Below are 140,741 nucleotides of genomic sequence, written 5' to 3' on the forward strand. Positions count from 1 at the left end.
AATCATTCTTTTACAGATGAGGACACTGAGGCGAGGTCACAGATAAGCATGTGAAGAGTGAGAACATAAGGAAAATGAGCTGAGTCCCAGGCTATCTCCTGCAGCACGGCTCAACAGGACACATGTCATCTTTCTTCCAGAATCTGGGCCCCTGCTGCCCTGTGAGCTCTGCCCTACCTGTTATTTGGCCTAGTCTCTGCTCCCAAACCAACTCACTCCTGGGCCTTTGCACTTCCTGCTGCTTCCTGTCACCTCTATCCTAAATGCTCAGTTCAAAGGCACCTCCTTCAGAAGTCTTGCCAATTTCTCCCATCTCTGATCTCTCCCTTTTCTGCCTGGAGTGCTGCCCTGGAATTGTGTCCCATTGCCTAGCATACAGTTCCTTCTCAGGCTGTAGTTCTGTCTGCCTTTGACTTGGGTTCTTATCAACAAGGGGATTTCCCCCATAGCCTTGCACTGAATATGGCCTACAGGACAGGGATAACTTGGTAGTTGAACTAAGCAAACTAACAGGAGTGACTTGGCCTCTCAATCCCAAATAGGCAACTTCATAACCCTTCTGCAGGTCTAAGACCAGATCTGGGCCTCAAGAACTCTTGAGATCTAGAGCTCAACTATTCTTTCTATGTCTTATCCAATTCTTCCTTACATCAAGTCCCTATTTCTGTGATTAGGGAAACCGAACGGACTTGGGCTGGGAAAGTGGCCCAAGTGGTAGAGTGCTAGCCTTGAGCTGAAGAGCTGAGGGACAGCACCCAGGCCCAGAGTTCAGCCCCCCCCCCAAAGAAAAAGAACATGGACTTATCCAAGGTCAAATTCAAAACTGCCTCCCAAATCATGATGCTTTCACAGATATCTCCTTGCCAAGTTCACATCTGTCCTATCAAGAAAGAGCACCATTCTTCTGTTCTTCTAGTCAACAAGTATTTACAAGGTACTAGCAGAGTGTCAAGCATTGTGACAATGATAGGGAACAGAAAAGATTCTGTTCTGGTTTCCAGGAGTTCACAACTTAGTACAGAACAGTTGGCAATGTGGCCTTCCAGGCCACAAGGGAAAGCTTGAAACCTACTGAAAGTTTTAGCTAGTAGAGCTGGTTGGACAGCCATCCTCAGCCAGGGTGAGTGGTCCTTCCATAGTTCAGTGGGAAGGAAAATGTACTATCCCTAGGGGCCAGGACCTGACCTTTGGCTGTCCCTCTTTAGAAACAATTCTGCAGGACTGACAGTTCCAAGCTGCTGGAGGACCAATAAATGGATGATATTTTAATCACAGCTAAAACACAGAACACCCCTGACCATTGAGCAGCTAGGTTGTGGGGACAGTTTCAGAATAAAAGCCTTAACCCTCCAACAATGAGGATGAATCATTCCTACCTGCACTGCCTGCCCACTCCTTCTCTAGGGCTAGCAACAGTCCCAGGCAGCCAGGAACTCTTATTAGATCTGCATGACCAAGGCATGTTAATGATCAGGAAATTAGGTGAGATTCCTCAGTTCCAGGTTTCCAGGATCTCAGAGTTGAAAGAACTTTAGTCATTCTTGTTCCAGTCTTCCATCTACAGCAACATTCCCCTTTGCAGTGAGTGTCCAGAAAGGAAGGGTTCAATAGTTTCATGTCTCTGGTGGACAGGCAGCTCACTACCTCATTAAAAATAATCACTTTTCAGCAGGTCTAAGTCTTCTGAGCTTGTCCTTCAACTGAGTTAAAATCTTCTTTTCTGTCATTTCCTTCCTTGATTCAAGTTTACCTTCTTAAGCCCATACAGCACATATCCTAATAAGCAAAGTGACCTTGAAGAAGACACTCTCCTCTGGCTCACATCTTCCCTTTCAGTTTTGGCATCTGATGCAATGCTGGGGTTGTTCAAAGGGTGGCACATGATTGTCAGCAGCCAGGCTGAGCGGAGCCAGCCTCCACTGCCACCCTAGCTGGACCTGCTCTGATAGAGCAGGTTCTAACAGCTGCAAGTGGAATGGAACCTGGCTTCTCCCTGTCCCTAATCAGACTCTGAGGGAGCACCCTGCATGGATGATAGTGGCTGGCTGCCAAATGAAGTGAAATATTTCCTTTCTCAGGCTGTTAACTTTCTTCTTGTTGTTTAAGGAAGGGGAGGAGAATGACATTTAGCACTTTACATCTCAGCAGTAAAATGAGCAGATGGAAACAGATCCCCAGTGTTGTGGGCATGCTTCCAGCAAGGAGTCCTCTCCCCTCCCGTTCTGCTCTGTGGAGGATGGAGACACGGACATGGTGGCTCTCCCTTCTCCTCCAGCTCCTCCCCACCCAGCTCTACACCTGCCCCCAGTCACTGCCTTGTCTCTGCTCTGACGTTACACCTAGCCAGAGCACCTGTTCTCCTCCCAGATCTGGCTGGAATCCAATCTCTATTCATTGGATGATAAGAGAGGAGGGAGATGCTCTTGAGAGAGTGGAGAGCAGGTTCCCATGGAGCCATGGAAAAATGACAGAAGGCCTCTGGTGACCACATAAGAACAATGCTACTGAGCAAGTTAAGTCCCCACAAGGATGTCATAGGAAAATCACTGTATCCTCGTCACCATCGAAATGATTTACTGCCAATAGTAAATCACTGTGCCTGTCTTTCACATACCTTACCCTATGAAAGATGCTCACAAGCCCATGAGCAACCTTCTCATTTTATATTTTTACAGATGAGGAAACAGATTCAGAGGGGTTACACAACATTCCTGAAACCCCTTCATACCACGCCAAACAGCAGACAGGCTAAAGGGCATTCAGGAATGGGCTTTAGATGCCTTTCTCTTGGACCACATACATTGCTCTGTAAACTGCACACTTTAAAATTTGGGTGGATTGTTCATGTTGGTATTTCCAAGCCAATCAATAGCTCTCTGTGGTGGAGTTTTCTCTGTTTGGGCATGAGTATTTGTTTTTATTAAATTGCAGCTTTTCTTAGGGTTTTATTTGCCACCCACTAGTACCCTGGTGGAGATCCATGGTTTCTTCTTCCCAGAAACTTTCCTTAATGGGAATAGCATACTTCTTCTGGAGAGGGCTTCTGATTGCTTCTCCCCTAACCATGAGTAGTGGTGGAGGTTGTCCATCATAAAAATCCATGCTCCCGCCCTGGACAATAAAGGCAGACAAGACCAAGTTCAGCCAATCAAAGTCCTGTCCAGGCACAAAGGAAAGTAAAAGCTCTCTGCCTATTTGATGGATTGGCTGTTAGCCAGAATAAGGCTTAATTTGAACACCAAAGACCTGAAAACAATATCTTCCTTTTCTTCCCATCCCCTTCCACAAGTTATATAGTTCCTTTTCAACATAGTAAAAAGCAGTATCTTAAAGGAAATAGTAGTTTATTTATCCTACAATGCTGGTGCAAGTATCTTCTAGGTCCCTATCCACATTGCCTCTACCCTCGCCCACAGTTACATACCCAACCTACGGCAAGCACCTTTACTCAGCGTATGCATATGGCAGTCTGGAAGCACAGGGTAGCAAGCCTCCTGGGGCCGACTTCAACCCATCATGGAAAGAACCTGAAGGGTGAGCAGGTCATCTGTTGAAGCCCTGGGGGGAGGATAATCTGGAGACACTTTCTACCCTGTCTCCAGAGATCCCCAGGGAGATTGCAGCTTAGTAGCCTACAATAGTAACCGGCTTTTCACCATCCTATACTCCTTCCTCACCCTTCCTGACTCACTTGTCCACTCCCCTACCAGAACCTCCTCCCAAATAAACAGTTTCTCCTGAATCACAGTTGGTCTGGGTCTCTTCTCGGGAAAATGACTTTACAATGACAGATGTGTGTGTGTGTGTGTGTGTGTGAGTGTGTGTGTGTGTGTGTGTGTGTGTGTGTGTGTCCAAAATGAACACATTGGATTAAAGCTCAAAGGAGAAGGTATTAAAAGATGAGGCCTTCGAGGAAATGAGTATGTCATGAGAGCTCTGCCCCGATGAGTGAGTTAGTGCACTTGGAAAAGAAGCTCCAGAGGGCTTTCTGCTCTTTTGTGTCTTGTTGCCATTCAGCAGGAAGGCACCATCTTGGGAGCAGAAAACAGCCCTCCCCAAGAGCAAATTCCAGTGCCTGGCCTCCAGAACTGTAAGGCATATATTTCTGTTCTTTAGAATTTACCAAATCTCAGAAATTTTATTACAGTTAGCCTCAGTGGACTAAGATAATCAGACAGTTTAGATATATGGTCATTATTCTGGATGTTTCTGTGAGACTGTCCTGAGGTACAAATAATATTTAGATCTATGTACTCATATGTGCTCAAAAAAGCTGGCCATTGGAGGGAAGTTTGATTAGATAGGCAGGCAGGCAGGCAGACAGACAGACAGATACAAAGACAGTTGTTTTGTTTTTTGGGGGGGTCGGGTCGTGAGGTCTGAACTCTGGGCCTGGGTGCTGTCCCTCAGCTCTTCAGCTCAAGGCTAGCGCTCTACCACTTGAGCCACAGCACCACTTCTGGCTTTTTTTCTTTTTGCTTATGTGGTGCTGGGGAATCGAACCCAGGGCCTCATGCAAGCAAGGCAAGCGCTCTACCACTGAGCCACCTTCCCAGCCCAAAGACAGTTTTTTTTATGCCAGTACTGGAGCTTGAACACAGGGCCTAACACCATTTCTGAGCTTTTTTACTCAAAGCTGGCGTTCTGCCGGGTGCCAGTGGCTCATGCTTGCAATCCTAGCTACTCAGGAGGCTGAGATCTGAAGATCCCCATTAAAGCCAGCCTGGGCAAGAAAGTCTGTGAGAACCCTTATCTCCAATTAATCACCAGAAAACTGGAAGTGGCACCGTGGCTCAAAGTGATTGAACACTAAGTTCCCAGGACCTTAAGTTCAAGCCCCACAACTGACAACAAAAAGGTAAAAAAGAAAAAGAAAAGAAGAGCTGTTGCTCTACCCCTTGAGCCTTACCTCCACTTCCACTTGCTGGTTACTTGGAGATAAGATTCTCACAGACTTTCCTGCCTAGGCTGCCTTTGAACTATGATGCTGAGATCTCAGCCTCCTGAGTAGCTAGGATTGCAGCCATGAGCCACTGGTGCCATTGATAGATATATTAAACCACAAACCAAAAAAGCAATATCTTCTGCTGAACCCAGTGCAGGGCTGAAGGTACAGAAAAGAGCAAATCTGAGCTCCAGAGGGAAGTCATGTGGCCAGGGACAATCAATAAGTTCTATGTGTCTCCAGAGCTGCAGGCACCAAGGTAGGTAGGGAGTGTTTCCTTCCATTTTTCTTTATAATAACTAACAAATGAATGCATTTTTTTCTGTCTTTTTTTTCTTTTTGTAACTCATGAGGCTTTAATCATGAATAAGCTTTGTAAATCAAGGCTACTATTGATTGATTGAAATGTCACCCAGAAAGTTGCTAGCAGTGACAAGGCCAGATGCTACGCCTTCAACACCCTGGAATTTCTGGGCAGGGAGTAAATTGGTTCTGACTCTGGCTGTCTGAAGGAGCTCCCCATTCCGTGCTCCCCAGTCCCCACTGCAGAGACTCCAGCAAACTCACGGTAAAAGGCAGTCTGCTTGGCCTTTCTCCCAAGAGGGTCGTGAGCATTAATTAGTTACCATCGGTAAGTGCTCTGAAGATGTGGGGGTGTATAAACACAGCAAGTCATTAGGCCGCTCCACATCACTATGCTCTCTCTAGTCTACAGCCTGGGAAATGCTAATTGAGAAATAATTAATCCCCTCAGGGTGCAAAGGACGGATGCCTGGCTTTTCCAAGATTGGAAGGAAGGTAATGATGTACTTGAGGAGCAGAGAGAAATAAAAGGCTGCTTTGGATATGTGGATCCTGAGACATATAGATGGTGTGGCTCTGCCCTCAAAAGAGAAAAAGAGAGACAGGAAGAAAAAGAGAAAGAGAAGGGATACTGACAACTGAAACTTTGACTGAACTGTCTGGAGAACACCCCTCCCATAGGGCTGGGCTGCAGAGGTCCAGGTAGAGACACAAGAACTCAGGTCCAAACCCAGGGGCTGGTACAGATGCTAGTTATATGCTCTGAGTAGTGTTCTTCCCAACTGTAAGATTGTAATAATATTGTGCATGTCCCATTCCCTCCCCGAAACCCTGTCATCAGGTTGTCTAGTACCTTTCCTATAAACCAGACCATCTAACATTCTACTGATTCTAATATTAAAATCATTCCAGGAGAGACTATAAAATAGTGACACTCAGGCTCACCCCTAACCAACAACCAGCACCTCCTATGTATGGGGTAGGGAGTGCATGGTGATGATCCAATAAGGTCAAGGTTGATAACCACTGCTCTGGCTGGCACAGCAAGTAGTATGTCGGAAGCCATGAGAAATACAGGCCTAACCTTCACTACATCCCACGCATTCCTCACATTGCCTCAATGCATCCTGGTCTGTGTCTTTGAGTATCCTGATCCCTCTACCTGGACATTCCATTTTATTCCCACCAACTATTTTGTCCTGGCAAACCCCATTTATCCTCAGATGGAATCCCTCCTTCCCAGTTTCCTACTGGGCTCCTCTCAGCTCCGTGATACCCCTAATCACCTACGTGTTGTTTCTGGAAGCTCCTGGAGCTAAGAGTTGTGTAGGCAGTGTGAGTTACAGTATCTTGCATTGGACTGGCATATATTGGGGAATCTAGAAATGATAGTTGTTATTGGTAGAACTATGACATGGGGCTCACTCAAGACATTTGCACTGTGATACTCCCTGTGTCTTCAGCATTCGGCCTGAGAGAACTGCAAAGTTCCATCACTCACCTCCTTGAGGTCTTTACTAAAACGTTGCCTTCTCAATAAGGCTTTCCGTGATCATTCTATTTAAAATTGCCTATTTACATCGCCTTTCTAATAGTGATTTTTTAAAATTTAAATAAATTGCAATCACCCTGCTCCATATTCCATTCTCCTTCCTATTAACTTTCTCCAGAACACTTGACAACCTCTGATTGACAGACCATGTCTTCCTTTTTTAAAAAAAATCACGATATTGTAAAGGTGATGAACAGAGGGGTTACATTACATAAGTAAGGTAATGACAACTTTTTTTTTTCAGTGTTACCCCTCCCTCGTTTTCTCCTACTTTCCTTCCTCTCCTGACTCTCTTCCCTGCAGGTTGTAAAGTGCATTTCCAATATAGTACCTAGTATCATTTTTGCATTGGTTCACCCTTAGTTCCACCATTTCTATGATTCCCCTTCCCTTCAAAGACCCAAAATTCTGATATTTTGTTCATTATAGACTTCTAGTGTATTAGTGTGTTAAGTTTGGCTTTTAAAAGTTAGTGTACTGGCTGGGGGTTCACACATGTAATTCTAGCTACTCAGGAAGGTAAGATCTGAGGATCACAGTTTGAAGCCAGCTTGGGTAGACAAACCCAAGAGACTCATCTTCAATTAACCATACACACACATACACACACACACACACACACACACACACACACACACACACACACACACACACACACCTCAAAAAAAGTTGGAAGTGGAGCTGTGGATCAAGTGGTAGAGCAATAGCCTTGAGGAAAAAAAATACTCAGGATAGTGCCCAGGTCCTGAGTTCAAGGCCCAGGACCTGCACACACACATAAAAAGATGTAGTAATGAACTGGAAGTGGGTGGGTACCTCACCTGTAATTCTAGCTACTCAATAAGCAGAAATAGGAAGGATCAAGATTGGAGACCAGCCTAGGCAAAAAATAGGTATCCTTCTGTCATCTCAGTTATGAATGAAGCTTAAGTAGGAGGATCTTAACCCAGGTGGGACTGAAGCAAAACATGAGTAAGATCTTAATTCAAACCCCAATCCTGACCCCCCTCAAAAAAAAACCCAACTGTATTAAAATCCTATTTGTCTGAGTTCTTTGCTGCCCTGCTTTAATTTAACTGTATTGGTTTATTGACTGCCTCCTCTTTCTAGAATGTAAGTTTCACTGACTGTAGTGGATTTTTTTTTTTTTTTTTTTTGGGTCCGGTCATGGGGCCTGAACTCTGGGCCTGGGCGCTGTCCCTCAGCTCTTCAGCTAAAGGCTAGTGTGCTACTCTTGAGCCACAGCGCCACTTCCGGCTTTTTTCTTTTTGCTTATGTGGTGCTGAGGAATCAAACCCAGGGCCTTAGGCATGCAAGGCAAGCGCTCTACCACTGAGCCACCTTCCCAGCCCCTGTAGTGGATTTTCTTTGGTGTCTTCAACATTGGTTTTGCCCAAGGCAGCTGTTCAAAAAATACTTGGTGAATGAACGTTTGAATTTGTATCTTTAAAAATGGGCCACTAAGCAGGGAGTCAGTTGCTCATGTCGGTAATCCTACTCAGGAGACTGAGATTTGAGTATCCAGATCAAAGCTAGCCTGGGCAAGAAAGTTTGTGAGATCTCCAGTTTATAACTAAAAAGCTGGAAGTGGAGTTGTGTCTGAATTGGTAGAGAGCTAACTTTGACCACAAAAGCTCAAGGACAGTGCCCAGATCCTGACTTCAAGCTCCAAAATGCCTTCCCCCCCACCCATCCCCACTCCCACACAAAGGCTGGCCACTGGAGCAAAGGTATTTTCTCCAACTGTTTTACAGTTTTAAAGTTATTTATTGTGCTGGTTATTTATTTTTTGCTCAAGACTATCACTGGAGCTACAGCTCTACTTCTGGCTTTTTCGGTTGGTTAATTTGTAAATAAGAGTCTCATTGACTTTCCTGTCTGGGCTGGCTTTGAACTGTGATCCTCAGATCTCAGCCTCTTGAGTAAGTAGGATTACAAGCCTAAAACATCGGCGCCTGAAAGGCTGGGTTGAGAGGATGAATTAAAAATATCTTCTAAGAGCCGGCGCTGGTGGCTCACGCCTGTAACCCTAGCTAGTTAGAAGGCTGCCATCTGAGGATCGTGGTTCAAAGCCAGCCCAGCCAGGAAAGTCGGTGAGACTCTTCTCCAATTAACCACCGAAAGCTGGAAGTGGTGCTGTGGCTCAACGTGGTAAAGAACTAACCTTGAGCAGAAAAGAGTTCAGGAGAGCTGAGGTCTGAGTTCAAGCCCCAGGACCTCCAAAACAACAAAGACTTCTGCTGAGAGTTGTCGCGGTTACAAAGCAATCGACAATCCTTCAGAGAGTGGGGCGGAGCCTACTAGTGGGCTGACTTTAACCATAGAGTTTTGCCTCCCTGATTCCTAGAGTGCACTTCCGGAGTGGTGACTCGCTATCTATCCCTCTCCCCCCTCCCCCCGCCAATCTATGATCTTGGAACCAAAACCACTCTCTCATTGGTCCAATTTGCGGGAAAGCGTCTCTAGAGTGGGAAGGAGACAGTCCGTCGATATTGGATACGGCTTGGCGATTGGCTAGAAAGTCAGAAGGCGGGGCTTGTGGCTGGTGGGCGCCGGCGCGCTGGCCTCGTGTAGCGGCGAGCAGCGGTGCTAGTCTGGGCCGCTGTTGGTGAGCTTGGTTGGCGGCGGTGCGGGATTCCCAAAAGTAGCAGCGGGAACTGAGGGCTGAGCCTTGGCACGGGGTCCTAGAAGCTGGCGTCTGTTCTCCCTTGCGCGTTGATTTGGGGCGGGGTCACCACTGCAGACTCGCGGCTGTGGCTGTCCCGGCCCTGAGGGAGGGCGGCACGCCCGCCCGCTTAGCCTCGGAGGGCAGAGCCCCGCGTCCTCTAGCCAGCCCGCGTGGTGAACGAGCCGAGCTGCCCTTGCTCCTCCGGAAGCGTTGACTGGACCAAGGTCATCCCCTGGTCTTCCTGAGCTAGTGCCTAGAGCCCGGTGTGGCGCGCCCGTGCTGTGTTCTGACGCCAGGTCCGTGATGGGAGCAGGAGATTTGGAGGCGCGTTTCTTGGCCTACGGGGTAGATCTACACCCATCGCTGTCGCCTGACACAAGTGACTTCACAAACTCAGAGCCCATGATTTGGGCATAATAATAGTTGGTATAATAATAACAAACACTCCATGGTACTTCCGGGCACCGTTGTGAACACTTGGAGTATGGCTTTCTTGATTGGATGGGGCAGCGGGGCTGGAAGGGCTGACTGCCCCTCAACAAAGCGGGTACTCTGAGTGATTGACCAGCTTTGCCCGAGTCTGAAGCATTGGACATGCTTTCGTTTTTATATTTGACAAATTTGAAAATTAGGGTTATATTAATCCCTATTGTGTAAGCAGAAGGGGCTGGAGCCAGAGGACTTAATTCTCATTTAAATTCTCTAGCTAATTATTACACCCCTTTCCTTTTCATTTATTAATATATTTGTCAAGAAATGTTAATAGTAGCCTAAATATTAGGCATTGTGCTACACCATGAAATACATCCATCAATGTGGAAAACCTCATGAACTCAGTTTAGTGGAGGATTGTGACATGAAACCATGCATCCCCAGTGCCTGACAAAGTGGTGTCTCAAAACAGTTGTGGAATGGTTCTAGTACAGTTTCCTGTAAGGAGGAGTGAGCTGAGGGAGTAACTTCCTGTGTGGAAGAGGAGAAGAAAGCTGCTTGTAGTAAGTGAACTTTGAAGAGTTTGAGTTGCTGGGAGGTGAGAGAGTTTGGCTAGTCGTGGGGAATGGTGAGTGATTTGGCGGCAGGTTCAGACAATAGGATAAGCTGAAAGAGGTGTCTTGGGCTGAAAATACAAAATGCTTCTATGCCATCCTGAGAAATCTATGATGGGCAGCTGCTAATCGATTGTGAACTGGGGAGTGATTGGGTCAGCTGACTTTCTAGCAGTCACATGGAGACTGATCTGATAGGTAAATAATCATTCCATCAGTTTTTGTTTTGGTTTTTTTTGGTCGGTTGTGGGGCTTGAACTCTGGGCCTGAGTGCTGTCCCTTAGCTCTTCAGTTCAAGGCTAGGGCTCTACCACTTGAGCTACAGCACCACTTCCGGTTTTCTGGTGGTTTATTGGAGATAAGAGTTTCATGGACTTTCCTGCCGGGGCTGGCTTTGAACTGAGTTCCTCAGATCTCTGCCTCCTGAGTGGCTAGGATTACAGGGGTGAGCCATCGGCGCCCGGCTCCATCAGTTCTTTGATAGGATATTTATTCAGTGTCTGCTGATTGCTGCAAATACTTCCTGAAATAAACATAGTTATTGCACTTAGCAGAATTTCTGGTCTGAATTAGTGCAGGTGCACAGCTAGGCCTCTGCAGTGTCTTCCAGTGTAGACTAGCAGTATCTGCATCTTAGAAGTTCTCAGTACTGGACATGCTGACTCACATAGAATCACAGTTTAAGGCCAGCTCAAGCAAAAGATTCACCTCATCCAATGAAAGCTAGTTTGTGTATACCAGAGCATAAGTGGAAGACTCTATTTAAAAAAAAAAAAATCAAAGAGGGCCAGGAGTATGGCTTAAGTAGTAAGAGTATGGTTTAAGTAGTAAGAATGCTGCTACAGGTTCTCTCCCCATGCTCCAGATCTGTGGAATCAGAAACTCAGGTTGGGGGTGTTCAGTGGTGGGTTGTTTTTCATTGGCATAACTGGAGAGCTGTGCTCAGTAACCTGTACTCAGCATGCTGCCAGTTCTTCATAGACTACTGAGGAGGATACTCACTAGAGTCTTTACCCTTTGACTCATTAAATCCATTTGTGAAATGTTCCCTGAACATAAAACAAACAAACAAACAAAAAGAAGCCACCTGTTCATTATGTAATAGAAAGCAACTCTGGTTGCTGCTTCTACTATAGTCCATCAATGAAAATCAGTGGAAGGTTGGAAGCCATTAGACATAGGAGATATTTTGTAAACTCAAAAAAAAAAAATAACATCTTCATTGGACATTGTCTAGTAAGCTGAGGAGAAATGCTGAGGAAACAGTTGGGCTTTGCCAGCATACAGCTAAAAAGAGGAAATCTGGCAGCCATGTGAGCAGTCACCCACCCAAGAAGTGATTAGTGCTTGATGGAGGCCTTGCAGGAGAAACGAGTCTTTCAGGGTGTGGGGAGTAGAACAAGGAAAGCTTTCCGGAGGACAAGATGGCCATCCTGCAGTTTGGAGGCTGGGTAGCTATTGCTATGCAAATGAAGATGTCCAAAAGAGACTGTGTTTAGAAGAACGGGGTACAGCTGGCACCGGGAGAGGACAGCATAGAGATGAGACTGCAGGGCCAGCGCACTGCCAGGGCATGCTGTGTACACCTCAAGGTCAAAGCTTAACCTTAATCCCGAGGCAGCAGGAAAACATTTCAATAACAAAATCGGCATTGTTGTCTGTGTGAACAGTTGGAGGCAGGAATCCTAGCCGGAGACCTATGAGGAGGCTGTTGGCAACCGCTGGGGTGGTGATCTGGACCTGGACCTGTGGATGTGAGGGGTGGGGTGGGGGGAGGAGCTCTTAGGGCTCATGAATATGGCGGTAGTTAAGGGGCAGAGTAGGTGAACCCAGGTTGGTTTCTGCTTTGGGTGGAGGGAGGCAAGTGGTGTGGTGCAGAGTGATAGGCAGCTCTGGAGAATGGGGTTGGGGAAGATGATAGTTCATGCAGCAGTGCCCCCTCACGGGGATCAGGTGGATATGTAGGTCTGGAGCCCCACACCGAGGGGAGATGTGGACTGGCCAGCTAGCCTGTGCTGTGAGGAGGTGGAGGGACACAGTATGCAGCCATTATATCCACTGTACATTGTGTTAAAAATGAACTATGTAGGAAGTGGAGCTGTGGCTCAAAGTGATAGATTGCTAGCCTTGAACACAAAGGCTCAAGGACAGTGCCCAGGCCCTGAGTTCAGGCCCCAGGACTGACGAAACAAAAACAAACTATGTAATTTGAGGGTAGGAATAGGAGGAGGGAAGTTGGGGGAGAATGAAGGAAGAGGTAGAATTGACCAAGAAGCATTGTACTTATAACCTGATTTATGAATTGCAACTCCTTTGTACACTGCTTAATTATAACAGTAATTTTTTTAAAAAGAGACAAGAGATTATAACAATATGTTAGCAGCAGTTGTCTGAGGGATTCTAATTTATTTCCTTTGTTTCACTTACTTTCCTCAATAGCAATAGCAAATGTCTACCTAGTTTTGGTATGTGCCAGAAACTCTTCTAGGAACTTTTTCTGACTCTTCTAAAAGTCCCACGGTAAACCTACAAGGTAGGTCCCCTTGTTACTGCATTTCACATGTGAAACTGGGAAAAGGAGCTAAGGGATGTGTTGTAGACTACACAAAGGCTGGCAGATGAGGCCCACCTGGAGTTCAGGCTGTCTGATGCTAGAGCCTATACACATGCTGCACAGGTTGTAGGGTTTTGGTTTTTTGTTGTTGTTTTGCTAGCCTTGAACTCAGGGCCTGGTTTCTGTCTCTGAGCCTCTGTGCTCAAGGTTAGCACTCTACTACTTGAGCCACAGTGCCATTTCTGGCTTTTTCTGTTTATGTGGTACTGAGGAATCGAACCCAGTGCTTCATGCAGCTATTCAACTACTTTACCACTAAGCCACATTCCTAGCACCACTAAGTTGTGTTTTCATAGTAAGTAAAATACTGATTTTAAAAAAGGAGAGGTTCTGGGCAATGGTGGATCATGCCTGTAATCCTAGCTTCTGAGGATCAAGGTTCGAATCCAGCCCTGGCAGAAAAACAATCTGTGAGATTCTTTTCTCCAATTAACTGCCAAAAATCCATAAGTGGAGCTGTGTTTGAAGTGGTAGAGTGCTAGCAGGGAGCAAAAAAGCTCAGGGACAGTATGTAGGCCCTGACTTCAAGCCCCAGGATCAGTGCCTGTGCATGTGGGTGTACGCGCGCGCACCCACACACGCACGCGCACACACACACACACACACAAGGAAAAGTAAGCGATCACAAAAGTATGCTAGAATATTAGAAGTGGAAGGATTTACACCTGCACAATCAGTGGATGTTCTGGGACTTCCCTGGATCCCAGGCTGAATGGCTGCTTGTGGTATCAGAACTCAGTTAACAGTCATCCTGCACAACTTGTTTTTCTCCAGGTGGTGGGCTTCCCTGAGGAGGACCATCATGGAAGGGCTACTGACAAGATGCAGAGCATTGTGTACCCTGGCCACCTGCAGTCTCCAGCTCTCCAGATATGTTCCCCACAGGTGTCACCACTGTGCTCCAGAGAAAGGGCAGCGCCTGGTATTGTCTAAAATGTTCCAGCCACAGAACCTTCGGGAAGACCAGATGCCCATCCTGGAGGGCAAATCTGACAGCTTGACCTGTAAGAGCCAGAGATTGATGCTGCAGGTGGGCCTGATCCTCCCAGCCAGCCCCGGCTGTTACCACCTCCTGCCGTACACAGTACGTGCCATGGAGAAGCTTGTGCGGGTGATAGACCAGGAGATGCAGGCCATTGGGGGACAGAAAGTCAACTTGCCCAGCCTCTGCCCGGCAGAGCTCTGGCAAGCCACCGGCCGCTGGGACCTGATGGGCAAAGAGCTGCTTAAACTTAGAGACAGGCACGGCAAAGAATACTGCTTAGGACCGACTCACGAGGAAGCTATGACAGCCCTGGTTGCCTCCCAGAAAAAACTGTCCTACAAACAGCTCCCCTTCCTGCTCTACCAGGTGACAAGGAAGTTTCGAGACGAGCCCAGGCCCCGCTTTGGTCTTCTCCGTGGCCGGGAGTTCTACATGAAGGATATGTACACTTTTGACTCCTCACCAGAGGCTGCCCAGCACACCTACAGGCTGGTGTGTGATGCCTACTGCAGCCTATTTGACAGGCTAGGGCTGCCGTTTCTCAAGGCCCAGGCAGATGTGGGCAGCATTGGGGGCATGCTCTCTCACGAGTTCCAGCTCCCAGCAGATGTTGGAGAGGACCAGCTTGCAGTCTGTCCCAGTTGCAACTTCTCAGCCAACATAGAGCTGCTAGACCCATCACAAACAAACTGCCCTACCTGTCAGGGCCCACTGACACAAACCAAAGGCATCGAGGTGGGGCACACGTTCTACTTGGGTACCAAGTACTCCTCCATTTTCAATGCCCAGTTTACCAATGCCCATGGCAAACCATCCCTGGCTGAAATGGGGTGCTATGGCTTGGGGGTAACACGGATCTTGGCTGCTGCCATTGAAGTGTTTTCTACAGAAGACTGCATCCGCTGGCCCAGCCTCCTGGCTCCTTACCAAGTCTGCCTCCTCCCCCCTAAGAAGGGCAGCAAGGAGGCGGAGGCCACCGAGCTAACTGGGCACCTGTATGACCACATCACAGAGGTGGTGCCTCAGCTCCGTGGGGAAGTTGTGCTGGATGACAGGACCCATCTGACCATTGGAAACAGGCTGAAGGATGCCGACAAGTTGGGCTACCCCTTTGTGATAATCACTGGCAAGAGGGCCCTGGAGGACCCCGCACACTTTGAGGTTTGGTGCCAGAACACTGGTGAGGTGTTCTTCCTCACCCAAGAGGGAGTCATGGAATTACTGAGGACGCATGTGCAAGTTGTCTGAGTGCCACAGCCCTGCTCCATCCTACAGCCAACATGGCCACTTGCACTGCACTTGCTCCCCAACTCTAAGTATGCCATTCTTTTTATAGTCTATTCTGGAAGCTTCTGTGAGGAGGCCAAGGAGCATGAAAGAGACTTGAGTCTGGTCTTGGCTCTTGGGTGAATCATTTCCCCCCTCAACTCAGTTTCCCTGTACATAGGAGGGGAATGTTGATGGCCAAGGACCATCTGCTTCTCCCACCCATCCTAGAGTCTGAGTCTGTGAAGGCTGAGGAAAGCTGGGCACTGGTGGCTCACAGTATTACTAGCTAGTCAGGAGGCTGAGATCTGGAGATCACAGTTGAAAGCCATGAAAGCAAGAAAGTTCATGAGACTTTTATTTCCAGTTAACCACCAGAAAACTGGAAGTGGTGCTATGGCTCCAAGTGTTACAGTACTAGTCTTGAGAAAAAAGAGCTCTTGGACAGTGCCTGGGTCCTGAGTTCAAGCCCCATGACTGACAAAAAGAAAGAAAGAAAATGAAGTAAGCTAAGCTGAGAGTGGAGGGAAAGAACCCAGAGATCTGATTGCTACCAGCTCAATGGTTATTTAACACACCCACTCCCTGCTGGCCTCAGTTTCCCCATCTGTAATATAAGGAGGTGGAGGTAGACCTGTAAAGTCCTTACAGTTGTAACTGGGTGTTTCCATGAGGTTCATGACTGGCAGGCCTGGTTTCTCCTATCCTCCATGGGCTAAACTTCCTACAAACTTGACTTTGCCCTTTACAGTGGCTTCTTCCTGAGATCATGTCCTTTGATTGAATAAAGTCAATTGGAATGAGTCATCAACATTCATTTGAAACAAAAATAACAGCTACTGGTTTAACCACTCACCTGCCTTAATTTTTATTAATTCCACACTCAAGAAAGTGAAGCTGGGTGCTGGTGGCCCATACCTGTAATCCTAGCTACTCAGAAGTCTGAGATCTGAGGATTGCAGTTCAAAGCTAGCCCAGGCAAGAAAGCCCATGAGACTCTTGTCTCCAATAAACCACTAGAAAATGGGAAGTGGCGCTGTGGCTCAAGTGGTAGAGCGCTAGTCTTGATCTGAAGAACTGAGGGACAGCATCCAGGCCCAGAGTTCAAGGCCCTACAACTGGCAAAAAAAAAAAAAAAAAAGACATATCTTCCTAATCATTTCTATCACTTTTTTTTAGTCCTGGGGCTTGAACTTAGCCATAGTCTATCTGTGCTCAAGGGTAGTACTCTACCACTTGAGCCACAGTGCCACTTCAGGCTTTTTCTGTTTATGAGGACTCGAGCCCAAGGCTTCATGCTTGCTAGGCAAACACTCTACCACTAAGCGACATTCTAGCTCCAGAAGATGTTTTCAACTGTTTCTCCCAACAGATACCAGGGGCGGCACAGTTCAGCCCTATAGTGACCTTGTTCTGGATTCAGATTGGATTCCAGCGCCACGATAGGGGTAACTGTTAAGAGCTAGCTGGTTTCTGCCTTGATCCTGTGAGGAGCTGCAGGTAGCCCTGAGTGGCCACAGTAGTGTCACCTATTTTCCTTGCTCCCTCATACAGATTTCCATCCTGGCTGCTCTAGGATCACCATGTGTCTGGGTCTAACAAGAGCCTATCATGGCCAAGCTCAAAGCCACCTCCTGAAAAGTTGCCTGAGCTCCTGGAACAATTCTTCCCTCTACCTACAGTGGCATTCCTTCTTGTTTCACACAGACACAGTTCCCTGACCTTGTCATGGATGCTGAGCCTTCTGAGGCTAGGCATTATCACCTGGTGCCCTGCAGTTCTCCTTTTGGCCAGTTTCCCAACTACTACGCATCTTGGCAGCCTGATAGGGCTGTTGCTGTTATTGCTAGAGCAGCCCTGTTCCCTCACACACAAGGCTTCTCAGCACATGTCTGTTAGCACAGTGGCTTCCAGACATTCCTTTGGAGTTCTGGGTCCCTTTATGATACCTCAGGTTTTTGAGGCCAGGAGATGAGGATTATGAGAGCAAACCTAGACAAGCTAGATTGCAAGGCTGAGTCTCTTACCTTAGCACATTGGAATTTCCTGGGTTCCTCATTTAGTTTCTGGTTCTGATGTGAGCTGGAAGCCTAGGCATCTAGAAGTTCACAACTTTCCAGAAAACTACACTGCATGTATGGAGATGTCACAATGAAAAACCCTGTATTACAAACATATGCTAACTCAAAAACGAGATTTTAGCTGGGTGCTGGTGGCTCAAGCCTGTAATCCTAGCTACTCAGGAGGCTGAGATTTGAGAATTATGGTTCAAAGCCAGTCAGGACAGGAAAGTCTGTGATACTCTTATTTCCATTTAACCACCAGAAAACCACAAGTGGTTCTAAGGCTCAAAGTGGTAGAGCACTAGCCTTGAGCAAAGGGACAGTGTCCAGGACCCTAGTTCAAGTCCCACTACCAACATTTAAAAAAAAAGGGGTTTAGGATTAGCAAGCCAGTTAATTTTAAACCTAATAAATGTATGCTTCCCCGAGTGATTTGAGGGTGATGTAGAATCCTGCTGGCTGAGAATGAGGGTCAGTTCACAGCTGGGAAACAGCCTGGAGCTGTAAGTGCTGCACACCACCTAACTGGCAGGTGTCAGCCAGCCATCACTGACTCTGGACTGTTATGTTGGAGGAAGGGAAGATGGACAGGGTCAGGCTTTGAGCTGCCAAAGGCCTCATAAGCTGCTGAAATTGGTACCTAACCTTTTTATTCAATAGGGAGACATGCAAGGGCATCCTGATTGCTAAGTCAGAGTTTCTTCTGGCAGCCAGGGGCAGTGTGGTATAGTATGAAGATCATAGCCTTGAAGAGACATAATCCTGGATTCACCACTTACTGGGGATGTGACCTGAGACAAATTGCTTGTCCTTTGCACGTCTGAGTCTTCATCGCTAAAATGCTCAAGCTAATGGCACCTACTTTGTAATCTGAGGCTGAGATCACTGTTGTCAAAGGCTTAACCCTCAGTCTATATTTGAAAAACCCTGCCCTTACACCTGAGGATTTCTAGTGATTTAGGAAGTCCCTCTGGGAGCTCAGGCTCTGCTGCTAACATTGTTAGCTTAAGACCTGAATCTTGTTCTCTTGGCATGATGCTTTATGGCCTTTCTTTCTGGGAAAAGTCAGGAGTAAGAACTGGGTACCACCTGCAGATCATCTCCTTGGAAATATTCACACAGTGTCGTTTACTCATTTCTGTAACTGCTGGGTTTACCTCTTGCCATAAATTGATGAAATGGGACGTTGGCAAAAGTTAACAGGCACAGGCTGGATTATCATTGCTTATTCCTTGGGGAGATCTAGAGGCAACTGTCTGGGAAATAACAGAATTAAATCTTAAGGACAAAGGCTGGTGCATAACAAACACATCATGTAAGTCAAGCTTAGAATGTAAACCAAGGGCTTCATTAATATTGTTTTAATGGAAGAAACACCGGCTAGGTGATCAATAAAGGAATTTAGCAAAAATCTGTTGAAATCACTACTTCCTTAACTGCTTGAATACCAAGCCTCTTCGGAGTTCTACATTAGGATGCCAGGATGCTTTCTGGTACAGATTGCTTAGAATACAAGGCTTGCTTTTATTGGGGCAAAAATTTTGTGATATCAGCACACTCTTAAACACTTAAAAAAAAAAACAAGGTACTTCAATTAGTTTAAAACAGTAACTTACATAATGGGAATAAGACAGCGATGTACCTGATTTTCCTCAGAGTTCCTGCATCTCCCTTCCCTTTCCTTGTCTGTGCACTGGTGACAATATCTGTCTCCGCAGGTGTAGACAGGCAGTTTACCCCTATATTAAGGGCAGTTCTTGTACAGTAGGTACACCATGGGCCAGCTGAAGTGGGTGGCATCCTAGTGCAAGAATGTGTCCACTGCGGCCAAGCCAGCAGCAGGCTAACAAGCTCCCATGGTTGAACTCAATTGCCCATAGCTAATGAAAATGAGTGGAGGAGGCACACACTGGGTAACTAATGGCGGACTCCCCTTTTGCTTCCCCAGAGCACAGATTCTGCGGGGTGATGGGAGCCCCACTGATGGGCGTGTCAGGTGCTGCAGGGATCTGGCAATGGGTTGTGGCAGAGGTTTTGCACATAACAGGTTCTAGGCAGACAGCCAGGTGGGGACATTGTGTGACAGTGAGGGCCAAGGCCTTACCACAAGCTTGGAGTAAGGGCAGCTGAGTCAACTGTGAAGTTAGGAGCTGGTCAGCAGTACTGGAACTCAGTGTTCACAGCAGTCTTCCTCACCCAACTTTGTGCCCTTGTCAGCAGTGTTTCATCCCAACTCAATCCCCAGCTGCCACCCTACATCCACAGAGGTAACAGACAAAAGTTGGACGGTCTACCTCCATGGCTGACTGCTGGCTCTGGGAAGGAAAAAGGGCTGCGCTTGGGTGCTTTCAGGTCAAGGGCCCAGAAGTGGAGAAGGAGGAGTTCTGACCTCCTGTCAGGGAAGCAGATGTAGCAGCACATAACTTGTCCTTGTCCTCATCCTTCCACCTGCATGGACCTCCATTTCCCCATCTCAGTAGGGGAAGGGGAAGTTTGAGTTCTTCTTGGGACCATCTGGAGTCCCAGGAACGTATACAGTGACCAGGAAGGCACAAGATAAAAGTCAGTCTCCAATCTCTGGCAGGAAGCATCTGCCTCCCAGGGTAACTACACCATCTCCACACACCCCTGCCCTGCCTCCTGAAGAAGGCCAGCAATTGAATGCCAAGTGTGCCTGCCCCACCTTGAGTTTGTTCTGCATAGAGGGTTAACAGAAGCCAGGAGCCTTCTTGAGGGAGGAAAAGACAGTCACATAGGGCTCAAGCCTAGGATTGCCCTTGCTGGGGCTTGTGTTTACAAGTGGGGACCTGGGAACAGACACTGGCTTATTGTATTCCTTTGTGCATTGGTTCCTTTGTTCTTCCTTTGTTTTCCTGATAGGCACTCAGGAAACTCCGTGGCCCCAAGAGCTGAAGCTCAGCTGCGGGGAGTGGCAGTGAACACCTGGACACACAGGTGCACTGCAGTGTCTGAGAGGCAGGGGCAGATGTCAGAGGGCAAGGATGGGGTGCATGCCTATCAGGGAAGGGCCAGCTCTGCTGGCAGCTGGAAACACAGTGGAGGAGGAAGATAAGCAGGGGTTTAGTGGGTAGACCAGGCAGAGAAAGCACATACCTAGTCAAGGGAACTAGAGCAAAGGTTTGTGGAAGGAACTGAAATGGGCTGTGTGGACAATAGGGAGAAGCCAGCCCAGCCCAATGATATGTGTTGCTTATTTTGCTGGTCCTGAGGCATGAATTCTGGACCTGAATGCTGCTTTGAGCTTTTGTGCTTCTGCCAGTGCTCTACTACTTGAGCCACAGCTCTACTCCCAGCTTTTTTTCCTCCCTGCAGTTTAGTAGAGACAGTCTCCCAGACTTTCCTGCCTGAGCTGGCTTAGAACCATGATCCTCAGATTGCAGCCTTCTGGGTAGCTAGTATCTGGTGATATGTGTTTCTTGTAGTCAGCAAATAGTCTATAAGTATATAAGGAATAGACTTTCACAAGGCTGAAGGTGGATCTTCTCTAAGGCAGGCAAATAGGCCTTGTTTTAAATCCACTTTGCTGCTCTATGTCCTTTGATTGGAAAGCGGAGACTTTCAACACTGTAAATACTGAAAAGAATGTTCCCTGTAATTTTGTTGTAGCTACAATGTTTTTGTTTGTTTTTCGGTAGTGAGGTCTGAAGTCTGGGCCTGGGCACTGTCCTTCAGCTAGCACTCTACCATTTGAGCCACAGCGCCACTTCCAGCTTTTTCTGCTTATGTGGTGCTAAGGAATCGAACCAAAGGCCTCATTCATACCACTGAGCCATCTTCTCAACCCCTGATGTTTACTTCTGACCCAAGTTCATAATGTTCCTAAACTCAAAATGCACAACTGTTGAGGCCCTTAGGAATCTCCTCTCTCAACGCTCTCACTTAACTAGGGTGGAGGGCCACAAAGCTAGGCCACCAGACTATTTAAGGACAGTATATTGTCCACCGACCCAGGTTTCAAGCAGGCCCCTTTCTAGGCACAAAGGCTTCTCTCCAGCTACAGACATACCATGGGACCTGTGTGTCCACCACTAGTTACAGGCTCCCTCTGGCCTCTTCTGCAAGGGCTGTCCACTCAACCTTGACCAGAAGGGCCAAGATCTATTTTCCACACCAGGCATGAGCATGAACATGCTGCAGAGTCAGAGAACATCCACTTCTCTGCCACTCTGCTCCACTTGACAGTTCAGAAACAATGTCATGTAACGTGCATGATATTTATCCTGGGCAAAAAGCAAGACTTGCCAAAAATAATCAGAAGGAAAAGGGCTGGTGGACATGGTTCAAGCAATGGCATGCCTGCTAGCAAACACATTTCAAACCCCCAGACTGCCCTTCTCTCCCCAAAACTTCAAGTTATATGAGCTGGGATTTAACAAACCCCATCACAATCACTGAGCCAGGTGTGACGGTACATATCCGTGATCCCAGCTACATAGGAAGCAATGGGTAAGAGTATTATTATTATTGTCTCTTTTTTTGGTCCTGGGAATCAAACCCAGGATGTTGCAAGCACTTTGCCACTGAGCCACATCCCAGCTTTGGGTAGGAGTATTAAAATCTGAAGCTAGTCCAAGGCAAAAACAAAAAACAAAAAAATCTAAAGATCTTACCTGAAAAATAACCCAAGCAAAAAAGGACTGGGAACGTGGCTAATGTAATACCGTTCCTGCTTATTAGCAAGTGCCAGGCCCTGAGTTTAAATCCCATTATCATTAAAAGAAATTCTTATTTTAGATTTTTAGTTTAATGTCACATTTCTCCAGCTCAGAATGACTGACCACTGGGACTAGGTAACTTCTTGCATCCCTAGTCTGACTCACCTGATGCCAAAAGCACCTACATGGCTGTGACATCCACTGGAGGGGCAAGGGAGAGAAGCAAGGGAGACAGAAGCTGGGGAGAAAATGATAGACATGGCTGACCTGGACTTGTAGAGACCCGTTCTTGGGAGGAAAGCTAATGATGCTCTGTAAATACCCCAGAGCTAATTTCTCTTCCAGAAGCAATGGGGCCCACAACACAAAACCCACAGTACTCCATCCAAAAGACAGCAGCTGGTTCAGTTTAATGTTGTATTAGTCAGCTGGGAGCTTACTTCAACACACAGTCATTCCTGTTACAATCAACGGTTGCAGGTCAGCAGCTTTGGCTGTTGCACATCTTCCTATCCTGGCACCAGGCTGAAAAGGCTGCATCTATTTGGGAAAGGGGTTCTGATGGTAAAGGGTAAACACAAGCTACCGTGCCCAGCTCCTCAAACTTCTGTCCACATGGGCACAGTCACATCTGTACCCTGTGCATAGAAGCAGAAAGTATGCGCCCCCTGGGGGCAAGGGTGAGCACTGCAGGAAGTCACACAGCTATAGTTAAGGACAGTCAAAATCCTAGGAAATGGTAAAACTGAAAACAAAATTCATCCTATGAATGACAATGCCACATGGGCATAAAACTGAGCTGGGTGCTGGTTACTCATGCCTGTGATCCTAGCTACTAAGGAGGCTGAAATCTGAGGATTGCAGTTCAAAGCCAGCCTAGGCAGGAAAGTCTTTGAGACTAATATCCAACCATCCATCAAAAAAACTCAAAGTGGAACTGTGACTCAAAGGGTAGAATGCTAACCTTGAGAACAAAAGATCAGGGACAAGCACCAAGGCCCTGAGTTCAAGACCAAAGACAAACACATTTAAAAAAAAAGGGGGGGGGGGCATAAATCCTGGCCAGGCAAAGAGAGGCATGCCTGTAACCTAAGCCTAAGGAGGCTAAGACAGGAGGATAACTTGAGCCCAGAAGTTAGGTAGAAATGTCCAAATCTGCCATAGTTCTCATACTACAAAGATGAGAGAAACCGCAAAATTTTGAGGGGTATCTAGTGGCTTTTCTGACCCCATTTATTCACAGAATCTACAACACCCTATGCAGCTCTCTCCATGCTGCTCAAACAACCGTTGGCCATAGTGTCTCAGTCTTAGTCCAGGCAGAGTGGGTTTACTGCCTTGGAGGGTGTCTTCTTGCACAGCCATGTTACTGGATCCAAGTCAGTTTCTTCAGGCCAGTGTGGTACCAAAGCCAACTGCTGTGGGAACTGCAGCACATGGTCCCCTTCAGAAATGGACTTCAAGGATGCCCTGACCACCATCCAGGGCTCTGGATCCACAGAGGAGAATAATGACCAGCTGGAGTCACTAACTTGGCCAGGGGGACACAGTTCAGGGAAGTCACAGCTCCTTCAGCACAAGGCTAGAAAGGAGAGTGTCCTCAAGATGACAGAAAGAAAGGGCTGGGCTTGTGGCATGTCCAGCAGCTTCAAGTGTGCTAGATTTCCGCAGAGGAAGGTGAGGAAGGAGATCCAGGAGGTCTGGCTCCATCACTTTACCCTGCACACCTTTCTTCCCCGGAGGTAATTCTTACAAAAACTAGAGCCTCCTACACAGACTAGAAATGCTGGTGTCAGAGCTTTTACAAAGTACCTGCAAGGAACAGAGCAAAGACTGGGTTAATCATCCGTGGACCTTCCCGAACATACTCAAGGTGAACCTTTGGGTGTTGGTAAACATTTGTGTGTTTGGTTGTTCCTAGGTCTATTGAAATCAGCCTGACATTCCCCCTTATAGCCTTGAAGAACTTGTAAGGCAGCACTCTAGCACAGGCTCACCTATGTCTAAACACGAAATGTAAGTATAAAATTTGCTTTTCATTCATTTCATTCCTTGAGTAACTTGGGTAAGACAGGTCCCATGCTGAAAATACAAGAGATTAAAAACCACTGTCTTCGCTCTCAAGCTCAGCCCTGGTAAAGGAAGATAAAGAACCCATCAAGGATAACCAGTACAACAGAGGAAGGTTTGTGAAGCACAGCATTAACCCACAGAGACCTGATTCCCTCCACAGGCAGGGGAACAGGAAAGGCTTCCTAGAAGATGCCAAGTCTGAAGCTGGCTTTCATTTGGGGAAGGGCTGGAGGGGAGGAGAGGCCTAGGAGATTTAGGTAACCCAAGCATTTGCTGAGGGCATAAGGCAAGCATGTGAGACAGGGCTGGAGGGGTGGACAAGCATTGGCCTGCCAGGCCAAGGTAATGGCAATATGAAGGGGCCAACCTCTAGAGGGTCCTGTTTCTTGGATCCACCCAGTTCAGGGTACGGAGTTGCCAGAAACCAGTCCTGAATGGTCCCCTAGCTATGTTAGTAATTTAAAAAGTAGCAACTTTCATTTCATTTTTTTTTTTTTTGGTCAGTCTTAGGGCCTAAACTCTGGGCCTGGGCGCTGTCCCTCAGCTCTTCAGCTCAAGGCTAGCACTTGAGCCACAGCACCACTTCCGGCCTTTTCTGCTTATATGGTACTCAGGAATCGAACCCCAGGGCCTCATGCGTGCAATAGGCAAGCACTCTACCACTAAGCTACCTTCCCAGCCCCAACACTTTCATTTTCTGAAAGTATGAAGTTGATTTTCCTCAATGAATTCATCTACAATTTTTTACTTTACTTTCTTGTAAAGATGCTGTACAGAGAGGTTACAGATACATCAGTAAGGTAATGAGTACATTTCTTGTCGGGCTCCATCTCTATTTTACCAAGATCTCTCCCTTATTTTTTAGACATACTGTGTCGGGAGGATCTCAGACCTTTGAAGAATTCTGGGTAATTTGTTAACAATAAATAATCCTAGCTACTTCAGAGGCTGAGATCTTAAGATCGGGGTTCAAAGCCAGGCAGGCAGAAAATTCCATGAGACTCTATATCTCCAATTAACCACCAAAAAAGCCAGAAGTGAGGCTGTGGCTTAAGTGATAAAATGCTAGCCTTGTGCACAAAAGCTCAGGCACAGCACCCGGGCTGAGTTCAAGCCCCAGGATGGCACTACAATAAAAAAATAAACAGCTAAAATTTTGTCCATGAACTTTGAGAAGGACAATTTCAGCTCAGAGAAAAACACAATTAAGAGAAGTATTGATTGGGTCTGGAGAACTTTTCCTCAGTTGCTTCCTAAGCCAAAGCAGATACAGTCTGCTTTTCCATCAATCCCATCCAGTCTGCCCTAAGCTCTCCAATCCATCCCCTCCTATTACAGACCTCGCCAGCAAACAGAACACTTCAAATCTGTAGAAACAAAAAACAATCTATAGAAAATCTGTAGAAACAAAACACCCTCTGAGACCAGAGAGAAAAGTGGCCACACTCAGGACAGAGCTTATACTCCTGAGCAGGTCCATCCATGTTATGCTTCACGTGTGGTCCTAACTCAGCTCTCTGTCACCTCAATTTCCTCTTTCCTCAGCCTAAGTACAGAAGTATCTGCCTTTCTTATCCCCAGGCTCAAGGCTGGAGAAAAGCAGTCTAAGAGTCAGCTTGTTAGCCAGGTGCTGGTAGCTCACACCTGTAATCCTAGCTACTCAGAAGGCTGAGATCTGAGGATTGCGGTTCAAAGCCAGCCCGGGCAGGAAAGTCGGTGAAACTCTTATCTCCAATAAACCACCAGAAAACCAGAAGTGGCACTGTAGCTCAAGTGGTAGAGCGTAAGCTTTAAGCTGAAGAGCTGAGGGACAGTGCCCAGGCCCAGAGTTCAGGCCCCATGACCAAAAAAAAAAAGAGTCAGCTTGTTGATTCAGAGAGCTGAGACAGCCAAATTGCGCTTGCTGCCACTTCTGACCACAAAGACGCCCTCCTGCCAAGGCGCTGGCCCACAATTTACAAGGTCACTGACATCTGCTGAGAAATATGTAGGCAACAGCATTCTCATCGAGAGCCCCAGAGGCAGTGTGTGCTTGGGGTCACATGTGAGGAGAGGAGGTATATGTGTTTTTAAGAGCCACTGCTCTTTCCCACTAACAGAAGCAAGAGACACAGGCACACTCAGGAAATGGACACAAACTCAGCTGCCTTCAGGTAGAGAGGCAGGCTTTCCCTTCCCTGCCCTCTCACTCCCCCTGGTCTGGAGGTATCTGCCTGTGGTGTGATGATGGGTCTTGTCACACTGCAACCTGCCCTGTGGCTGTCCTGTCACACAGCTCAGTGTCCGAGCAAAGAAGGGGATCTGAGGCAACCACTGAGAAGCCACCTACCCTGGAAGGAGCTGGAACATCGCCCTCAGCGATACTTACCTGGGGTGCTGCAAGACCTGCAGCAGCGTGCTCGTGGGGGGCACCTGGTACAGCTCTGCCCGGTCCTCATCCTCAAAGTATACCTGCAAGATTAACCAGGAGCGGGAGTCAGGGACAAAAAAAGCTTGCACATCTCGAGGCTTGCAGAGGCTCCTGGGGAGGTGGGGGGAGCCTCCTTGCCCACACCCTATGGGCTGAGTGCTTTGACCCTGCACAAAAGGTTGTACTCAGGTCTACTCTCCAAACAGAACATGGTCCATGGGAAGAAAGCAAGCCAGTGCTCAAGCTCAGCCTGTGTAGCTTTCCCTTCCCTGAAATTTAGTCCTAGAGCCGTTAGGTATTGGAGGCAGAAGGCCATGGGGTTCAAAGAACCTGAGCAGGGGGGGAAGGCTGTGTGCAGGTCAGAGCTCAAAGAGGACATTCACTCAGGGTGGCTGAGCAATATAGGACGTCAGAGTTAGTAAAACATGAATACAGCACCCATACTGGTGGCTCTAAGTCCCAGAAGGCTCTGGAAGGAGAGGGACCAACGAGGGTGAAAGGCTAGGCACCAGTGGCTCACACTTGTAATCCTAGCTATTCATGAGGCTAAGATCTGAGGAATGTAGTTCAGAGCCAACCTGGACAGACAAATCTAGGAAACAGATCTCCAATTAAAAAAGATGGAAATGATGTGTGGTTCAAGTGGTAGAGCATACACTCTGAGAGAAAAGGCTAAGCAGGAGTGTGAGGCCCTGAGTCAAGCCCCAGTATGGGGATAATAACAAAATAACTCATCAGTACAAACAGAAAAGGAGAAAAATCCTATGGCACTAGACTCAGAGCAGAAGTACATCTTATTTTTATACACACACACACACACACACACACACATGCGCGCGTGCAAGACACCCTCGCCGTGAGGCACAGGAGCAATGAGTCCCCTTGCCCTGAAAGAACCAAGCCTCTGTAGGAAACTATGGCTGATTTCAGAGCTGGGTTAGGAAAGCTCTATTTAATCCTGATGCATTTGTTTCAGAGAGCAAGAGCTTAAATTGGGAATAAGTCAAAAGGACACAGAAACAACTGTGAAGGGATTTCTACCAGCCAAATCCAGGATAAAATAAACATTAAAAAATTACCATGGTAACATATTTTAACTCTGAATAAAGAAGAAATGATAAAAAAAAAAAAAACCACTGATGTAAGTAAACAAATGTTGAGAGGTTGAAGTGCAATGGGATACATTTACATAATTTCAAAGAAGAAATATATCTGGGCATGATGGCACATGCCTACAATCCCAACTACTTGGCAAGTGGAGACAGGACTAAGTTCCAGGCCAATCCAGACAAAGCTGGCAAGATCCCATCTCAAAAACAAAAAGGGTTGGGGAATAGTTCACGTGCCTAGCAAGTGCAAAGCCCTGAGTTCAATCCCGAGTTCTGCACAAACAAACTAACAAACAAAGCAAAAATAGTAATGGTAGAGAATCCTGGCAGACATGTCCTCAATCAGGTGTGACCAACATCAGAACAGGACAGATGGACAGATGGATGTAATGAGAACACAGCATTACTTCCGTGATACTCCAGCCACATATGCAGAACTCCAGCCTCGTCACAGAAGGCCTAAGACAAACCACACAGCACTCCACAAAATACATGATCTAGAATCTGCACAGCGGTGTCTATGAGGAAAGCGAAGGGATGTCCCAGAAACTCATTTTTTGTGGGAGGAGACTACAGGAGATGATCACTGAATATACTCTGCTTCTGAACAGGAACTTTGGACTAAGGAGAACATTTCTGGGACAAACTGTGAAACCTGAAAAGAGCCCGAGGTCACTAGTAAGATGGGAGTAGATATCCATGTTAATTTCCTGACTTTGACAGCTATTTGGGGATTATGAAGAAAAGTTCTTGCTTATGGAAAATGCACATGAAAGTTTTCAGGGTTGCTGGTGCATCAGCTAGCATCTTACTCTCAATATCTAGAAACTAGTATTTTTGGTTTTGAGAAAAGGTTATCATTAAAGCCTTGAACTCTTTATCATTAAAGCCTGAACTCTTGCCTCAGCCTCCTACAATACTGGGATTACATACACCACAGACAGAAATTATTCTTTCTCTGTTTTCTGAAACAGGGTCTCTCTCACTCTGTCGTCCAGACCAGCCTCAAACTCATCATGTAGCTTAGACTCCCTCAAACTCTGGATCACCCTGCCTCAGACCTCTGCATGTTAGAATTATAGATGTGTACCACCAGATCTAGCAAAAGATGAATTCTCTATTCTGTAAACTCTAATGGAATATTATTCAGCCTTAAAAAGAAGGCTGCGCTAGGAATGGTGACAATCACTTGTAATACCATCTACTTCCAAGGCAAAAGCAGAAGCATGAATCCATGTGGACAAAGGTAACACGAGACTTTGTCTCAAACAGGGGAGGAGGACATAGATCAGTGGTAGGGCATTTGACACAAGGCTCTGGGTTCAATCCCCAATACACAAAAAAACCAAAAAACCTGACATATGCTATCATATGTAAGGTACAACATACCTACGACATGAAATAAGCCCAACATGAAAGGGCAAATACGATATGATCCCACTGACATGTGGGATAATAAAATGCAGACACAAGAAGCAGGGCTGGGGCTGGGAGGGGGAAAGCAGGGAGCCGCTATTTCTTGAGTCCAGGGTTTCCGTTGGGATGGTGGAGGACTCAGGGAGGTGGTAATGCTTACAAAGAGTGAATGTGCCAAAGAACGGCTAAATGAGCCTGGCGGTGGTAGTTCACACCTGTACGCCTAGTTACGAAGGAGGCCGAGATCTGAGGATTGTAGTTCAAAGCCAGCTGGGGCACAAAAGTCCCTGTGAGACTCTCATCTCTAATTAACCACTCAAAAACTGAAAGTAAGCTGTAGCTGAAAGTAGTAGATCACTAGCCTTGAACAAACGAGCTCAAGGACAGTGCCCAAGCCCAAATTCAAGACAAAACTAGGAAAAAAAAAAAAAGAATGGCTAAATGGTAAATGCTGTTTTATATATTACTGTATTATATATATTACTATATTATATATATTACTATATTATATATATTACTATATTAGCACAGTGGAAAAAAAAAACCAGTTCATCTCTGTCCCTATTTTCTTCCCTCTAAAAAGTCCATGGAGAAGTGAACACGTCTCTTACCTCCAAGTGATCAGGGCAGTATTTTCGCTCTGAGTCCCAGGAGGGCATTTCACCAAACATCATCATTAAATGATCGATAAACCTAAGGATATAACGTGCCGTTTCTGTTATCAATGACTTCTGATCTATTCTCCCGTAGCAGTCCCTGGATACCAACTCAGAGAGAAGACTGCCCAAACACACCATGCACATGTATATTTAAACCCAAAATATGGTTGTGAATCACTAGTCCAAAAACACACCTTCTTTACAGACTCAGAATTGTTAAAATTCTTTAGTTAACCACATTATGAAATCAGAAGTTAAAGTAGTATGTTATTTTTTTCTAGTAACTGTTCACTTAAATGACTATGTGTATATGTTATTTAAAATGATTTCATACTTCAACAGTGACACATTCCACCATTTAATAAACACTGTACTGTGGTATTATGTTTATTAGCCCAGACATAGGAAGATGAGACTTGTGTTACAGCGAAGCTGCTGAGTTAAGGCTATTGGATAGAGGGGTCCTATCAACCAGATTGTGTAAAAGCCTCTAAACTATACTCTTCCCTCCTCAACCAAAAATCCACTTGACCTTCCTGTCGAGACAGCAGGAAAAAGCATGCAAGCAAGCAATGGGCTCTTGGGTGAGGAAGTACCTGGAGTCCTCGTGAAAAGCAGAGATGAAGTCAGACTGGGCATACTCTGGGTATAGGAAGAGCACGGGCCAACTCAGCCGGCCCTGGCCATCTAGACTTAGCCGGGCTCCGTAAGGATTCTCACTCAGACCACTTGAGACTGAATCTTCATCTTCATCTGCAGCTTCAAAGATGAGCTTGATGTTCCTAGCCTGGATTAAAGAACACACATACACACAAACCTCATTATTTGGAGTGGGTGCAAACTCACTTCACAATGTGTTCCCTGAGTGCCACCTCTGCACAGGATTCATCTTCACTGTTCCCGAGGCCAAACAGAGTAGGCACCACTTGTGTCACTCACCTCCAGCAGGCACCTGCCATGTGCTGGTCCTTGTGTCACAGACAGAGCTCGACAAGGCTCCCTGCCCGCAAGCCTGTTTATGGTCTAGAGAGGAGACACTATGGAAAGAATTGTAACAGAAGGCAAGAAATGTAGCTGTGGGGAAAGGAGCTGTGGCTTAGTGGTAGAGTGCTTGCCTAGCATACATTAAGCCCTTGGTACCATGTAAGTAAAATAAATAACCTTTTTTTTAAAAGAAAGAAAAGAAAGCCGGGCGCTGGTGGCTCATGCCTGTAATCCTAGCTACTCAGGAGGCTGAGATCTGAGGATCGCGGTTCAAAGCCAGCCCGGGCAGGAAAGATCGTGAGATTCCTATCTCCAATAAACCACCAGAAAACCGGAAGTGGCGCTGTAGCTCAAGTGGTAGAGCGCTCGCCTTGAGCTGAAGAGCTGAGGGACAGCGCCCAGGCCCAGAGTTCAAGCCCCACGACCACCAAAAAAAAAAAAGAAAAGAAAAGAAAGAAAAGAGAGAAATGGAGCTGTGAAACTGTAGACAGAGGAAGCCCAGTTGACTGACTAGGACATGCTAGGGCCCAGACTTTGAAAGGCCGAGAAAGGAGGACAGGAAGTACATTTTGTCCTAAGGAAGAATATGTGCAAGGGCACAGAGAAGACTTGCGAAAATACTTGTTTCTGTCTGAGGATGTGGATGTGAAAAATGATGCACGCTACTCCATCTTGGCAGTGCAGGACCAGTCAGAGTCTAAGGTGTAGGGACACCTCTTATGTGTGTTAGGTTCCCAAGATTTGTACAAGAGGGGAAATCAGGGCTGGGAATGTGGCTTACTGGTAGAGTACTTGCCTAGTATGCATGAAGCCCTGAATTCGATTCCTCAGTACCACATAAACAGAAAAGGCTAGAAGTGGTGCTGTGGCTCAAATGGTAGAGTGCTAGGCTTGAGCAAAAGAAGCTCAAGGACGGTGCCCAGGCTGTGAGTTCAAGCACCAGAACTGGCTAAATAAATAAAAACAGAATAAAGAGGGGAAATCACCTTCAGTCAAAATGACTTCACAACAGCCCCTTAAACTGGGGTTGGCAAACTTTTTCTTAGAAGATCAAAGAGCCTACTGAGTTTAATCAACTCTGAACTGTAATATGAAAACAGACACAGCCATAACGAACATAAGTAAAGCTGTTTAAAAATCGCTGCAGGTTGCTACCCCTGCCTTAAACCATTAATAAAATGCAGCACTGTGTGATATAGAGAATGTTTTATAGGTACTGACCTAAGAGCCAGTGTTGTATTAGAGAAACAAATTTAAAAAGAAAAGGTCTATGCATATATCTGGGCACCCCATTCTGGAAAATGGCCAAATCTTGCCCTGTGAGGGGGCATCAGGAAGAAAATCAAGAATGTATCCCTCTAGTTAACTTGCTAATATGCATTATCAGGTTGCTTGTTGGAAGGACATGGGCCACACTGAAGTCTTCTTTCTTTCTTTCTTTCTTTTTTTGTGGGTCATGGGGCTTGAACTCTGGGCGCTGTCCCTCAGTTCTTCTGCTCAAGGCAAGCGTTCTACCACTTGAGCCACTGCTCCACTTCTGGTTTTCTGGGGTTAATTGGAGATAAGAGTCTCATAGAGGGGCTGGGAAGGTAACTCAATGGTAGAATGCTTGCCTTGCATGCATGAGGCCCTGGGTTCGATTCCTCAGCACCACATAAGCAGAAAAGGCCAGAAGTGGCGCTATGGCTCAAGTGGTAGAGTGTTAGCCTTGAGCTAAAGAGCTGAGGGACAGCACCCAGACCCTGAGTTCAGGCCCCATGACCAGCCAAAAAAAAAAAAAAAAGAGTCTCATAGACTTTCCTTCCCAGGCTGGATCTCAGCCTCCTAAGTAGCTAGGATTACAGACGAGAGCCAACAGCACCTGGCAACATTTAAGTTTTCAAAGTCAGCAAGTGACTCACGAGGGTAACCTAACTTCCAAGTGACTTCTAAGTAATATTATAATGCAACTATAAATGAACTGATCAAAGAGTAAAACAGAAGACTCGCCTCTCATCTCCTAGGGCTCTTGTATAAAATCTACCTTAAGAAAACAAAGGAAGCTCAAATGGGTGACTTGCTGGGTATCAAGGTTTGATATTTGCATTGCACTGGATTGAAAATAAAGGAACATAAGGAAGGATCTTGTGCTTGCTACAGTTAGAAGAGCAACATTCTAAAAATTATCCTTCTCTTATTATAACCCCTCTGCACATTGCCTTTACAATAATAAAAACACTTTTTAAAAGTTAGCCTTCTTGGAGTGCAGTATGACTCATGGTAAGGACCAAACTGTCTCTGAAATCCAGTGTGAAGTTTCTTCACCTTTCTGAGACTGTTCACTCAGCTAGTAAAACAGGAGCAAGAAGACCTGCCTCAGACCTTCTAAGACAATTAACTGAAAGAACACTTAACCCTGAGTGCACCCTCCGCTTCACCAAGCATGGTGTGGCCAGGGCATCCGGAGAGAAGCTTCTAGCAGGCTCCCCACACTGGTGAACTTCACACACAGGGAGAGATGCCGAAGACTCACCTTGATGGCCTGGAGCAAAGCCTCATTCTGATTCTGCTCCTTCTTTTCTTTCAGTTTTGCTTTCCTCACATCCCTCTGTTCAGTCCGCTGGAAATGAAGTTCAGATGCATGAGTGTCTCTTACCCCAGCCTGCTCCTGAATGGCTACCTTGGACCCTACCCACCCCAGCTCCTGTCAAGGATGCCAGTGCTCAATACAGCCAATAAATGCTCATATAACACACACCACAGCATCAGACCTACTATGGCAGAAACTAGTTCCTGTACCCAAGGGGGTCCCGGTCTACTGAGAGGTGCAGACAAGAAAAGTGTATCTAGTGTGGCTATGTGAGTGAGGGCAGTGAGACACAGGGAGTGGTGAGTTCACCTCTAAAGTGGGCTTAGACAGACCAGGATGCAGCTCCAAACAACAATGGACACTGGGGCAGACAAACACCACTTCTCTATGCGGCTGGAGAACCCAGGGCAAGAATGTATCAGAGGTTCTGCCTTCTACACAACGATGATCCATGAGAGGAAATAAGTACCTTTTACTCAATCTGGCAAAAACAATGTGATCTTGGTTTCACCCTCACATTTGTTTCATAGCAATTTGCCAATATTTTCTGCAAAGAAGACTGCAAATATTTAAGGGTTCATAGACCATGTGCCGTCTGGTTTTGTTTATAGACTGTAAAAAGCATGCTTTGCTACAGGCTGGATTTGGCCTGGGCATCAGTTTGCTAACCCCTACTCTAAAATAAAGCACAAATCATCACTCATCTTTTCCACAAAGATTAACATATGTCTTCACTGTCTTGTGAACAAAATCCCACCCTCTGAGGGAGAGTATGGCTGGTCAATTTTGGCCTCTCCTTCTGCAATCCCCTCTGCCAAGGGATGGCATCAGCTGATGGTGTCAGTTTGATCACACTCTCAAAGGCGCCCCACCCCCAGGACACCACCAGGACCACACACCAGTCTTGTCACGAGCATGTTCTGTGAAATAACATCTCTTAGCTAAACATCAATTAGTATTAACTGCTAGATCCCAACACTGGTGGTATACAACAAAACAAACCAAAATCCCACAATCTTCCAAAACGGCAGTGCCACTTTGTATCCCCTGGCAATGTGGAAAGGTCTCGTCCCCCTCATCCTCTCCAGTATTTGTCTTGCGAGTCTTTTCCAATGCTAGCAATTCTGGGGGGTTTAACTTGCATTTCCCTGATGATGAGCTATGCTGGGCATATTGGCACGTGCTCATTGGAAACCTTTTGAGACATGTCTCTACCATTCACCCTGGTTTTACATTGTGGAGTTTTTTCTTTTTGTATGGCAGGGAACTCTTGAGCCTCTGTGCACAACCCTCCATAGATCCTAGCACTGCACATTCGCTCACTGGATAGCTTCACTTCTAGTTTCCTTATCCATGCCTTTTGTGAAGCAAAAGTTTTTTTTATTATTATAACTAAGTCCCACTTAATAATTTTATCATTTTTGATGGACAGTTTATACCTTCATTGAAGTAGAACTCATGCAATGTAAAATTATTTCCTGCTATAATGTACATCATTCAATGACCTTCAGCACGCTTACTGGATGGTGTGGCCATCAGTACCTCTAGCTCTGCGTTTCTGATCCCCTGAAAAGGAACTTCCACCCTTCTGTCCCACCCGCAGCTCCCCCCCCCCCCCCCCCCCCGGCCCCGCTACTGCCAGGCTCCTTCCGCCTCCTCTAAATGTTTCACATAATGCAATCACACTATATGTGACCTTTTGTGTCTGGCCTCTTTCATTTAGCTTAGCTGAGGTTTACTCACATTGTATAGCAACAATCAATCCCTTTCATGACTAATACTCCCTTGTCTGACTAGACCAGTTACTTACCCATTCATGCTAGTGTACATATAGACATAGACATATACACTTTTTTCATTTCATACATTTTTAATTTAATCTTCATTTTAAAAAGGGGGGGGGCTGGGAAGGTGGCTCAGTGGTAGTGTGCTTGCCTCACATGCTAAGGCCCTGGGTTCGATTCCTCAGCACCACATAAACAGAAAAAGATGGAAGTAGCACTGTGGCTCAAGTGGTAGAGCGCTATCCTTGAGCTGAAGAACTCAGGGACAGTGCCCAGGCCCAGAGTTCAAGCCCCATGACCAACACAAGAAAAAAAAAAAAACACCAAAAACAAAAAACAAAACCCCACAACTCTGAGGGATATATTGTGTTCTTCACTTTCAAAAATGGAACCAAGCTTCAGAAATATCAGGAACTTGTCCAAGGCTATTCATACATTTAAGCATTGGCAAAAGTAGTGTTCAAGGCTAGTTGCAGAGGGTCATGCCTATAACCTAACAACTTGGACAGGTACAGCTACAGCTTCATGGCAGAGAACACAGGCTTTGAAATCACAAACCTGGTCTGGGAATCCATCTGTCATTTACCTAGTAGACCTTGGACAAAGGACAGTATGTCTCTGAGAAAGAGAAACAGAGAGCAGAATCTGCCTGGGCCATTCATCAACCTAGTCACAAGACCAAATTGTGGTGTGAGGCTGTTCCAAGGCAAAAGTAAGGTTCTAATTTTAAAAAAAAGTAAAGAGTAAAAAAGGGCTGGGAGCATGGCTCAAGTGGCAAAGCAATTTCCTAGCAAGGAAGAGGCCTTGAATTCAAACCCTAGTGACACATGCACCCAGGCACGCATGTGCACACCCAAATCTGTTAAAATATCCCCTAGGACTCTTGTGTATTATTATCCCCCAATATCACTGAGCCAAGGAGACTGCTCAGTCAAGCGCCCTAGCCCAGGCCTCACTTCTCTCAGAAAACCTCTGTCTGCCTGCCAGTCTCCATGTATACCTTGCTCTTGGCAGGGCAAGGTCAGATACCAGTACTGTATATTGTACCACAGAGACCATATATTCTTTTTGTTGTTGTTATTGGTTGTGGGGCCTGAACTCGGCCTGGGCACTGTCCCTCAGCTCTTCAGCTCAAGGTTAGCACTTTAGCACTTGAGTCACAGCGCCACTTCCGGCTTTTTCTGCTTATGCAGTCCTGAGGAATTGAACCCAGGGCCTCAAGCATGCAAGGCAAGCACTCTACCACTGAGCCACCTTTCCAGCCCCACGAGACCATATATTCTTGCTCACCTTTACTTACTTGTTTGCTTATGTGTGTTCTTCAATGGTAAGGACTGATTTTTTTTTTTGTGGGGGGGGGATTGGTTATTGTGCTAGGGACTAAACTCAGGGCCTCATGTATAAAAAACATACACTGTGCCATTCAACCATAACCCCAGTGGCTAGGAAAAACTCTACAATGACCAAAAAGACACCACCTGGGTAATACTAACTAGCAAATGTCAACTGTCTGTTGTCACTCACCCTCAACTTGTCTGCTTTAGACCTCATCTCTATAAGTTTCTTCTCCTTGGCATCTATTTGCAGTCCTTCATCACACCAGCTCACAGCCTCAGCAAAGTGTTTCAATTCCAGATGGCACAGGGCACCTGCAGAAACCATAGCCTTTGTGTCTAGGAGTAACGAGAAAATCCACTGGCCCCCACAGCCACCAGCCATCCCTGAAGGGGAACAGGCTGTCATCCCCCATTCTTCAGCTCCCACACAGGAAAAATACATTTTATATCTTAAATCAGAAATATCCTATACCAAGTACCCATTCAGCTCAAAACTCTTGTAAGTCTCCCAAGTGTTAAGAACTCTATAAGTAAAGAATTCTTGGGGTCAGAGGCATTGCTCAGTTGGTAGAGCACCAGCCAATGAGTAAAAACAGGTACCAAGTTCAAGTCCTGGTCTTAGACAAAGACAAAACAAAAAAAAACCCAAAATACTACAGCTTCATGGCAGAGAATACAGGCTTTGAAATCACAAACCTGGGCTGGGAATCTGGCTGTCATTTACCCTCTTGGACAAAGGACAGCACCTCTCTGAACTTCAGACAGAAACAGAGAGAAAAGAATCTGCCTGGGCCATTCATCAACCTAGTCACAAGACCAAAGACTAAAGACATTAGGTATCTGCTAATTTTGTTCTTTATGGCTATCCATGTAATCAATCTCTCTTTCTGCCCCAATCCCATGTACACTAGGCTTTTCTAAGTGTTAAACTGTAAAGGCAATGTGTCACATGAACCTAATACCCTCATAGAGATGAGCAGACTGACAACAAGAGAGGTCATCTTGCCAAGGTCACATTAGAAAGTAAAACTGAGCCAGGCACTGGTGGCTCACACCTGCAATTCTAGCCACTCAGGAGGCTGAGATCTGAGGATCATGGTTCAAAGCCAGCCTGGGCAGGAAAGTCCGTGAGACTCTTATCTCCAATAAAGCAACAGAAAACTGGAAGTGGTGCTGTGGCTCAAGTGGCAGAGTGCTCTCCTTGAGCTGAAGAGCTGAGGGACAGCACCCAAGCACAGAGTTCAAGCCCCACAACCAACAACAACAACAAAAAGAAGGTGGTAAAACTGAGAACTGAATCAAGATTTCCAGGCTGAGGCTAACTCTACAAGACTACAGTATGTGCCAGTCTTTATCCAGAACTTTCTCTCCTCTAAGCTAAGGGGCTTGAACCTATTTGCCACTCCTTAGCCATGAGCGTCCAAAGAGGCACAACTTGATAAGCATTCAGGCTGTTCCATGAGAATAAAGGGAGGACTGAGAAGTGATGAATAAAGCTTCAAAAGCAACTATGAGTTTCTCAAAGAAAAGGTGAAGTACAGAAATAATAAAGGCATTATTACATAGAAAGGTCAGACTGTAGGAGAAAAAAACAGTTCAGGAAAACCTCAGCATCAGAGTTATCTGCAAAGGTCCTACAACTATTCCTTTAATTAATATTAACATGGCATTTGAAGATTTTTGCCTTTCAATTAACGAATTTGAAAAGGAGTAATTAGAATATGACTTTTGGAACTGCTTTAATTAATTTTATTTTTTATTGATTTAAAATTAGGAGTTTCAATTTTCTACAACTTTTTAAAGCATGCAAAGTTTGAGCTGAATGGGCACTACTCCTTGAGGAATCCTTTCAAAAGGAACAGGAACTCAATACCAAAAAGAAGATGACCTCACTGCAGCATCCTAGCACTTCAGTATCAAGACTTAAGTGGTACTTTTTAGAGCGGTGACAGCAATGACAGTGCTAGTCATGGTGTAGTTTTATAGGACTTACCTCTTATTATGGCTTTGAGGTGGCTGGGTTTTAGCTTCCTGGCAGCTGTCACATCACTAAGAGCAGAACGAAAATTACCTAATAAAAGCCATCGAGAAAAAGATACCAAGTTTTGAGACAGAACATTCAGGATATTTCTGATCTAAGATATAAAAATATTCTTCCTGGGGCTGGGAAGGTGGCTCAGTGGTAGAGTGCTTGCTGCGCATGCATGAGGCCCTCAGTACCACATGAGGTCCTCAGTACACATAAACACAATGGCGCTGTGGCTCAGGTGGTAGAGCGCTAGCCTTGAGCTGAAGAGCTAAAGGAACAGCACCCAGGCCCAGAGTTCAAGCCTCCAACTGACAAAACAAAAAACAACTTTTCTTGTGTGGGAGCTGAATAACAGGGGGTGACAGCTTGTTTCCCTTCAGGGGTGGCTGATAGCTATGGGGGGTCAGGTGGATTTGCTCATTACGCCTAGAAACAAAGGCTATGTATGGTTTCTGAAGGTGTCCTATACCATCTGGAATTGAAACAAAAACTTTCTAGTACAATATTAATCCTTCTAGCATCCTTGGCAGGATAAAAGGTCAACACAATTTTTTTTAAAAAAAGGTTTTTTTGCTTGTTTTCTCTAAAGAAGAGAAGCATTCAAGGACCGGGGGTGTGTCTCAAGTGGCAGAGTGCTTGCCTAGAAAGTGTGAAGCATTGAGGGGCTGGGAAGGTGGCTCAGTGGTAGAGCGCTTGCCTTGCATGCCTGAGGCCCTGGGTTCGATTCCTCAGCACCATATAAGCAAAAAGAAAAAAGCCGGAAGTGGCGCTGTGGCTCAAGTGGTAGAGCTCTATCCTTGAGCTGAAGAGCTAAGGGACAGTGCCCAGGCCCAGAGTTCAGGCCCCACGACTGGACCAAAAAAAAAAGTGTGAGGCATTGAATTCAAGCATTAGTACCACTCACAAACAAACAAACAATTACAGAAGCATCTTGGTTTAAAAGTTACAGGGCTGGAAAGGTGGCTCAGTGGTAGAGTGCTTGCCTTGCATGCATGAGGCCCTGGGTTCGATTCTTCAGCACCACATAAGCAAAAAAAGCCGGAAGTGGTGCTGTGGCTCAAGTGGTAGAGCGCTAGCCTTGAACTGAAGAGCTGAGGGACAGCGCCCAGGCCCAGAGTTCAGGCCACAACAACTGTCAAAAAAAAAAAATCTAAAAAAACTTACGGAGTGACTAAGTCACTCTTTTGGTCCAGTTAAAATTACACAATACCTGTTTCCCATCTTCCCATGTCTAGCTGAAAGATCAGAATACAATTATTCCAGGTTTCTGAACAGCCCTTCTTTCTCTGATATTCTTAAACCTCCCACTAGCCAGCACAATAGCCTTTTATCCTAAGTTAATTCTTTTTAAAGTACTTAATGAAATAAATTACCAAGATAGTACTGAGCTGCTGCCCGGTTTGTGTAAAGGACAGCATTCAAATCAGGATCTGCACATTTCTTCTTTAATCCTTCAGTGTATGAAATCACAGCTTTCTTATAGTCTTTTTCTTTAAAGTAGTCATTACCTTCATCTTTATAGGTCTTGGCTTGTTCTGCAAAAAAGAAGAAAAATATTTTCTACTTTTAAAAAGAGTTCTAGGGGGGACTGGGAAGATGGCTCAGTGGTAGAGCGTTTGCCTTGCATGCATGAGGCCCTGGGTTCAATTCCTCAGCACCACATAAGCAAAATGAAAAAAGCAGGAAGTGGCACTGTGGCTCAAGTGGTAGAGCTCTAGCCTTGAGCTGAAGAGCTGAGGGACAGCGCCCAGGCCCAGAGTTCAGGCCCCACAACCGGACCCAAAAAAAAAAAAAAAAAAAAAGAGTTCTAGGGCTGGAAAGGTGGTTCAGTGGTAGAGTGCTTGCCTCACATGCATGAAGCCCTGGGTTCGATTCCTCAGCACTACCTAAGCAGAAAAAGCCAGAAATGGCGCTGTGGCTCAAGTGGTAGAGCACTACTAGCCTTGAGCTGAAGAACTGAGGGACAGCGCCCAGGCCCAAAGTTTAAGCCCAGGCCTGGCAAAAAAAAAAAAAAAAAGATTTCTACTTTTTAAGCCCGGTGTGGTGGCTCACACCTATAATCCTAGCTACTCAGGAGGCTGAGATCTGAGGATCCAGGTTCAAAGACAGCGGGGGGGGGGGGGGGGGGGGGGGGCAGGAAAGTCTATGAGAGGGGGCTGGGAAGGTGGCTCAGTGGTAGAGCACTTGCCTTGCATGCCTAAGGCCCTGGGTTCAATTCCTCAGCACCACATAAACAAAAAGAAAAAAGCTGGAAGTAGCACTGTGGTTCAAGTGGTAGAGCGCTAGCCTTGAGCTGAAGAGCTGAGGGACAGCGCCCAGGCCCAGAGTTCTGGCCCCACGACCGGACCCCCCCCCTCCCCCATGGCCCCCTCCCCCCCCGCCCCCCACCAAAAAAAGAAAGAAAGTCCATGAGACTCTTATCTCCAATAAACCACTCAGAAAACGGGAAGTATCACTGTGGCTCAAGTGGTAGAGCACTAGGCTTGAGCTGAAGGCCTCGGGGATGGCGCTTAGGCCCAGAATTCAAGCCCCACAACTGACAAAAAGCAAAACAACAACAACAAAAAAAAAGATTTCTACTTTTTAAAAGATTCTAAATCATGCAATAACCTAATGTATGATAAACAGAAGAGAAAAAAGCAATAGAAAAAGGAAACACAAATCAAAGTTATGTTAAAAAAATGGATATCAATATGGAGAAACACCATCAAACAAACAATGCTATGATCAATTCCAAGTATCTCACAAGAAGCATGAAGGAAAGAATATATGCATCCAAGCTCTGAAGAACTTTGTTTTTTAATTACTAAGAAAATAGGAGGATTTTGCTTATATTTTCATGCTCTGGAGTGCAAATTTTCCTTGCCATAGTAAAAGCCTATGAAACTGTTCCATTTCAGCTTCAATTGCCAATCCACTGTAAGTTCACTCTCAGCCAGTATTTCAACAGCATTTGGTGTAGCTATAGTAAGAAATGTATAAGTACATGTGTATATAAGTACATACATGTATACATATATACACAAATATACATATTATGTGTAGACACACAAACACACCTAAGTGTTGGCCCTTATTACATGTTTATCCTGATTCTTTAGGATAATTTGGCTTCTCACTGGAGCCTGACCTTGGAGGGCAGGAACTGTGTGCAAACAGCTGCTATCTAAAGAAGTACATGTGAGCTTGGTGCTGGTGGCTCACACCAGTAATCCTAACTAGCTACTCAGGAGATGGAGATCTGAGTATGGCATTTGAAACTGGGCAGAAAAGTCCATAAGACTCTTATGACCAATAAACTATTCAGAAAAAGTGGGGAGTGGCGCTGTGGCTCAAGTGGTACAAAGTTAGCCTTCAGTAAAAGCTCTCAGGGACAGACCAGGCCCTGAGTAGAAGCCGGCAAAAAAACAAGAGGAGGAAGAGGAGGTGGAAGAGGAGGAGGAAGGAGAAAAAAAAAGGATGCGTGGAATGATGCTGGGGGCGTGGCTCAAGTGGCAGAGCTTTGTGGAGTGAACTGGTGACAAGTCAGGGTCAGCTCACTACTTGCTATCAGTCAGAACTGTTCTCACACTTCACCACAACTCAGTGGAGGCACAAATCAAATGCTAGTTATGTAATATACCTTCTGGAGATCGCTCCTCATCATATATAATTGACTGGAGACAAGCCAAGTCAGGATTCTCTTTGGGATCAATTTCCGATGGTGCTTTCTTCATAAATAGGGGAATCTTGTCAAATTCCTGGATAAAATTTGGAGAAGAATGAAGTACATGAATGGATTTTCTGAGTAGATCTCCAATGCCATGACTCATCATCAAATCTCACCAATGTTAGGTCTGAATGAATGGCCAGCTGTCCTTATCTTAATCAACGGCTATCATCTACGCGTGCCTCAGTTTCCCTATTTTGAAACGAGAGCGCAGATATCCCCACACACGTGCGGAGTCCCCACGGTGGCCCACCTCCTCCCACTGGTCCTCGTGGAAGCCGCCGCGGTAAGGCTGACTCTGGAACTTCTCCAGGAAGGAGTCAAAGTCGTCCTCGGCGGCGGCGGCGGGCGGCGACCGCTCCATGGCAGTTCGAAGTTCTCCAGCTGCGGTTCTAGGGACTATGCGCAGAGCTCGAAAACTCCTTCCGGCGGAGCGGTGTCCTTCCCTCAACCCTCCCCGCGCTACAGCCGGCACGCGCACCTTGGGTTCCGTCTGCCTGGATGCCGGGCCTACCGGGGGCGTGGCCAGCCCAGGGGTGTGGCCGATCGGTGCACCTTGAGTTCCGCTGTCTCGTGGGGGCGTGGTCTTCAAGGGGGTGTGGCCTGACTACTCCTGGAGTTCCCCTGGCTTTGAAGCAAAGTTGACCCGTTTTCCCTCTACTCACAGGGATGCCTAGACCTGAGGTAATGTTCAAGAATATTCTTGGCAGTAAACAGGGCTGTGAGAATGAAGCATCCCTGCCTGCTTTCTGCTCTTCGTAGAGCAATACCAAAATCCCAAAGGCCTTGGACTACCATTAATTGGAGGATGATTGTGTGGTCAATTTCATGAGTTCCTCAACCCCAGCAGAGGCTTTGAATATGTGCTTCTCAACCCATCTATCACCTCTATGCTCTTTCCCAGGGGAATCCCACCACATTTCTGGTACCCAAATGTATTCCACATCTCTAAGTCTCCTCTTCAGAGTTCCTTCCCATGCAGCTATGTTCATCAATTCAGACTGCTAAAACGAAATTCCAAAAACGTTTTGGCCTATAAGTCTCATTTACTTCTCACAAGTTTAGGGACTATAAAGTCCAAGATCAAGGCATGGACAGATTTGGTGTCTGGTGAGGGCCCACTTTATGGAGGCCATCTTTCCACTGTGTTCTCCCATGCAAAAGGGATGAGGAAACTGTCTGGAGTCTATTTATTCATTGTATAACGGCAGCCATCAATCTGGTGGATGCCACACAACCATGTTCCCCCAAATCCTTCAAGCTCACCATTTCCAGACTGGACTTGACTCCTGCCTCTCAGTCCTCATCTGATCCCCATCATGCTCCTGGTCTTGGCTTCACTCCTCAATGTGGGGGTCACCATTGGCTCAATCATTCACTCAGCAACATGGATGCCATCCTTAATACCTTGCTCTCCTCCTCCCTCCTCTATTCTGAGAACCACTGTGTTCTAGAATCCCCCTTTCTGGTCTCCTATAGGACTGGCTGCCCTTCCATTGTGCCCTCTGTGGTCCATGCCACCATTTCCTTTTAGCAGTCTTGGTCCAGCTCTTGTCCATTCTGCCCACCCAGACCTTTTGTTCTACTACAAAGTAGTAGTGGGTTCCCTTTCCTCCCCACTTTTGTACCACTCCTCTTCATCTCTCCCTCCTAACCAATCATTCTAGTGTTTTCGTGTATCTTGTTTTTCAAAATGTAAGTTCTTTTGTGCATACGTTGTGACATACTTTATCATGTAGGTGTGTGGTGCTATATGTACTGTCACTGCCTCTAACTACACATAAGAGTCCATGGAGCACATTCATTCTTCAAGGATGAGTGTCTAGGCTTCCCCTCTCCTGGCACCACAGGGCATGTTACAATGGAAGTCCTCATACATTTCTCTTTATGGACCTTGGAGACTCCCACAGGTGCAGTTCCCAGGCCATGTATACACATAAACTTACTATAGCTGAGTAGTGACAAGTTCATGCCCAGAATAGCTACAGTCTACTATCTCACCAGCAGTGCCTAGGGGTTCCTGTATCCCCCGAGGGGCAGCTTTCTAAAACCAACATCTGTTCAAATCTCTCCACTGCCGAGCAGCTCCCAATGCTTTCCCACTGCGCTCTAGATGAAGGCCACAGTGGACTGGTCCTCTCTCCCTCCATTATAGGAATCTGATACTGGTCCTTGGTCCCACATACCCTGACCTGCTCCATGTGGCACCTTATGGTCACCTCCCATTTGGGAAGTATCTTTTTTAGGAAACCTTCTCTGACATCTCAACACCCCACTGGCCTGTGGTGCTTCCTAGGGAACCTCCAGCCCCATGCCTCCCTGCTTTGCTGCTGGTATCTTTACGTGTCTCCAACACTTCCACTAGTCCAAAATTTCAACCTTGGCCATATGACAACTTCCTTGTGGAACTGTCCTGTGATTGTAGGGGGTTGAGCAGCATCCAGGGCCTCTGCCCACTAGATGCTGATCCCAACCCACTTTCAACTTAAAACAACCAGAAATGTCTCCAGACATTGTAAAATAGTCTGTAAGGGGCAAAAGTGCCCTAGGTGAGAACCTTCTGCCTCAGATCATGAAGTGTCCAGAGCCTATACCTGCCTAGGTTAGAAGCTCTATAAATATTTGTAGAATCAGCTCTATAAAAATTCCTAGAATTAGAAAACATCACAGCACATAACCTAAGGATAGGACTCAAAGCCCTGAGACATGATATCATGGGATGGGGGATTCTCCTCCTCTTTCTTCCCCCAAGGGAAACCCAAATCGCCACTTCTTTAGCTCCTGTGATAATGGGGGCAGAGGAAGCTGAGACCTCCAGTGGACTTACTGAGTGGCTTGTGACAAGCACCTCTCTGAACTTCACCTTCCCCATCTACCCAGATTAGACATACTGCAACTGAGTCACCAACAGGCCATACCCCTCTCTCAGATTTGTCCCAGTATAACAGTAGGACATCTCCCATGAAGCACTCGGGGTGGAGAGGGAAGCCATGTGGCATTTATGTGTCCATGTATGTGCTTGGACAGCTTGAAGGTGGGGGCTGTGGCTGTGTGACATCATTGCTTCAAGGACATCTTCCAGGAGCCCAGAGCCTGCATGATCCAGGAGCGCCGCTGGTGGGAAGTGGGCAGGTTCTCGCAGCTGGGGTTCCAGCGGTGCGTGGTGGCCGGGTCACACACCCATGAGTCCCCGTGTGGAAGTGGCCAAGAATTCCTCCAGCAGCTAGACAGGATGTGTTCCTGGGCCTGGGCTGCATAGATGCACACTGATGCTTCTGGATCATGCCTCAAGTTTTCCACAGCTGGATCACAGGGAGAAGAAAGACTACTGGTTAAGACGAGGCCTCTAAGCTGGTCTCACTCCTTATCTTTCCTTCCCACCTCCTGGCCTTGGCTTGGATGCCCCCTGTGCAACATCTGCTCACCTCATTTTCCTCCAGCCCTCCGAACTGTTCCCAGCTTTCAAAGTGTGAATCAAAGCCTGCCTCCTCTAAGAAGCATTCCTGGATTGCCCCCGGTCTTCCTATATGCTCTTATCAGCTTTCCAATTACAAAATAAGCTTGTACCCTCTGAAGTCCAAACTATATATCCTGCACTAAGTGGTTTCTAGCCCTATCTTTAGGTCATTTTTCCCTCAGGTAGGCTGTATGTTCTACTCTTTGGGAACCCCATGGGGCCCCATACAGCTCTCATCCTGGATAGTGAAGGGAAGACCCTCGCCTTGGCTGTGTCCCTGCCCCTCCTGCTGCTCAGTGTCTCTCTGTCTCTAGAAATCTCGCAGGCCCAGGGCATGACTTACTGGCTTTCACTTCATTCAGCCGATCTTCCGTCATTATGCTGTCCATGCAGGGGACCAGGGACCCTGAAGCATCATTCAAAAGGTAAGGGCACCCAGCTCCTCAGCATAATGCCATCCATCCCATCTGAGGCCCAGACTTCCTCAGAGAAGCCTCCCCGTCCCCTCCAAAACCCACAAATGAAGACACAAAGGGGATCTCCATTCTTGGATACTCCCAGAGAGGTCCTGGGGGAGATAGTGAGTCCAGTAATCAAAGATAGCACCAGGATGGGGCAGGATCTAGACCATTGATTCTGACAGTGTTACCATAGGTTGGGCCTTAGCTTGCTTGTCTGAAATGCAGGGAGGTACTGTGTCCACTGCCCACTGCTCTACGATGAGTGAATGGCAGCAATATGCAGGACCCTGAGCACCTTGTGCACCTGTCAGTTGTGGCTGCCAAGGGCCCCAGAGGCACTGAGACTCCATATTCTGGGTCCAGGAACTCCTTCCCACCATCTCTCAGTCATGGCAAGCCCTGTTGCATGCTGCCTACAGCCTCGGCACCTGCCTGGCTCCCACAGTGTTCGCAGCTTCTCCAGTGCCCACACTACTTACTTACCTCTCAGAATGCCTTTTTCTCCCATCTTTCTGTTCTGGAAAGTCCTGTTGGTCCTTGCATGTACAGTCTATCCCAGACTAAGTTAGGTGACTGCCTCAGTTCCCAGAGTGTCTGTGAATCTTTACTGTCTGCATATGGCATCTTAGTTATGATTATGAATCTTAAATCCCACCAGATCAGATCTTAGCTCAGTTGGAGGAGGGTAAAGTGAATCCCTGATGTCCCTAAGATTATATACAGAATTATATGCATAAACATTTTTTAGGTGGCCCTGAGGTTTGAACTCAGGCATCATACTTGTGCAAACACTGTATACTGCTTGAGCCACAGACTCAACTCTCTTGTGTGTGTATGTTTTTTGTTTTTTTGTGTTTTGTATCTGTGTGTGTGTATGGTTTGTTTTTTTTTTTGGTTGTGGGGCTTGTCCCTGTGCTCTTCAGCTGAAGGCGAGCACTCTACCACTTGAGCCACAGAGCCAATTCCCGTATTCTGGTCGTTTATTGGAGATAAGAGTCTCAAGACTTTCCTGACCAGCCTTGCTTTTTCTTTTTTTTTTCTTTCTTTCTTTTTTTTTTTTTTGTCATTCGTAGGCCTTGAACTCTGGGCTTGGGCACTGTCCCTATGCTTTTCAGCTCAAGGCGAGTGCTCTACTGCTTGAGCCACAGCACCACTTCTGGTTTTCTAGTGGTTTATTGGAGATAAGAGTCTCATGGACTTTCCTGCCCCAGCTGGCTTTGAACCATGATCCTCAGATCTCAGCCTCCTGAGTAGTTAGGATTACAGGCGTGAGCTACCGGCACCTGGCCCAGGCTTGCTTTGAACCACAATCCTCATATTTCAGCCTCTTGAGCAGCTAGGATTACAGGCATGAGCCACTGATGCCCAGCTTGTGTGTGTTTTTAATGGCTAACCAAGGCTGGTCTTGAACTCTCAACTTTCCTGAGATTAGAGATATGTGCCACTATGTCCAGCTCATATATGCATTTTTCTATGAAAAGTATCCATAACCTTGAAGCAGAGTCTCACAAAAGATCTGTGATTTAAAAGAGGTTAGAATCAGATGCCTAGCAGCTACTCAAGAGGCTGAGATCTGAGGATTGCAGTTTGAAGCCAGCCCAGTCAGAAAAGTCCCCATTAGACACTTATCTCCAATTAACCACTCAAAAACTGGAAGTGGCACTGTAGCTCAAAATGGTACAGTGCTTTCCTTGAGCAAAAAGAGCTCAGGGACAGTCTTGGCCCTGAGTTTAAGCCCCACAACTGGCAATAAACAAACAAACAAACAAACAGAGGCTAGAAAGCTCTGCACTGTATCAAGAACTGTTGTGGGCAGAGCTAGGCTCTGCTCAGCCTTAATTCCCCAGCACAGGTCCAGGTATGAGATGTTAAACACTATTTGATTGGAGAAAGCTTTAAAGAAATCAGCAGCTAGGAAACAGATGTCACTTCTTAAGAGACAGGGGGGCTCCGAATGTGGCTTAGTGGTAGAGTGCTTCCTAGCAGGCATGAAGCCCTGGGTTCAATTCCTCAGTACCACATAAACAGAAAAAGCCGGAGGTGGGCTGTAGCTCAAGTGGTAGAGTGCTAGCCTTGAACAAAAGAATCTCAGGGACAGTGCCTAAGCCCTGAGTTCAAGCCTCAGGACTAACAGAAAAAGGAGAGGGGCCTTCTGAGCAGTATAACATTTATTAGACTAGTCACCTCATCACACCTCTTCCTAAACCCTCACTCCCAAACCCCTATCAGCACCACCCTCTGAAGGTTTCTCTTACCCAAGCATTGTGCCTGACAAAAAGAAAGAGATCAATCTGTGTTTGTTGTTAAGCCAACAGATGGCTGGCTGGCTGAGTAGGTGAATGGATGGGTGGATGGATGGGGTTGATGGTTCCATGGGTGGGTAAATGGATGGTACAGATAGATGGATGAGTGGACAGGTGGGTAGAAGGATAGATGGTTAGATGATGAGTAGGTGAGTATGTGGGTGGATTGGAAGATGGATGGATTGGTGGATAGATGGATGAATGGATACATGAGTGGGCAGCTTGTGAATGGATGATCAGATTGATTGGTGGATAGATCGATGAGTAGATAAGTAGGCAGGTTTGTGGATAGATTGATAGATTGATGAGTGGATGAATAGGTAGAAGGATGGATAGATAGATGAATGAATGGATACATGAGTGGGCAACTGGGTAAATGGATGGTAGATGGATTGATGGATGGATAGATGGATGAGTAGGCAGATATGTAAGTAGAGAGATTGGTGAGTGGATGCATAGGCAGATGGATGGATGGGTGGATAGATGGTGGATGGATGGATGATGATGAATGAGATGGTACGATGAGATGGATGGATGGATGAAAAAGAGCAAATGAACTGAGGGAAGACTATACAGAGGTAATAAGCTCCAAGCCTCTCTGTAGCAAGGTCTCCTGGTCCTTGGTTAAGGGAATGTGGTCTTGAGGGCAGATAAACAGTGGTATGGTATGGCATGGTATAGCATGGTATGGTATGGTACAGTATGGTATGATACAGTATGGTTTATAGAAGGAAGGCCACCTGGCACACAATCAGAAGGAGATTCTGGGGGGAATTCTGAATAAAGGGATCTGCTATTTGTTTTTTCCCAAGAAAGGCAGAGGTTGGGATTGTGGACAATAAAAAGAATGGAGGCAGCAGGGCGCCGGTGGCTCACGCCTGTAATCCTAGCTACTCAGGAGGCTGAGATCTGAGGATCACGGTTCAAAGCCAACCCAGGCAGGAAAGTCAGTGAGACTCTTATCTCCAATATACCACTTAGGAAGTGGTGCTGTGGCTCAAGTAATAGAGCACTAGCCTTGAGCTGAAGAGCTCAAGGGAATAGCGCCCAGGCCCAGAGTTCAAGCCCCATGACCAACAACAACAACAAAAAGAATGGAGGCAACTAACTGAACATCTCAACATGACAGGTCTTATCTTTCAAAAAATTTTTCTCATCCAGTCTGTGAAATGGGAGTTAATGCCCATCTTATAGGAAACTGATGCTTGGAGGGAATAAATGAGAGAGAGAGAGAGAGAGAGAGAGAGGGAGAGGGAGAGAGAGAGAGGAGATCATGAACTGAGATTCTACCCTCCTCTTCACCCTGCTGCCTGGCTTCTGCTGCTATAGTCAGTAGGGGATTTGCCCTAACTCCCATGAGGCTTGGCCACATTCTTACTCCAGGGAACAGCAGCGGCTCAGCTGAGTATAGTTGCTCAGGCAATGAACCTGCACAAAGATTTCAGGCTGAATCCAGCCTATGGCCTATGTTCTAGGTCATGATCTTGAAAAGGAGAAGACCACCTAATGTGACACTTAAAGACAAACTGCTGGCCAAGCCTTATATCTTAGGTGAGGCATTGCTCAACTGCCAAAAGGGCTGGTGGCAGCCGGAGCGACTGCAGAGCGGGCAGAGCCCTGGCAGCAGGAGAGGTTTATGCAGAGCAGTTACCTATGAACATGACCGAGGACTTCCGGAGGGAGGCCTGTGAGTTCTTGGTGTACTCCAGGCTCTGGTTGAGGAAAGTCAAGGCGCTGTCTCGGTGGGTGTTCACCTGGGAACAAAGAGAAATCCCCACAGTGCTGGGCTCTCAGGGTCCAGCTTTCCTCCTTGAAGTCAGGAGTTGTGATCCTGCCCCACCACTTAGCCTGGTGCCCTGCTCTTGAACATCTCTGCTGCCCAGCCCACTGCCAAAGATTCTCAAGAGGCCAAGTCCCATTTTTCTTAGCTAATTACAACAGAGACATAAATAATGTTCCTGCACTGGGGAGTCTCCTTCCAATCCACCCCTCCCCCCAGATTCCACCAGAGATGTGACATTCAAGAGACATGACAGATAAGGAGACAGGTTGGACAAGGGTGAAGGATACACACTGTAAAGCAGCAAGGGATAAACTGAGAATCTTAAAAGCCAGGCAGGAATGGGGTTTCCTCATGGTTGGAAGTACGATGGCAGCAATTGTTCATGACAGGGCAGTAACAGGGTTTTATGTAATATAATCTGGTCATGGTGGTTAGAGGGTCTGGTAGTAGAAGCTGGGAGGAGTGATCTAGCTGAGGTGCTGTAGCGGGACATGAAGAGAAATCTGACCCAATCATTCTCCCGGTGACTACCTCATGGCCAAGACTAGTGTCTGGTCTGAACTCTAGGGCCTAGAAGGCAAAGGCTTCATCGTCACATTCTGTGTCCCACATCCTTCATTCCCAGCCTCCACTGCTATGCTCTAGATCATTGTTTTAGACCGTGTTCTAGACCAAGTTCCAGAATGTGGTCTAGAACAAAGACATGGCCTGCATGCTAGCTATTCATGATCTGTGCACTGGACAAGCAGTTGCTCCTATTTAGAGTGTCCTTCCCTCTCTTCCTCACCTCTTATCTTTCTAGCCTCAGCCTGGCTGTCACCTCCTCCCTAAAGCTTTCCCACCACCCTCAGGCAGAGCTCATTTGCCATGCTTGATGGCCCTGCAACATGTTAATACCTGTGACACTATCATAATGTATAGCACCCTGTATTTTGGTTCAGAGTCCTCAACACCTGGACAGGGCCTGACTTGGGAATTGGGACCCCAAAAGTAATAGCTACAAGAATGAATGAATGAATGAATGAATGAATGAGTGAGTGAATATACTGATAGTAAGTTACCAACCCCTTCTTAAAGCTAGGGCTAGAGGTCAACCTACACATGAGCAAAGCTGCCCATAGCTTATAGTGCCAAAAAGAAAGTGAGATCTAGAAGGATCCACCACAGAGGGTCACAAATGCAGCCACAAGCCACAGGGGCCTGAGTGCAGTGAGCAGCAGTGTTCTTTTTCTTTTCTTTTTCTTTCTTTCTTTTTTTTGCTGGTTTTGGAGCTTGAACTTGGGACCTGGGCTCTGTCCCTGAGCCTCTCTGTGCTCAAGGCTAGTGCTTTACCACTTGAGCCACAGCACCACTTCTGGCTTTTCCTGTGTATGCAGTAACTAAGGAATCAAACCTAGGGCTTCATGCATGTTAGGCAGGCACTCTACCACTAAGCCACATTCCCAGTCAGCAGCAAGCAGTGTTTTAAATAACCTAAACTAGCTATTAATTCTTAGTTAATAATAATGTAGGTTTCTCACAAAGGCATAATGTCTATGTGTATCTGATCATATAAAATAATATTTATCGAAATGAACTCCAGGAAATGGAATCATGAGGTTTATTTTTGATTGTTTTTGTTTTCTTTTCTTTTTATCTTATTTGTTTATCTATCTTTGGGAGAGTAATGGGGTGCGGACACAGAAATGGAGGAGCGACGGGTGAATAAATACAGCAGTGGTACTCGCTAGACACTATGTTAAAAATGAACTATACAACTTGTGGGTGGGAATGGGAGGGAAAAACTGAGAGAGAAAGAAGGAATGGGTGGCATTGTCCAAAAAGAAATGTGCTCTTAGCTGGGTCCTGGTGGCTCATGCCTGTAAGCCTAGTTACTCAGGAGGCTGAGATCTAAGGATCACAGTTCAAAGCCAGCCCAAGGTAAAAAGTCCATGAAACCATCTCCAATTAAGCACCAGAAAACTGGAAGTGGAGCTGTGGTTCAAAGTAGTAAAGCTCTAGCCTTGAGTAAAAGAGCTTAGAGACAGCACCCAGGTACTGAGTTCAAGCCCTATGATCAACCAAAAGAAAAAGAAAAACAAAGAAATATACTCTTTACCTGACTTAGGTAACTGTAACCTCTATACATCACATTATAATAACAATAATTTTTCTAATGTAGCTTTTCTAGCATGTTTTGTGGCAAGGAGTCTACTTGGTAAGCTGGAAGAGAGCTAAGCCAAGCTGGGTGACAGTGCTCACACCTATAATCTTAGCTACTCAGGAGGCTGAGATCTGAGGATCAAGGTTTGAAAGCCAGCCCAGTCAGGAAAGAGGTCTGTGGGACTCAGCTCCAATTAAGCACCCCACCTCCCTAAAAAAAATCCAGAAGTGGAGCTGTGGCTCAAGTAGTAGACCACTAGCCTTGAGCACAAAATCTCAAGAACAATGTCCAGGGCCTGAGTTCAAATCCCAATACTGGCACAAAATAAAATAACATAAAAACATAAATAACATAGAACAAATGTGGAAAGAGAGAGGAAGAAGAAATCCTAGGTGACCCCAGGTTTTCGCTTTGAGAACTAAAGGGACAGAGAAGACTTGGAAGGGAAAGGCAGAAGTCCAACAGAGCTGTGGGGGTCATCCAAGGTATCCAGTGACCAGCAGAGAGCATCCCTAAGGGTCAGGGGTGTTAGAGATGAAGATGGAGGCTCTGGAGTCAGTGGCTTGTAGGAGGTGGTGGAATCAGTCAGTCAAAGTGCTGGTATGAAAGGAAGAAGCCATGGTTGTTTCCGGAAGCACTCACAAGGTACTTGCAGATTTTGGCCACTGTCTGCTGCTGGTTGTCCCAGGACTTCCGGCTATATGCTCTTTTGGGTAACTCCCAAGCCATGAAGCAGGAGCAACGGAACAGGGTTTTCAAACATTTCTGGGAATGGACAGGAGGAGAATACCAGAGTCATGAAATTCCAAGATAGCCAGAACATGTTCCAGAAAAAAAAGAAAAATGTGTAAAAGTTGGACTTTGGAAGCTCAATCCTATCTGAAATGTACAATTATGAAGTTAGTTCTTCTGAAGGAAAATAACTAACATGGATGCCTTTCAGAAACACATCTGGTTGGAGGAAAATAACAGACTTCTGATGGGTTGATTGTGGTCTTGGCCTGGTTTCTACAAAGAGAGGTACACCAGCAGGTCCTGGGAGTGGAGGAGAGGGCCCAGTGCCCGTGCTCACTCACCTGAACCACCTTAGGGTTGCCATCCTGCATAATCAGAAGTAGAGGCACCAGGGTGCCGATCAGCTGCTCCTCCATGGCTTGGGTGCGGGGCTCCCGGAGCTTCTGGACCACCTTCCCATACAGGTTGATGCAGGAGATACGCACATCCTCTCTTGACTAAGACAGATGGGAGGCTTAGGGGTGCCCCTCCTCCAGAAGATGGCTCTATGACCTTCTCTTCCCTCAGTCAGAGGCACTCTCCCAGAGAGGTCATCCAAGGTCAACTGGTGGTGCTCCCCTTAGGTCTGGAGCTCTCCATTCTTCCCAGCCAGGACTCCCACTAACTTAAAGGGTGTCTTTATGTCAAGTAAGAAAAGGCCCCTCACTGAAACTGCTTTTAAAAAAGAAGTACCCCCTCCATTTTTGTGGCTGTCCTGGGTCTTAAATTCAGTGCTTAGGCACTGTCACTGAACTTCTTTTGTTTAAGGCTAGCACTCCACCACTTGAGCCACAACTCCACTTCTGGCTCTTTTTGTAGAGATAAAAGTCTCACAGATGTTTCTGTTTGAGCTGGCTTTGAACCATGATCCTCAGATCTCAGCCTCCAGAGTAGCTAGGATTACAAGTGTGAGTCACCAATGCCTGGCAAGAAACACTCCCTTTCAAGGCAGACCAGTGGCAATAGTTCACTATCATTGGGGAGATGCAATTATAAAAGAAGAACCCCCAACTATGTGCCGGTGGCTTATGCCTGTAATCCTAGCTACTCCGGAGACTGAGATCCAGAGGATTGTAGTTCAAAGTCAGCCTGGGCAGAAAAGTCCAAGAGATTCCATCTCCAAAATAACCAGAAAAAAGTCGGGCTGGAGGCATAGCTCAGGTTGTAGAATGCTAGCCTCAAGTTCAAATTCAGTACTGTCAAATTAAAAAAAAAAAACTGTTAAAGAAGAGCTCCTTCCAGAAAGACCAGTAAGAATGTTGAGCCTTCTCTGGACAAACAACTGCAAAAGATGTAGACCAGCTGGATCTAGGTTTCCCACTAGGCAGATTAATGTGACTATTCTACTGTCTACCCAACAAGGTAGACAGAAGAGGTGCTAAAGAGACACCTTCCCTATTCCCACTACCCCACAGGATTCCTTACATCACTGAAGTGGGGCAACAGGATCTGTAGCATCTCCACGTAGACAGAGCTGTCCGTCAGCTTCCAGCCCTGCCCTTTGAAGATGGTCTTGAGGTTGTGGGCTGCGTCCACCACCAGCATGCCATCCACACTCCTCAAGCCCTTCACCATGGATGGCAGGAGGGCCTGAACCTTGGCCATCTGGGTGGCAGAAGGATGTGGAACAGGGTTCTTCCTAGGCCCCTGAGTCACCCAGGCTGAACTGGGTGGCTCTACTCCAGGCCCTGGATCCCTGCCTATGCCTTGTCTCCTGCCTGGACATCTTCCCTCAGGCTCTTGCTTGGGCCTTGATGACTCCCTCCTGGCCTCAATTCCTGAGACCCTTTATTGTTGGTCTCCTACTTTGGCATTAGATAAATGACATGAGCATTAAGAGTTAGCTTCTAAGCCAGGTGCTGGTCGCTCACACCTGTAAGCTTAGCTACTCAGGAGGCTGAGATCTAAGGATTGAGATTCAAAGCCAACCCAGGCAGTTGAGTCTGTAAGACTATAATCTCCAATTAATGACCAGAAACTACCAGAAAACTGGAAATGACACTATGGCTAGAGCACTAGCCTTGAGAAAAATTTCTCTGGAACAGTGCCAAGACCACAAGTTCAAGCCCCATAACTGACCAAAAAAAAAAAATCTTCCAGTGGCACACCCCTGTAACCCTAGCTCCCTAGCTACATAAGAGGCTGAGATCTGAGATAAGAGGATTGCTGCTTGGGGCCAGCCTAGACAGGAAAATCCAACAGACCCATCACCAATGAACTACTAAAAAGCCATAAGTGGAGCTGTGGCTCCAGTGGTAGAGCACCACTTTTGAGCAAAAAAGCTAAGAGATAGCACCCACCCCTGAATTTAAGTCCCAGTATCAACACACACACACACACACACACACACACACACACACACACACACACACACACACACCATATTAGCTTTTGAATTTGTGGCCTGTCCCTTCATCCTGGCTACATCATAAGCTGCAATGTGCAAGGGAGAAAAAGCAGCTGGACCTCTATTTCCTAAACTATGATTAGGAATAGAGGCTGGGAAGGTGGCTCAGTGGTAGAGCGCTTGCCTTGCATGCCAGAAGCCCGGGTTCGATTTCTCAGCACCACATAAGCAAAAAGAAAAAAGCCAGAAGTGGTGCTGTGGCTCAAGTGGTAGAGCGCTAGCCTTGAGCTGAAGAGTTGAGGGACAGCGCCCAGGCCCAGAGTTCAACCCCCAAAACCGGACCCCCCCCAAAAAAAGATAGGTCTATGACTAGGAATAATAGCTATCACCCCCTTTCTCCTATACACAATCTTTAAAGTCATGGTACAAACCTAGATTGGGAATTGTTGACAATATTAAAATATATACAAATCATGAAAGCAGATCCATTTTATAGATGGGACCACTAAAGCCAGACACAGAGTCTGATTCTAGCTTCTAACATCTAAAAGACTATGACAGCCAAAATCCATCTTCCTCCATCCCAGAGCCTGGACTAGACTCCCTCTGCCCTCACTTACCTTCTCAGATCTGTGGGCCAGGATGACCAGGCCTCGGATGGATAGCACCTTCATGATGGGATCGCGGTGACTCAGGCCTTCCACCATCCTCCCAAGAGAGTACTCCTCGGGGATCCGGCGTGCCTGCTCCATCTGGAGCAGCTAAAGGAGTAAACATACTCCAAGGTCAAGGGCCAGCAAATCAGCATGCTCAGCCTCTGGACCTGGCATTGCAGGCAATCAAAGCCAACAGTTGGCTGGAAAACTCTAGCTGTTGCATCCCTTCTGCTGGGACACACTCTCCATTCTGATTCCCACATAACATCCCATGGCTTCTTCCTAAATTCAGCCCTGGGAATCTGCGCTTGTACAGGGCCCTTCCAGGCTGTCCACTGCCTTCCCTGGGCAGCCTCAGAGAAAGGCCTCTTCCTGAGGCTGAGTGAGACAGATCAGGAGTCTCTTGCTCTTGAGCTGTGTGACCCCCAAAACTACCCAGCTTCATCTAATCAGTAGCACGATTCTTCCTTTGCATGGTTGCCAGGGTTAGTAGGGGGGGCAGAAAAAAAGGTAGACAGTGTTTGGCACACAGGCCTACACAAAATGGTACCTTCTTTCTTTCCCTCACCAGGTTAAAGAACTCAGAAATACAACCTGACAGAGCGAGGGCTGGAACCCAGGACTCTAGATCTCAAGACCAGGTTTTCCCTCTCTGGCAATGACACATTCTGCTGTCATACCAGGGTTGGGCCTGGTGTTGCAATGTAAACCTGACATGGTCCTTTCTTCCCACATTTGCAGTCCTGAGGGGAGGAGGGATAGAGATCCATGGGTGCAATGTTCCATCAGGGAAAGATAGAAATAATTCTCAAGCTGCATGGCAGGTCTGATGGCTTGATGACCTGTACGTACTTAAGGCCACTGGACTAGGTACTTAAAATGGTAGACTGGCACCTACTGTATATCTCAACAAAATAAACTAAAGGAGAAAGATTGTGTGTGTGTGTGTGTGTGTGTGTGTGTGCGCGCGCGCGCGCGCGTGTGTGTGTGCGCCGTGCCTTGGCTTCCTCCTCTGAAGTGGGTCTTGTACTAGTCTCTGTGTCTCTAGAAGTGACTAGCTATGAAAGAGGTGCCAGTCCCCCATTCTGGGCCAGTCCCTCCCACCTCCTCCTGACTCAGCCCCAGCACCTCCCACCAACCCTTGCTTTAGATGTCACTTCCTGCAAGAAGCCCTGCCTGAAGCCCCTCCCAAAACTCTGCTCTTCCTTCACTGCCCAGTTTAGTCATGCAATGCCATCCCCATGTTATAATGGGGATGACCTCTGGCTCCCTTGCCACACCAAGAACATTTTGAAGTCAACATGAACTCAAGTTCCTATTTGCATCGTTAGTGCCTGGCCCACAGGGGTGCCCAGCAATGGTTGGAGATTACACAGAGACATTGGGGAAGTCTGTGGGAAATGGATTGGGGAGCAGAGGTAGAGAGGAAAGGGACAAGGGAGGCAAAAAGGCTTGTAGAGCAACCTCCAGTATGATCTGAGTCTGGGATGAGCCTGACATCCCGAAACCACACCCCCACGCCTGGCCTGGTCAGTACCTCCACGAAGAAGGCGGTGGCTGTGATCTTGTGCTTCTCGTCGCCGCGCTCCAGGAGCGGGATGAGCAGGTAGAGGATGCGGCACAGCTCCTGGCAGGAGTACTGCACCATGGCCCTGGTACATGTGAGGGAACAGTTCCTCAGGCTCTCCTACTCCCTGAGGATCTGCTGGGTGAGGGCTGGCTGGGACAGTCAGGATCACCAAGATCCTGTGATGCTGTGTTCCAGCTGTCCCACCTCAAAAACATCCCAGAGGCCATCGGGTTTATTTTTTTGTGCCAGTAATAGGATTTGAACTCACAGCCTGGGCTCTATCCCTTAGCTTTTTAACCCAAGCCTGGCACTCTACCATTTGAGCCACAGCTCTATTTCAACTTTTTGGTGGTTCATTGGAGATAAGAGTCTCGTGGACTTTCCTGACCGGACTGGCTTCAAACCACAATCCTCAGATCTCAGCCTCCTGAGCAGCTAGGATTATAGGTGTGAACCAGAGGCCATAAGGTTTAAATATTTCCTTTTACAGGTGGGGAAACTTGAACTAGAGTGCAGAAGTGACTTGCCTGAGGGCCCAGGGAAAATCAGTAGGACAGAACAGATGAAGAGCTGGGCTGCATAGGGCCATGCTGGAGGCAAGGATTGGAAGGGGCGGGGGAGTTGTGGGGGGAGGTTCACTCAAACCAGGCAGTAACCAGATGCTTTTCCCTTAGTTGTTGCATTTGGACCTTACCATTGTCCTCAGAGGCTGGCTGCTATTAGCTCCATGCACAGATGAGGAAATGAAGGCTGTGAGCAGGAGCTGCTCAAAGCCACAGGGCTGGAAAATGGCAGGGCTCCCATGCCCACTGCCTTTCTCCTCCTGCTCATCTAACTAAGCCAGCAGTGCTCAAGGTGCACCCGTCACCTCAGCCAACATCAGCACCACTGTTAGAAACTGTCAGAAATACACAAGGCACATTCTTGGGCTAGAAGTGTGGCTTAACTGTAGAGTGTCGACTTTGTAAGCACAAGACTCTGAGTTCAAATCCCAACTACTACCAAAATAAGAAAAAAGGAAATGCAAATATTCTCAAGGCCTTATCGTAGACCCCCCTCCCCCCAAAAGCAGAACTCAGAGCAGGGCCAGCAGATCTTACATGCTATAAGGACTATTTATATCCAATCCTCCTCCTCCTTCTCCTCCTCCTCCTCCTCCTCCTCCTCCTCCTCCTCCTCCTCCTCCTCCTCCTCCTCCTCCTCTCTTTTCCTCCTCCTCTCTCTCTTCCTCCTACTCCTCTCTCCCTCTCCCTCTCCCTCTCCCTCCCTCTCCCTCTCCCTCTCCCTCCCTTCCTCCCTCCCTTCCTCCCTCCCTCTCTCTCTCTCTCTCTCTACTAGGATTTGAACTCAGGGCTCAGTTCATCTCTTATGGCTGGTGTTTAGCACTCAAGTCATGCCTCCAGTCCCAGCTTTCTCATGGTTAGAGATAAGAGTATTTTTGGATTTTGCGGAGGCTAACATCAAACTTTGGTCCTCAGATATCAGAATCCTGGGTAATTAGGATTATAGATGTGATCCACTAGCATCTGACCTTTTCCCAATTCTTTGTGAGTTAGTGTATAAATTACACAGATAATCAGAATGAGAGCCTAGATTCAAATCCTGACCTCAGCCCTTGCTGTTTGACTTCAGTTCTCTGAGCCTCAACTTCCTTACATGTAATGGCAGGGAAGTAACAGCTCTATTCAATGGGACTATCCAGGTAGCACCTCTTTGGTTGGTACTCAGTAAATGTGGATGCTGTGACCTCTGGGCAGCGTGCACCCTATGTGTGATTGAGGAAGGAAGTCTGGTTGAGGCCAGCAGATCCACTTTCACTCTTCCACTCTCTGGCTGAGTGAACCTTGGATGCATGATAGACCCTCTCTGGGTGTAGGCTACAGGGAATCGGTGACAGCGGGAGCAAGGGGTCTTGCTCAGGTACCAGCCACAGTCTAAGGATCTGAAATTTCTGCCCATCCAGCCCCATGCCATCCCCACCTTACCTTGCCAGAAGAGACACTGCACGATGGTGGTTTTCTGCCTGCCCCATGAGCTCCCAGCCCCCTTGGTCCTCCAGAAATGTGGCCTCGTAAGAGCAGCCCATCTTCAGCAGCAGGGTCTTCACCACCCTCACCACCCAGCTGCCAAGACAAGGGGGTGAGGCATTAGGTCCACCCTGCCCCTCGTAGGCCAAGCTTCCCTGCACCAGCCTCTCACCACCGGCCTCCCTCCACCAGCCTCTCTCCCACTATCAGCAGCCATCCGTTCCCACAATCTTCTCTCCACTGCACTAATTGTTAGAGAAGTGCATTGGGCCCACAAATGTGGCAAATTACAAATATTTAGCTTTCTGAATAAGAGAGGAAACAGAAGCAACACTCCCCTCCCTGGAAAGTAGCTTGGACCATCTCTTTTCTCCTGAGCCTCACTCACTGGAGGAGGAGGCCACAACAAGCCTCTCCAGCCTTCCTGGTCCTCCTTGTCCAGCCCCCCCCCACACACACACACTGCCCATTAAGCCATGGCTGGGTTGATGGCTTGCACACAGTCCTCTCTGCTTATTTGGCCACTCAGTCTCCTGCCCAGGGGTCCTTTCTTGCCTCAAGACACTTTAAGTGTAATCCCCACCTAGACACATAGCAGAGGTCCCTGGAGAAGCTCTCACCCCCTGGGAACTGAGCAGGCTGGGTAAAAACCTCAGGAGCTCATTAAGCTCCAATGAGCTCATGGGTATAACAGTCACCTATGTGTAATAGTCACACACGCACTGTCCTGTAGGCCAAGTCCTCCTCGTTGGAGGCCATGTCCTTCATCACTCAGAAGCAGAAAAGCTTCTTCTTTGTGGTCCTTTCAATGCTGATACAGATGCTCCTGAACCTCCTGCCTCTCCTCCTGCTCAGTTTCCCCAAAAGCATAAGCAATCTGAGGCAAGGGTGCTGCCCTTGAAGCAGCTCCAATTCATGTAAGGGGAATCAGAATGGAGAGCAAGCAGATGGCAGGTGTGTGGCTCATGCTGGATATGATCTGGTTTGGTCCTTACCACATACCTGAAAGGGCAGGAATCCCACACCATTTCACAGATTAGGGAACCAGCCACAAGAGGTTAAATTGGTTTACCCAAAGCACTAGGTGTTCATCTGCATCTCAGACCTTCTGACCCCAAGTCCAGCTGCACAGCTGCATTCCCAATTCTCTAGTACCTGCTAAACCTAACACACAGCAGGAACCATAGAAGAAAGAATTGATGAGTGTGGCTGTGTAAATAATAATAATAATAAATTTCTGAATGAAAAAAGATCATAAAATAATTGCAGGTTAAGTGCCAAACTGGCATATAACTACAAACTTTTCTATTCTTTTCTTTCCTTCCTTCCTTCTTTCCTTCCTTCCTTCCTTCCTTTCTTCCTTCCTTCCTTCTTTCCTTCCTTCCTTCCATTCTCTCTCTCTCTCTCTCTCTCTCTGTCTCTGTCTCTCTTTTCTTTCTTTCTCTTTCTTTGTTGGTCATGGGGCTTGAACTTGGGGCCTAGGCACTGTCCCCGAGCTTTTTTGCTCAAGGCTAGCACTCTACCGTTTGAGCCACAGAGCCACTTCTGGTTTTCTGGTGGTTAATTGGAGATAAGAGTCTCACAGATTTTCCTTCCCAGGCTGGCTTTGAACTGTTATCTCCCTATTTCAACCTCCTGAGTAGCTAGGATTACAGGCAGGAGCCACCAGTGCCTGGCTGGCATATATATACATATATATATTCATATATATATTTAATATATGAAGATCCAAGCAAGAGTGCAAGGCCTTGATTCAAGTCCCAGTAGCAACGTGTGCACACACACTTGCACACACATGTGCGCACGCACGCACACACACGTAAATAAATAAGATAAACTGATAGGGACTAGAACAAATAATACTGATGCAAATAATACTTCTGGGAGGGAGGAAGAAAATGGAGGCCTGAACTCCTGAGGAAAGCTGATTCCTTCTGTACTAAGTCTAGTGGGTGGATACACAAAATAAATGTCCAAAGCAGTTGTTGAGCAGTCATTAAAGTAACTCTAATAATATTAAAGTATGCTTCTGTTTTCTCCTCCAGTTCCAGAACTAATGTATCTGGCTTTATTGCCCTAAAGGCTTTGGAGGAACCCTGGCTGTGAAGCCTGCCCCACAGCCAGAACATACCGAACAGGTACAAATGGGAGATTCTGTGCATCATTCTCCATGTCCTTGCTAGGAGGGGGGATGCGGCCAGGCAGGTTGAGGCCAATGTGGTAGTGGACTTGAATGAGCAGGGCCAGGAGCAGCTGGGGGTAGATGCGCCTCACACGGCCCACACAGCTGTTGACAGACAGGAGCTCACACAGGCCGCTGGCTGCCTAGGGGAGGAGGGGAGGAGGTGGTGTGACCTGATCCATCCATCTTCCAGCCCGCTGGCTGAGGCCTAACCTCCTGCTCTGAGAGGCTGGGCCTGGGTCTATGCTTTTTTTTTTTTTTTTTCTGACCCAGCCTGGAAAAGTCTGGGTTCCATGCCCAACCCTCTAGTGGAGGCAAATGGGGCCCTGGAAGCAGCTGGGCCCAGCAAGAGGAGGGCTTCGGGACCCATTCCTCACCGCCAGGGGCACAATGGAGGCCCTGCCCTTCTTGGTGACAGGCTTCTCCTTCAGGCTGGTCAGGAGCAGATCCAGCAGGTCCCGGACATCACAGCTGGGCTTACGTAGTATTAACTGCCTCCACATCTCTGCTCCATTGCTGAGGATATGGAGAGCATGGTCAGGGGTACCCAGGTATTATCAAGTAGCTTCGAGGCTGGGGACCGGGGAGGTAAGATGCCAATGAAATAGCATCCATGGGCAGAAAACATTCCCGATGGGTCAGGAGGATAACCCTGATTAAAAACATGATATTCCCAGGGGGCTGGGAAGGTGGCTCAGTGGTAGAGTGCTTGCCTTGCATGCATGAGGCCCTGGGTTCGATTCCTCAGCACCACATAAGCAGAAAAAAAAAGCCGGAAGTGGTGCTGTGGCTCAAGTGGTAGAGCACTAGCCTTGAGCTGAAGAGCTGAGGGACAGTGCCCAGGCCCAGAGTTCAGGCCCACGACTGGACCCCCCAAAAACATGATATTCCCAAGTCATGGGTTTGGTGTTTTATTTACACACAGTTTATTAATTCAGCAAATACGGAACATGCCCTGGTTACCAGGTCTAGGCAAATCTCTGGGGCTCAAGACTGAAGAAAAATTCGAGACATTCAAGGTCTCTGAAGTCTCAGGAAACTCCCTAAGTGGGTGGTGTTACTCCCATTTTATAAATGGAGTGTGGTGGCTCAGAGCAGTGAAACTGCTGGTGGCTCACTCCTATAATCCTAGCTACTCAGGAGGCGGAGGTTTGAAAATACTGGTTTGAAGCCAGTCCAGGCAGACAAATCTGAGAGACTCTTATCTCCACTTAACCACTAAAAACCTGGAAGTGGAGCTATGGCTCAAGTGGTAGAGTGCTAGCTTGAGACAAAAAAAAACTAAGAGACAGTCAAGGCCCTGAATTTAAGCCCCAGTATCAGCATACACACACACACACACACACACACACACACACACACACACACACACACACACACACACACACACACACACGCACTATTCGATTTAAAGGGCTGCAGAGACAGAGTATGACATCTCAAATGCCTATCTTGTTCCTCCATGCCAAGGAGCGGACATTGAGTCAGTGAGCCCTTTGAGGCCAGATCTGACCCTATGCATAATCCTGGAGAATACCACCCCACTCCAGTTCCTTGATGCATAGTTCCCAAGGCAAGAAAAGTCAGCAGCAAGAGGCACATTCCATCCAGCCTGCACTTCGGCCTCCCTACCAAGGGGAATTGACAAGATGCTAAAGGGTTAACCAAACCTTTTGCCTGTCTGCATTAGCATCTGAACTTTCCATACACTTTCTTGCTCCGTTCCCCTGGAAACCTGTTAAAGATAGTATGTCAACTATGTTGCTAGGCAACATTGCTTATGGTAAAACTGGCCATCTTAATGACCCGTTAGTACATTGCATCTGGACTGGGAGGAACTATCAGTTAACTGTAAGAACCAATGAGGACCACAGATTTCCTTCCCTCACACTTGAGCTTTACTTGGGAGCTCAAAGGTCAGCTCCCAGGCCAGGGTGAGAAGAATGAGGTATCCTGGGTGCAAAGTGTAAGGGGCCCTCACTTTCAAGGTCGCACAAGTGCAAGTTGAAGGCTGGCACTAGTGAGATGCCCTCTGCCCTGTCTTTTTTTTTTCTTTTTTGGTTGGTCGTGGGGCCTGAACTCTGGGCCTGGGCACTGTCCCTCAACTCTTCAGCTCAAGGCTAGCACTCTACCACTTGAGCCACAGTGCCACTTCTGGCTTTTTCTGCTTATGTGGTGCTGAAGGATTGAACTCAGGGCCTCATGCATGCAAGGCAAGCACTCTACCACTGAGCCACCTTCCCAGCCCCTGCCCTGTCTTTTGATGTTGATGGTGGCTATGGGGGTCTTATGAGTCTGTTTAATGGACCCAAAAAGAACCTCCAAGTGGACAGTGCACACTGAAAAGGTTAAATTCTCCCAGGGAGGGGATAGGGTGGGTATGGATGGGCCTTCCCCATGTCCTTTGATGACCACCCCTATCCTCTGAATGAAATTTTCACATTTACTCAAAAGCATCCATTCTAAGATGTAGATCAGCTACTGCCTATATATGTATGCATACACTAATGTGTGTGTATGTGTGTGCGTGCACGCCTACACTGCTATGGGAGATTAATTCAGGGCCTGAACACTGACTCTTAGCTTTCCTACTCAAGGCTAGCTAGCACTTTACCACTGAGCCACAGTTCCATATCCAACATTTTGGTGGTTAGGTGGAGATAAGAGCCACACAGACTTTCTTGACCTGATTTTGAACCTTGATCCTCAGATTTCAGTCCCCTGAGTAGCTAAAATTACAGGCATAAGTCACCAGCAATCTGCTTTTTCCTCTTTCTCTCTTTTTTCCTCTACTTTCTCTGTCTCTCCCACTCACTCTCTCTTTCTTTCTTTCTTCTTTGTGATAATGGGTTTGTTTTTTAATTTTTAATTTTATTTTTTCAGTCGTGGGCCTTGAACTCTGGGCCTGGGTGCTGTCCCTCAGCCCTTGGGCTCAGGGCAAGCACTCTACCGCTTGAGCCACAGCGCCACTTCTGGTTTTCTGTGATTAATTGGAGATAAGAGTCTCATGGATTTTCCTGCCCCAGTTGGCTCTGAACTGTGATCCTCAGATCTCAGTCTCCGAGTAGCTAGGATTACAGGTGTGAGCCACTGGTGCCTGGCTAATTTTTTTTTTTTTACAGAGCAAATTATATTACTTTTTAAATTTAAGACAAAAGAGACAATCCATAGTAACAGAAATCATACCAATGATTTTTTTGGAATCGTACAAAAGCCAAGCTTGACTGGACAGTTGGCTACATAGGTGTAAACATTTATGTGATACTGGGTTTTGAACTCAGGGTTTTTGGGGTTTTTTTTTGTTTTTGGTCCAGTCATGGAGCCTGAACTCTGGGCCTGGGCGCTGTCCCTCAGCTCTTCAGCTCAAGGCTAGCACTCTACCACTTGAGCCACAGTGCCACTTCCGGCTTTTTTCTTTTTGCTTATGTGGTGCTGAGGAATCGAACCCAGGGCCTCAGGCATGCAAGGCAAGCGCTCTACTATTGAGCTACCTTCCCAGCCCTGAACTCAGGGTTTTATGCTTGCTACACAGGTGCCCTACCGCTGGAACCATGCCTCCAGCTCTCATTGATTTGTTTTAATTGTTCAAAGGAGGGGTGGGCTGGGAGGCTGAGGCTCACCAATCACCTGACCACAGTCTCTTCTGCCTACCCACTCTGGAGCTTCCACAGCCACCAAAAGCACTCCACACAGCTGGTGATGTACTTCAGCACACCACCCAACTTCTGAGGTCCGTAGAGGGCAACTGGTCAACCCAAGACCACCAGCCAACACTCAGGCCTTACCTTTATGCAATCATTAAAAGAACTCTGACCGGGGACTGGTGGCTCACGCCTGTAATCCTAGCTACTCAGGAGGCTGAGATCTGAGGATCGCGGTTCAAAGCCAGCCCGGGCAGGAGAGACCGTGAGACTCCTATCTCCAATAAACCACCAGAAAACCGGAAGTGGCGCTGTAGCTCAAGTGGTAGAGCGCTTGCCTTGAGCTGAAGAGCTGAGGGACAGCGCCCAGGCCCAGAGTTCAAGCCCCACGGCCAACCAAAAAAAAAAAAAAAAAAAGAACTCTGGACTTGGAGTCATCCCCCTTACAGAAGGAGGATGCAAACTCCGGTTTGGGCAGAGGACAAGCAACTTCCCCTGAGTCTCTGTTTCCTCAACCATATACTAGAGCTGTTTAGGGAACCAGAGACTATGCTGTTGCTCAGCACTGCCCCAGCACTGCTCTGGAAGTGCTTGATAGGTGTCTAAATTACCACTCATGACAGCAAAATGATCATGGAAGAGCAAAGGGCTTCTCTGGGCAGAACGGGGGAGAGGGTCCATCCTGGGCTGGGTCTACTTCAGCCCTCTGAGATATAGAAGCTGGGAGACCCACTCACTTCATACCTGTCCAGTGGGAGGGGACACATGAGCAGCGCCACCACAACCTCTGTCATGAAGGAGCTGGCCAGGAGGGACACAGGCAGCAGGGCCACCTCACGGGCCCGTGGCTCCTGAATGTAACTCAGCTGGGTATAGATGCCCTGCATGATTTCTGGGATCTGGAGGCAGCAGGAGAGACAGAAGAGAGACCCACTGTAGAAACATGAGAGGCATGGGAGAGCAGGAAGTTGAGAGAAAGAAAGGGGGATATTATATAATTGTAACCTTTCTGTACATCACCTTTATAATAACAACTAAAAATTTTTTTAAAAGAAGGGCGATGATACAAGACAGAGAGACAGGAAGGGTGAGAGAGGAGATGAGAACATAGTACAAAAGAAAGGGAGGGGCACCGAGGGGACTGCTGCTCCCCTGGGGTGAGCCAATGCCCTTCATGTCCCACTCCCAGTTCTAAGTGTCTTGTACCCTCCATGCCACCCAGCTCAAGCGATGAGCAAGTCCCCAGGAGGAGGGAGTCCCCAGGCCCTTGGAGGCCTTACCACCTCTAATACTCTGTGGCGGTACCACTCCAGCACCGAGCTCAGCGTGACTTCCGACGCCAGCTGCATCATCTCCCCAGAATCTTTCCCCCGAGTCTCTGAGCCACCCTTCAGCCCTTCCAGGGCAGTCAGCAGCAGGTCCTTGACCTGCTGGGGCCCCAGGAAGTCTCCAAACTCCTGAAACAAAGGCACAAGAGATCCTGACACCGATGAGCAGACCTGGACCCTCAAATAGAGGCACCAATACCTGAATAGCTCGTGACTGGCATGTGGTAAGCCACACATTCTGCCAATCAGTGAAGGTTAGAGCCTAGGGGCGGGGGTGGGGGGTCGGTGATACAGAAAAAGAAGCAGCGCCTGATGCAGGCTATGCCTATAGCCATAGCTTCTCAGGAGGCTGAGGCAAGAGGATCACTTGAGCCCAGGAGTTTGAGACCAGCCTGGGCAACGTAGTGAGCTTCCATCTCGAAAAAAGAAAACGGCAGGGGCAACATGGTCCCTGAACCCAGAAATGCATGGGGAGAAGTCATGGGCCACAAGCTAGGGCACAGGGGAGGGGAGAAGGGCAGAGGGCTGGTGGGCGTTGTCAGTCACCGCAATGACACGGAGAATGTTCTGGCACGGGCTGACAGGGTTGTAGGGCCCTAGGAAGCGCTTGTTGCTCTCATACAGTTCCATCTTGTTGGTATCTTCCTTGTCTCTGGATCCTGCAGAAAAGAGCTGTTTGGTGTGGCCAGACCAGATGCTTTCATTAAACACAGATTCAGAAGTACTCAAATCCAACATTGCAGCCAGGCACTGGCAGCTCATGCCTGTAGTCCTAGCTACTCAGGTGGCTGAAATCTTAGGATCAAGGTTTGAGGCCAGCCTGGGCAAGAAAATCCATGAAACTCTTATCTCTAATTAGCCTGGAAGTGGAGCTGTGACTCAAGTAGTAGAGTACCCCTTCCCCAGCATCCAGATACTCATCTCCTGCTCCTTCCCCAATGGGAGGCAACAACTATTCAGGATCTCTAAGCCCTAAGCAGAGTCCCTCACTTTTGAACTTCATATAAATGGACTCTATCATGCCATCCTCCAAGTTGGGTTCTTTTCACTCATAGGTGGGATTCACGAATCCTGCAGCATATAACACAAGTTCTGCTGTTTACTCTCAGTGCTATCCTTCTGGAAATGAGCCAGTCCCTCATCTGGCCCTTTCCCCACTGAATCCCTTTCCAGTCAGCTGAGTTCTTGGTGGGGAGCAGGGAAGGGAGGAGGATTGTAAAGTGTTCAAGGTGGTACTCATGACGTTCCCATGGTATAAGCACACCTGTGTACATACCTGTCTATTTTGGATGCTCATCTGGGCTGGTACCAGCTCTGCACATTCTCCACATGTCTGCTGGTGAATGTATCAACCTATCTACTAACCCAGGCCTGGAATGGCTTGGTCACAGGTAAGTGTAGATTCAACTTCCAGAGATACTGATGAACACTGGAAGCATGGCTCAAGTGGTAGAGCACAGGGCCCTGAGTTCAAAGCCCATTAACCCTCTCCCCCCAGCCCTGGACACACACACACACACACACACACACACCACAGATACTGTTGGGCTATTTTCTACCTGGAGTAGGGGTAGGGTACCAAACTTGTTCTCTCTAGCAGCAGTGTATGAGAGTTTCTGTTGTTCTAGGACTCACCTGTATATGGTTTAGCTATTTCATTTTGTCATTCTGGAGGCAAATTTTTATACTTATTTTTTTCTCTTGCAGTGCTAGGGATGGTACCCAGAGCCTATCACATGCTAGGCAAGTGGTCTACTACCGAATTCCATTTCAAGAGCAATAATTGGCTTTTTTGGTTTGGTTTGGTTTTTGTTTATTCAGACAAAGTCTCATTATTAAAGGCTAAAATTTACAATCATCAGCATCTGCTTCCTGAGTGCTAGAATTTTAGGCCTGTGCTATTACACCTAGCAATACTTTTTTTTTTTTTTTTTTGCCTGTCCTGGGGCTTGAATTCAGGGCTTGGATGTTGTCCCTGAGCCTCTTTGTGCTCAAGGCTAACACTCTACCATTTGAACCACAATACCACTTCTAGTTATTTTCTGAGTAGTTTATTGGAGATAATAGTCTTGGGATGCCAGGCGCTGGTGTCTCACGCCTGTAATCCTAGCTACTCAGAGGCTGAGATCTGAGGATTGCAGTTCAAAGCCAGCCCAGGCAGGAAAGTCTGTGAGACTCTTATCTCCAAGAAATCACTAGAAAACTGGAAGTGATGCTGTAGCTCAAGCGGTAGAGCACTCGCCTTGAGCTAAAGAGCTGAAGGACAGCGCCCAAGCCCAGAGCTCAAGCCCCACAACCAAAAAAAAAAGTCTTGGAGGGGGGTGAGGGGGAGGGAAAGAGGGGGAAAAATGAGGGAAGGGGTAACAAGTTAGACAAGAAATGTAATCACTATCTTTCTTATGTAACTGTGAGCCCTCTGCACATCTCCTTGACAATAAAATTTTTTTTTTTAAAAGTCTCATGGTGTGTGCCACTGGCGCCAGGCGCGGACAATACTTTAAAAAATTATAACCTCCAGCCGAGCGCCAGTGGTACATGCCTGTAATCCTAGCTACTCAGAAAGCTGAGATCTGAGAATCATGGTTCAAAGTCAGCCTGGGCAGGAACATCTATGAGACTCTTATCTCTAATTAACCACCAGAAAACCGGAAGCGGTACTGTGGCTCAAGTGGTAGAGCATTAGCCTTGAGCTGAAGAGCTCAGGGACAGCATCCAGGCCCAGAGTTCAAGCCACACGACTGAAAAAAAAAAATTGTGGGGCTGGGAAAGTAGCTCAGTGGTAGGGTGCTTGCCTTGCATACATGAGGCCCTGGGTTCAATTCCTCAGCACCACATAAGAAAAAAGAAAAAAGCCGGAAGTGGCGCTGTGGCTCAAGTGGTAGAGCACTAGCCTTGAGCTGAAGAGCTGAGGGACAGCGCCCAGGCCCAGAGTTCAGGCCCCATGACCGGACCCAAAAAAAAAAAAAACACTGTAACCTCCCTAATCTTGTGGGCAATCCCAATCTCTTCTTCTGCTTTTTTATCCACTTAGTTTTTGTTGTTTTTTTTTATCATCACCGGACTCTACTATATCATTATTTTTGGCCATTGTCTGTTTCCTAGCAACAAGAAGTTAAACACACTGAGGAAGGATTATTCAATGAATCTCTTTTCCACTGTTGAGTCCCCAGAGCCTAAAATAGTGCCTGGCAAAATGGCTCCATATTTTCTGTTGAAATAAACATGTTTTAGGCACAGTCCCAGATCCCTTACTGTGATCAGGCCTGGATCCCTATCAAAGGCATGTAAGACATGGATACAAGAAAGAACCCCTGAGGGCTGGGAAGGTGGCTCAGTGGTAGAGTGCTTGCGTAGCATACATGAAGCCCTTGGTTCAATTCCTCAGTACCACATAAATAGAAAAAGCCAGAAGTAGTGCTATGGCTTCAGTGACAGAGTGCTAGCCTTGAACAAAAGAAGCTCAGGGACAGTGCTCAGGACCTGAGTTCAAGCCCCAGGACTGCCAAAAAAAAAAAGAACCCCTAAAGCTGAATGATGACCCAGACCATCTCTGCTGTTGGTAAAGGAAGGATCCAGGCTCTGCAGTCAGGCAGACCCAGCCCCAAGTCCTCGCTTTGCTGCTGTCTCCACATATGTGGTTGGACAACCCAACTGTTCAAGAGCCTAGCAGTGAGAATTTGGCCTAGGGCTCCCAAACAGAACACAGTACACCAGTTACATTTGAAATTCAGATAAATATATATTCATATATATATATATATATATATATATATATATATATATATATGAGACAATGCACTAAAATTGTTTATCTGAAATTCAAATGTAGCTGGGCGTCCTATATTTTTAGCTAAATCTGGCAACCTTAATTTAGCCAATCCTATTCCTGGACCTAGGGCTGATCATTAATGTGACTAAGCCTTCACTTGTCATTTGGGGAGCATGAATAGCTTCTGGTCAGTGGGAGAAATCTAATCTTTGTCCCAGATGCTGGAGATCAAGAAAAGCAGGGGGACCAGACAGACTTCAGAAGGTTAGAGGGATGGGAAAGATAAATGCTCTGACATGACTGACATGAGCTGAAAAGAAGAACCCATCTCATTTCGTATTTCAAAACTTTGTAGATTATATCCTAGTGACCCCTCTCCTTTTTTTTTTTTTTAACAGATGAGGAAATCTAGGTGAAGTAAAGTGTTTGCTGAGCTTACACAGTGGGGCTAGGTCAAGGCCTGGTCTTGTAGGCAAGCCACTCTGCCACTGGTGCCAGGGGAGAGTGAACAAGGTTGTTGGCAGAGTTGGGACTACAGAGAAAGAAGAGAGCCAATATTGTATCCCTCCGGGTGCCTGTCTCAGCACACTGTTGTCAGTGGCTCCCTGAAACTAGCTCTCAAGACATTTCTCTCACCTGAGGGCTTGAGCCATGGATTCTAATATCAGACCTGTTTTCTTTGTTTTTTTCATAGATATTCACTGAGTGCCCCCGAGGGTCACACCCAGGGCTAGACACTGGGAACTCAGTGGTGACTGAGACAATCCTGCCTTCTCTTCGTGGGGAAGATTGGCAAGGGAACAAGGCATGAAGTTGTGGGCATATTAATTTGACAGTCATAGATGAAGGTTTGGAGGGATGAGGGAAAGTTCAAATACAAAGACTGTGGCCACGTGAATAGGTCTATTTGCAGCCCTGCTTCGGTAGGGACAAAGACTTCCTACCAGTTTCTGGTCCTCACCTGGCCAGTGATGCCTTCTGACCACCTTGCCCACCCTCCCCACCCCACCCCCAGCCGCACAGCTGGCAGGGCTTACGTTTCTGGAGCTCCAGAATAGTGTAGAGGATGGTGATGCCATCCAGCGCCTCCCGGCCAATCTCCTCGTCAGGGTCCCCAATGCGGAGAAGGAGCCTCCCCAGCAGCAGACCCAGAGCGGGGAAGCCCGAGGACATCTGTGTGTGTCAATCCCAGGGAGACAATGTCCAAAGGGAACAGAGCGAGTGGGCTCCCCTAACATCTGACCCTGACCCTCAGACCTGGGAAGACCCCTCCCCCTTCCCGGGCGTCCATCCTTCCCAGAGGCACTTACAAAGAAAGGCAGTGTCAGAAGTGTGTGGTTCAGTACAGAGACATTGCTGTTCACAGCCCGAGCTCGCTCATGGGCCTTTCCAGAGTTCATCCAGGGCCCCAGAGGCTGCAGGGACAAGGGAGAGACGGAGCAAGAGTGGGATGCCAACCCTTAGCTTCCAGGTGGCCAAGCCAGCTTCACTAATCTGCAGGAAGCTGCTAGAAGGGGCATGAAGGCAATTTGCCACAGCCTTCCTCCTCTTGTCCAGGCTCAGGAGAGATGAGAATTGGACTCAGGGAATGGAGGGAGGGAGGAGGTCATTGAGGAAAGATGAATGGTAAGGGAGAGTCATGAGGACAGAAAGTCAAAGACAAGAAAAGATTTAAAAAAAAAATGGGGCAACAGCAGTAGCAGCATGGAGAAGCTCTCTATGGGGGTAGAGCAAAGGAAGAGGAAAGGGACAGGAACCCAGAGCAGGTCCTGTAAGAGGAAAAGAGACAGGTGCTGGTTTGGGATCCCCAAGGCAAATCATTCCTGAGTCTGGCGCCCCACTGTGCTGAGCCAGCATCCCTTTCCCTCTGCCCTTCCTCCCCCACCCCTCCCCACCTCCCTTCCTGCACCTCCAAGATACTCTTCAGCCCAGCAGGGGTGGGGTCTTCAATAAAGAGAGCAATGAGCAGTGTCTGCAGGGCATCCAGGGTCTGATGGTAGAGTGTCTGTGGACAGGAAGGAGGAAGGCCGAGCTGTTAGGGCCCTAAAACAACTGCCAGCCTTCCAGGCGCCCCCTGACATGGGTCAGAAGAGGGCATTTATAGCCATAAAGAGATGCTCTCTGGCCCCTACCTCTAAGTATCACATGTTGTCTGTTATTAAGTTAAATTACTTCCCCTCTGTGGGTCAAGAGTATCCCCATTAACAAATTGGTGATTGGTGACCCTGTGCTTCCTCGGGACAGTGGAAGCAGAAACCCAGCATTTACCATATCTGCTATGGACCAGGAAAATGAAAGGCCATTTGCTTATGACCATGTCATTTTGTCCTCCAACTGTTTTTCTCATTTTACAGATTCAGAGACAATGACCAAGGTCACACAGCAAAAGGAACTTCCAAGTTGTGAAGAATGAGAGTATGAACCAGGTGTGAGCCAGTGGCTGTGCTTTAAATATTCAGGAGGCTGAGAGCTGAGGATTGTAGTTCAAAGCCAGAAAGAGCAGGAAAATCCATGAGACTACTTCTCTCCAATTAACCACCAAAAAGTGGAGCTGTGGTTCAAGTGGTAGGGCACCAGTGAAGAAAAAAGCAAGAAAGCAAGAAATAAAGAAAGGAAGGAAGAGAGAAAGAAAGAAAGAAAGGGAGAAAGAAAGAAAGAAACAAAGAAACAAAAAAGAAAGAAAGGAAGGAAGGAGGGAAGGAAGAAAGAAAGAAAGAAAGGGTTGGGCGCTGGTGGCTCACTCCTGTAATACTAGCTACTCAGGAGGCTGAGATCTGAGGATCGTGGTTCAAAGCCAGCCCAGGCAGGAAAGACCATGAGATTCCTATCTCCAATAAACCATCAGAAAACCAGAAGTGGCGATGTAGCTCAAGTGGTAGAGCCCTCGCCTTGAGCTGAAGAACTGAGGGACAACGCCCAGGCCCAGAGTTCAAGCCCCATAACCGACAAAAAAAAAAAAAAAGGAAAGAAAGAAAGAGAGAAAGAAAGAGAAAGAAAGGAAGGAAGAAGAAAGAGAGGGAGAGAAAGGAGGAAGGAAGGGAAAGAAAGAAGAGAGAGAGAGAGGGAAGAAGATGAATGGGAAATTCTTTTTTTTTATTGTGAAAATACTGTACAGAGCGGTTACAATGACATGGGCAAGATAATGAGTACATTTCTTATCAAGCATTGTAGCCTCCTCCTTTGTTTCCCCTTCCCATCCCTTCCCATCCTCCCCCTGCCCGTGTGAATGGGAAATTCTTTAGGACTGTAAGGATAAATGAGAGGAACAACATTGCTTCTAGTGTCTCTGGGGAACTTCTCTAATTCTTTTTGAATCGTTACTTGTAGACCCAAATGGCTTTTCCAGGTTACCTTTAAGGGAGATAGCCCTTAAGTTCCTGCCTGAGTTTCACACCACAGTCTTGCAATTCCTGACACACACAAGGCTAGGCAGTGGGCTTGAGTTCTCTGGGAAGATCGTCTCTTCCTTGCCTTCCTTCCTCCTGCTGCAATCCCAAGTCTATCTCCCAGGTGGTCTTTGGCCAAGACTCCTGAGTCTGCATAGTATGGAGCTGGAAGTCCTTTGAGTTGTACCACAACCACCAAGCAAGCCTCATTACCAACTACCTCCTCCTTCCCACCTACTGCAGCCTATTGCTGGGAAACACTTCCCTCTGCCGGCCAGGCTTGAAACTACAAGAGAGTTGTCTTCTTTCTATTCAGCAAGGAATCTTGCCTTTCCTTTGGGTCTTCTCTCAGGGCACCAGTCCCAGAATCCAGAGGTCTGATTGTGTCCATGTACTTCGACCCCAATCACTCTCCATCTTGGTGCCCCAAACTCTTGTTTATCCTCCTGGGCTTTAGCCACACTTGCCTTCCGTGTGTGTGTGTGTGTGTGTGTGTGTGTGTGTGTGTGTGTGTGTGTGTGTGTGTGTGTGTGTGTGTGTGTGTGTGTGTGTGTGTCCTGGGGCTTGAACACCCAACCTGGGTGCTATCCCTGAGCTTTTTTTGCTCTTTTTTGCCAAGTTTTTGTGGCTCTACCACCTGACCCACAGTTCCATTTCAGCTTTTTGCTAGTCAATTGGAGATGAGAGTCTCATAAGTAGGGCACTGGTAGCTCACACCTGTAATCCTAGCTACTCAGGAGGCTGAGATCTAAAGATTGCAATTCAAAGCCTACCTGGGAAGGAAAGTCCATGGGACTCTTGTCACCAATTAACCACTAGAAAACTGGAAGTGGTGCTATAGCTCAAAGTGGTAGAGCACTACCCTTGAGCAGAAAAACTCAAGGACAGTGTCCAGGCCCAGCCCCATGACAGACATTTTTAAAAGAGCCTCATAGACTTTTCTGCCTGCACTGGCTTCACATCTTTTTTTTGGGGGGCGGGGGGGGGGGGGGGAAGTCCGGTCATAGGGCCTGAACTGTGGGCCTGGGCGCTGTCCCTCAGCTCTTCAGCTCAAAGCTAGCATTCTACCACTTAAGCCACAGCGCCACTTCCGGCTTTTTTTTTCTTTTTGCTTATGTGGTACTGAGGAATCGAACCCAGGGCCTCAGGCATGCAAGGCAAGCGCTCTACCACTGAGCCACCTTCCCAGCCCCCTGGCTTCACATCTTGATCCTCAGATCTCAGCCTCCTGAGTAGCTAGGATAACTGGTGTGAGCTAGTGGCACCTTCCCAGCCCTGCCTTCTTGGTATTCTTGCGGTCATTGCTCTGCCCACTGGCTTCCCACAGGCTGTTCGTTTTGCCTCAAAAGCTCATCCATCTGTCACCTTCTTTATTACCTAGCTCTTCTTTACATTCTTGACTCGAGAGTCACACCTCTTGGCCCTGCCTAGGCCATACTTCCATTGCAGGCTCTTTATAGCACCGAACGCTGCCTGCTTACAGCACTGACCACTGGTACAGTTCTGCATTTATCTGAGCATCTTCTGATAACATTGGTCTCCCCCATCCTTAGCCGCACTTGGAAAGCTACCAGTATGAGTCTAGTGTGGAAATACACTTAGCTAATTATTTGCTAATAAGACACCACCTTAAAACACCTACCTTACCCAGCCTCCTTCCTCATCTTATACCAAGGGTTCCCTCTGCCAGCTCCTCCCCAGCTAACCCCATAGAGTTTTGAAGATGTTTGCCTGAGGCCCTTGAGGCTCTGCTCCCTGCCTCCGACCTCCAGTCTTTCTCTTTTATGGCTCTTCCTCTTTCCTGATAGAGGAAAGAGGATGGCCAGGCCTGAGGACCCACCAGGAGGGATCCACTTACCTGGATGGCCTCTGCCTTGGCCTCATCTTTCTCCTGCATAGCCTGCACAGAAGGCAGTGAGAACACACTCTGCACACACGTGTTCACCAACTCTATTCGCTCACGCACACTCAGGTTAGGCTTGGTGTGACTAGGAAGAGACAGAAAGCAAAGCATGGAGGGAGGGAGGGACCCAGGATGCAGGGCAGGGCAGAGGGCACCTGGGATGGGCCCTGGGGAAGACCAAGGTTAGATCTACCAAGGATGAGGTGGGATGGGACCAACTAGAAGGGTTTGTGCAGGGGGAGTGGGCAAAGAAGGGGTAGAAGAGAGGCCCAGAAGAGAAAGGGGCACCTGGAGGGAAAGGAGGAGGGACTGGGACAGGGAGGGAGCTGTGGACACCTTAGCTGGGTCAGAGTCTCCATGGCTTGCCGCCGGGTGGAGCTGGAGAGGGAATCCAGTGGCTCCTCCTGGATCTGCCTCTAGACAAGGGGCATGGAAAGGCCAATGAGGAGGAGAGGAAGAGCCAGGATTGCCCTCCTCACTGGCCACAGCTCTTTATCCTAGGGAGAACTCCTCCACTGATACAGGCCAGAGAACCAGCTCACTGCCAATGTCATCCTATACCCTCAGTTCAAAGCCAACCAAAATACCCCATGCCCTAACCTATGTGCCCCACGTGGAGAGCTGTTCTTTTCTCTCTTCTTTTCTTTTCCTGTTCTTTTCCTTCTCCTTTCTTTCTTTCTTTCTTTCTTTCTTTCTTTCTTTCTTTCTTTCTTTCTTTCTTTCTTTCTTTCTTTCTTTCCCTTCCTTCCTTCCTTCCTTCCTTCCTTCCTTCCTTCCTTCCTTCCTTCCTTCCTTCTTTCCTTCCTTCCTTTCTGTCATAGGCATGAACTCTGGGCCTGGGCACTGTCCCTCAGCTCTTCAGCTCAAGGCTAATGCTCTCCCACTTGAGCCACAGTGCCACTTCCGGTTTTTGGAGTGGTTTATTGTAGATAAGAGTCTCACAGAGTTTCCTGCCTGGGCTGGCTTTGAACCATGATCCTCAGATCTCAGCCTCCTGAGTAGCTAGGATTACAGGAGTGAGCCACCGACACCCAGAAAGAACTGTTCTCATAGCAGCCTTCTGGTGACTGATGTGTTTAAACCATAGAATTGGCCTGAAGCAAGAAACACCATCCCTGGCTCTCAAAAGCTGTCCAGTTGAATGCTTTAAAACACTAATTATTTCTCACCCTTGATTAAACACTTACACAGAGTAGGTGCTCAATTAGTGCTACTTAAATGAAAGTAGGAAGCATAAGGACTTTTTCTCTATATGGGACACCGAGCTACATTGAACTTTGGAAAGCTCAGTGAGTATTGGTGTCCTGCTCATTCTGGTGGGTGGCTGAGAAGAGACTGCCCTGAGCAAAATCATCGGGGAACCCTCTGAAGTTGCTTGCCTGGTGTAACGCCTGGACAAAGCCTACAGTCTCCAGCAGCACAGGCTTCCCCACAGACTAAGCTCTGGGTTGTGTCCTTCCATGAGCCAAAGTCATCAAGCATTATCATATCCTCTCGTGAGACAAGAAGACAGAGCTTCCCCAGGGGAAATAACTTGCCAAGCTCTCCCCAAGTGGGTGGAAGGCAGAGGTGGAGCTGAGGCTCAGGTCCAGGTGAGCTGCCTCTTATCTTGTCTTCTTCCTGTCTTACCTCCACACACTCCCCCCAGTCTCACCAATGAGTGGACTCAGACATTGCCACTCCAGTGGAACCTTATGGGGACCCCAGTGGCTCCCGCACCATCATCTTTTTCACTATCATCATCTTCTCTTCTTCTTCCAGCAAATCCCGGTTCTTCTGCAGTCTGATAACATCATCCACCTTCGGAGCAACAGAGAATAGAACCACAGGGGGAGAGCCCCTCTGAATCCAACCAGCCAGGAGAGCACCTACCACACCTGCTAACTACCCACTCCAGCAGGTAGGCAAGTCAGCTGGCTCCTCAACCCCCCTCCCCAGCCCCCAGCATTGGCTCAAGAGAAATGACAAGTTTCTACAAGAGCTACTTGGGGTGAGTGAGGATTGGAGAAAAGTCTTGGTGACAGGGTAGGGAGGATGATCCTTGGAGGCCAGCATTTGGAGAAGTATATATGAGAGACTGCAAACCCTTCCTCCTTCTCCAGTTAATGGAAAGGTAGAACAGAAAGGGTTCTGACATCTCGACCTGAAATCCCACCATTAGAGCCGGGCGCCGGGGGCTCACGCCTGTAATCCTAGCTACTCAGGAGGCTGAGATCTGAGGATCGCGGTTCAAAGCCAGCCCGGGCAGGAAAGACTCCTATCTCCAATAAACCACTAGAAAACTGGAAGTGGTGCTGTAGCTCAAGTGGTAGAGCGCTTGCCTTGAGCTGAAGAGCTGAGGGACAGCGCCCAGGCCTAGAGTTCAAGCCCCATGACCGACAAAAAAAAAAAAAAAATGAAATCCCACCATTAGCAACTCTCTTCCGAGCTTTCTGGTACAGACCAATTCAGGCATTCCACTACTTGAGAGAGAATACATTAACCAATATGGTGGCATAGCAGCAAAGTAGGTTAGGGGCTGGACATACCAGAGTCATCGTGTGGCCATCTCTTGTCTCTGGCATCTTCACCAGGCAGGAGGTCACATCATCCAAGGCTCCTGCATGTCCACAGTTTCAGTGGGGAGAGAAGGGAGTAAAGGATGGGTGCTTAGGGTGCTATAATCTCCTCCCCCTCCCATCTGGACATCTTCGTCCTCATTCCCCCAACAGCCAAATTAAACTTCATTTTTTTGGTCCAAGAGCAGGACTTGAATTCACTATCTAATGCTTGCTTTCACTCTTGGCTGGCGCTCTACCACCAAAGCCACTCCTCTAACCTGATGACACTGAGCTTTTAAAAGTGTAAATCAGACATTTAGCCTTTTTCCAACCACCTACTTCTCCCCTTGAAGTGTGCTGTCCCTCTTTGGGCGGTTCACTCTTATTCAACCACCCACCTCATGCTTTGAAGTGTACTTATGCTTTTCTAATAAGTCCTTTTCTATGATCTTATTCTTCCTGGTTCTCTTTTCTTCTTCCTCCTCTCTCTCTCTCTCTCTCCTCCCCTCTCTCTCCTCCCTCCCTCCCTCCCTCCCTCCCTCCCTCCCTCCCTCCCTTCCTTCCTCCCTTCCTTCCTTCCTTCCTTCCCGTGCTTATACTGTTTTGAACTTTAGCTTTATTCACTCAAGGCTGGTGCTCACTACTTGAGCTGCAGCTCCACATCTGGCTTTTTCGTGGTTAATTGGAGATAAGAAGTTTCATGGCTGTATTTGATTTTGGTACTCTGCATCTTATATATACATTTACCTAATTTGGGGAAGGGAAGGGGAATAACAAAATGCTGAAACAAGGACACAGGATGACCCATTGCAACAATGAGACTCACAAGACACTCTGTTGGAAATGAACTTTACAACTTCGGGTGGGGGGGAGAGTGGGGGAGGTGGGCGAGGGAAGAGATAGTAGGAGAAAAGCGAGGGAAGGGGGTAATAATGCTCAACAGGAAATGTAGTCGTCACCTTACTCGTAACTGTAACCCCTCTGTGGAGCACTTTCACAATAAAATTTTAAAAATTAAAAAAAAAAAAGAAGCTTCATGGACTTTCCTGCCCAGGCTGACTTTGAACTGCTGTCCAGCTACCCTTAGATATCAGCTTCCTGAGTAGCTAGGCTGCCTATCGCTCTTCACCTAAAACCATGCCAAAGCCGCGGTGCTGTGTGACTACTCAGCATATCTGATTCTGCCGTGAAATCTCGGAGGATATTTGACCATATCTACAACATTACAGAAAAAGCCACCCGAGACCTGCCTGGCACATTCATTCTGTGCAATAGCAGTGCACATGACATGAAGAATTGTCCCAAATGGCTCATTTCCCCCCCTCAAATAAAAGATATGAAATAATCAGTTCATGTTCCTTCCCCTGCCTAAAGCCCCTGGGTGGAGCCCCACATCATCTGTCATAAGGCCTCATCCTTGCCAGTCTACATGGCCACATGGCCACATGGCCACTTCTCCGGCTTTACCCTCTTTGCTCTCCCCTGCCTCCTTGGCTCTGGCCACACAGGCCTCCTTATGGTCCTGGACAAGTTCCCCATCAAGGGCTTGACATGTCATTTTCTTCATCTGGGCACTACCTTGTCATGCCCTGTTGTTCCCCTAGGGTGCCCTCCCTAGGCCTCTGTGCCTGCCACTCCTGGCCTTCGTATTACATGAGGGCCCACTGTGTCCTGCTGTGCTATGTTCTGTTCTCTTCTTCCCAAGTTATAGCCAAAGGCTTATTTGTTACAGAGAGTATCACTCAACTTGCTGTAGGTGAAAGAGCCTCATCTTTCTGGGGATGAGGGCTCCCCACTCCATGCAGGTAGGTGAAAAGGAATGCTGCAAGCCCCACTCACACCTCCTCTTTAAATAGGGTGGGTTTGGAGCTCAAGCTTGGCCAATAAGCATATCTCATGCCTCCATGTGCAGTGACTGGCCCAGAGATGGGCACTTAAGGGAGCAGCTCCCAGAAAAGCCCTTTATTTAAGGATATCAAGGTGATATCAAAAGAGAGCCTTTCAAGGTCAAGGTTAGCAGAACCTGGGAGAACTAGGGCTCCACAGTCATCTTGGCTGGAACTGCCAGAGGCTATAGGGAGATGGAGCCAAGAGGAAGTACTGAATACAGCTGGTGCCAAGATCTTGGAGTCTAAATTCCATTCTCTACCAAAACCAGCAAGGCTCCTTGGAGAAATGGTGGATTCCAGGGGAAGTTCAGGATGAGCTGAGACATCTGATGCCAGAAAACAAAGGACAGAACTCCCCCAAAGCAATGAGGTATGTCAAAGGGACACAAAGGTGATTCCACTGGTCAAATTAAGGTAAATATGAGTATGGAGACAAATAACAATAGGTTATAGCCCATTGAGTAAGTTAGGAAACCACAACAGTGTACTAATATAAATAGATGCATGAGATGATTTGATAAGGAATGAAACACAAAGCACCTTGGGCCACAAGATGTGTATTATAAGGGAGAAATAGTGACTGCACAGCAGAGAATTTCCCTAGCAACCATCTTTCTCAGGTGATCAAAGTGAACATTAGTCAGGGAACAAATAAAAATCACCAGGCACAAGACAAGGTGGCAATTAGCAAAACTCCCATCTTTCTGTGCTATTCCCTGCAAAGGATGCAAGACCCAAAAATCTGCTCATGAGGAAACATCAGATGAGCCCAGACTCAGTCACAGCCTACAAAGCAGCTGGTCCCTAACCTTCAAATGCGTCAAGGACATGGAAGTCAGGAAAAGGCTGGGGACTGAGGGAGATAGAACAGACTGGATGGAAAATTACGGGAAGAGATCCTGAACTGGATCCTTTGCTGCAAAGGACGTTGCTGGGAAAACAGGTAACATGCGAAATGGGGCTAAGCATTTGATGCTACTTGCTTGTCAATATTAATCTCCTGGCTATGGTTATTACATTTTGTCATTTTTTGCAAGAAATATACTGGAATTCAGATGTGATGGACCACTACTAATTGTCTCCTGATTTAGAAATCAACAGATTTAGCACTATACTTTTGATTTTTCTCTAAATCATTTTCGATAATCATTCAGACATTTAGTTCTTTTTTTTGGGGGGGGGGGTGTCCAGTCGTGGGGCTTGGGTGCTGTCCCTCAGCTCTTCAGCTCAAGGCTAGAGCTCTACCACTTGAGCAACAATGCCACTTCTGGCTTTTTTCTTTTTGCTTATGTGGTGCTGAGGAATCGAACCCAGGGCCTCATGCATGCAAGGCAAGTGCTATCTACCACTAAGTCACCTTCCCAGCCCTTTAGTAAGTTCTTAACATAGAAACACACTGCTCTAGGTGCACTTAGTAAAAGTAAACTAAGATTCCAATGTGGTGGTGCACACCTGTAATCCCCATACTCAGGAAGCTGAGGCAGGAAGATAAAGAGATGGAACCAGATTAGGCTATATAGCAAGACCCAAGACACTTACCTAAAGAAAATAAGTTTATTGGGGCGGGGAGATGGGAAGAGATGGGAAGGGGAAACAAAGGAGGAGGCAACAATGCTGGATAAGAAATGCACTCATTATCTTGCCCATGTGATTGTAACCCCTCTGTACAGTATTTTCACAATAAATAAATTTTTTTAAAAAAAGAAGATAAGTTTCTCTCTTGATTGGAAGGGAAAGGGAATCACAGAAACAGCAGGACAAAGGATGAATGAATGCAACAATGATACTCACCAGACACTATGTTGGAAATGAACTTTACAACTTGGGAGGTGGGAAGGAGGAGTGGTAAGTGGGAGAAAATGAGGGAGGGGTAACAGTGTTTAAAAAGAAATGTAAGCTGGGCAACTCAGGAAGCTGAGGTCTGAGGATCGCAGGAAAGCCCATGAGACTCTTATCTCCAATAAACCACCAGAAAATCAGAAGTGACACTGTGGCTTAGGTGGTAGAGCACTCTCCTTGAGCTGAAGAGCTGAGGGACAGCGCCTAGGCCCAGAGTTCAAGCTCCACGACAAGCGAAAGAATGAAAAAACAAAAGAACGAATGAAAGAAAGGAATAACAAACGAAAGAAAGAAAGAAAGAAAAATTAAAAAAGAAAGAGAGAGAAAAAAGGAAAAAAAAGGGGCTGGGAAGGTGGCTCAGTGGTAGAGCGCTTGCCTTGCATGCATGAGGCCCTGGGTTCGATTCCTCAGCACCACAAAAACAGAAGAAGCCAGAAGTGGGGCTGATGCTCAAGTGGTAGCATGCTAACCTTGAGCTGAAGAGCTGAGGGACAGCGCCCAGGCCCAGAGTTCAAGCCCCATGACCGACAAAAAAAAAAAGAAAAAGAAAGAAATGTACTTATTACCTTACTTATGTAACTATGACCCCTCTGTTTATCACATTTACAATAAATTTGTAAAAAAATAAATAAATAAAGTTTCAGAAAAAAAGACCCCCCCCCCCTCTAAAAAAAGAAAGGGAAGGAATGAAGGGAAGGAGAAAGGGAGGAGGGAGGGAATTCCTGCATATAGATAGGACCCCCCGCCCAGGTCCTTGCCTAGGCAAGAGCCTCAAAGTCTTAACAGAGATAAGCCTTCAACAGAGGTAAACTGAGTCTGCAGCCTAGCCATTGCACTGGCCATGCATTGGGCTTAAGGAACCAGGACTGAAATTTACCAGGAAAAAAAACCCAACAACACATTCATTCTGAAGGGAAGGTGGAGCTGATAGACAGACTTATATACTTAACCACAGAATAGACGAATTTTTCCCCCATGGTGTTATGGTTAACGAAATTGAAGCTAGCTCCCTGCTCCCCCCTTCCCTCTACAAATCTGAACAGTGCTCTTCCCAGCCATCCTCACTCCAGTCTCACTCACCCTCTGGGAGGCTGCGGAAGGCCATAGGGCTCTCTCTCTCCCCCTGGACCCCCTCATTCTCTGGAGACATAGTTCGAATGTTGTTTTCTTCAGAATAATCCTGTTGGGTACTCAGGGTCAGCGTGGAGAGATCACTGATCATGAAGGTGGAGCCCATGCTCACAGTTTCGTTGGAGCCCAGGAGTGGGACCATGCATAAAGATGGAGAGTGAGTAGAGTTGGGTCCATGGGAGCTAGAGTGCAGGCTGACACCATCATTGGAGCCAGAAATCATGGTGACAGATGAGGCTTGAATGACAGTCGTGTTCAGATCAGCTGTGGGCTGGCCATTTGAACCCACATTGACGGTGCCCTTGGAGTTTGTGCTGCAGGTTGTACCGAAGGCTCCTTTGGAAACAGATCCAGAGATGCTGTGTGACATGGGGATGGTCTGACTGGTCTCTGGGATCAGGGTTCCAGATGAATCGGGAGCTACATTCAGGTTCAGTTTGGAGATATTTCTTAAGCTCCCATGGAGCAGTTGATTGGAGCCCTGATCCTGAGAAGTGCTGGAGGCTGGAAGGAGAACCTGCAAGCCCAGCCTGGAGACACAGGGGCCCGGCTCTTCTTTTGATTGGGACCTTACAAATGAGTTTAACTCTGGCCTGGAGGGATTGGAGTTACTCTGGCCCAAACCAAAAATCTTGTTTGAGGCAGAATTGAAGGCCTGCTCAGTGTTTGGCCCAGACAAGTTATCCAGGCTCAGACTGGTGTCTTCAGAAGAGCCAGGTTTCAGTACAGGATTTGAGGCTGGATGGAGGGCTCCCTGTGGGTCAAGCTTGGAGGTGTGATTTGAATTCCAGTCCACCGTTTCCATAGGGCAGCAACTGGTCATCTGGAGAGAGGCTGGATCTGAGACTCCATTGTCACAAGGACTGGGGGTGTTATCAGAGTCATGGCCAGGGGCCTCCTCTAAAGCTGGATGAAGGTCCTGAACATGGGCCAATCCAGGACTTGGGATAGGAACCAGGAGTACATCTGGGTTGGGTCCAAGGATGGTACCAGAGCCCAACCCTGGAGCTTCACAGGAGTTGAGAGGTGGTGTCATTGTTGAGTCTTCATGGAGGACAGGACTAGCCCCTGAACTCACAGCCATGACCAGTATGAAGGTCTCTCAATGCCACTGCCTCTTTTAATAGACAACTTTCTTTTGGGCTCTCTGGGGGGGAGAGAGAGAGAGAGAGAGAAAGAACCTGTTAGAAACTTTCTCATCCTTATAGTCTTTATTCTTGGTCTGGGAATGTGACTTAATGGTAGATTACTTGCCTAGCATGCATGAAGCCCTGAGTTTGATTCCTCAGTACCATATAAACAGAAAAGGCTGGAAGTGGTGCTGTGGCTCAAGTGGTAAAGTGATAGCCTTGAGCAAAAGAAGCTCAATGGGGCTGGGAAGGTGGCTCAGTGGTAGAGAGCTAGCCTTGAGGTGAAGAGCTGAAGGACAGTGCCCAGGCCCAGAGTTCAGGCCCACGACTGGACCCAAAAAGAAGAAGAAGAAAGAAGAAAGAAGAAGAAGAAGAAAGAAGAAGAAGAAAGAAGAAGAAAGAAGAAAGAAGAAGAAAGAAGAAGAAGAAGAAGAGGAGAAAGAAAGATTGCCGAGTGCTGGTGGCTCACACCTGTAGTCCTGGCTACTTAGGACACTGAGATCTGAGGATCACAGTTCAAAGCCAGCCCAGGCAGGAAAGTCCATGAGACTCATCTCCAATAAATCACCAGAACACCAGAAATGGCACTGTGGCTCAAGTGGTAGGGCACTAGCCTTGAACTGAAGAGCTGAGGGACAGTGCCCAGTCCCAGAGTTCAAGCCTCATGACTGACAAAAGAAAAAAAGAGAGAGAAGGAAGGAGGAAAGGAGGGAATAGAAGGAATGAAGGAAGGAAGGGTGAGAGGGAGGGAGGGAGGGAGGGACTGGGAATGTGGCTAGCATGCATGAAGCCCTGGATTTGATTCCTCAGTATTACATAAACAGAAGGCACTGTGGCTCAAGTGGCAAAGCACTAGCCTTGAGCACAGAACACAGAGAGGCTCAGGGGCAGAGCCCAGGCCCTGAGTTCAAGCCTCAAGACTTTCAAAGAAGGAAAGAAAAGAAAGAAGGAAAGAAGGAAAGGAAGGAAGGAAGGAAAGAAGGGAGGGAGGGAGGGAGGAAGGGAGGGAGGGAGGGAGGGAGGGAGGGAAAAGAGAGAGAGAGAGAGAAAGAAAGAAAGAAAGAAAGAAAGAAAGAAAGAAAGAAAGAAAGAAAGAAAGAAAGAAAGAAAGGAAGGAAGGAAGGAAGGAAGAAAGAGCCAGACATGAGCATGGGCCTTGAGTGAAAAAGCTAAGGGAAGCATCCAGCCTCTTGAGTTTAAGCCCTAGTACTAACTAACCAAAAAAGAACTAGAACTAACCAAACTAACTAGAATTAACCAACCAAAAAAGAACAGGAAAAGGAAAAGGAAAAACGAAACAAAACAAAAAACCCTGTTAGATATCTCCAGCTCTGAGTGCAGCGGCAAGACATAGGTGGACAGATGAGGAGACCCTCCCACTTCAAGCTAGAAAGGGCGGAGGAGCCTCTGCTTTCAGCTAGCTATGTGACTTAGTGATCTAAGTTCACTAACAAGATCTCTGAGCCTTGAGATTTGGAATGTTCTAGGCCGAAGACAATCCCTTAAGTTATCAGAACTACTCTGCAAATGGTCACAGGACCAAATTCTCAAAGCCACCTCAGCAGAGCTGCCTGTGGCCCCTCACCGTTACCTATTCTGCATGAAGCAGGCTGCACAATGAAGAGCACAAAGCAGCAAACAGAGCCTATCTTGAGCTGGGAATGTGGCTTAATGGTAGAGTGCTTGCCTAGCATGCCTGAAGCCCTGGATTCGATTCCTCAGCACCACATAAACAGAAAAAGCTGGAAGTGGTGCTGTAGCTCAAGTGGTAGAATGCTAGCCTTGAGCAAAAGAAGTTCAGGGACAGCACCCAATCCTCAGCACTGGCAAAACAACAACAACAAAAACAAAACAAACACAGAGCCTACCTTGTCTAGCAATCTGTGTGTAGGTGAAGTCCCTGGCCCTCCTGCCATCCAACCCCACCCAAGTTACCCTCCCTGCAGGGATCTTAGAGAAGACTCACCTGGCAGTATGATGTTCCTAATCATTAGCAGGCCCCTGAGAGGAGATGCAAAAGGAATTGCATCAGATGAGTGGCTTCTTCAACACCCACTGTGCAGCCTACAAGCCAGATGTGCACATCTGCTAAGCAGCTCCATAGTACGTGCACACACCCACACTGGGAGTTAGGCATCATTGCCTGTTTGTGTACATGAGGAGTGAGGGTCAAGAGGAAAATCACACACTACCTGTCCTCTAGCCACTAAGACCATGCTTGAGGACAGAATCCCCAATATTTATCAGAATCTAAAAGGTTCTTCTAGCCTGGAACCAGTGGCTCAAGCCTGTAACCCTAGCTAATCAGGAGTATAAAAAGTAAATAACAGGCCCTTTTTTGCCTGGCCTTAAGTCTTTTTTCATTCTCTTGTCCCTTTCTGTACTCTCTTTCTCTCTTTATTCTACCCTGAGTTCTGGGCCAGGTACCCTTCCCCATCTTAGGCCTGCAGTTTCAACCTCCACAGAAAAGGATCACTTGTAAGTTCTCAGGGCACCTTGTCCACTTTTGCTTCCCGAGGATACAATACCTTGCTTCCTACTAGAAAATGAGCTCCCCAGGAGCAGGGGCTGCCTCTGAACTGTTCTCTGCCAGCCTCTAATGTCTACCATAGCACCAGGCACACAGCAAATGCCTATCGATATTTGGGAGTATTATTTTACTCTTGATCTCTTCATTTGGTTATCTGTTGTTTTTTTTTTTTATTGCCTGATTTTCTCACTCATTTATTTGCTCTTCACTCATATGCTAGCTCATTCACTGCATCACTGGCTCATTCCACAGACATGGCTATGGCTTTTGTGTATGTGTGTGTGAGTCACACTTTTAATCCCAGATACTCAAGAAGCTAGGATCCAGAGGATCACCATTTGAAGCTAGCCTCGACAGAAAAATCCTTGAAACTCTGTCTCCAAAATAACCAGCAAAAAACCAGGCTGGAGATGTGGCTTAAGTAGTAGAACACCAGCCATGTGAGCAAGTCAAGCAAATTCAAACCCCAATGCCAGCAACATTAGAAAGAGGAAGAATAGGGGCTGGGAAGGTGGCTCAGTGGTAGAGCGCTTGCCTTGCATGCATGAGGCCCTGGGTTCGATTCCTCAGCACCACATAAGCAAAAAGAAAAAAGCCGGAAGTGGCGCTATGGCTCAAGTGGTAGAGTGCTAGCCTTGAGCTGAAGAGCTGAGGGACAGCGCCCAGGCCCAGAGTTCAGGTCCCACGACTGGACCCAAAAAAAAAAAAAAGAAAGAAAGAAAGAAAGAGGAAGAATAACAATTCATTTAATGTGAAGACTTTTTTTTTCTTTTTTTGTGAAAATACTGTATAGAGGGGTCACAATTACATGGGCAAGATAATGAGTACATTTCTTATCAAGCATTGTAGCCTCCTCCTTTGTTTCCCCTTCCCAACCCATCTTCCCACCGCCCCCCCCACCCAACCCTCCTCCCCCCACCACCAAAGTTGTAAAGTTCGTTTTCGACATAACGACTTGTATGTCTCGTTGCAATGGGTCCAACTGTATCCCTATTTAAATGATTTGTTTTTCCCCTTCCCCTCCACAAATTATACCAACATGAAATATAGTGAAAGCAGGGGTTATACCGTGGGGGAGGAACATACAAAGCAACAAAGAAATGGCTATGGCTTTTTGTGTATGTGTGTGTGCTAGTCCTGGGGCTTGAGCTCAGGGCCTTGGTGCTGTCCCCTGAGCTTTTTTGCTCAAGACTACTATTCTACCAACTTGAGCCACAGTTCCATTTCCAGCTTTTTTCTTTTTCTTTTTTTTCTTTTTTTGGGGGGGTCCAGTCATGGGGGCCTGAACTCTGGGCCTAGGTGCTGTCCCTCAGCTCTTCAGCTCAAGGCTAGCACTCTACCACTTGAGCTACTGCACCACTTCCAGCTTTTTTCTTTTTGCTTATTTGGTGCTGAGGAATCAAACCCAGGGCCTCATGCATGCAAGGCAAGGGCTCTACCACTGAGCCACCTTCCCAGCCCAGCCAAATTTTTTCATAGTTATTTGGCAATAAGAGTCTCACAGACTTTCCTGCCCAGGCTGACTTCAAACCATGACCTTTCAGATCTCAGCCTCTTGAATAACCGGGATTATAGGCATAAGCCACCAGTGCCTGGTTCCTCTGCCTTCTTCTTTTTTATTTTTTGTTGGTAGTGGAGCTCGAACTCTGGGCCTAGGCGTTGTCCACTTGAGCCACAGTGCCACTTCCAGTTTTTTCTGCTTGTGTGGTGTTGAGGAATCAAACCCAGGGCCTCATGCATGGAAGGCAAGCACTCTACCAATGAACCACCTTCCCAGCCTTCCTCTGCCTTCTTTCACCTACTCTGTGGTATTCTTCCGTGATGTTTCTTCTTTCCTCCCCCCCCCCCCCACTTTCCCACTCTACCTCCTCAATCCATACCCTACCCACCATACCCTCAAGACTTGGAATTTCTTAGAATTTCCCATTCGCTAGGGGACACTTGGGGCTGGGAATGTGGCTAAGTGGTAGAGTCCTGTCTAGCAGGCATGAAGCCCTGGGTTCCATTCCTTAGTACTACATAAGAAAAAGCTGGAAGTAATGCTGTGGCTCAAGTGGTAGAGTGTTAACCTTGAACAAAAGAAGCTCAGGGACAGTGCTCATGCTCTGAGTTCAAGCCCCAGCACTGGCAAAAAAAAAAAAAATATGGGACACTCACACTTAGCTACTCAGGAGGCTATGGTTAAACCAGCTCCCAACAAACTATTTTCCAAAACCACAAAGGTCTTCCTTTAAAATTGCCTGCAACTTCAGCTGGAAGTGTAGCTCAAGTAAAATAGAGCATCTGCAAGCATAAGGCTCTGAGATCAAGCTCCAAAACTGTCAAGAAAACACTACATAGAGTGAAAAATAAAAATATATGTAGCTATGTATAAAACTTTTTAAATAAAAAATAAAATACTTAATGACAAATCCTCATGGTAAATGGAAAAAAGTAGGAAAACTAAACAAAGAAATAGAAGTTACTTAAAAAGAAAATAATGAAGTTGAGCAGAAGTTTGTTTTTTTTGTTTCTTTGTTGGACATGGGGCTTGAGTGGGGCTGAGTGCTGTCCCTCAGCTCTTCAGCTCAAGGCGAGCGCTCTGCCACTTGAGCCACAGCGCCACTTTAGTTTTCTGGTGGTTAATTGGAGATAAGAGTCTTGCAGAGTTTCTTACCCCAGCTAGCTTTGAACCATGATCTTCAGATCTCAGCCTCCTGAGTAGCTAGGATTGCAGGCGTGTGCCACTGGCACCCAGCTCTTTGTTTTTTAATCTTCAAACTTTATTTTGTTTTTGAGACAGTCTCACTATGTAAATCAATCTAGACTTATAAGCAGAAAGTCTTTTTTGTTTGTATGTTTTGCTGGTCCTGGGACTTGAAATCAGGGCCTCCCTGAGCCTCATTGTGCTCAAGGCTAACACTCTACCACTTGAGCCACAGTATCACTTCTGGCTTTTTCTGAGTAGTTTGTTGGAGATAAAGGTCTCATGGACTTTTCTGCCCAGGCTAGCTTCGAACCACCATCCTCGGATCTGAGCCTCCTGAGCAGCTAGGATTACGAGCATGAGCCACAGAGCCTGGCTAGTAGAAAGTTTATGTGCATGCCAGTACCAGGGCTTGAACTTAGGGCCTCATGATCTCAACTGGCTTTCTTGCTTATGGCTGCCACGCTACCACTTGAACCATTCCTCCAGATTGACATTTTGCTTGTTAGTTGGAGATAAAAGTCTCTTCTCAAGCTGGCTTCTAGCCATGATCCTCAAATTTCAGCCTCCTGTGTAGCTATAGGTATGAGCCACCTGTATTCCCACATACAGTGGGAATATAAAGTACCCAGGCAAGTGGCAGAGGTGGAATTCAAACCAAGTCCTCTCAACCCATGTTTGCCTACAATACCACAGATTCCCAAGGTATGAGTCATCTATTCCTTTTTGCTGAAAAAGTTCAGCAAAAACAGGCAACAACTGCAAAAAAAAAACAACACAAAACTCCAGGGTTTTGGAGTTAGACAAATATGAATTGGAGACTTTTTCTGCCTATAACAGGAACAGACAACCAAATATGCTCACAACTATAGGTTTTGATCAATAACCAACCAGAATGCTCTCCTCTATCTCTTCCTCCTACTCCACCCTATTCCTCAAGTGAAGGAATTCAAGAATGTCTTTACAGTTCCTGACAAGGTCATCACATTCCCTAGGGTGCTGACCATAGGAGTAAAGGGACATCTAGACAGAAAAGAATACAACCCTGGAGATTCAGGTCCAAGGCCATCATCTAGCTTGCAGTCAAGTCCGTACTCCTAGAATCTTCTATAAAACCACACTTCGACCCACCACCCTCTAGAACAGTGCTTCGTTCTGAGACAGCACCTAGAAGTCTTCGTTTTGACTGGTAGAATAAGAAACCTTTATTTCTTTTTCTCCAAGATCCTGATCTCATTATGTGGCAGAATTTCTGGTCACATGCCTTTGACCATGTGATTTTGGCTTCTCCACTACCAGTAGACATCTCAATACCAAGAAAGGGAGAATTTCCATAAGGTGGTGCTCACAGTCCTAGTCCACAGTCCGCAAAGTAGGTCTTCCAAAATTGTCCATTCTCACCATCCTCACCTTGTCCCTCTGGGAAAGGGGTCAGGGCAAGGACAACCTGGTTCCCTCATCCGCTGCCTTATTCCTTCCTTCCTTCTTTCTTTCTCTTTCTTTTTCTCTCTCTCCTCTCTCTTTCATCTATTCATCTTTTTTTGTGCATGTACTGGGGCTTGAACTCAGGGTTAGGTACTTAGCTTTTTTGCTCAAGGATGATAATCTACCACTTGAACTATAGCTCCATTTCTGGCTCTTTGGTGGTGAATTGGAGCTGAGAGTCTCACAGACTTTGACTGGCTTCAACCCATGATCCTCAGATCTCAGCTCTCTAAGTAGCTAGGATTACAGGTGTGAGCCACCAGTGCCCAGCTCCTCTGTCTTCTTTCACTCAGTCTGTTATTGTCTCTCCGGATTTTCTTTCCCTCTCCCTTCCCCTCTACCTCCCCTCCCATACCCCCACCCATCACACTCAGTAGCCACAACTTTCTCTGCAAGCTGCCAACCTAAAAGGTCAATGTGTTACCTCTCCCTGGGACATCCACATGCTAACAGAAAATTCTGCTTTAATCCAAAGATAGGACGTTCTAACTGGAATTATAGCCAGAGGAGACTTGTACCCAGGGGGTGGGGATCAAGGTGGTAACTGCTTTATGGGAGACCCCACCCCTGGGACTTTCCCAGAGCCACCCCTCAACTTACTTACCTAGGTTCCTCTCAGCCCAGGCTGGAGCTATGGTCTTTATGAGGTCACCATGATCTGGAAGTCTCTCAGCCAATAAGGCCTCTGCTCCTCCCAGATCAGATGGAAGAAGTAGAGGAGGAGTCTTCTCAAAGAAAGATACACCTTTAGACCCCACAGCTGCCTGGGAAATACCTCATTTAAATGAAGACCAAGCCAGGAGCCAGGGATTACAGGCACAAGTCTGTATGTAACCTTAGTTATTCATGAGGCTGAGATCTGAAGATTGTGGTTAGAAGTCATCCCAGGCAGAAAAGTCTGTGAGAGACTCTTATCTCCAATGAACTACCACAAAGCCAGAAGTGTGGCAGCATGGCTCAAGTGGTAGAACACTACTCTTCAATCAGAAAGTTAAGCAGAGTGTAAAGCCTAGAGTTCAAGCCCCAGGACACACACACACAACCACCACCACCACCACCAACAACAACTTTCTTGCCTGGCATTCAAGATTCCCTATAAAAATTCCTCACTGTATGTCCTTACACTCTGTCTTGGGGGTGACAGTACTTTGGAACCCAATGGTCTGTGATGAAACTGAGACCCAGAGAAGGTAATACTAGCTCAAGGTCTGGGCACCAAAGTCTTCCTGTTTACCAGATCCTTGATCTTTTCCCTGCTCCACCCTACCTCCTCTGCCAGGTACAGATAACAGAGTAGAGCCGGGTGGGGAGAAGATGACCTTAATTCAGCAGCAAGGAAATGAAGGCCCACTGGCTAACGATGAGCAATAACTAAGATAATTAAGATACAGTGACTTTAGAAAAACTTCACAGGCATGCCATCTACAAAATGACTGTGGAGTTGTCCATGAAATTATATTCTTGTTTTCACATAGGATATTCTTAAGACATATACATAACTTGTTCTGACACATACTCCCCAGAAACCAGCCTCATCCGACTGGCTCTCCTCCTCTCAGTATCTGTCAGCACGCAACAGTGGCCTCACAGGTGCTGCTGATGACTGGCAGGCATTCTTTCTGTTGTTTTTGTTCTGCTACAAGGGCTTGAACTCAGGCCCTAGGCACTCTTCCTTAACTTTTTTACTGTTCACGGCTGGCACTCTGCCACTGAAATAACCAGTTCCCCCTTTTTGGTGATTTATCAGAGATAAGGGACTCACAGATTTTTCTTGCTTAAGCTGGCAGTCCTCAGATCTCAGCCTCCCGAGTAGTAGAATTATAGGTCTGAGCCTATAATCCTAGCCTGCCTAGCCTGACAGGCATTCTTTTTTTTCTTTTCTTTTCTTTTTTTAATTGTGAAAATACTGTACAGAGGGGTTACAATTACATGGGCAAGATAATGAGTACATTTCTTATCAAGCATTGTAGCCTTCTCCTTTGTTTCCCCTTCCCATCCCTTCCCATCCTCTCTCCACCCCTCCTACCCAATCCTCCCCCCCCACCAAAGTTGTAAAGTTCGTTTTCAACATAACGACTTGTACATCTCATTGTTGCAATGAGTTCACCTGTATCCCTATTTAAACGATTTGTTTTTTCCCTTCTCCTCCACAAATTATACCGACATCAAATACAGTGAAAGCAGGGGTTATACCGTGGGGGAGGGACATACAAAGCAACAAAGAAATAATCTTATAAATGTGTTAGAAACAATCACATGAAAGAAAAAAACATCTGAATACATATCTTAGGGTTCATTTCCCTAACATCAACTTATCTGACCTTTTCTGCTTGACTCAGACATATATTAGTTATTGCAAATAAGGGAAACCATGGGACCTATGTTTCTTTGGGCCTGGCTTACTTAATATAATTTTTTCAAGTCTTTCCATTTCCTAACAAATGGGGCAATGTCATTCTTTCTGATGGAGGCATAGAATTCCATTGTGTATATATACCACATTTTCTTGAGCCATTCATCTACTGAGGGGCATCTGGATTGGTTCTATTATCTTAGCTATGGTAAATAATGCTGCAATAAACATAGTTGTGCTGGTAGCTTTAGTGTGGTCTTGTTTGTGAACATTTGGGTAAATGCCCAAAAGTGGGATTGCGGGGTCATAGGGGAGCTCTATGTGGAGTCTTCTGAGGAACCTCTATACTGCTTTCCAAAGTGGTTGAACAAGTTTACACTCCCACCAACAATGCAGTAAGGTTCCCTTCCTGGCAGGAATTCTTGAATTCCTTCCCATCCATCCTTTTGAACATCCAGCTCCTTCCCAACTCCAGAACCTGCACCTTGGGCTCTGTTCTGCTGTTTCAATGGTTCTAGTTACCCAGAATTCCCCCTCTATCTGCTCCTTCTGAGCAACCTACAAACATAACTGTTTTCTCTCCCAACCAAAAAAATAAAAAGTGAAAAATCTTTTCTCCCCTAGTAGCTCCTCCTCCCAGGAAGCTCTGTTGTTTCCAAGACAAGCCTGGATACCTGTCTCCTGCTAGTCTATTTACCTCCAAATTCCCCCAGTTCCTCTAACTCCCCACTCTTAGTCCTCACTCAATTCCTCACTGTGAACCAACATGCAGAAGCTGTATCTGTATTAAAATGCTACAGGCAGTTCACCCTTGGCTGAGTAGCACATCACGATTGTGGAGAGATGGGATGTTGTAGGTCAAGAGCCAAAATTATCTTGGGCTATCTTTAGATACCACCGCTTCCCCCTCCCTTCTCCCCCCCCCCCCCCCCCCCAGTACTGGGATTTAAACCCAAGGCTAAATAAGCACTCTAACAGTGAGCTAACATCCCCCAGACCTTTTTAACTTTATTTTTGAGACCAGATATTTCTAGGTTGCCCAAGTGGGCTTCACATTTTTACTTCTTGTGCTTCAGCCTATGAGTGCTAGGATTACAGGTGTGGGGCCATCAAGCTCATTTTGCAGTCCAAGCAGTGGAACACAAGGCCTCAAGTTTACTACTCAAGTACTCGATCATTGAGTCATACCTAGTCCTTTCATTTGTTTATAAGGTCTAGTTAACTTTGCTTAGGGTGGCTTGAGACTCCTAATCCTCCTGCTTCTGCTTCCAGAGAAACTGGGATTAAAGGTAAACAGCACCACACCAAGCTTTATCCCCTTTAGTTGCTTGGTTTTCTTTCTTCCTTTCTTTCTTTAGCCAGTCCTGGGGCTGGAACTCAGGATCTGGGCACTGTCCTGAGCTTTTTGTTCTAGGCTAGCACTCTACCACTTGAGCCACAGCACTACTTCTGGCTTTTTCTGCTTATGCGGTACTGAAGAATCGAACTCAGGGTTTCATGCATGCTAAGCAAGCAGTCTACCATTAAGCCACATTCCCATCCCGTTTTTATTTGTATTTGTATTTTTTGGTCAGTATTGGAGCTTGAACTCAGGGGCCTACTGCTTATTCCAGTTGCTTGCTCATAGCTGGCACTCTACCACTCTAGCACTTGAGCAAAGATGCCAGTCCATCTTTTTGCTAGTTAGTTGCAGATGGAGTCTGGTGGACTTTTCTGTACCAGCTGACTTGGAACTGAGATCCACTAGATCTTCTAGATCTCAGTATCCAGATTAGATAGGATTATAGATATGAGCCAAACCTGAGTGTCTTATCCCCTCTTAGCTTTGCTAAAACTCTTAGAATATGTACTAAGGTGGGCACATCTAACTTTTACCTGCCCAAAAGCTAAGAATATGATAAAGACAATATCTAAATTAGTCAAGCACAGTGGTTGCCTGCCTGTAATCACAGAATTTGGGAGGTGGAAAAGGATCAAAAGTTTGTGTTCATTAGTGAGATCCTATCTCAAAAAACCAGTCTTGCCAGGCAGTGGTGACTTGTGCTGATAATCCTAGTTATTTAGGAGGCTGAGATCTGAGGAAGGAAGTTCAAAGCCAGTCAGGACAGAAAAGTCAGTGAGACTCTTCTGCCCAATTAACATATCCAATTAATCCCTGCCTCCCTGTCCACACCATTTCTTGCTCTCAGGGGTAGTTTTTTTGTTTTGTTTTATTTTTGTCGGTTGTGGGACTTGAACTCTGGGCTTGGGCACTGTCTCTCAGCTCTTCAGCTCAAGGCTAGTGCTCTTGAGCCATAGCTCCACTTCCAGTTTTCTGGTGGATTATTGGAGATAAGAGTCTCACTGATGGGCTGGGAAGGTGGCTCAGTGGTAGAGCGCTTGCCTTGCATGCATGAGGCCCTGGGTTTGATTCCTCAACACCACATAAGTAAAAAGAAAAAAGCCGGAAGTGGCGCTGTGGCTCAAGTGGTAGAGCACTAGCCTTGAGCTGAAGAGCTGAGGGATAGCGCCCAGGCCCAGAGTTCAGGCCCCATGACTGGACCCAAAATCAAACAAACAAAAAAAAAAAGCGAAAAAAAACCAGAAGTGGCGCTGTGGCTCAAGTGGTAGAGCGCTAGCCTTGAGCTGAAGAGTTGAAGGACAGCGTCCAGGCCCAGAGTTCAGGCCCCATGACCAAACCAAAAAAAAAAAAAAAAGAGTCTCACCGAGTTTCCTGCCTGGGCTGGCTTTGAACTTGTTTTAGCTTTTACTGAAGCATCATGTGCCTGCAGCAAATTGCACAACCCACATCAAGCCCGAGATCCTCAGATCTCAGCCTCCTGAGTAGCTAAGATTACAGGCGTGAGCCACCTGAGCCTGGCTTGGGTAGTTTTTTGTTTGTTTTTGTGGGGTTTCTTTTAAAGACAAATCCTTGCTTTGTAGCCCAGGCTGGCTTTGAACTTGTTTTAGCTTTTACTGAAGCATCATGTGCCTGCATCAAATTGCACAACCCACATCAAGCCTGAGGAATTGTCACTAAGAAAGTGCAAATGTCAAAAGAGATTACCAGGGGGCTGGGAAAGTGGCTTAAGTGGTAGAGTGCTTGCCTAGCATGCAAGAAGCCCTGGGTTCAATTCCTCAGTACCACATAAACAGAAAAAGCCAGAAGTATAGAGTACTAGCCTTGAGTAAAAGAAGCTCAGGGACAGTGTCCAGGCCCTGAGTTTAGGCCCCAGGACTGGCAAAAGGAAGGAAGGAAGGAAGGAAGGAAGGAAGGAAGGAAGGAAGGAAGGAAGGAAGGAAGGAAGGAAGGAAAGAAGGAAGGAAGGAAGGAAGGAAGGAAGGAAGGAAGGAAGGAAGGAAGGAAGGAGAGACAGAGAAAGAAGGAAAGAAAGAGGGGCTGGGAAGTTGGCTCAGTGGTAAAGCGCTTGCCTTGCATGCCTGAGGCCCTGGTTCGATTCCTCAGCACCACATAAGCAAAAAGAAAAAAGCCGGAAGTGGCGCTGTGGCTCAAGTGGTAGAGCACTAGCCTTGAGCTGAAGAGCTGAGGGACAGCGCCCAGGCCCAGAGTTCAGGCCCCGAGACCGGACCCAAAAAAAATAAATAAATAAATAAAAATTAAAAATAAATAAATAAATAAAAAAGAAAGAAGGAAAGAAAGAGAGAGAAAGAGAATGAAACAGAAAGAAAGAGAGAGAAAGAAAGAAAGAGAAAAAGAAAGAGAGAAAGGAGAAAGATAGAATGAAACAGAGAGAGAGAGAGAGAAAGAAAGAAAGAAGGAAAGAAAGAAAAAGAAAAAGAAAGAAAGATAGATTGATTACTAGGACTCTCCAAGTCGCCTTCATCATCCCTCAGTCACTGCCCCCAGGAAAGCACTACCCTGAGTTCCCCCATCATACTTCAGATTGCCTGTTTAGGGACTAAATGGGAATGGAACCATAGAGCTAGCACACACTCTTCTGACTTATTTAGGTCAATATTAGTGAAAGGTAATATATTTTTTACCTGGTAGCTCTTCCTTCTTCTACAGGTTGGCTTCCTCTAATTTCTTCCTTCTTATTTCTTAGTCTCTGTCCAGAGGCTTTGAGCAGTGATTTTTGTATTTTTGTATTTTGTTCAGAGTTTAGAACTGTTAGCACAGGGAGGGTTGGTACCAAAGCATTTCCTTTCACGTACTTTGTTCTGTGTTTTCACCTACTTCCTGTTTTTTTTTTTTTGTGGGTCGTGGGGCCTGAACTCTGGGCCTGGGCACTGTCCCACTTCCGGCTTTTTCTGCTTATGCGGTGCTGAGGAATTGAACCCAGGGCTTCATGCTTGCAAGGCCAGCACTCTACCACTGAGCCACCTTCCCAGCCCCTCTCCTACTTCCTTTTGAGTTTCTAAGTTTGTCTTTCTCCTCTACCTCCTTCCTCCTCTTATTTGTTTGGAAGTTACAAATGCATCTCTGTCTATTCTTCAGGGTTATTCTAGCCTTTTTTCCTTCAGTTCTTTTTTGACACAAAGTCTCTCTCTCTCTGTAGCCTCCAACTCACAGTCCTTCTGCTTCATCTGTCATTACATCTATTGTAGCCATTTTAACCATTGTACTTCAGTTAGCAACGTCTAAAATTAATATCATTATTTTCATATTTTTTAAAAAGCCAGGTGCTGATCGTTCATGCCTGTAATCCTAGTTACTTAGGAGGCTGAGATCGTGGTTCAAAGCCAGCCACAGCAGAAAAGTCCCATGAGACTCTTATCTCCAATTAACCAGCAGAAAATCTGGAGTGGAGCTATGGCTCCAAATGGTAGAGCTCCAGCACCCAAGCCCTGAGTTCAAGACTTACAACCTACAAAAAAAAGGAAAGAAAGAAAAGAAAAGCTGCCAGGCACAGTGGCTCATGTCTACAATCCTAGTTTTTCAGGAACTGAGATCTGAAGTGGTTCAAACCCAGTTCAGGCAGGAAAGTCTGAAAGACTCTTTTTGTTTGTTTGTTTTTGCCAGTCAGGGGGCTTGAACTCAGAGCCTGGGCACTGTCCCTGAGCTTCTTTTGCTCAAGGCTAGCACTCAACCACTAGAGCCACGGCACCACTTCTGACTTTTGCTGTTTATGTGATACTAAAGGAATCAAACTAGGGCTTCATGCCTGCTAGACAAGCACTCTACCATGAAGCCACACTTCTAGCCCCTGAGAGACTTTTATCGCTAATAAACTATAAAGAGCCAGAAGTAGCTCTGTGGTTCAAGTGGTAGAGTGCTAGCCTTGAGGAAAAAAAAAAAAGTTCAGATACAGGATTCTGGAAAACCAGATGCTTTTTCTAACTGCAAGGACTCAAGTTGGATTTCCCTGCATTATAATGGGCTTCTCTGGGGAAGGAGGAGGGCCCACAGTGGTTGGGAGGAGGGACAACACTCTGGCTCTCACAGTTATGGGGCCTCCTGGGGCCTTGGGACTCTTCATTAGGGCAGATCTAGGCACAGCTGCTTCACAGCTGCTTCTCATCTGCAACATGGAGCCTCCTGAGCACCCTAGTTTCTTCTCCCCTGTGACATATCAAAGGGCAGGAATGAGAGTGGGGGAAGTATCAAGGCAGCCCAGTAACTGGGCCTAAAGGTCCATCTTTCTAGGGCTTTTGGCTATTCTGGATAGCATAGTAGGGGGGAGGGGCGTGATGTGACTTTATGGGGCAGGGATGAGTGGTGCTAAAACCAGATGCCTGGGTGCTAGGGACCCCTGGCTTTCCCCAGACACTTCCAATATCAGTCTCAAGCTGGCACAGGAGGCTCACATCTGTAATCCTAGTTATTCAGGGGGCTGAGATCTGAGGATCAGGGTTGGAAGCCAGCCTGGGCGGGAACGTCTATGAGACTCTTAGCACCAATTGACTAACCAGGTATACTCAAGTAGTAGAGTGCTAGCCCACGGTACAGACCTGAACACATCTCTCTCCTGACCATCCCATAGGTACTGCCCATCTCCTCTCCAGGCCAAAGCCAAATTCTATCAACCTAACCCAGTCCTGTATGCCTCCACAGTCTCATCTCCCATCTTCCACACTGTGTTCCACTGGCTGTTCAGCTGTATACCACACTGCAGTATTTCCAAAAACCTTGACAGCTTGCTAGGCCTGGAATGTCCCTCCCCAGGCCCACGGTCCTCAGGCAGCTCAGGCTGCGCCTCTTCTGAGCTCCCTCTCACCCTCAGGAGTTTGAGTCTTCTCCTCTGTGAACCACATCCCTGGCTCCTTGATCCTGCCCCTACTGCATGCCCACTGCCCCTTTCTAAGCCTGACGTCCGTACAGCCAGGAGCCCCTTCTGCAACACCAGCCCTGGGACAGGCGCTCCTGAATGCTGAAATGCCAGCAGTCTCCACGGGCTCCTCTCCTGCAAACCTGCAGAGCCTAGCACAGTACATGGCAGACTATGTGTGTGCTCAGTAATTTGGTTATGTGCATCGCACAAGAGGTAACGGACAGGACCAAAGTCCTTCAAAGCCCTTCAGAACTCGCTCTGCGTGAGGAGCTGTCTGTTCGTCTTGCCAACACAGAGCTGGGTCAGGTGTTTCTGGACATTCTTCTCAAAGTGGATGGGTTCCTCACTGCCTGCTGAGCTGGAACTGGGGATTTACACCTCAGCTTTGCTGCTGCTGATCTCGGGGTCCTTGCTGTAAGAGGAGTTGATGATGCCTCCTTCAGAAGTGTGGTGGACATGAAGTAAGTTACAATACCCACCCAAGAGCAGTATGGAGAGCTTATAGTCCATGGACAGCACTCATGTACTGTAAGAACTAGACTTTGAACGGGGCACTGGTGGCTCAGGCCTGAATCCTAGCTACTCAGGAGGCTGAGATCTGAGGATGGTTCAAAGCCAGCTCAGGCAGGAAAAGTCCTTGAGACTCTTATCTGCAATAAACCACCAGAAAACTGGAAGTGGCGCTGTGGCTGAAGTGGTAGAGTGCTCACCTTGAGCTAAAGAGCTGAGGGACAGCACCCAAGCCCAGAGTTCAAGCCCCACGACCAACCAAAACAAATAAATAAACAAAAAAACCCTAGGCTTTGAACTTTCAAAAAGAGATTGTCCTGTTTATCTGTTCAATACTATAACCCCACCCCCTCCAACAACCTTCCCATGGTCAAGGATGTGGACAGGAGGTGGCCAACACACGCCATAAAACCAAGCATCTGGACCTGTATTTGCATGTGACCCGGGAGTGACTTGGGTAAGTAGTGGCCTCTTCGGCATCACGTGCCTGTTAGCACCACTGGGGGTATGATTGACAAATAAATGCAATGATATCATAGGGGATCAGTAAATATATTTTCTCATTATTACTAATGAAGGTAGCAAAATGCAAACCACCAGCTTGACTCCTCATGCATCTTTACTTACTGCTACTCTTCTCACCAAAGCTCTGCAGGCTTTCTCTGTGAACCTCTTTAAACCCAAGGCCCTGAGCACCTTCATCACAGGTGCTCTGAGGTCTGTTCAGCTTCAGGGTTCCTGGAGTAGGAGGAAGTCCCTAACTTACTTCCCATTTTGAGGCCCCTCTTTCCCCCAGGATCCGCTTTGCACAAAGAGGGAGCTCAGTTCCCACCAAGGACTGTCAGTAATAACCAAGGCCAGCAAGTCAAGCTATCCGTTTAATCCCTGTCCAATCTATCAGACTGAGATAGAAGGAAAATCTATGTCTCTGGGGCAGATCTAATCTGTCCAGGGCGCTAACCCTTGGATCCCCAGGGCAGGGCGGGAAGATAGATTTAGTAGAGTGAGAGACGTTAGAGACCAGTCAGTCCAGCAGTTTCCTTTTATGCTGGGACAAAGTGAAGCCCCACCACCACCCACCCCGCAGGACCAGATACTTGCTCCCAGGAAATTGGGGGCTGAGCTAGGCCCCTCAACTTCTACTCTCAACTTCTACTCTACTTGCAGGGTTGAGGTTTAAGTCTTAACACCTTCTACTGACTCTAGCTGTGCTCAAAGGTCATTTGGGGGAATGACAGGATTTTCTGCTTGGCCTGTTCAGAGGTAGGAAGGGTGAGGGCAAGAGGTTTAGGGCGGGGGAGGGAGGAGGGACTTCAGGAACTTCTTTGAGACAGCATCCCATAAATACAAGAGCTGCCAGGCCAAGCTGAGTGAGAGATAGGTCTTGCTGTAAGTTTCTACTTCCCACTGGATCCCAGCCACAAGGAGCCCAGAGAAGACTTGAGAAAGGGAACATTCTTCAAAGAGACCATCATGCCATGCAAGAAGTGGAATCTTGTGGCCAGTGTCAGTGCAGCCCTGGTGGTAGCACTCATCATAATGGTCCTGACCTTCACGCTTCGAGGCATCTCTCCAGGTAGGAGCTCCTCCTCTTGCCATTCTGACTGGCTTGTCCATTGCTCATCCTTACCTAACCAAGATCCTGTCCCCATCCTCTGCTCTTTGTCTCCTCTATACCCCAAAATCTATAGACACCCATCCCTAATGAGTGAGCCCCTTACCAGTTGCTGAAGGTCACCAAATCTCAGCCTTTTGCTCAGACCTCTCTCCCATGTTCCAAGTACTTTCCTTCTTTGGGAGCTGACCCCATGGCCTCCTCCATACCATGGATCCATAGGCATCCTCCTTGCCTAGGGACTTGAAGCATCTACCACCCTCCCAGTGCCTCCTGCCTGTGCCCATCCCCAGCCGTGAAGCTCTGCCTTCCCACCACCACGCTTTTCCTCTTCTCCAACCCTCTACCCTCTTTGCCCACACTTCCAACCCTGCCCTATCCCATTTTTCAATAGCTACTTATTTGTTGTTTATCTACTTTTGTGTGCTAGTACTGAGGCTTGACTTCAGTGCTTAGGCCCTAACCCATAGATAGCATTTGTCAGTCATGGAGCTTGAACACAAAGCCTAGGCACCATCCCCAAGGCTAGTGCTCCACCACTTTGAGTCACAGCTCTATTTCTGGATTTCTGGTGGTTACCTAGATGTGAGACTCTTACAGACTTTCCTGCCCAGGATGGCTTAGAAACACAATTCTCCTATCTCAGTCTGCTGAGTAGCAAGGATTATAGGCATAAACCACCAGTGTCCAGTTTTGCCCCCGTAACTTTTTCCACTCAAGGCTAGCACTCTACTGCTTGAGCCACATACAGTGCCATCTGATTTTTTTTGCCAGTTCTGGGGCTTGAACTCAGGGCCTGAGCACTGTTCAAGGTTAGTGCTCTACCACTTGAGCCATAGTGCCACTTCCAGCTTTTTCTTTTCTTTATGTGGTATTGAGAAACGAACCCAGGGCTTCATGCATGCTAGGCAAGCACTCTACCACTTAGCCACATTCCCAGCCCCTATCTCTGATTTTTTTTGTTGACTAACTGAAGAGTCTCATGGATTTTCCTGCCCAGGCTGGCTTCAAACCCACATCCTCTGATCTCAGCTTCCAGAGTAGCTAGGATTTCAGGTGTGAGTCATTGTCTAGCCACTCCTTTAGACAGCTTTGCTCTTTCCCACGGCCATCAGTTATGCTGTGCTTTCAGTCCAGAATCCTTCAGTCCATCCTTGTCAAATGCATTCTCATCCTTCATGGTCCCCTGTAAGTGTCCCCTTCTCTACCCTAGGCCAGCCCCCAGGAGCTCATACAGTTCCCTTTCATTCCCCCAGAGGCTCTGAGTGTTGGGTACCCAGTGTAGCCCGGGGAGGGTGATGAGATGAGAAATAAGGATCCTTGGGCTGGGCAATAACTCATTAATGAACCCACTGATATTCCTTCCAGGGTGTAAGGAAGATGCTGTCTGCCGCCCCGATGCTGACATGCTAGATTACCTGGCAAGTTTGGGCTACATCAACCGCAAGGACGGGTTGCTGGTCACCTGGTTCCACAGAGCCAACAGCAAGAAGGAGATGGAGGCTGCTCTAAGCAGTAAGTGCAGAGCCAGGATTGGCAAGCTGAGGTGGGGGTGAAGGAGAGGGAGGGGGAGCTGAGGCATGGCTGACACCCTGGTCACCACCAGGAGGAAATGGGCTGCAGGCTAAAGGACCTGCTCAGGTTGTGTTTCTGATCGCCAAGCCCAGGACTTAGACAGTTACAACTGACTCCAAAGTCAGCAATACTCTACACTTGCTCCCAGCCACCCCACCCTTGGCCTGTCAGGTGCTGACCTCCCCTGCTAAGGAGGCCTTTGCCCTCAGGGACTAAGGAAACCAGAGATCTGAACTGCAGGTTAGGATAAGCTCTAGATGTCAAAGCAGCTTAGACTTGCAGGGAGCTCATTGGGACAGCTTACCCCATGTTCTCTTGACCCCACTCTCCCCCGCAAAACACACACACACACACACACACACACACACACACACACACACACAGGCCAGGCACTGTGGTTCATACCTGTAATCTAGCTACACAGGAGGCTGAGATCTGGGGATTGTGATTCAAAGCCAGCCCAGGCAGGAAAGTCTATGAGACTTTTATCTCTAACTATCAGAAAACCAGAAGTGGAGCTATGGCTCTAAGTAGTAGAGCACAAGCCTTGAGCAAAAAGGTTCAGGGACAGTGCCCAGGTCCTGAGTTCAAACTCTAAGACTGGACAAAAATCCACATACGATAGTGGGTCTGTAGGGACAACTGTGTAACCTGCTTCGTGGACAGCATTTTATAGACAAAAACAGGGATTCAGAAAAGCTAGGGGACTTACTGTCTGAAAGGAAAGAGGGTCACACAGGAGCCCCAAGGTGTTGGCCCTGACCTGTGCTTAGGCCTGTGGTCAATAGAGAAACAGCTTTTCCTTCCAGACAATTGGGAAGCTTGCTGGTCTATTTAAACCACAGAGATGCAGGGAATGGTCCCCAAACTATAGATACAGGGCACTGGTCCCATCCCCAGAGTTCCTGATTCAGCTGCTCTGAGATAGGACAGAGAATTGTCATGATAAGTTTCCAGGTGATGTTGATGCTGCTGGCAGAGCAAGCTAGCAGCACTGGTGGTGCTGAGACATTGATCCTCCGGTTTCTTCCTAACATACTACCACCTCTCCTGGACCAGAACGGCCCCAGTACCATGCGGAAAGGAACCACAGGTGAACCTCAGCTGCCCTTTTATCTGTCAGGTGCCCCCTTCTTCTTTGGATCTGACTTCTCTATGCCTTACAAAATCCCAAACCACATGGCTGGATCTGGCTTCAAGTTGTCTGGTGTTAGAATGGCAGGAGGAGGCAGGAAAGGGAGGAGGTAGGAAGAACCTAGATTCTGGCTGCAGAAAGAACTTCTTAGAAACTTCATAATAGAGGCTTTAAAATGGTCTGGTATTGGCTTAACTCAAATTCCACAATTAAGGAACAAGAAATCATCAAATCAGAAAGAATTAGAAAACAACCTAGGCATCATTGTTACCTAGAAACAATCAAAAGGTCCCTGGGATGTGGGTTAACCAAGTTCATTGTAGTCACTCAGCACCCTGCAGCAGGTATTTTCAGCCTTTTAGTTTTTCTTTTTTTTTTTTTTTTTTTGGGGTCCAGTCGTGGGGCCTGAACTCTGGGCCTGGGAGCTGTCCCTCAGCTCTTCAGCTCAAGGCTAGCGCTCTACCACTTGAGCCACAGCGCCACTTCTGGCTTTTTTCTTTTTGCTTATGTGGTGCTGAGGAATCGAACCCAGGGCCTCATGCATGCAAGGCAAGCACTCTACCACTGAGCCACCTTCCCAGCCCAGCCTTTTAGTTTTTCTTTTTTTGGACATGGGGCTTCAATTCAGGGCCTGGGCACTGTCCCTGAGCTCTTTTGCTCAAGGCTAGTGCTCTACCATTTGAGCCACAGCACCCCTTATAGCTTTTTTTTTGTTGTTTATGTGGTACTGAGGAATCCAGGGCTTCATGCATGCTAGGCAAGCACTCTACCACTAAGCCACATTCCCAGCCCAGCCTTTTTGTTTTAGTGAGATGTATGGAATAATGTGAAAAAAAGTTTACAATGCTGAAACATAAATTATAAACTCAAGAGCTGTACACCAGTGGCTCACACCTACATTCCCAGATATTCAGGAGGCCAAGATCTGAAGGTGGCAGTTCAAAGCTAGCCAGGCCAAGAAAGTCTTATCTCAAATTAACCACCAAAAAGGTTGAGTTATGGCTCACGTGGTTAAGAGTGCTAGCCTTGGGTTGGGAAGGTGGCTCAGTGGTAGAGCGCTTGCCTTGCATGAGGCCCTGGGTTCGATTCCTCAGCACCACATAAGCAAAAAGAAAAAAGCCGGAAGTGGCGTTGTGCCTCAAGTGGTAGAGCACTAGCCTTGAGCTGAAGAGCTGAGGGACAGCGCCCAGGCCCAGAGTTCAGGCCCCACAACCGGACCCAAAAAAAAAAAAAAAAAAAAAGAATTACAAACTCAGGGCAATGTCATGCTAGGTAAAATCCATGTCTAGACGAAAAAAAAAAATTATGAAAACATAAACTGTTGAAAATGTAGGTGATTTTTTTTTCCCTTCAGTCATGAGGTCTTTCCTGCCCTGGCTGGCTTTGAACCACAATCCTCAGATCTCAGCCTCCTGAATAGCTAGGATTACAGGTGTGAGCCACCTGCACCCGGCCAGGTGAAATATTTTTTTATCTTCCTGCTTTTCTGTATTTTTCCAGTGGTCTGTAACAAATGTGTAATATCTTTGTGAGAAGTAGTAGTCTTTTTCACAGCACTGAGTTCTGCCTCTTCAACAGGTGATGCCATGGCCTTGGAAGCTGATGTCACTGTGGAAGGGCTCAACACTGTCAACGAGACAGGGGTACCAATCATGGCCCACCCCCCGGCCGTCTACAGTGACAACACAGTACAGAATTGGCTGGAGACTGTTCTGGCCTCTTCTCAGAAAAGTAAGAGCCCTCTGTCCCCTCCCAGCTCCCCAGTCCCTGGTCCTCATGCAGAGACTCCTCCACAAGGAAGCAAAGACTGTCTGCACCTCATGCAGTTCACTTCAGCTTTCTCCCAATGGTCCTTATGCCCAGGCACAGGGAGGACTAGGTGCGATGGGGAGGTCAAAGGGGGCCCAGGTGAGGAGACAGTGCAGAGTAAAACTGTGCAGAATGTAATCAGGGTGTCCTTCCTGGAAAACACAACTAGATACTACTGCATGTTCAAATCCCAACTCTCCCCTCCACGTCCTGCAGAATCTAGGCCTTGCCCCTAACACTCCCTCCATAGCAGCCACCCAGCTGCTATATATCTGCCAACTTGACCCCCCACCATGTTCCCTTGCTCTTGGACCTCTTTCACTGGCTGTTCCCTGGATTTAGCCCTTCCGATCTTGCCTTCATTGACACATGAGTGGTCATTCCAAAAGACCAATGTTGTCATAACCCTACTTCCACCCTCCATAGCTCCCCAGTGTCTTGCCTAGCTTTCATTTTTCTTTAACTTCCCAGCCTTTTCTTACCCCTAGATGACATTCATCATACTAGGTCCTTTCTCTGTGCAAACACCTCTTCCTAGAGGCTGGGTGAGCTTCTCTTACAGGCTCTGGTGGATTAAGGTTCTCTCCATCTGCTCTGGGCAGGAATTGAAGCCCCTTTCTTTAGCTGTCTGTGTTTCTACCTCATGGATGGTACTTATTGTTCTAGAGATGAAACTCTACTCTGGGTAAGCTCTGCCTGTTTTGGAAACCCATCCTTAATACCCTGCCAGGATCTGTCTTCCTACTTTCCCCTGATCCTCATCATACACACACACACACACACACACACACACACACACACAGAGCCCTGGAGAGGAGTCATATCTCCCAGTTCCCAAGCCTTTGACCCTTTCCACACAGGCATCAAATTGGACTTCAAGAGCATCAAAGCTGTGGGCCCCTCCCTGGACCTCTTGCGGCAGCTGACAGAAGCTGGCAGAGTCCGGAGGCCCGTGTGGATCAATGCGGACATTCTGAAAGGCCCCAATGTGCCCATCTCCATTGAGGTCAATGCCACACAGTGAGTGTCCATGCTTCTCCTGTCAATATCTAACCCCAGGAGACCTTGTCAAGTTTGTTTCCAGTCCTACCATGTTATGTCACCTGAAGCCCTTAGCCTTGAAGGCCTTTGAGCACTCTCTCTCTCTCTCTCTCATATACTGGGATTTGAACTTAGAACATGGCATACTAGGAAAAGCTCTATTTCTTTTTTTTTCTGTTGGTCGTGGGACTTGAACTCTGGGCCTAGATATTGTCCCCGAACTCTTCAGCTCAAGACTAGCGCTCTACCACTTAAAGCCACAGCTCCACTTTCGGTTTTCTGGTGGTTTACTGGAGATAAGAGACTCATGAACTTTCCTGCTTGGGCTGGCTTTGAACAAAGATCCTCAGATCTCAGCCTCCTGAGTAGCTAAGATTACAGGCGTGAGCTACCAGTGCCTGGCTAAGAGCTATTTTTGGAGCCAAGCCTCCAGCTCTTTCCCTTTCCTTTCTGATGAGCCTTCTCCCAGACAAGCTACCTTCAGAACCATCCCTGACATTCCAGGCTGCTGAGGGACTTCCTGTGAGCACGCTCGCTCTCTCCCCGCCTCCCCCCACACACACTTCCTAGCACAGCATTGATTTTGTTGGGCTGTCACAGGCCCAAGTTCTCTGTTCCCTCAGTAGCAAGCACAGGATTTGGCTCGCTAGAAAAGTCTAGAAAGAACTCTGGCTCCCTCCCAGCCCTCCTGAAGGCCCAGCACTGCTCAGCATAGCCCTCCCACACACCAGCCTCATGGGCTCCACATGTAGAGAAGATATTGTTGATTTGATCCCTATGCAGCACTGCCAAGTTAGGGGTGCATTTTCCTCTTTTTTTTTTTTTCAGATGTGAGAGCTTACAATCATGTGAGTTCATTTTGTTGAATGTTATTATGTCTGTCAGACACACTTTCAAACACTTTATATACAGAACACCATTTAACTTTTACAATGAAAATGAAACAGGAACTTTGTTCATCTTGTTTTTTAATTTTTTAAAATTGTTACTATAAAGGTGATGTTCAAAGGGGTTGCAGTTACATCAGGTAATGAGTACATTTCTTTTGGGACAATGTCACCCTTTCCTTTGCTCTACGCTATTCATTTTAAATGACAGGAACTTGCCTTTTTATCTGGGGGTAGGGTACTTGGGATAAGATCCAGGGTTTCACGCATAAGGCAAGAACTCCATAATTGAGCTAGCCTTTTTTGTTTTTTTTGTTTTAAGATAAGGTGTCACTTTGTAGTCAGGATCCTCTTGAATGGACACTCCTGAGTGTTGGAATTACAGGCACGCACTACAACATTCATCCTAACCTACACGCTCTTTATCCTCCATTTTCTGCCTCTATCCAGCCTATTTATTTGTCCACCCAGTATTTATTGTGCTTCTGAAATGTATTTGGAAAGCAGCTGTTAAGAAATATACTTGATGGCCCAAGATAAATAATGGCTCCTTTTCTTTTAGTACTGATTTTACTCACGTGGGAGAAGTAAAGAGGGACAACATTCTTTGCCTTTTAAATTTTTCATCAGAAAAATTCAAGTAAAATAACTTCAGAGACACATCTGGCAGAGCCCAAATCTGTAAACCTTGGGTCTATGATCCAGTCTCCTAAGCCCTGTACTGAAGGATTTGCTCAATAGGAATCAGGACATGAACTCAGGCCTCCATGACTCCAAAGTGCATGCCTTTTTGGTTGGGACTATGAGCAAGCCCTCTCACTGTCCTTAGATCACAGATTCAATAGGCCCTACTGCTTCCTAGCTCTTGAGACCTCAAGAAAGGAAGGGCTCTGAAAGACAGGATGAGGCTCTGATTCTTGGCAGGTTCCTGGCACTGGTCCAGGAGAAGTATCCTGAGGCCACCCTGTCGCTGGGCTGGACCACTCTCTACGTGCCACTGTCACCAAACAACACCTACACTCAAGCCATGGTGGAGAAGATGCAGGCACTGGTGGGAGATGTACCTCAGAAGATCACCTTCCCTTTGCGAGCGGTCATGGTCCGGGCTGCCTGGCCTTACTTCAGCTGGCTACTTGGCCAATCTGACAGGTGAGAACCCCATAAACTCTTGTCACTACCCCCACTGTATCCAATTCATTACCAGGCTTGGAAAGATCCCAAAAGATCATCGCCAGTATAGTCCTCAGCTCCATCTGGCCCAACCTACTGATGCTCATCACCAATGCCCTGCCTTTGGCTTATATATCCCTGGTGATTGACTGTTCACTATAGGATGGGGATGGGAAGGTAGGGGGAGGGCTACAACTGTTAATTCAGAAATAGGCACTGTAAGTGGGTACCTCTTTCCTCCCAGACCTCTGCTTTCAGGGAGGAGGACTGGTGGGAAGCTGGAGGGCAGGTGCAAGTGCTCCACCCCTGGCCCAGCAGGATCCACCTCTAGGCACAGGAGTGGGGGTCCTACTGGTCCCAGGCAAGGACTGAGGCAACTCTCTGGATCTAGGTACTCCCTGACACTGTGGCAGGGCAGCCAGGACCCTGTGTCAGTGGACGATCTTCTCTACATCCGGGACAACAGCGCTGCAAACCAAGTCTACTATGACCTCTTTGAGCCAGTCTTGTCCCAGTTCAAGCAGATGGCTTGTAAGGAGCCTGGGAAGGGAAATGTGGGCTGGATTCTGAACAGGGAAGTCTTAGGGGTAGGCACTGGAGGAGAGCTTGGGGTCCAGAGGAACACTGGAAGGGGAAAAATCCTGAGTGGATTGGAGGCAGGAGGAAACCATCAGGTAGCCAGTTATGTCCGCCCCTTGGGATCAGAGCCATTACTGAATGAAGATTCCAAACCTCATACACTTTCCATACTACATGGTTCCTCTGTGGGCACACCACTGTTGTACAGTACACCCTCTCTGCCCACAAATCAATGATCAGGTGTTTCTAGGCAAGCCCGTGTCCCCTCGACCCTGATCCCAGGACAGACTTCAGTCAAGCCATGCAGAGGTCAAATCCCTGACTCTGGCAGTCACCTAAGGGAGCAGGGCATAGATATCGGCTTGGGGGCCATTCAGTTCTAATCCCAGCAACTCTGCAGCTAATCATTTCTCTCTAGCTAGCGAAGGTAGAGGTGAAGGCTAGTCAGTGGGTTGCTAGGTAAGCTTGGAGGGGAATGCAGTAGCTGTCAGGTATACAGAAGGTGCTCCCTGAATGACAGCTACTTCATCTGGTCGATTTTGGGTTCCATAGTGAACGACACTCGGAAGCGGACCTATTACACAGGCAGCAGCTTGGTCCCTCTTCTCCAGCTTCCAGGGGGTGATGGTCTGAATGTGGAGTGGATGGTTCCAGAAGTTCACAGCAGTAGAGGAACAACAATTAGCATCCCTGGTGAGTGCCCACAGCCCGGGAGCTCCGGACTGTCCTGTGCATGGCAACATCAGCCCATGCCCATCCACACATTAGGTACAAAGACAGGCAGTGTGTCAAGACCATGGCGCTCCTCAAGGAGCAGGCACAGGGCACAAGGTACAGAGCAGAGACATAAGGGTTAAGAGCTGAGCTGGCAGCTCATTCCAATCTGACAGCTTGCAGGCAGAGTACCTAGAACCCAAGCCCAGATCAACAGATTCTGCTGAGCTGACAATAGCTCTTCCTTGACCCTCCCTTCTGTCCCCTGCTGCCCCTTTTACAAGAGACTTTGGCATCCTATGGTAACCAGGACCCATTGCCTCTTTCAGATAGAGAAGGCATGATCCTGCTGGACGTCAGCCTGCAGAAAACTACAGCCAGAGACCCCGTGCCCACTGTGCTTGTCCCAGGTGGCACTGCTGTGACCCTGGAGTTGTGCCTGCTACAGTTGGCCACACGCCCTGGACGCTGGGGCATCCATGTGCACATAGTGGATCCTGCAGCCCTCTGGCCATCCCTGACCATCCTGGCACACCTCTCCACCCTTGGCCACCTGTCTCGGCCTGTGTGGGTAGGGGCTACAATCTCACATGGAAGTTTTGTGGCTCCCGGCTATGTAATTGGTCAAGAGTTGGTCACAGCTGTGGCTGAGGTTTTTCCCCATGTGACCTTGGCGCCAGGCTGGCCTGCGGAGGTACTGGGAAGTGGCTACAGAGAGCAGCTGATCACTGATATGCTGGAGCTGTGTAAGGGACTCAGGCAACCTGTGTCCTTCCAGTTGCAGGCCAGTGCACTGAGCCAGAGCCCAGAGGGAGTTGTGGCCAGGCTGCTGGCATCCTCTCCCCAGGCCACAGTCACACTGCAGGCTAGCTTTGCTGGGAGCAGCTACGCAGCTGTGCGGGCAGGGTTGCTGGCGGCCAGGGCCGTGGACAAAACCCGAATCTACTATAGACTACCCCAGGAGTACCACAAAGACTTGCTGGCAGACTTGGGCAGGAACTGATCTCCCAGCTGACCAGTGCTGAGCCAGCTGACCTCTGCAAGGGTCAAGGCTCCCTCAGGAAGGTGGGGAGGCAGGACAAATAAATACCTCTGCTTTTTTTTCTACACACTGTGAGTCCTTGGGGCCAATGGAGCAAGTACCTAGAGAGTCTGGAGGCTGGGGGCCAGGTCATTACGATTGTCCAAGAGAAAATGCTCGCAAGCCTTGAAAGTGGTATAGAATTCTGAGGAGAGGCCAGCCACGTTGGTGGTCACATAGTTGAGAAGTCCAGGGATGGCCTGGCTATAGTAGGATACCTGCAAGCCAGGAAACATCACTCAGAAAAACTGGAAGGGCAGCAAGTATAACCCAGGTCCCTGGGGGTCTTGGAAATCAGTTATAAATCCCCAAAATCTTAGAGGAGTGCTAAAATCTTAGCTGCTCTTCACCACACACTACCACTAGGCCCTGGAGGGCAGGAACTGAGTCTCTAGAGCCTAGCACAAAATCTTTTTAAAATCAAGGTGCCACCCAGCCACCTTAGACATAGGTTTAGGGCTTATTCTGCACATGATAACCCTGGCTGAGCCCACTGCCATGTGACCACCTATCTCTGATTGGAATGTTAGGGTGCTACTTGTCAGAGGCCCTGCCTGGGACATTCCAGGGGGCTGTCTGAAGCTTTAGTCCAATTGTGGACCAGTTTCACGTGCACATTTTTAGGCTACTTCTGAAAAATCATGTTAGGAATGCTCTGGGGGAAACCACTGTGTGTGTGCTGGACAGCTCTACTTCCTCAGATCTCAGCCATGTGATGTGCTGTTTTTATATCAGAACCCAGGCCATGAGTTTTCTCGGAATTACAACACCCCTTTTGTTTACCCCTGACACTCCTAGTTTTCCCCAGACTGGGAGGAGGAGAAGGATGGAGCACAAGGTCTGGAACTCCAGCCCAACAGCATCCATACACCAATGAGTGGGATGGGCCCAGGTAAAGGGGGAAAGGAGACATGGGGACTCACCTTAGTCAACTGGTCCCCCTCACGCCAGAGGCAGAAGCCGGAGCAGAGGGTCTCCCCACGCTGGTACTCTGGAGTCTCCCGATGTGTGGGCAGTGTGACTGACCTCAGTGCAATGACATAGGGGTCTCTGGGTGGCAGCAAAATGAGAAGGATGTGGGGATTGGCCACAGAAGGAGCTGAGGCCCTGCTCCCCTCCCTGGCATCTCTCAAAGCCTTGATGCCTGGCTCAGGACCAGGCTGAATAGAGGCACAATGTGTGTTTATCTCCCACTTTACCCACAGTAGAACCATGGCAGCCCAGCAGGCTGGTGAGGTTGGAGCCTCATACCATGGGAAACAGCTGTGACTCCAAGCTGATGTACCCTCCCTGAGGAGAGAGGTGAGGCCTCCCCATCTGGCCACCTTTTGCACCCCACAGAGGGTAGGTACATACCCATTGTCACAGGGCTTCCGCCGCGAGGCCAGGATCACAAAGTCCCGGGGCTTGATGTCCCCACCGAGAGCAGGGCTGATGACGTGGTAGATGGCGTCGTCCTCATCCACCTGCTGCACCAGCTCCACATTCCTGTGGAGAGGCTGGAGCTCAGGACTGGGAGCCCCACAGTCTGGGGGAGAGCTGGCCTGTAGGGATCCCCTGGGTGCTGTAGCCTCCTTGAAAAGCTTATGTGCTGGGCACTTCATCTCCTGTGCAGATCACAGGGGGCAGCCAGGCCTAGCCACAGTGGACACATACATGAAGGCATGCAAAGGCAGTCACACAAGCAAACACACAGCACACAGAGGCACACATATCCATGTACATAAACACAAAGGCACACAGGCACATACATGGGATATGCTCAACCCCCAATCCTGCCCCCCCCACCCCTCCCCATCCCCGGCCAGGCCTTGCTACGCTCTGACAGCGCCCCCACCAGGCCCTTACCGGTAGTGTTTGTCCCACTCTGGCCTCCTTCGCAGGTCAGAGAGCAGTAAGAAAGCCTGGGCTGCATCTACCTGCACCACCATCTCCATGTGGAAGGAGAAGAACTTATCCTCCTCCAGGGTGTACAGACAGACCTGCAAGGGACAGAGGGAGGCCTCATTCCTATGCCCCTTTCTTTTTCTTTTTTTTTGGGGGGGGTGGTACATTCGTGGGTCCTGAACTCTGGGCCTGGGCGCTGTCCCTCAGCTCTTCAGCTCAAGGCTAGTGCTCTACCACTTGAGCCACAGCGCCACTTCCAGCTTTTTTCTTTTAGAGCCCAGTGTGACAGGGGAGGAGACTGACTGTGATATATTGCTTGCATGTGTGGAACTCTCATGGCAAAATCCTTCCTTATACAACTAACATAGGATAATTTTTTTAAGTGGCAGAGCCCCAACCTGTGGTTGTCTGTATAGCCAGGGCAGAGGGTAAAGGAGAAAGCAGCTGCAAAGAGAGCAGTAGACCAAGGTTGGGTGAGAATGGGAATGGGAAAGATTGGGGCTTCTCAGCCAGACATCAGTGACTCATGCCTGTAATCCTAGGTTCAGAAGGTTAAAATCTAGAGGATCACAGTTCCAAGCCAGCTTGGGCAAAAAAGTTCATTAGACTCCATCTTCAAAATCTAGGCTCTGAGTCCATACCCTAGTACCACTAGAAAGATAGAGAGAGAATGAAAGAGGAAGGAAGGAAGGGAGGGAGGGAGGGAGGGAGGAAAAAAAAGGAACACTTCCCTACACAAGAGGTCCAAGAGAGCCCTGTTACTCGCTACTGACCACCTTTGGATACTAAGAAAGGAGAGTTAAGATGGGTGGACAGTCAGCTACCTGACCACTCTCCGAGGACAGAACCCAGTTTTCCTTAGCCACAAGCATCTTGAGTGAGGACACGTTGTTGTAGCTCAGGTAGACCTAGGAAGAGCACAGAGACAGACAGCTACCCACTGCTCCAGACTCCAGCCATATTAGTGCAGGGAAGGGGCAGGTGCTGTAGCAAGACCCTGGACTTTGGGAGAGGAGGTCCATACTAGTCCAGTCCCTCCATATAATCCTGGAAAAGTCACTCCACTTCCTGCTAATTGGGACACAGGCAAGCCCTTTGTGAATGGGGGCAACATCAGGCAGCATAGAAGATTCCCCGTGGTCTATTCCCTTCAGGTCCCCTCCCAGCCCACTCAGGCCAGTAGGGGAGGTAAAGGGCCTCCCTGCACCCCTGGGACACCGGGGATTTACCTGGTTGCTTGGGTCCCAGGGGACAGAGAGAGGCACCTCCGCCTGCTTACAGGACACAATGTACTTCCTGGGAGGAAGGAAAGATAACAGCGTGGGCCTCTTGGAAGGACAGTGACAGTGCCGTCCACGCGCTTTACCACCAGCCAGTGCCCAGACAGCAGGGTGGAGACTCCTGCCTTGTGGAGAAGTGTGGACACACGGAACCCAGAAAATAGCAGCCACAGCATGTGGCCTTAGACAGCACCTGAGGCAGCTGAGAGCAGACCAGCCAGGGAGGCAGCGTGGGACCGAGGCTCCAGCTCTACTCCATTGCTAATGGAGTACACCTGTGTCTCAGTGTCCCCGTGTGGAGCACAGTGCATAGTATATGGCAAATGCTCCAGAAATATGTGTGTGTGTGTGTGCGCGCGCGCGCGTGTGCGTGAGCATGCGCACACGCTCCAGTATGGGAATTTGTACTCAGAGCCTAGGTGCTCTCCCTCAGTTTTTTTTTTACTCAAGGTTGACACTATGAGCTGTGGCTCCACTTCCAGCTTTTTGATGGTTAAGTGGAGATAAGAGTCTCCAGTGCAGGTGTGAGCCACTAGTGGGTGTCTGGCTATGCATGTGGTTCTTGCTCACAATGGTATGGATCCTGAGGCAGGCTTCCAGCACTCTACAGTAAGGAAGTTGACAGTGGCTTCAGTTCTTGAGCTACTGTGTCTCCTATCTCCTTTCTACATCTGCCCTCTCCACTGCAAGTCAGGGGATGCCCACAGGATTTCAGATCACCAAGATGTAGCTAGGTTCAACGCGGACTGGTGATTGTGCCACCTGATTCCTCTGTCCTCAGTGTCCCCACCTGACCAATGAGCCATAAGACCATTGTGTGGTGAAATGCTGCACAGACCAGCCCCAGTGCAGCCCAGGAGCAACCATGAAGAGACACACTATCCCCCTTCCCTCTACCCACCTGTCCAGGCGGATCTTCTTCCTGGCACTGGCCTCTCGGTATCGACGCTCACCCTCCTGGGAAAGAAGCAGGGATGGCTGCAGCAGGTAGCCTCACCCCTGCCTCACTGTCCCCTGGGGCTGGAGGAAGCTCAGCAGGCCAGACAGAAGTACAGGTCTCACTGGGAAGCTGGAGTTCAAACACTCCAGCCAGGGAAAGTTCAGAGCTGCAGCCCAGCTCCCCTCCGAGTCTCGTATAACCTTGGGAACATCATTTCCCCTGACCTGCCTCAGTTTCTTCCTCTGTAATATGGGGATCCTTAGAGGATGTACACAGTGGTACCCCGAACACCCATAAACCAGCCCTCCCCCCAAGTGATGTCCTTGAGTTCCCCCCACTCCTCCCAGCAGCCCCTGAGCTTTGTCCACTCTGTCCCTAATCTCAAGGAGGGCACAGAGGCTCGCAGAGCTCTGGGGTTTGCCCAAGGTTACAGAGTGTGGGGCAGAGCCAGAATCAGGACTCAGATGCCCATCTTGGTTTTTGTTTTTGTTTTGTTTTGTTTTGTTTTTTTGGGTCTGGTCGTGGGGCCTGAACTCTGGGTCTGGGCGCTGTCCCTCAGCTCTTCAGCTCAAGGTTAGCGCTCTACCACTTGAGCCACAGTGCCACTTCCAGCTTTTTTTCTTTTTGGTTATGTGGTGCTGAGGAATCAAACCCAGGGCCTCATGCATGCAAGGCAAGCGCATTACCACTGAGCCACCTTCCCAGCCCATCTTGGAAGCCCACCTCTCTACCTACCACCACCTCTGCAGCCCCCACCTCATGACCACTTCAGACAGACAAGTGCCCAGGCAATGCTGGGTGCACGTCCCACTCTCACCACCAGCCAGCCATGCCTCCAATGGAAACTAAAGCTCTCCAAAGGCTCCGTGAGAATGTGACAGGGGTGAGGTTCTGAATCCCTCTGCCCCCAAAGCCAGAGTTGTCCCCAATTCTGCAGAGTTGTGCAGGGTTCTTAACACCCGGTATCCACCAGATCCCTCTGACAGCCCAGAGTTCTGCCAGGCAGAGAAAGGTACCCTCCTTCACAGGGGACTCACAGTCACTCAAAGCTGCCTGTGCTTCAGCAGAGGAGCCAGCCCCTCATTCCCCCAGGCCCTGACAGGGATGGGGATACCCTCACCCCATCTGAGCAGAGAGGGAAAGGAGGTGGGGTAGGGTGCCATGGTGCTGTCCCCACTTACCCCAGGCTGGGGCTTAATCCAGGGTAGCTTCAGAGGCTGGTCATCAGGGCCCAGGACTACAAAGGTCATGAAGGCACTGTTGATGTGTCGCCGATGGCTCTCAGCCTCCTGGCGGTAGGCCTCCACACACACACCCACCTCCATGCTGGGACAGGGAGGAAAGGAAGGCTGCACTCCTGCAGGTCACACTCCCAGGTCACACCCAATCTTGTCCATACACACATAGACACAGACATGCGCAAACCATGCACACACACTCCCCTGCAGTTCTTACAGCAAATTGGACCACAGCCCACTGCAGGAACCTGGGAGTCTATTGTTAGCAGTGCTAGCAGAGCACCTACTGTGTGTCTAGCCTGGGGAGACACAAATATGAAGAAACCTGGGGCTGGGAAGGTGGCTCAGTGGTAGAGCGCTTGCCTTGCATGCCTGAGGCCCTGGGTTCGATTCCTCAGCACCACATAAGAAAAAAGAAAAAAGCCAGAAGTGGCGCTGTGGCTCAAGTGGTAGAGCGCTAGCCTTGAGCTGAAGAGTTGAGGGACAGTGCCCAGACCCAGAGTTCAGGCCCCATGACCAGACCCCCCCCCCAAAAAAAATGAAGAAACCTGCCAGGCTTATGCCTCTGGCTGGTAGCCAGGGCAATACACACACACACACACACACACACACACACACACACACACACACACACGTTCCATAAGACTCTTATCTCCAACTACTTAGCAAAAAAGCCAGAAGTGGGAGTGTAGCTCAAGTGTGTAAAGTGCCTCCCTTAAGTGAAAAACTAAGGGACAGCACCCAGACCTTGAGTTCAAGCCCCAGTACTGGCGCACGCACACGCGTGTGTGCGCACGCACGCACACACACACACACACACACACACACACAAGGTGCAGTCAAACTTGAACCCAGGAAGTCTGGCTCCACATCCTCCACCTTTAATGATGCCATGATGGTCTCTGAAATCACCAAAAACTATGCCTAAAGTCGGCTTTCATGGGAGAGAGGTATTAGAATTCAACTCAAAGGAAAGGACTCTGGGGACTCCTGCTTTAGAAACCGCATGGAGAGAGATCTGAACACTGAACACTGGCAAGAAGAAGCCTGGAGTCTCCAGTGACAAGAGCAGAGGAGAGAGACACACGCTGAGCATGTAGAACACTCTGAGACACAAGCCCAGGGCCTCGGGAGGGGCCCTGACCTGGCGCCGAGGGCTGCTGAGCACAGGTGATATGCAAAGAGTGATACGCATCAGGCAGGGCTCAGCCCAAGTCTTCAGGGTGAAGGGCTCCTAGCAAGTCTGAGTTAGTCTCTTCTAGGTCAGGATGTGCCCACAGCCCCTTCTTCACCCCCTCACCTGTGCTTGAAGGCGTTGTTCACAATGGCCTTGAGCACCAGTCGGTCCCCGACCTGGGAGGGGCCTCGGAAGTGGAACATCTCGATGGCCTTCAGCGTTGGGTGGCCCCGGCAGAGTCGGCTAAAGCAGACAGGGGAAATGGCCCGGCTTCAGCTGCCAGCTTGGGGCAGCCTCCTCCTGCCCTAGGCTGTCTTAGTCTGGGACCACACATACTGCCTTCTCCCAACCTACTGACAGATCTGCACAGTGGCAGTCCCATTTCATGGCTTGGAATACTGCGGTCTATGTGCATGGCTAGAGAGGAGCTCAGTTTAGGAGACAGAAGAAAGCCTGGAGCAGAGTATGAGGGCAAATAATGTCACCATTTTCCATTGCAACTTAATAGTTGGTGTCCCCACTTTTACACAAAAACCCTGCTGTCGCACAATACTACTTGTTATCTGAGGCCTGCTGAAGCACACCTTCTCCAGCAAGTTTTCTCTAACCTCCCAGACCTTCACCTTCACACTCACCACCCAGGCTGCCCCAAATGCCATTGCTAAATGTACTCTCCCAGGGTTAACCACAGAGGAAGGGCCTGAGGCAGACTTTAGGATGAGATGAGGAAGAATCAGCCTGGAAGAGGGTGTGGACTGCGCCTCACCTGGCTGCAATGGTGGCCACATTCTCCATCCAGGCCATGATCTGGCCCCCAAAGGTGTTTCCCTGATGATTGGCATGGGGAGGCAAGACCAGCTCCACGCTCTCTACACGCGTTTTCTCTGCTGGCACCATGTGACTGCAGTCTCTGCTGCCCACATCTGGTCAGGGAAGGGACACACAGAGGAGGCAGGAGGGTAAGACACTCCCCACAGCTGATCCTCCTTGGGTGCTACAGCATTCTTTCCACCCTGGGACTCAGTGCCCAGGAAACATGGGCACACACAAGCTAGCCCTGGGTGAGGAATGGGAGGATATGGGCCTGTCGCAGTGCCATGAGACAAGATCTAGCAGCCTGAATGCCAGTCCCAGCCTACACTAGCTGTGGGACCTCAGGTAGAACCAATACCCCTCCGCTGCCCATCTCTTAATAGCCAGATGTCAAATCTATCCCAACAGGACTGTGTGAAGGTGGCATGTGGGCATGGCTATAAAGTGCTTAGTTCCACACTCAGTGACTCGCCCTCCCATCCTGAATGATTTTTTTTTTTTTTTTTGTCAGACATGGGGCTTGAACTCAGGGGGCCTGGGCTTTGTCTGTAAGCAGTTTTGCTCAAGGCTACCCCTCTACCACTTTGAGCTATAGCTCCACTTCCAGTTTTCTGGTGGTAAATTGGAGATAAGAGTCTCATAGAATTTCCTGCCAGGGATGGCTTTGAACCTTGAGCCTCCGATTTCTGACTCCTGAGTCGCTAGGAATATCATCAGCACCTGGCCCATGAATTATCTTTTTTATTTGTCCTGAAACTGCCTCTCTTTGTTTCAAGGAAGAACTCATGTTTAGAACATTCTAGATATTGGTAAAGAAGCCCAAGATCCCAATCTCTGGGCCTTAGCTAGACAACAACCTCTGTCAGGAGCACCTTTCCTGTTCTCTGTGAAAATCCTGGCAGGATTTTAATCAGGCCTTCATGTACTGATTCAGATCAAGTTCCAGGAGACATGAGGAAGGGGAATCAAGACATAAAACAACATGTCCCTTTGGGGTAAAAATCAAGAACTAAGTAATACATAGTCTACTTAAAGATGCAGAGAATACATCTGGAAAGATATTTTTAAAAAAGTAAAAACAAGTAACAGTAGTTGTTTCTGGGGAGGTGGCATGGGTTTTTGGATAGGAAGGAGTCTTGCTTTTTAACTGCATCTTCTTGGGGGAAAGTACATACTTACACAAAAATACTCTTAAATTATCCTAGAGATCTCTGGAATCTAGACTTTAAAGACACACTCATAGAACAGATAGACAGACTGATACACACACTCACACACAGAATTTGATTGTAATTTGAATTATTTGCAGAGAGGGAGAAACAAAGAGGAGTGGAGAGAATGATGAAGAGTGAATATCTGAACATATTCTGTCTATATATATATTTTTAAAAATCCAGTTGGGTTCTGGTGGCTCATACCTGTAATCCTATCTACTCAGAAGGCTGAGATCTGAGGATCATGGTTCTAAGCCAGCCAGGGTGAAAAAAAAAACAAACCATGAATCTCATATCTCCAATTAACCACCAAAAGGCCAGAAGTGGAGCTCTAGTTTAAGTGTCAGAGTGTTAGCCTTGAGCAAAAAAGCCCAGGGACAGCACCCAGGTCTTGAGTTCAAGCCCCAAATCCACGCTATAAATTAAAAGAAAATCCTACAAGTCTCATGGGGCTGTAGGTCCGGCTCAAGCTATACAAAGAGCTTGGCTGGCAAGCACCAGGCCTTGAGTTCAAACCAATTTAAAAAAGAAACACCTCACAAGTCTCTGTAGCCCAGATCAATACTACCTTCTGAAATTCTTTGGCTCCTAGAGGTCCAAAATCATTCTGAGGGGAATTCCCATCCATCTCTACACCATTCCAAATGCTGGCCCAGCACCCTGCTTTTCCAGACTTTGGGGCCAAGAAGGCTAGCGGAGTCCTGAATCACCAGGGGCCAGAGAGGTCCCTAGGATATTCCTCTTCTTTCCACTCACAGGCTCAGGGTAGGGGACAAGGAGCAAGGGGGCAGGGGTCATGCAGGCTACAGGCTACTCACCATCTTGGATGGCACAATGGGCCAGCAGGTCCTTGATGGTGTCCGCATAGACCAGCCTCATGCGCCTGCGCTCAGCTGCTACACCATGTTCAGTCTTTTCCTCCTCTGTCCTTGGTATGACCTGTTTCAGCTTCACCTGTTGGCCAGGGGACAAGTGGGGGGCTACTCAGGACAAGATTTTTCCTTTTCTTTTCTTTTTTTTTTTGTAATTTGCCAGTACTGGGGCTTGAACTCAGGACCTGGGCACTTTCATTGAACATTTTTGTGCTCAAGGCTAGTGTTCTACCACTTGAGCCACAGCTCTACTTCCAGCTGTCTGTGGTTAATTAGAGATAAGAGTCTCATGGGCTGGGAAGGTGGCTCAGTGGTAGAGTGCTTGCCTCACATGCATGAGGCCCTGGGTTCCATTCCTCAGTACCATATAACAGAAAAAGTTGGAAATGGCACTGTGACTCAAGTGGTAGAGTACTAGCCCTGAGCTGTAGAGCTGAGGAACAGTGCCCAGACCTAGAGTTCAGGCCCCATGACCAACCAAAAAAAAAAAGTCTCATGGACTGTCCTTCCTGGGCAGGCTTTGAGCTGTGATCCTCAGATCTCATACTTTGGAATAGCTAGAATTACAGACATGAGCCACCAGCACTCCATTCAGGACAAGTTGTCTAAAGCAGCCCAAGGCCCTGTTTTCTACAACTAGGTTGAGCCCCCTCCCCAGGCTGCTACAAGGTTTAGGGCCTCCTCTCTCTCTCTTTTTTTTTGAGGGGGGGTCCGGTTGTGGGGCCTGAACTCTGGGCTTGGGTGCTGTCCCTCAGCTCTTCAGCTCAAGGCTAGCGCTCTACCACTTGAGCCACAGCACCACTTCCGGCTTTTTTCTTTTTGCTTATGTGGTGCTGAGGAATCGAACCCAGGGTCTCAGGCATGCAAGGCAAGCGCTCTACCACTGAGCCATCTTCCCAGCCCCAAGGGCCTCCTCTCTTTTGTGGCCACCTTCCTGCCTCCACCTTCACCTCATACATCGTGTTTATCTTCCTAATGACCCTGCAGGATGCAGGGTCTTGGGCAAAGACCCAGAGAATATGGGCTCACTAGAACATGAGGAATGCTGGTGTGAGATATATAGGAAGAGCTGGGGGAAAGGAGAAGGAGGGATGGCAGAGGTCCCTCCCCTGGGAGCTGGATCCCTAGCCTGGCCTCCCGTGACAGGCAGCCCAGAGTAGCAGGAGGCACGACCTACCTTGGAGAGCTCCCGATGGGCCACAAAGGTGGCCAGGGCCTTACATACACTCCACTGCTTCTCAGAGCACAGGTCCTCGGAGGTCACCTGGATGCCCACCTAGAGATGTAGAAGAGGTAGGTGGGAGGAGTGAGGCCCGTGCGCACGACACCGGCAGTGTCACCCAGGCAGGGCCTGAGTGACAGGTTTCTCTCTCATCTGCCAGACCTGGAAGGCCAGGGACCTCAGTTAGTTCTGGCTCTTGTCTTTGGCTTCCGGAAAACTTTGGGCAACTCACTTGCCTTCTCTCGTCTTGATTTCCTCATCTGGAAAATTGGAGGGGTCACAGCCACCCTGGAGAGTTACTGAGAGGATTAACATGGGGCCCCTATTCATGAAAGGGATTCAGTAAGTAAATGTTGGCTAAATTTAGAAGGTAGATGCCTGAGGTGCCTAGGGAATACCTGGGTATTTGAGGGGTGCCCAGGGGCAGAGGTAGGCCACTGCTATCCAGCCTGGGTGACCGGGTGAAGCAACCTAGGCCCAAGGCATTTCCCTGCACTCAAAGAGTTCCCAATGAACATCCCATACCTACAACACAGGAACCCCAGTACACTCTAAGAAGGGTGAGCAGAGCCTTGGGAGGTGAGATAACAGCCAAAACTCAGCACTGGCCCACTGGAGCCACTGGAGCCCTGGACCAGACAGCTCTGCCAGCCTCCATTCCTATACCACAGGCTACCACCGGCTACTGACTGACAGTCCGGCCCTGACAGCATCCAGGAAGCTCAGAAGCCTGAGGCAAGTCCCTTTCCCTTCCCAGGTCTCTGTTTTCCCTCTGTGCAATGGAGCATTGGCCCAGAAGGTTCTGGGTCCTCACAGCTCTATCAGATGGTTCAGAACTCTGGGCAGGGGCAGTGAGGTCAGAGAGGAGGACAGCCATTTCCCACCCCCAGGCAGGGCCACCCCACACACCTCCATGCTGGAGTTGAAAGCTCGGTTCACCTTGGCTTTGATATTCACCACTTGGCCAACACTGGAGAGAGGAAAGCAGGTGGTGAGCCTTCCAGAAAGGACAGGAGAGGGAACTGGGGACTCTGATACCCGTGGCCTATGCGGGGTGGGGGTGGGGGTGGCTGGCCAGAGGCTCCAGAACACATTCACATCGTTGATATCACCAAGCCACCCAGCCAGTTTCACCAGCCATCTTATGAAGCTATGTGGCTGATGTCTCCCCTTCCTGCTTTTCTTTCTCCCATCCGGGTAGTGCTGAACTTCTTTTTGCCCTTGGCTCTCTCCTCAGGGAATCCCTCTTGCACACCATTCACTCTCCAGCATTTCTCCCCATAGGCTGACCTCTGTCTCCCAGTCCTTAGGGCCACTGCAACAATGGCCATGTGGCTATGTCGTTTGTTTTTGTTTTCTCTTGTTTTGCAGTACTGAGGGTCAAACCCAGAACCTTGTACACCAGGTAAACACTCTACCACCAGGTGCACCACCTGCCCAAAGGGCCATATGTTTTGCTCACCTTTGACTCTTGAGTCTCAGGACATAGCATAGCGTGTGTCCTCCCTGAACAGTAGCAAGCTAAATCAATAAATTTACATTTATTGAATGTCTACTAAGTGCAAGAGTTTAGAGAGAGAGAGAGAGAGAGGGAGAGGGAGAGAGAGAGAGTAGACAGGGAAAAGGAAAGGTTTTCTTTTTTGGTAGTATTAGGGTTTGAATTCAGGGCTTTTCATGGAAAAGGAAACATTTGAAGCAGGCCCACTATTTGCCAGGTACCATTTTTGAGTCTCAAAACAAGTATGACAGGTGGGTCTAGGAGGGATTAAACATCAAGGAGGTTAGCCATTTTTTCCAAGGTCACTCAGCTCACGGATGACGTGGCCAGGATTCTAAGCTGATTGTGTTGGCTGGTACCAGCCCCCTTTTTTCCAACTGTAGCCCATCATCACTGTCGTCATCCCTACCCATCCCCAGGGAGCCAGGATGCTGCCCTGTGCCTGACTAGAAGCACTAGCTGCCCAGCTCGTGCCCAGTCAATGGGCTGTGGGGGTGAGGGCAGGAGGCTGACAGCCAGTCACCATGTGACCTCAAGCAGCCCTTTCACCTCTGTGCACCTCAGCTGGTGAACATGCAGCACACAGGACTATCTCCTCCCGTGCCTGAAAGGCTCCATTCCCAGGGGCCTGCTGGTCAGTGGGCTGCACTGAGTCACAGAGGCCTATCAGATTCCATATTGCTCGACCTTGACTGTCACACCCCGAGAGTCATGTCACCTCTCAGGGTCTTTCCGCATGAGGAAGGTACAGAGAGCTCATGTGCCCTGCCTGCACCTATAAGGACAGGGAGAGAGGCAAGGTGACTCAGCCAGCACGAGGCCTGGCTCTGTGAGTCACAGGAGCTTCCCCAGTGCTGGCACTCAATTTCCATGAGTGTTTCTTAGGGGCACTGACATGGAGGAAGATCATTGGTAGGAGATACCTGCTAACATGCAGAAGGACAAAGTGCCATGTCTACAACTCACTTTCAAATGGTTCAGAGAAAGACAGAGAGACAGAAAAAAATCTGCCCTGTTATTTATCCATCTGTAGATAAAGCAAGCTGAGCAAAATCCTAATTATTAGATCTCATTAACAGTGACCATTTTACTACTCAGTTTTCTATATGCTTAGAAAGGGTTGTGTGTGTGTGTGTGTGTGTGTGTGTGTGTGTGTGTCTGTGTGTGTGTCTGTGTGTCTGTGTGTCTGTGTGTGTCTGTGTGTCTGTGTGTCCTGGGGCTTGAACTCAGGGCCTGCACGCTGTCTCTGGCAAGGCTAGCACTTTACCACTTGAAGCATAGCTCTTCTTCTGTTGGGTTTTTTTTCTGGTTAATTGAAGATAAGTACCTCAGATTTTCTTTCCCCAGTTGGCAACAAACAGCAATCCTCAATTAAAATGAGGAACTAATAGCCATGACTTCATAATGTTGCTCTGAGTATCAAATACACTCATGTATCAAAAGGAATTCTAAGCCAGGTACTAGTGGCTCATGCCTGTAATCCTAGCTACTCAGGAGTCTGGGATCCAGAGAATCTAGCCAGCCCAGGCAGAAAAATTCTCAAGATTCCATCTACAAAATAACCAGCAAAAAGCTGGACTAGTTACATGGCTCACATAGTAGAGGGCTAGTCAAGAAAGAAAGCCAAGTAAACATGAGGCTGTAAATTAAACTCTAGTACCAAGGAGGGGAAAAGATATCAGAAGTGGTTCACTAATTGTATCAAAAGTACCCTAAATATGTAAGATATCCATAACAGGGGAACTGGAAATATGATATATGGGAACAAAGGAGGCCAGACACTGGGTTCTGAATCTCACAGCCAGTGGTTATATTCAGAAATTTCTCTCTTTTTTCGTAAACCTGAAACTATTGTAAAATAAAAGGTATCTGAGAAAGTATAACAAAGCAGCTACATGTCGGATCTCATTATGAGTGTGGAATGTCCCACATTTTTGTTGTTGATGTGCTAGGGATCAAACCTAGGGCTTTGCCCATGCTAAGCAAACACTCTACCACTGAGCTACACTCATAGCCCATTTTCTCATTTCCCGTGGACATGACGTTTCTTACATCTGCCTCTCCTGCAGACTAGATTATAGTCTAGTCTGCAGAGATTTTACTCAGGGAACTCTGCTTTCAATCACAGCAAGGCCGTGGTCCAGAAAGATGCCCAACTAATTTTAAGTACGTCATGACTAACTGATTGGTACTGGGACTGGTTAAGCTTTCTCCTTAATGGTGACACCAAAAGCACCTAGGCAGGCCTGATAAGGCCTCTGCACTTGATGTCCTAGGTACAGGCAGCACATTTAGGAGCAGGCCCAGAGATTAGAACTCTGTGTGCAGGCCCTGTAGCCTGTGCTGAACCAAGGGCTTAGCATGGACCTTTCATCCCAGAAGCAGGATAGTGACCCAGTGGCAAAGCCCTGGGAAACAAGCTCTGTGCAGTGGAATAAAGAGCTTTCCAACCAGTACCCATTACTGAATAAAGAAGAAAATCCAGACATAGGAGTGCATGCTTATAACCCCAGCCCTCAGAAGACTGAGGTAGGAGGATTGCAAGACCCCCAACTACATTTAAAAAGGGGAGAGGGTCCACTTTCATAATGAATTCCTCATGGTATAAACAGAAGATGGCTAGCTAGGCTTTGCCAAGAGTCCTTGTCTAGGGCTTCTCTGCAGAACAGTAACCACTGACACACAGAGAACACAAGTCTGAACTCAAAAGTCATTGGGCACTGGTGGTTCATGGCTGCAATAATCCTAGCTACTCAGGAGACTAAGATCTAAGGATTGAAGCTTAAAGCTTGCCCAGGACAAAAAAAAAAAAATAGTGAGACTGGGGGTTTTTTTGGTTGGTCATGGGGCTTGAACTCTGGGCCTGGACACTGTCCCTCAGCTCTTCAGCTCAAGGCTTGCGCTCTACCACTTGAGCCACAGTGCCTCTTCCAGTTTGCTGAGTGGTTTATTGGAGATAAGAGTCTCATGGACTTTCCTGCCCGGGCTGGCTTTGAACCATGATCCTCAGATCTCAGCCTCCTGAGTAGCTAGGATTACAGGTGTGAGCCACTGATGCCCGGCCTATAGTAAGACTCTTATCTCCAATTAATCAGCAAAAAGCCAAAAATGGAGATGTGACTCAAGCGGTACAGCATTAGCCTTGAGTGGAAAAGGCCAAGCAAGAGTGCAAGACCTTGAGTTCAAGACCCAGCAGCACCACCCCCCCAAAAAAAGGCATTCTCTGTTCTCTGAGCCAGTCTAAGTCTTTCCATTTCACAGATAAGAAAACTGAGGCCAAAATCACACAGAACACTGTGACAATATCTCAGCAACTTCCCACTACAAATGGGTAAAACCCACTCTGTGACACGCAGCAGCAGGCAGCCCTAGCCCCACTGCTGTCCTAGAAACCCCATAGATGGGTCTTTTGCTTCCTAAAGGCCATCCTCAACCCATTTTCAAAGGCCATCAGTCAGTTGAATCAGGCTTCAAGCAGCACAGAACCTGGGCAGCGGTGACAGAAAGGACAGTCCAGGGCTTGTGATGGGAGATCAGATGGACCATGAAGCAGAAAGGGCTGCTTACCTAATAGTGTGCTCAAAATAGATGTCATCCATGGAGGCTGTGACACAGGGGCAGCCGGCATGCCTCTCCGCTGGCATTGGGACAAGAAAGACAGTGGTTAGCAGGCTCCTCACATCACACGGCACTCTGATCGAGTGTCTCCTCCTCAAGAAGCTTCTCTATCTGCATGAGTACCCTACCTACTCCCTACTCCTTGGCTTCCTGTCCCTCTTACCCTCACCCTCTGGAACCTCTTCCTGCACCCAGAACTAGATCAGGGCCATTCACCTGTGGGCTGGATACAGATACAAGAGAAGATCAGAATGAGCGGCCACAGTCATCTCTCTCCTGGCAGTTTTCAACCCATGAAGCAGCCAGGTTGAAGACTACACCATATGGCTATAGGGACCTGGGCACTACACCATATGGCTATAGGGACCTGGAATGAGGTATAAGCTGCACCAGCACTGTGACATGAGAGGACATTTCAGGCAGGGGGGACTGGCATGGGCCAAGGCCGGGAGGAGGAACAAGTATGACAACTGGAAGACAGTAGCCATCTTTGGAAAAGCCTTCTGCTCTGGGTCTTGGGGCCAGTGGTGGGGGACGCTGTGCCGATCACCTGAGAGGCAGGCCGTGGTGTCAATCCACTTGAGCAGCTGCCCAATACTCAGCTCGCTGCGCTGGTTGGTGTGGCAGGGAAGCACCAACTGGCTCATCTGCACCTCTGTGGGATTCCGGTACCCCTCACCCTCCACCATGGTGTCCTCTTCCTCTGCACGTGGGATTGACTTCCTGGATGTGCGGCTTGAGAACACGGAGGCCAGGCCCTAGGGACAAGTGGTGATGGGAGTCAGCTCTCTGCAGATTTCCCAGGTCTGCCCAGCCCCAAGACTGAGGAGGATGAAGACCCGAGGAAGATGAGAAGCAGCCCAGAGCCACCTCCAACCAAGCCCAAAAAGAGTGACCACTATCTCCAGCCACAGTCTCAGAGCCCGGGGGTTCTGTGGATGCCACCTGTGCCCACCATCTAGCCAACAACACTATCCGCTGAATTTAACCTCAAATGGGGGGATGGGTTGTGGAAGACCAAGGCTGAGCATCTACCTCCTCCCTCTCTGGCTTGTAGGCTGATTTTTCAAAGTTTTACTCTGCATTGATCTTGTTTTTTTGGTACTGGGGTTTGAACTCAGGGCCTGTACGTGCTACGAAGACACACTGCCCACCTGAGCATTGAGAAACTGATGCTGAAATGTGCCAGTCATTTGGGACAAGCACTATGTGATCCATTCATGGGGATCCTCAGAGCAGTTCATAAGACACAGTATGCTGGTTCCTGGGGCCCAGGGAGCACGGAATGGGGAGTTAGGAGTTCAACTTGAGAAGATGAAAACGTTCTGGAGATGGTTAGTGGTGGAGGTTGTCCAACAATGTAAATGTATTTAATGCCTTTGAAGTACAGTTCCCTTACAAATATATAAAATGTAAGTGGTATAAATACTTTAAGTGAGGAAATTGTCAGACTATACTTAAAAAAGCAAAACCTAGCTAGATGCTGGTAGCTCTTACCTATGATCTTAGCTATTCAGGAGGCTGAGATCTGAGGATTGCCATTTGAAGCCAGCTCAGACAGGAAAGCCTGTGAGATTCTTATCTCCAATTAACTACCAAAAAGCCAGAAGTGGAACTGTGACTCAAATGGTAGAACACAAGTCTTAAGAAGCTCAAGGATAGTGTCTAAGTCCCAAGTTCAAGCTGTAGGACCAGCACACACACACACATACACACACACACACACACACACACACACACACACACACAGCCCAATCATAAAGAGGGAGGGAAGGCTAGGGATGGAGCTCAGTGATAGAGTTTGTACAGCCCCTTCCTGCAAAAAAGGCCAAATGGGTATAATGGCATCCATCTATAATCCTAGGTTGGAAGAGTTGAGGTAGGAGAATCTGAGCCAGACAGACTATATATTGAGACTCTATCAAAAAGAAGGAAAAGTGGGGGGAAGAGAACAAGGAAGGAGGGAGGGAGAGAGGGAGGAAGGCAAGGAAGAAAGAAGGAAGAGAAGAAGGGAAGAAAGGAGGATGGGGAAGGAAGGAAAGAAGGAAGACAGGAAGGAGAGGAGGGAGGGAGGGAGGGAAGAAGAGAAGAAGAGAGGGAGGAAGAAAAGGAGAGGAGCTGGAGAAAAGGTTGGAAGGGAAAGTCTCTTCCCCTTCCTGTACCCTTCCTACTCAGGAGGCCCAGTGGGCGAGTAAGCTCTGGGGCAGTGGAGCCTCTCTGAAATTGTTCCAGTAAAGTGAGCCACAGCGCGTAGCTCAGGTTTCGTGCCTACAGGCCCCTCTCAGCTCTTTCTTTCCTGAGCCTCCAGTGGGCACTGCACCTTCAGCTCTGGGATCTATTGACTGTGAGGGCTCCAGGCAGTCACAGATCAGCTGTCTGATCCAAGGCAGGACTGCTGTAGCTGCCAGCTGGTGAATCAGCAAAGAAAGCCCTTCAAACTCACATATGGGGATGAGGTTTCACGCTCTTATGGGTTTCCCTATACAGCCAGGCTGGCCTCAAACTTAAATCTCAGACAGAAAGTGGCCATGCCTGTCATTCCCTCAGATGGAAGGGACCTGAAAACACCTCTCTGGGCTGTCTAGTCACTGTAAACTCCAGAGCCAGACTCACCTGCACATGTGAGAAAACCAAGCAGGGCCAGGCAGTGAGTTCAATCCTCCTGGCCATGCCAACTATGCTGCGGTGGTAACAATCACAGTGAACATTTATATATATTTATTGTGTATTCTTCTAAGCATTTTCATATATTAATTAGATTTAATATATACATCAATCCGTGTGATGAGGACAATATTATCCTCATCTTACTGACAAGGCCCAGATAAATGGCAAAGCCCAGCAGCAATCCCAGATGTCTAGCTGTCAGTCTGAGCTCCCATCTACCACACACACTGCTGTCCATCCTCCTGGGGCTACATGATAAAAGGACCAGAGCCCTGGGCCTAGGATGCATCATGACCACAGCTGCAGGACAGGGCAGCCCTGGCTCTTTGGATGATTTATCCCACATGGGTCCCATAGCTAATTCAATAAATCCAAAACACAATGGGGTGACTTGCTCAAAATTCCTGATCCCTAAAATGGTAGACCTGGGACTTGAACCAGGTCTGTCTGGCTCAGAACTGCTACTGGTTCCCAGACACACAGCTCATTCCCAAAGCCCAAGTGTCAGGCACAGTGCCGGGCAGCAAGGAGAGGAGGGCAGTGGCTCCAGGAGTTGTCAGCTTAGGTGGGGGCCTCTGGGGTGCCAGGCTGCTTAGTTTTCAGGCTCTTGCAGGGAGCTTGAATGTCCAAGCAGCAGGGCTTGTTGCCATGGTAACCACTGCCAAGGCGTTTGCAGCCTGGCTGTGCACTGCGGCCTGCATGGATGACTTTCTGGGTATGGAAGAGGGTAGAAGGAGAAAGTGGGAAGACTATATTTGCTTGTTCTTCTGGGAAGAATATTGTAGAAAGAAGCCCTAGAGAGAGCTGAAGAAATGCAGGAGGCAAGATACAGAGGGCAAGCCAGCAGAAGAAAAAGAGCCGATGGTCCAAGGTTCCTGGGCTATAGTCAGACTATACCATATCTGGCTGGATGTTCACTAAGAAGGCAGGACTAGGAATCAGTGGTCCATCTTACAGGTGAGAGACAGGATGGACAGAGCCCTGGGCAGCAGTCAGCAGCAGCCTGAGTTCCTGTCCTTTACCTCTTATTGTAGAATCTCCTGTTTCCAGTGCTACACTTCCTGTCTTCCCATTGAATTCTACATGCCTGGAAACAGTGTCTTTGCCTCATTTATCCATTCATTCCATCATTTATTCATTCATCAATCACCTCCTGTGCATGGGGTCCTTGGGCCAAACACCATAAATTCAAGACAAATTAGGCCTAGAAGGACTTGCCACATAGTAGGACTTCATCAAAAGCTTACAGAGGGATGACCAGAAGCAGACTTGAATGTAAATCATTTCCAGTAAAGACACTGGGCAGTCCAGTTTCTCCAACAGACAGAAATACAGTGCTTGTGCAAACAGACCTGAGCCCCTGCCTAAAGTGGAGTGAGGACCTCATTCTCACTCTCCCCAAACTTCCCTCGAAGGAAGGGGACACAGGCTAGGCTAGTGCACAAGCAGTGGATACAGAGAGGCTCAGGTGATTCCAGGCCCAGGCTTTCAGAGTCTACCTCCTTCCTTGGGTTCCTAGTCAATCTGCCCCTGCCAGGGCCAGACCATGCCAAGCCTCCCAGCCCCCAAGGTGGGCATCCAGCCAGTCAGGAGGCAGGGGTGTGTGCAGTCAGGCAAGGTTTGGCCAATGGGACCCCAGAGTAAGGCCACTCCTCTCAAGAGAACAGAGATCCTGGCTACAGCTAGGGTCTGGGCTACAGACAGAGCCCTGACAGCTGACATGGCCAAGACACCAGAAGAGGGCTTGCAGAGGTCACAGACGCGCTCTCTCAGACCTCAACCATGCCACACCCTGGCCCAAGGCCACAGCAGACCTGGCTAGATTTGATAGTCCTAGACTAGGCATGAGCTGAGGCACCAAGTGCCCCCTCCTGGCTGGAGTTACCTCATAGAGTCAGATCAGGGAAGCCTATGTGGCGGAACCCCTCCCCCTCAAAGCTGGGGATAAAGCAGGGAGAAAAAGGCTGGTCCAGTGTCAATCAACAAATGAGAAGCCAAGATAAGTCCCTTGGGCCAAATCCCGTCACCCAATCTGACAGTAGACTTCATCCTGATTTCCTCCCACCCTTACAGGCTCAGTAGACCCCATGCCCTTGCCAGTCCAGACTCCTGCACTGCTGATGAGGATATTCAGCCTCCCAGTGCTCCACCTCCTCCCAGCCTCCACACAGAAGCCAACGGGGTTGTTCCAAAAAAAAAAAAGTCAACTTGCTCAAGCACAGCCACCCACTTGATCCCACGTTGCAAGACAACAAGGTCAAATCCTCCCGACTCCTCCCATCCCAGGGCTGCACTGTTCACTGGGTCCTGGGGAACACAGACCTTTCTAAAGAGCAACCCCTCAATAGGCACCTCCCCAGCCCAAGACACGAGGATGGCTCCTGCTGCTGTCAGAGATGGAGGCCCAGCCAGCACAGCAGCTCCTGCCACTCGCCCCAGCAGCTGCCCTGGCCACTGCAGACCACCTGTGATCGTCTCATCACTCCCACTCTGTTATCTGCCGTGGGACAGGATGGAATCCCTAAGTCTGCCACTGTCTGACCTGTGTCCCCTCCTCCCCCCCTTCATCCTCCTGGCCCACCTTCCTCAGGGGAGGCTGGGGCCTCTAGGCTCCTGCAGCCTGGTCATCTCCATTGCAACACCACAACTCCTCTACAGAACAGCGACTAGGCCACGTTCAGGACAGGTGCCCACAACCACCCATGGAAGGCACAAAAGAACAGGTTAATAACGAGCAGCCTTGGAGCTAAACTTGGAGGACTAGAACAGTGTGAGGTGCAGAGGCCCCCAGGAGGAGCAGAGAGAAGCTGGAATGACAATGGTTCTGGAAACATAAGTCAGGGTGCTGGGGAGCAGGTGGGAGAGTACTGCAAGGGTAAAAACAGAAGGGAAGGGGCAGTCAGGGGCAGGGAGGCCATGCCAGGGAGTCCCAGAAACCCTAGAAGACCCTGGAGAAGGGCGTGGTTCTTGTGGTGAGTGGGAGGAACAATGGGTATAGGGGACTGTAGAGCAACAGGCTAGTGCAAAGGACATTGCTGCCCCAGTGCAGAATGGGCATGGGTGGCTCTGAAGTAACCCATCATGACACTGGCCGCACATGGCCCTTGGGGAGGGTTCAAGTCCAGCTCCACAACTTAGCTGTGCAACCTCAAGCGAGCTGTTCAATCTCTATGAAAAAAATTTGGGGGGGAGGGGACGGGGAGTAGGAGAAAATGAGGGAAGGGGTAACACTGTTCAAAAAGAAGTATACTCATTACCTTACTAATGTAACTGCAACTTCTCTGTACAACATCTTAACAATATATATATATTTTTTTTTAAATTCTGCGATAATTTATTCTTTCTTTTTTTTTTTGTCGGTGGTGGGGCTTGAACTCTGGGCTTGGACGCTGTCGGTATGCTCTTCAGCTCAAGGCAAGCGCTCTACCACTTCCCGTTTTCTAGCAGTTTACTGGAGATAAGAGTCTCCCGGACTTTCCTACCCGGGCTGGCTTTGAACTGTGATCCTTAGATCTCAGCCTCCTGAGTAGCTAGGATTACAGGTGTGAGCCACCAGCGCCCAGCCACCAATCCTAGAGTGTTCAGACTGCAAAAGCAGTGATACTTCCTCCCCTTCCCTCTCCCCTAGGCACATGGGAGCTGGAAGGCAGTCCCACAAGGGGCCAGGGAGAGGAGACCTTTGTCCACCCTCAGAGCCACCAGCCAGGTTCCATGAAAGGCTTCATTGTCTGAGCCAGGCTCTGGAGCAGAGAGTGGCCCAGGCAGGGATGCCCAGCTCCTCTCCAGCCTCCCAGAGACCAGTGCAAAGAACACCTCCTGCCACTTCCCACCAGCAAGGCAGAAGCAACTGTCAACATTCCAAAGTTCCCTTGAGGCTTATCCCAAAAAAGCTCCCAGGTGGCTCTACACACGCACAGAGGACCACACAGGAAACGCATGTACTGAAAGCAGAAATGCAAACAAATCCAGTTAGGGAGCCAAATAAGGGAGCAGAGAATTGCAGATGGAATCCAGATCCTGCCATCAAGAACCTCATTTGGTGTTGAGGTTCCTAGCAAACACAGCAAAAAATGATAGCAATACATACCAAACTCCTAATTGAAAGAGGGAACATTTGCCCACGTAGCCATCTTGGGGTGGGGGGGGGGGGGGAGGGGGGGGAGAAGGATACCAGTGCATAGTTCCATAGGATTTAAGCTTAGATATTCTACAAATAAGATTCTGAGAAGATAAATAATGTGTATATGTGTCCAGTGTATTCGTACTTAACACTTTTCAAGATTTAGAGATTGGTAGGGTACCTCCTATGCTGGGTGCTAGTGGCTCATTCCTGTAATCTTAGCTGTTCAGGAGGCTGAGATCTGAGGATCACAGTTCAAAGCCAGCTGGGGCAGAAAAGTCTGTGGAGATTCTTATCTCCATTAAACTACCAAAAAAAAAAAAAAGCCAGATATATAGCTGTGGCTCAAGTGGATAGAGCTCTAGCCTTAAGCAAAAGAAGCTCAAGGACAGCACCTAGGCTCTGAGTTCAAGCCCCAGGACTGGCACCAAAACAAAAACAACAATAAAAATTAAAAGAAAAAACAAAACAAAACAAAACACCTCCAATATGTCAGCCTTAGAGGTAGGGAAGATGGATGAAATTCCTCTTCTCTGAGACACAGAGAAGAGAAGAAAATGGCCTCAAGTCACACAGCCAGTCAGTGACCAGGGAGGGAGCAGAGCCCAGAGCCCAGAGCCCAGAGGCTCAGAGCCCAGAGGTCCAGGCTCTATGTCCATGAGCTGATATGGGCTGATCAACAGCTCCTAGATAAGCGGTGGACTTCCCTTGCTTCTGAGTCCCTTGGGAGGAGAGAGGGGTAAGAGGATCTCCGATTTGCAATCTTGTCCTGCCCAATGTAGAAAGGCAGAAAGGTTGTACAAAGAGGAGTCTTCCTCCCTTTCTTTAAGTCCAGCCTCCCAGAAAGCTCCTTTCATCTTCTATTGGCAAAAAAAAAAAAAAAAAGTCAGAAAAAAATGTCATAAGTAGTTTAGAATGGGGTAAAATGTTTTGGAAAAAGTCATAATTCATAAGTTAAAAATGGGTTAAGATGTAAAAGATAAGCAATAAACTGCTTATGAAAGTATTCCAGATTAGAAACCACCAGAGGAACATGTTTTCAATGTGTCTGCCATAAAATACATGATGTGTACATGTAGTTTGATGATTACTTTTTATTTGTTTGGGGTTTTTTTGGTCGGTCATGGGGCTTGAACTCTGGGCCTGGGCGCTGTCCCTCAGCATTTCAGCTCAAGGCTAGTGCTCTACCCTTTAAGCCACAGCACCACTTCCGGTTTTCTAGTGGTTTATTGGAGATAAGAGTCTCACGGACTTTCCTGCCTGGGCTGGCTTTGAACCGTGATCCTCAGATCTCAGCTTCCTGAGTAGCTAGGATTACAGGCATGAGCCACCAGCACCCGGATGAATTAGGTTTTAAAATGACTAATTTGAGGCTTTAACAATTTTATCTTATTTAAACACAGGATCTCACATATGTAGCCCAGGCTGGCCTTGAACTCATGATCCTCAGTCTCCTAGGTGCTAGGATTCCAGGCTTGAACAACCATGCCTAGCTAGCTAAAATGGTTAGTTGAATGCTATGTGAATTTTACTTGGTAATTTTTTTTAACACTTTAGACACATATTAGGTCCATGTGCTAATTTAACTGCCAGCTATATTTGAAGAGCAGAAAGAGAGTGTCCTAGCATGATGCAAGGCCCATGACAGGGGCTTTGGAAAAGGCAAGTCTTATGAGCTCTCCAGCTTTAGTTTCCTCACCCTTCAAATGGAGCACTTTTACTAGAGTCCCCAATATTCGTCTACCTGTGAAAGGCTTAGCTGTTGGAAAGAGACAATAACCAAGGTCTCAGAGCATGTGTAATTCACACAATACGCTGACCATTGTGACAACACCCATTTCACTATGGGAGTACTGAGAGCAGAAGACCACAAAACAGACACCCTCTCTCTCCTCCTCGTACCACATGGGACCCAGGGTCTGTTGGCTTATATGAACCATATGGGTGAATTTATTCTTACTAGTGTCACACCTTCCCCCAATGCAGACAACCAGGCCCCTCTCCTATCCTTGCCCCTCACCCCATCCTGGAAGGCAGAGCAACTCCTGACTCCCTTCGTCCAAGGGTAAAAATAACTTTGTCTGAAAGCTGACACCTTCTTTCAGCCACTTGTCAGAACTGCCCAGACCCACAGGGAGGCCAAGGGCCAGAGCAAGTGGGAAGACATTGTCTGAACCCTACCTGGACATGTTTTCCTTGACCTAGGGGCAAATAGTGGAGTAGCTTTCATTGACAAAATATATAAGGGGGATACCCCGGGGAGGTCTGAATCCAAGCTACTCAGTTCTGGATCAGAGAGCCAGCTTGTGAGAGCAGGTCCTTGCCTCAGTCTCCCCTGCAAGGCCCTTTCCTCAGCACTTGAGGATGAGCAGAACTAGAAAACTGATTACATCTGTTTGGCTGTATGGGTGGAGAAACTGAGGCACGGGGCTCTCTGTCCAAGGTCTATGAGTGAGGGGGCTTAGAGTCAGCAGTCCCTGGGTAAGTCACTGAGAAATTGTTTCCTCTGGGAACTGATGTCCTGAAAAATCCTGCGGGCTGCTTGACTTTGCCTGTCTAGAGCATGATGACTTTGGATAGATAAACTGTGCTAGATGGAGAACAGAATTATTTTTTCCCTGCCCCTGTTTTGTGCTAGTATTGAGGCTTGAACTCAGGGCCTGAGCACTGTCTTTGAGCTTTTCTGCTCAGGCTTAGCACTCTACCACTTGGGCCACAGCTCCACTTCTGGCTTAATTGGAGATAAAAGTATCACAGACTTTCCTCCTGGGCTGGCTCTGAACTTCAGATCTTAGCCTCCTGAGTAGATAGGATGACAGGTGAAGCCCCTAGTACATGGCTACAGGCCCTTTTAGTAGCCAGTTATTACCAACCTCAGTATCTGACCGAAGTCCTCATAACTACTAGATAAATCCGTCAGTGTGTATGGCTAAGTTTAGTGGGCCTCCAGCCCCTACCAATCCCAAAGCTAACAAGGTAACAAGAACATGCAAAACCTACAGGAAAGAGTTTTCTCACTCTCTCATTACCTCTCTCCTATACCTACCTGATGCCACTACTAAAGTATTAGACAAATGGATTGACTTAGGGCACTTTTGTTCTTTTCTTTTTTTTTCAGTACTGGGGTTTTGAACTCAGGGCTTTGCTAGGCAGATGCTCTACCACTTGAGCCATGCCTCTAGCTACCTTTTGTTCTTTGACTATAAAAGTTCATGTACCGGGCTGGGAAGGTGGCTCAGTGGTACAGCGCTTGCCTTGCATGCCTGAGGTCCTGGATTCGATTCCTCAGCACTACATAAGCAAAAAGAAAAAAGCCGGAAGTGGCACTGTGTGGCTCAAGTGGTAGAGCGCTAGCCTTAAGCTGAAGAGCTGAAGGACAGCGCCCAGGCCCAGAGTTCAGGCCCCATGACCGGACCCCCCCAAAAAAAACAACAATAAAAAAAAGTTCATGTACCCTCTTCCATAATGAAACACTATTGACTAGAATTTAAATCTGTATTCCTTGACCTTAATTGCTCTTGGCTTAGAATAAATTCATTCTTATTTCCTTTGGAGTAAGACCTGTATTTTGTTCTTTGTTTTGGTTTGTTTTAGTTTGGTTTGGTTTTGATTTAGTTTGGGGTTTGGGTGTTTTGTTTTGTATCTGGATCTCACTATGGAAACTAGGCTGACCTAGAATTTACTATGTAGCTTAGACTTCCCTCAAATCTGAGATCTTCGTACTTAGCCTCCTGAGTGCTGGGATTACAAAAATATACTACTGTGCCTGGCTTAAGAGAACCAGAGAAGGACCAGACAAGCACTGCTCTCATCTCCAAATAATGCAATGAGGATTAAGGCAGGTCATGTGCTAACTGGGAATGTACACACGAAGGAACAGCATGTTGAGCAGGCTAGAGAGCACAGAAAAGTTGGCTGGATAGGCTTGCCATTCTAAGCCTCCAAAGTCCCTTTGTGAAAAAGTTCCCTTTGTGAAATGGAAATGCAGACTATTCAGGAGGCTGAAATCAGAGGATGGAGGTTCAAAGCCAGCCCAAGCAGGAAAGTCCATGAGATTCTTTTCTCCAATTAACCACCAAAAAACTGGAAGTGGAGCTATGGCTCAAGTGGACAAGCACTAGCTTTGAGCAGCAAAGCTCAGGGACAGCACCCAGACCCTGAGTTCAAGCCCCAGTACTGGCAAAAAAAAAAAAAAAAAAAAAGGAAATGTAGAGAGTGAGACAGTATAGCACAGAAGGTTCTGGAATCTGTAGATTGTAGCCCCTACCTTCAGCATCTGGGGACCTCAGGAAGCCCGCTCAGCTATTCATTCATTCAAATAAGACTTCAAAGCACTTAGCAGAGATGTCCCAAGTTGCACAGGAGGAGACATGGCCAAAAGGCTTTGCCAATCACAGTGGCTCTGCCTCCATCTATATAGGCTCTGGATGGGCCTACCCAGTGGGCTAGGCTGAGTGGGCCTCCCTCTCAGAGCCAGGGTCCTGACAGGAGGCAGGCCTGGGATAAGAGGTCATCGAGGAGGTGCTGTAATGCCCACAGGAGCTGAGGCTGGAGGTGGGGGACATGCCCTACCCTGCATGGGGCTTCCAGCCAAGACCAGCAGGACAAGACATAGGCTGTATGAAGCCCGGGGTTCAGCTTACCCACACCCCCACTTGTCCGTGTTGTTTGGGCACTGGGCCTGCAGTGAGCCCAGACTAATAATAACGTGGGATGTGAGCAAATATTTCAACCTTTCTGAGCTCAGCTACTTGGTTGACAAAACTGGAAGGGGTGGGTGTGCAGGTGTGATGAAGAACATGCGCCCTCCTCCACTGATTTCTTGTGTCCAAACATGTCCCAGGTGCTCTCTTGCCCTGTCGCTCTTACTTTCTCTCTCATTTTGGCCTCTAACTTGTGATGCTCCTGCCTCAGTTTCCAGAGTACTAGGACTACAGATGTGTACCACCATACTCTGATGGACTGATCCTTTTAACCTTTATACAGCCTTCATGTGGCTAGTTTTACCATTTTACAGATGAGGAAGTACAGCAAGTCGAGTAAGTAACAAGCATACATCCGTGTGCATGCATGCACGTGTATACGCACACACGCAATCGCAGCCAGCAAAGTTCAGAGCTGGGACTTGGGGACAATCCTATGTAACTCAAATGCTGAAGCTGTTTGGCCATGGTGCTATGCCTGCCCTCTCAACTGGCAGGCAGGATCATGGCTAACACCTCCCACACATCTGTGACCACCACAGGTATGTGAGGCCAGCACCTACACCTGGAACCAGAACTCCTCCCCATCTCCCTTCATGTCCTCTGCGGGTACAGGGATGGTATCAGTACCCCACAGGCAGGGTTAAGGTACTTTCTGGAATACTGTCTCACTGGGCCTTGACTAGTGAGAAAGCTTGAAGTTCTCTGTGAGCTGAAAAGTATGCTTTGTGAATCCTCAGCTCCTGGAGGGAGAGATGACACCTCATGTCAGCCAGACAGGTGCTTCTCAGATGCAGTAATGCCACCTACGACACACCTCCAACCACCATGAGCTTGTTTGCTCCCAGAGACAAATACAGAGTCTTCTACTCCCGAGCAAGTCTGTCTGATCCAGTTCTTCCATCTCACCTCCATCTCCCCCACCCCCCACCGGTTTTAGACATTTGCCCTCTGCTGCTCCTACCTCCAGCAGGCTCTAGGAAACAGCAGAGAATTTTCAGTCTGCTCCAGATACAACTGGTCCTCCCATGTGCCCCTCAGGGGAGCTTCTCTGACCACTCAGTCTAGAACCCACATTCACACGCAATCCCCCTCATGTTGGAACCCTGGTTTTGACGTGGGACACTCCTGGGCTGTGGACAGACCCAGCCTCTCATCAGAGCCCTTTACACCCTCCACGCTAGACAGCCAGAGCTAGGGTTGCCACTGCCTCTGGGTCACCATGGCAACAGGCAGCCAGCCAATGGGCCCAGGCTCTGCCATCCTGCAAACTCCCTCCTTTGCCCTGGAGCTGGACATAGCAGCTACAAGCATCACAATTTCCCTTCAGGAGGACAAGAAAGTGAACAAGACTGAAGAAGAAGAAGAAAAGAGAGCAGTTAGAGAGAGAGAGGGAAACCAGAGTCACAGAGGGAGGGTGGGAGGGGGAGAAGAGAAAGGAAAAAGAGAAAGAAAAGGGAAAGCATTAGGTCAGTGGGAATGAAAAGAAACAGGCTGGGAGGGAGCAGAGCAAGTAGAACACACACACACACACACACACACACACACACACACACACACCAGGGAGAAGGGAGGGCCACAGGAAAGGGGCCCCCTTCCAGCCTCCCCACCACACACATTCCTTTGGCTTGAGCTGCTCTAGCCTGGCGGGATT

At 47.9% G+C, this 140,741-nt stretch overlaps 5 protein-coding genes across 7 annotated transcripts in view; 2 read left to right on the top strand and 3 right to left on the bottom strand.

Annotated features, from left to right (window-relative positions):
• The first annotated feature begins 9,353 nt into the window (after positions 1 to 9,353).
• On the top strand, positions 9,354 to 15,685 carry Pars2 (prolyl-tRNA synthetase 2, mitochondrial). 3 transcript variants are annotated; one of them, XM_042669743.1, is made up of 2 exons: positions 9,354 to 9,764; positions 13,903 to 15,685. In XM_042669743.1, exon 2 carries the CDS (start codon positions 13,931 to 13,933, stop codon positions 15,359 to 15,361), a length of 1,431 nt encoding a protein of 476 aa, XP_042525677.1. In that variant the 5' UTR covers positions 9,354 to 9,764; positions 13,903 to 13,930; the 3' UTR covers positions 15,362 to 15,685. The 3 variants fall into 3 exon arrangements, with proteins under 3 accessions (XP_042525677.1, XP_042525675.1, XP_042525678.1); XM_042669741.1 differs by having other exon boundaries at positions 9,357 to 9,408; XM_042669744.1 differs by lacking the exon at positions 9,354 to 9,764 and adding an exon at positions 12,988 to 13,047.
• A 7,648-nt stretch (positions 15,686 to 23,333) lies between these two features.
• On the bottom strand, positions 23,334 to 42,597 carry Ttc4 (tetratricopeptide repeat domain 4). The gene is made up of 10 exons (XM_042669745.1): positions 42,451 to 42,597; positions 42,111 to 42,228; positions 39,862 to 40,023; positions 38,453 to 38,530; positions 36,647 to 36,771; positions 33,282 to 33,368; positions 30,382 to 30,572; positions 29,738 to 29,819; positions 26,560 to 26,642; positions 23,334 to 23,930 (listed from the first exon to the last, which is right to left on the bottom strand). The coding sequence occupies exons 1-10, from the start codon at positions 42,559 to 42,561 to the stop codon at positions 23,828 to 23,830; spliced, it is 1,140 nt and encodes a 379-aa protein (XP_042525679.1). The 5' UTR covers positions 42,562 to 42,597; the 3' UTR covers positions 23,334 to 23,827.
• Positions 42,598 to 45,175: 2,578 nt separating this feature from the next.
• On the bottom strand, positions 45,176 to 84,410 carry Mroh7 (maestro heat like repeat family member 7). Its single transcript, XM_042669764.1, has 22 exons — positions 83,276 to 84,410; positions 78,456 to 78,526; positions 77,647 to 77,727; positions 76,264 to 76,343; positions 75,883 to 76,012; positions 72,548 to 72,643; positions 71,949 to 72,053; positions 71,676 to 71,811; positions 67,416 to 67,528; positions 66,822 to 66,998; positions 66,286 to 66,440; positions 62,278 to 62,416; positions 61,850 to 62,043; positions 59,677 to 59,814; positions 57,659 to 57,773; positions 56,086 to 56,226; positions 54,544 to 54,723; positions 53,421 to 53,576; positions 52,987 to 53,109; positions 50,070 to 50,172; positions 45,998 to 46,060; positions 45,176 to 45,499 (listed from the first exon to the last, which is right to left on the bottom strand). The coding sequence occupies exons 1-22, from the start codon at positions 84,408 to 84,410 to the stop codon at positions 45,255 to 45,257; spliced, it is 3,876 nt and encodes a 1,291-aa protein (XP_042525698.1). The 3' UTR covers positions 45,176 to 45,254.
• A 17,204-nt stretch (positions 84,411 to 101,614) lies between these two features.
• Positions 101,615 to 111,864, top strand: Fam151a (family with sequence similarity 151 member A). Its single transcript, XM_042669696.1, has 8 exons — positions 101,615 to 101,808; positions 103,216 to 103,362; positions 106,136 to 106,288; positions 107,227 to 107,386; positions 109,219 to 109,443; positions 109,856 to 109,995; positions 110,596 to 110,736; positions 111,087 to 111,864. Exons 1-8 carry the CDS (start codon positions 101,706 to 101,708, stop codon positions 111,758 to 111,760), a joined length of 1,743 nt encoding a protein of 580 aa, XP_042525630.1. The 5' UTR covers positions 101,615 to 101,705; the 3' UTR covers positions 111,761 to 111,864.
• Positions 111,841 to 140,741, bottom strand: part of Acot11 (acyl-CoA thioesterase 11) — a 37,926-nt gene continuing 9,025 nt past the window's right edge. The window contains exons 2-16 of the mRNA XM_042669695.1: positions 128,148 to 128,355; positions 127,547 to 127,616; positions 123,391 to 123,451; positions 122,437 to 122,535; positions 121,206 to 121,341; positions 119,127 to 119,283; positions 118,484 to 118,603; positions 117,127 to 117,271; positions 115,907 to 115,962; positions 114,955 to 115,021; positions 114,550 to 114,633; positions 113,687 to 113,820; positions 113,195 to 113,326; positions 112,762 to 112,888; positions 111,841 to 112,056 (exon numbers count right to left, since the gene is read on the bottom strand). Coding sequence (XP_042525629.1) covers positions 111,901 to 112,056; positions 112,762 to 112,888; positions 113,195 to 113,326; positions 113,687 to 113,820; positions 114,550 to 114,633; positions 114,955 to 115,021; positions 115,907 to 115,962; positions 117,127 to 117,271; positions 118,484 to 118,603; positions 119,127 to 119,283; positions 121,206 to 121,341; positions 122,437 to 122,535; positions 123,391 to 123,451; positions 127,547 to 127,616; positions 128,148 to 128,355 — 1,752 coding nt within the window. The 3' untranslated portion in view covers positions 111,841 to 111,900. The remainder of the gene's footprint in view (positions 112,057 to 112,761; positions 112,889 to 113,194; positions 113,327 to 113,686; positions 113,821 to 114,549; positions 114,634 to 114,954; positions 115,022 to 115,906; positions 115,963 to 117,126; positions 117,272 to 118,483; positions 118,604 to 119,126; positions 119,284 to 121,205; positions 121,342 to 122,436; positions 122,536 to 123,390; positions 123,452 to 127,546; positions 127,617 to 128,147; positions 128,356 to 140,741) is intronic.

Source organism: Dipodomys spectabilis, unplaced genomic scaffold (genome assembly GCF_019054845.1).
Source record: "Dipodomys spectabilis isolate Male_0828 unplaced genomic scaffold, ASM1905484v1 ptg000504l, whole genome shotgun sequence".
NCBI classification, from domain to species: domain Eukaryota; kingdom Metazoa; phylum Chordata; class Mammalia; order Rodentia; family Heteromyidae; genus Dipodomys; species Dipodomys spectabilis.

What these genes read in the sequence shown, in the direction of transcription:
- Pars2 (XM_042669743.1), top strand. Translation starts at nt 13,931, where the DNA reads ATGGAAGGGCTACTGACAAGATGCAGAGCATTGTGTACCCTGGCCACC.
- Ttc4 (XM_042669745.1), bottom strand. Translation starts at nt 42,561, where the DNA reads ATGGAGCGGTCGCCGCCCGCCGCCGCCGCCGAGGACGACTTTGACTCC. An exon ending in CCTCAAAGCCATAATAAGAG is followed by an intron (nt 36,772 to 38,452) that starts GTAAGTCCTATA and finishes TGGTTTCTGCAG; the next exon opens with GTGCCCTGTGCCATCTGGAA. An exon ending in CTAAAGCAGACAAGTTGAGG is followed by an intron (nt 33,369 to 36,646) that starts GTGAGTGACAAC and finishes CTTCATTTCCAG; the next exon opens with CGGACTGAACAGAGGGATGT.
- Mroh7 (XM_042669764.1), bottom strand. Translation starts at nt 84,410, where the DNA reads ATGGCTGTGAGTTCAGGGGCTAGTCCTGTCCTCCATGAAGACTCAACA. An exon ending in ACATTCTCCGTGTCATTGCG is followed by an intron (nt 66,999 to 67,415) that starts GTGACTGACAAC and finishes CCTTTGTTTCAG; the next exon opens with GAGTTTGGAGACTTCCTGGG. An exon ending in TGTCCCCTCCCACTGGACAG is followed by an intron (nt 62,417 to 66,285) that starts GTATGAAGTGAG and finishes CCATATCCTCAG; the next exon opens with CAATGGAGCAGAGATGTGGA.
- Fam151a (XM_042669696.1), top strand. Translation starts at nt 101,706, where the DNA reads ATGCCATGCAAGAAGTGGAATCTTGTGGCCAGTGTCAGTGCAGCCCTG. An exon ending in GATGGAGGCTGCTCTAAGCA is followed by an intron (nt 103,363 to 106,135) that starts GTAAGTGCAGAG and finishes CCTCTTCAACAG; the next exon opens with GTGATGCCATGGCCTTGGAA. An exon ending in CCAGTTCAAGCAGATGGCTT is followed by an intron (nt 109,996 to 110,595) that starts GTAAGGAGCCTG and finishes TGGGTTCCATAG; the next exon opens with TGAACGACACTCGGAAGCGG.